Source organism: Amphiura filiformis, chromosome 14, assembly GCF_039555335.1.
Source record: "Amphiura filiformis chromosome 14, Afil_fr2py, whole genome shotgun sequence".
Taxonomy (NCBI): Eukaryota; Metazoa; Echinodermata; class Ophiuroidea; order Amphilepidida; family Amphiuridae; genus Amphiura; species Amphiura filiformis.
Window position 1 is genome coordinate 5,218,475 of NC_092641.1, and position 144,179 is coordinate 5,362,653.

The 144,179-nt window shown below is 38.8% G+C and overlaps 2 protein-coding genes and 1 pseudogene across 2 annotated transcripts; 1 reads left to right on the forward strand and 2 right to left on the reverse strand.

Annotated features, from left to right (window-relative positions):
* Positions 1–3,918: 3,918 nt before the first annotated feature.
* On the reverse strand, positions 3,919–15,465 carry LOC140169130 (uncharacterized). Its single transcript, XM_072192389.1, has 5 exons — positions 14,869–15,465; positions 14,186–14,825; positions 12,156–12,397; positions 11,229–11,319; positions 3,919–4,148 (listed from the first exon to the last, which is right to left on the reverse strand). Exons 1-5 carry the CDS (start codon positions 15,463–15,465, stop codon positions 3,919–3,921), a joined length of 1,800 nt encoding a protein of 599 aa, XP_072048490.1.
* Positions 15,466–17,288: 1,823 nt separating this feature from the next.
* On the forward strand, positions 17,289–74,671 carry LOC140169131 (uncharacterized). The gene is made up of 2 exons (XM_072192390.1): positions 17,289–18,214; positions 74,512–74,671. The coding sequence occupies exons 1-2, from the start codon at positions 17,289–17,291 to the stop codon at positions 74,669–74,671; spliced, it is 1,086 nt and encodes a 361-aa protein (XP_072048491.1).
* Positions 74,672–130,717: 56,046 nt separating this feature from the next.
* On the reverse strand, positions 130,718–142,212 carry LOC140169132 (ribonucleoside-diphosphate reductase subunit M2 B-like; annotated as a pseudogene).
* Positions 142,213–144,179: the final 1,967 nt, after the last annotated feature.

The window sequence follows — 144,179 nt, forward strand, 5'->3', positions numbered from 1 at the left end:
AGACACTTGACCCCAAAAACGTGGTCGTACACTCTTGGTAACTTGTATATGGTTGTTTCCTCAGTAATGAGACCCCCTTTTGGTTATTTTGCCCTAATCTTTTATTCCTATTTACTTTCAGATTTTAATTATGGCCATTATTAATCTTCATGAGTTAGGAGATAGCGAGCATAAATTCAACATCCTACCTCAATTTTGAAAAAAATTGTCCATGTAAACCCTATGGGGAAAATTAGTAAAGGTTGTAACATATTTGTTGTATTGACAGTTCTTGACGCACGAGAGGACGAAAAATGAATAAAAGACTGAGCGTTAAAAAATGACTATGTATGGTCTTTGGTTTAATTTTCTTAGGTTAACACCATTGATTGCTTCATAATAAACCAGGTGCAGGCACTGTTTGATCCGTACCATGGCTAGGAGATGGGTTACAATGTCGTAACGGTTGTAACGTGCGTCAATGTTACAACCGTTATAATTTAAGATAATGTCAAAAAGAAATTAACAATATTTCATTTTTTTTTCATATTATCCAAGGTGTCATAATAAAGTTGGTTATGAAAATGATGAAATACTCACTTCTATGTAAATATATAGTTCAGGAGATCTCTTGACGCACAAAAGTGGCATATTTCTGTGCGGCAATGGTTGACGCACATGTCAAAATGACATATAACTGATGAACCAAATAATCACAGTAAGGTTTTGTCTTATGATTGTCATAGTTCCTCTTATTATAACAAAACCTGGATAAAACGATGAAATATCATTCGTTGTTAATATTTCATAACATTTAATGTTGTAACGGTTGTAACATTTTAACGGTTGTAACATAGACGCACATTGCAACCTTATGACTTTGTACCTACATCCTAACCCTGATATGGATCACAGAGTACCTACACTTGGTTTATATTGAAGGAATCAATAATGTTAACCTAGGAAAACCATAGCACAGACCATACAGGGTCAACTTTTCAAAATACAACCTTTTATCTGTTGTGCGTCAAAAGTCATGTTACAACAGTTATTGTGTTACAACCGTTATTTTTTTCCCATAGGGTTTATGTGGACAAAATTATCAAAATGTAGGTAGGGCATTGAATTTTTGTTCGCTATCTCCTTACTTATAAAGATTAACAATGGCCTAAATTAAACTATGAAAATAAATAAGGAACAACAATTAGGGCACTAAAACCTAGGGGGTCTCATTACTGTGGAAACACCCATATGCCCCGTCGCGGTTGAGTGATGGTTGGTTGACTCTGATGTAAATTAACCATTCCACACCCCTTTCAAAGTATATAGCAAGGTCAAGGATTTTGACCTCATCCAAATCATCTTGGTGGCCGGGGATTAATAAGTTTAAACTATCAATTTGACACATCTTATGGGCATCTCATTACCTTCCAAAACTTTAAGATCATCAATGAGTCATTCTTTCAAAGTGCTAACATTTTGGTTACTAGCTAGAACAATTGTAAACAGCTAAATACAACAGCATATTATTAATATATAATCATGATAATTGCTAATGCTAATACAGTACATACTAAATGCTAATGACACACACTATGTTATACAACAGGCCAATAGTTAGGTGAAAAGTTCAATTTGGTGACCACTCTCTGGTTAGTAAGGTTTGACGATTGATTCGACTTCTATGGACCATTTAGAAAAAAAATAGCCACCATGTCCCTCGCGAAAATCCCGGCATTTTTCGCTAGAGGCCAAAATCCAAAATGGCCGCCGCCATCATTTTGAAAATTTAAGTTTTGAACCAGATCACCTATAATCATGCACAAAGACACTTTTTCGGATATGTCGAGTACAAGGATTCCGATTCTGACATTAGTTTGACATTACGGCATCATTTTCACCCAGAAATCCAAGATGGTGGCCGGCACCATCTTGAAAAATTTTGAACAAGAGGGCCTGAAATCGTGTACAAAGACACTTTTTGGATAAGTCGACCACAAGGATTTCAAATTTGACATTACTTTAATCTGCAAGAAGACCAAATGGGGATCTGCTATTTGGTCGAATACCATTTCGTCTTATGATCCACTTCGTCTAAACCCATTATGTCTATGTCCACTACGTCAAATAATCATTTGGTCCTATAACCATTTGGCCCGATAACCATTTGGTCCGATATCCATTTTGTCTCATAACCAGTTTTAAACCATTTAGTCCAACAACCATTTAGTGTAACACCCATCTCGTCTATAACAAATACGTCTATAACCCATTTGCTTTAACCAATTGATCTTCTAATATATAGCAGATGTGATACTGTATAGGTGCAATAACAATGCTACACATACTATGAGGTCATAGTCCGGGGTCACAGTGGCCTTAAACAAGGGCGCCTTTGCTCTCGGCCTACATGTAGTATTTACACTTAGCAGCTTGTACATTATGCAAATGAACAGGAAACCCTATTTTGTTTGAATTGCATGCAACTCGTACTGGCCCATGCATTGTCATGCCCCACACCCGTGGAACTGCATTTGTGGCACCCCGCACCCCCAGTGATGCACAACGACTGTCGGCTATATTATTTATTAACATTGAAAAGACTGAGAAGAGAAGGCAAATAGACCGGTAAAATATCGCTTTCATTCCAGGTCACATGTCTTATTCTTCATTTTTTAATATCAAGCAATAATAAACAATAACGCTACTGAGAATTCCTGAATAATGTTTTAGATTGTCTTCGTCTCATCACACGTATTTACAGCCCGTAACCAATAGTAGACGAAATATCATTTTTAGACGAATTAGCAAATAAGCGAAATGGTGTTATGCTATTCAAACTGGTTTTATTTTAGAACATACGATTATTGAACCTAACGGTTATTAGATCAAACGGTTACTAGACCAAATGGTTATTTAAAAATACTAGACTAAATGATGGGTGTTAGATGAAATGGTATTAGACCAAAATGGCAAAAAAACACACTGATTGTTGCAGTTCTAACAAAATGCACGGTCATGTACCATTATTCTACTAAATAATCCGTTTACTTGAAGTTTGGTGATGTCATAATAAAACAGTAGATTAGACTATCTAACAATGAATTCAGATGTTGGTATGACGTGATACAACCACCTGAAAACCCAAAGGGTTAACGTTAGAGTTTATAGTGCTTTAACTTGGGATTAGAATTATGGTTAGCATTAGGATTATAGATAGTGTTAGAAATAATGGGTAAGCTAGGGTAGGGTCATAGTTAGGATTATAGTTAGGGTTTTGTTTAGGGTTAGGTTTATGTTTAAGTTTATGGTAAGATTAGGGCTTAGGTTATAGGTTAGGGTTTAGGGTAAAGTTAGGTGTTAGGGTTTCTAAGTTATTAGGTTTTCGGATATAAAGTACCCTTCGGATTATCGATCTGATCAACCATTTGTGTAACCCGATCCTATTCGCTGTCGAAGTGATGTAATAATCGGATTAACTACCATAGCAATAGGATACAATAATTTTTGAATATATCGCGCTTCACTACATGCAGGTTGCACTCATCACCTGTGTATGTCTGCAATCATAGATTGAATACAATACCCCTCTTTTCAAAGATACTAATCTTGCAGGTGCGAGTGATCAGCATGATTGATATGGTTCAATGCAGAGGTACCGAGTGAACGTACTAGTGAAGTCCGATATATTCAAAAGTTGTTTTACCCTATTGCTATGGTAGTTAATCCGATTATTACATCGCTTCGCCAGCGAATAGAACAGGGAACATACATACCATAAGAAGTTGTAAACATATTTGAAATTTATTTGTTATATTAATTGGTCGTGATACCGGAAGTAATTTTAAAAGCACCAAGGTATGACAGAAAAGAGGATTGTTTAATCAATAATCATGATAATATTATTGCATGTGTATTTGTGCATCCAATGTGATATGGCTAATCATTGTCTATTATAGTGATGTATGTAAACGAGCCATGATAGACTTCTCCGTTTACTTGAATTGCAATATACACCACTAGACTCTCGCCCGGATCTACATCGGCATCGTCAATGATATTCAGGCTAACTGTAGCATCAGTGGCGTCAGGCGTAAAATATACGGGATCGTCCAGAAGAGGAGTATAATCAACACCGGCTGTCGCTGTATAATCTTCTGTGTTCACATCTGGAACGAAATATAAATACGTTTACGTTTTATTTACAATGTTTGACTATGACTGTGATCGAATCTCCAACCAATCTAGTTTATGACGTGCAAAATATATTTATGATATAAAATGAGATTTGGAAAATAATATACATTATAATAATATACATTATTATACAATAGAAAAATATATAAGCTGTTTCGTGGATAATGTAGTATATATAGATAACAGTCCAAAAACTATTATCTTTGAACAACAGTGTGAATTGTATTTGGAACTTCACTCTTACAACAGTGACACTCATCTATCCGATGGTGCGTACACAAATATTATAACACGTAATCAAATATAAAAAACATAATCATCAGAATTAAGAAAGTAGTATTTTAACTACCGTATATTTCTCATGAATTATTAATTTCTAGCTCATCAAACGTCTTCAACAATCATATTTGTAAATATTAACGGATTATAAGTATACATTCATCATAATGTCTTGTGTGTCGAGGGTCATTCCAAGGTCATCAGATGTTTGAAATGTTTAGATAAAGGGCGCACCATTAGATATGGAGTTTCGGTTGGGCTGGATTTTTTCCATTGCTTTCGGCGGTAACATTCCAATTTTTAATACCTTATTTCAACAAGTGAGTAATATACACTACTACACTTTTATAAAAATTCCCTTTAAAAGGGAAGGCCAGCCTCAATGCAGAAGAAACGGCAAAACATACTTTCTTTTCCTTACAAATGGAATAACAATAATTTAAAAAAATTCCACAACAAAAAGTAAAATAAAATTAATCATTCCAATACCAATAAGTTAATCTCTTGAGCATACAAACCCGATCTATGAAACAGATACTAACCCGCGAATGGGCTGGCGAAAAGCAGCATTACATTGTAAATCAGATGAGTGTTATTCCATTAAATAGTGTAGCAAGAGGGTGTGAGGTCATAGGGGCAATGTCGGGTCGATTAGTAACAACAATGCTGGAGTTAAGATACATATCAGGCAATACGCCAGTGAGCAGTGCCTTTTGTTATAAAGCATGGAGACCTCGCAATTAATTAAAATAATTCACTTAGCGTAGAAGTCATCAACTTTTTCAAGACAAAAAAAATGCATTTTAACAGTAAGCTAAAGACTTAATATTGCAGGCAAGTAGAACAAAAGTACACTTTATCCTGTATTCCTAAATTCAAATTTAAAAAAAATTGTATTCGTGTTCGTCAACTAAATGCGTGCCGCCGGTTGGTTGTCTCTCACTATGTGGAGTGAATGGAATCACACTCAGGCGGCGGAGGAGAATACTACTGAATATTAAAATAATAACACCCACAAATCCAATACTTAATGCACACACACTCCCACCCAATAAATCCCGCGACCTACAGGGTGTCCCGGAAAAAAGTACCGCGCGAATGAATTTGGACGTAAGTCGAGAGATAGACATCAGAATCAAACAATCTAAATATCAGTGTGTAGCCCATCTTATTCTGCATCAAATACGCAAATTTTACTGGAATTGGTTGACTGATTGCAAAGAAATGAGCTAATACATACCCCATGCGTCAATTCACTTCATTTCAAGTTCGAGGAAATATCATTCAACACAATGCGCACTAGTGGTTAACTGTCAATGGGCTTCATATTTTGTACCGTGAAATCCTTTTCGTTCTATTTTAAATTCTCACACACATTTATGTTTTTGGAATATTTCCAAGAAATTATAATGTTGCATTGTATCAAAAATCACTCATGAACACTGTCGAATAGATAATGTTGACTAAATTTAATGAGATACACAAACTTTAGGAGTATGAAAAAAGCACCAGTTGATCAAACTTGGAATGAACTGCATTGATGCGCGCATTATGTAATTGTTAATTTCTTCGCAACCATTCAACCGAATCAAATAAAACGTTCGTACGTGATGCACAAGAAAATAGGCTATGCGATACATTTTAAATTGTTTTGATTTTGATGTCTAGTTCTCGACTTACGCTCAATTTTATTCACTCCGTATTTTTTTATGGGACACCCTGTATATGTGTTTATCACATTTAGATATCCTTTATACAAGAACAAGAACAGTTGGTGGTGCTATTTTGGACTACACACTGTATTACTACATTCATAAGCACATGGCAGCGCTGTGGGCGGGGGTTGTGGTGTGGTTCTTCAAAAAATTGTACGGGGATGTGCCACGCAGATTTTCAGATGCTGACTTTCTCAATACCTACTTTTTGCTGTTTTTGCAACAGAAGCACGCACATTTGCCATAATTGAGCGCAGGGTGCTTTTGCCCAAATTTGCCCAGTTAGTTGCATTGGTCTCCACTGAAAACCCACCCATCGATATACTAAAATCGCCGGGACATGGAATTGGCCATAAATGTAGGGGGCAGGTGTATTGAGAACAGGGTAAAAGGTATCGAGTGGTCCCAGAAATGGGTAATGGGTACTAGGAATGGGGTTAGGGGTACCGGGTATTGGGTGAGGGTAAACAGGATGTGGATTACAGGTAATAAAGGTGGTGTTAGAGGTCCCAGGGAATAGGGTGAGCAGTAATGGGGATTGAGAAAGGGGTCCTAGGGTTCTGGTTTCGGGTACCAGGAAAGGGGCAAGGGGTACCGGGCATTCGGTAAGGGTAAACAGGACGTGGGGTTACGGGTACCAAAGATGGAATTAGGGTCCCAGGGACGGGTCATGGGTCTCGGGGAAGAAGTTAGAGGTTCTAGGAATGGAGTTAAAGGTTCCATAATTGGTGTTAGGGGTCCCTATGATAGGGTTAGGGATACTGGGATGGAGTTTGGGGTTTACAGGTTTGGAGTTAGGAGTCCCAGGGCTGGCGTTAGGGGTACCAAAGACTGTGTAAGGGTACTGGAGTAAGAGACTTAGGGTACTAAGTATGTGGTTACGGTGCCAAGGACGGGTGGGTTAGGCTGGCTCTAGTACATCAAACTTAGCCGTAACATATCAGGTTATGGGCCACTGGGCAGTGGATTGTGGGTAATAATAATAGTTATTTGAATTACCAAAATACAAACAATATAATAGTAATAATACAACATATAAGTAAGAAAATGGTAATTCAGGAAAGAAAAAAAGTCCAAACACAGAGTGCTTTCCTTTCCTGTTACATAACATAATTCATATACGAAAACACAAAAATAAATACAAAATTAAATAGATTGACAGCTAACCTGCATGAATTGTTGAAAGTCTGTGTACAGGGGATACTCAACAAAATAAAATGTGAGCAACAACTTACAAGCAATATAAAGCAAAAAGATCAAAGCTTGCAAAAAATATATAAAATGCAAGAACATATCATGCTGCAATATCATATCCTCCCCTGAACACAGTCAAATTCAACTTTACAATTTTCCATGAGACAAACTCAGATTCAACAAAATCTACTTATCATTGAGTACAATGAGATAACTTATACAACATGTTCAATATACTTTAATGTAGTTAATTATGCTATTCATCAAATACTGGTGTGCACTCGAACCTACCCGTCACTCACAAACACTCCAGACACACACATACCACTCAAACCCTCATGCTTAACTCTTGTTCGCACACTGTGAACACTCAAAACACAATTAGGCCTACAAACTGAAGATCATTGTTAAACTGAGACATGAACATAAAACTTAATTTTTCAAATACTCCTTACAAAGATTCTTAAAAGAAGAAGGAGAATTTGCAGAGCGGACAGATATAGGGAGTTTGTTCCACAAACGAGGAAAGGATACAAAGACAGAATTCAGAAATGCATTTGTGTGAGAGGTCCAATGAAGATACCTATCCTTGTTTACCACAGAGGGATGGAAATGCTCAAGAAAGGAAGGAGGGCCCAATTGGTTAACCAGTTTGTAACAGAATATTAACCGCAACAACTGGAACAAGTCACTGACTTTTATCAACCCAAATTCAGTTAATCTTGACTCATAGGTCAAGTCAGATGAAGACAACTTCCTATACATCAACACTTTTGATATCTTCCTTTGACTCTTTTCCAATCTGTCCAAAAGACAATTCTGATAAGGATTCCAGACAACAACACAGTAAGTAAGTTGAGGGAGAATAAGAGCTTTAAAGAGATGAAGAAGAGCACTGAAGTGCATATTTCGAGAAGTTCTAATAATAAATCCTGTAAGACGAGAAACCTTCCTGCAGAGAACATCAATATGAGAAGTAAAAGAAAGAGTAGAACTGAAAACAACACCAAGTAGTTTGAAATCATCAACAACCTGAAGAATACAGTCACCTAATTTATAAAGGGACTTCTCACAAACCCTAGACCTTGAAAAATGAACTACAGCACATTTAGAAGCATTGAGAGGAAGATTGTTTGTAACAGTCCACAAATATATTTTATCCAGATCTTTCTGCAGACAAACTTGATCATCAATATTCCTAATGCAACGCACAATTGAATGGTCATCAGCAAATTGAAAAGGTGGAGAGGAGAGACCATCGTTAATGTCATTAACAAACAACAGGAATAAAATAGGACCCAACACTGAACCCTGAGGAACTCCTGATGTGACTGGCACCCACTGAGAATATTCACCTCTAAAATAACCCTTTGTTTTCTACCATGAAGAAAGCTCTGAATCCATTGCAAAACACTACCTCTAAAACCATAGTTATGAAGTTTTTGCAATAATATATTTTGATCTACTCTATCAAAGGCAGAACTGAAATCAAGGAAAATTCCATCCACTAAGTTACAATCCCTTTTATCAAGATTTCCGCTTAGGAAATGATAAAACTTTGCTAACATCTGCTCACAGCTCCTTCCATGACGGAACCCAAATTGATTATCAGAAAGAATATCATGATCATCAAGATAACAAACAATACGACGTCTACAAATCAATCTCTCAAGCGTTTTACACAGAATTGATGTCAATGAAACTGGGCGATAGCTAGAAATATTATTCTTTGGCTTACCGGACCTCTTATAAATAGGCACAACATTAGCACACTTCCAAGCAGAGGGGATATCACCCCTAGACACACATTCATTGAAAAGATGACACAAAGTAGGAGCAAGTTCTAAAGCACATGATGTTTATATGTTACGGGGTCCCTTTAATGGGTCTAGGGGTCTCAGGGATGGGTAGGGGTACTAGCCAGGGATGGGGTTAGGGGTATCAACAATACAGGGTTATGCGAACCGAGGAGGGTACTAGTACGGGATACATGTTAAGGGTATCGGGGTACAGAGTAGGATTACGGGTTAGGGTATAGGTTGGTGGCGGTACATCAAACTTGGCGGAAACATAATTATTATCATATCCAGATGAGGAGACATGAAGACATTTAAGGGGGAAGTTATAGACCTTAAATTCAGGAATTATTTGGAATAAAATGTTATCATTGAGAGTGAATTCATAATTATATGTAAGCATTTAAATGTGAGGTGGTGGGTGTGTGGGGTGGTGTGGTGTATATTTGCAGTGTAGTATGTGGGGGTGTGTTGGTATATTAATTAACATGTTAACTGCTTAAACTTATATTTTACAACGTTCATTGAATGTTTAGAGGCATACATTGAAATTGGCGGCCATTTTGAATTCTTGGCGACCATTTTGAATATCAAAATCAGATCAGATCGTAATCGACGGGCCTTATAACATCGCGGATTAATTGCAATATATTTCATTTTGAGAATTGTCTTGTCACAGAAGCATCACGAATTATTTAATAATAAAATTATTAGAGTAAGTATAGGACTTCTATTAAAATAGAAGTCCTATACTCACTCTACATTCTTTAACACACAACGTAATGTAAAAGCCTAACAATTCCGCCGATTACGAGCTGAACCAACTTTAGTGCATACATGCCATAAATAATATCATTGCTACTATACCAATAAACATGTATAAATATGTTACTTGTGACCCAAACAACGTATTGGGATAAGTGGCATATTGTCTTAAAAAAATAGCCACGAAATTAAGTTTGCCACTTGACTACAGGGGTAAAAACCTACAGGGGTAAAAACCTACAAACAATTTGGTACAAGTTTCGTGAAAATCGAAGCAACTTTAATTTCCCCCCTGTACAACTTGAAACTTTACCTTTGACCCTTATTGGCATATAACTCCACAACCATAGGTCGTACGTGCACAAAATTTATATTTGTGTGATCTTTATGACCAGTCAGACAATTTGATTTGAGCATGTTTAATTTTTGAACCCTGTATAACCCTATGGGATCATTTCTGGGGTAATTTTGAAGGTCATAGACTTTTTTGGATTAGTCAAGATATCTAGGTTTATCAACTTTTACTAACCAATACCTTATGAAAGCTGAATTTTTTAAATTTTGTCTAGTCTATGTGTTATTTGCTGAGATAGAGTGCAAATAAGGTCAAATCTCTAGCTTCCATTGCACAAGAGGCTAAGTAAACATATTAGTAAGTTTTATACCTTTTCTCGATTGTTATATCAAAATGAGCAATTTGCCACCAGTAAGTTGACATTTTGACTCCCTGTCCAGCCTAAAAATGAGGTTTTTGTATGATAAATCAATAGGTCGTGGATAGCACAAACTATACATTTTCTTAATCCTTGACGAGTAATTTGAAATATCTTTTCAACAAGATCGAATCATTTTCAAATTTTATCCATGTGTGACCTTTCGTGACCTCTAGCGAAAAAACATACCCTAGAATCTGAGTCCACTAATACTGTAAATATGTTAACTTATGTATTTTTGTATTTTTTACGACACGTGAATAACATCTTGTATGAAGCAAAATTTCCGCTAATGGCGCCTATTGTCTAGACCTAGGACACATATTCTAGAATCGTGATGTAATTCCACATAACCTTCCCAAAATTCGGTTTATTGATCAAGAAAATATACGAAATACCTATTGTTACGAGTCGTACTGACTCAAGGCCAAAATCACCTTTTACCCAAATTCACACGAATGCAAAACACAAATACACTGTTTGATTAAGCTAACAAAATATAAGTCTTTAATTGAATGCAAAATATGATTTGTACAATTACGACAACAAATGCACATACAAAAAATCACGCAATCACAATTTTAACTAACCAGTACTTAACCAACAGTCTTCTTCTTGATAATTGTCTTGTTCATTTACAATGTTCTTGACGGCTGATTTACATCCTGTTGTTCCCTTGTCCTGCAAAAATCAGCAAAGTCCATTGTAGTCCATTTACACAAAAATGGTGCTGCATTCTCCAAATACTAAACTCCTGCGCCGATCACCAAATATGTAACTCCTTGCGCCAATCACCAAACAGGTAACTCCTTGCGCAGTTCTCCAAGCACTTTACTCCTCCAGGAAACAGGCTTCTTTGACACTGCTTCTCTTGACAAATGTGTTGTTTTATAAACAAAACTCCAGCAAGTACAGGGCCGTCGCTAGATTATTTTCTCAGGGGATGCCGAGAAATAAATTTTGCTGGTATATGGCGCTGGCCTGATTTACCTTTTGCTGCCCCCTGGGATGGGGTTGGACAAAATATTGAGGGGATTTATCCCCCAATCCCCCGGGATGTACGCCCATTCCCCTGGCTCATCGGATAGAAGACACCCCTCCACCACAACTGTAACCCAAGTGTTTTCAAGCTGTCCACAGAATAGCTTTACCGGGAAAAGCGCACAAAAAATTGAAAAAGTTCGCTCGTAACGCGCGAAAATTTGCTATTTCAATGCTTACATTCAAAGAGCGATGTACGGGAGTCACTGAGCCTTTGGGCAAAGTTTTCAAATCGTTCCACTGATCTGCTACTTAAAGAACTTTACCGAGATAAATGCGCGCAAAGCGCGAAAAAATGCAATTTCAATGCTAATTTGGTCATCTGAACCACTTTCCCGTTGAACAAGTTTGAGTGGTTTCTGGTGTTCCTTAGTCTCTTTTGCAGACTTGAAACGCGGATCGTAGACATGGTAGGTGCCCTCCTCTCTGTTTAGGGTGTTGGCGCCCAGTCTTCTAATCTCCATTTCTTCCCGAACTTCTCTTGATCTTTTGTTGTGCTCCCGTCCACGGATCTTGGATTCTTCCCAATCTATGACATGGTTTGCCCTTGTTACGTGATCTGATATGGCTGATTTGATCTGTTCCATTTCCGATGTCCTGCGCTCTGAGCGAGGAAACTTATTCCCATTAGCCTTTTTGACTTCCGCTTGATGTTCAGCAAGTCTGGTGCCGAATATCCGTGAGGTTTCACCGACATTGGAGAGATGACAGTTTTTGTCTGAGAGTGCGGTGGGGTTTCAACTTCGTGTTTTTTGAATACTCTTTGGATACGTTCCGAAAGGCCGCTGACATAAGGAATGACCACCATGCCTCGGCGGTCTTGCTTTTCTTTGATCTCAGTTTATCTGCATCTTTGGCTTTATTATGCAATTGATTTTTTACTTTGTCCATGGCCCAATCCGGGTAGCCACACATTTTCAAGGATGCACGCACTCGCTCTTCTTCTTTGATTTTATCTTTCGTTTCCGTTACTACGGAGTTCATGCGGTCAAACACTGTTTTAATTACACCCATTTTTTGATGGGGTGTTCTGATTTAATAATAATATTTATTTCTTATATAGCGCAATTACATCAAAATAACTCAAGGCGCTTTACAAAACATGGTATTAAAAGCACATACATTTGTAAAATATGAGAACACTATTTGAATTTACAATTTTAAAACATATACAAAAAGTATAAGCAAGCAAACCAATATATTAAAAACCAGTTTAAAAAAGACAAGCAAGATATTGCACAGCATGAGCCTAACCAGGCAAGATCAAACAAAATGCAATTGACTGTGAAATATACACACACAAAAAAAAAAAAAAAAAAAAAGAAAAATAGCAAACAATGCACACAATACATATTGCACTTGCACAACATAAATGCAACAGTAATTTCGAGATCAAAACAGCAAGAAGCCATACATTATACAAACATTAAATAATAGAAATTCACAAGTGGACACAGCGCACGGAAACAATAAATGCCTGGAATGCGATTGCAATTACATTTCAAAAAATCATACAATAAGATATATGAACAATATTTGAATTTATAATCTTAAAACATACAAAAACCAATAATAAAACCAGTTTAAAAAGACAAACAATATATTACACAGCGTAAGCCTAAAGGGGCACGATTGATCAAAATGCAATTAACTGTGAAATATACATTATAAAACACGCTAAATAGCAAACAATGCACACAATACATAATGCACAACATAAATGCAACAGTAATTTCGAGATCAAAAAAGCAAGAAGCCATGCAATATGCATTATGCAAAAAAGTAAATAAGAGCAATGTTACCGCAATACGCATTCACAAGTGAACACAGCGCACGGAAACAATAAATGCCTTGGAATGCGATTGTAATTACATTTCACAAAATCACACAATAAGATGTATGAACAATAGTTGAATTTACAAGTTTAAAAAAGACAAGCAATATATTGCACAGCGTAAGCCTAAAAAGGCACGGTTGGTCAAAATGCAATTAACTGTGAAAAATACATTATAATAAACGCACAATAGCAAATAATGCACAAAATATAGGGTGTCCTAGAAAAAAATACCGAGTAAATAAAATTGGACGTAAGTCGAAAACTAGACTTCAAAATCAAACAATTTAAAATAATGTAGCGCATAGCCTTTTTTACTGTGCATCACATATAAAATTTTTATTTGATTCGCTTGAGTTGTTGCAAAGAAATTAACAATTACATATTGCGCGCATCAATGCAGTTCATTCTAAGTTTGATCAAAAGGCGTGTTTCTTATACTCGCTCACCGCTTCCTAAAGTTTGTGTATCTCATTAAATTATCCTTATCATAATCCAGTACCACTACCAACAGATATGGAGCAAGAGTGTCACCCTGCAATACCCCGGCCAGTATTTCGAAGAGGTTTGTTTCTCGGAAGTCAATAAAGGTAATTATTGCTGGAAGGTTGTTAGATTTGATCCCTTCGATGAGCCTCCGTAAGGCGAGAATATGCCCGACTGTGGTCCTACCAACTCGGAATCCATTTTGGTTGTTTCTCAGGCGTTCATCAAGTTCAGGCCTGATTCTGTTGAGGATCATCCTGTTGAAGGTTTTTGCCACTATCGAACTTAAGCTGATCCCCCTGTAGTTTCCAGCTTGGCTGAGATCTCCAGACTTGGGTATAGGCACTATGTTTAGGATAGACCACTGTTCTGGTGTTTCCCCTTCGCTCAATGCGTGGTTACAGAATCCTAGGATGATGTCATCTATGTCACATCGCTTAAGAACTTCTGGTGGTATGCCATCTTTACCACTGCTTTTACCTTCTACTAATGCCATTTTCGCTTTTTCGTACTCCTCTTGTTCAAAAGGCCCTGTTTTGATGTTCAGTTCATCCAAGACAGCTGGAATATCTTTGTCCTCGTCATCAATGTCAGGGGGGCTTCCTAGCAGGTTCTTGAAATGGTTGTACCAGTTAGTAACTCTTTCCTTCTGGGTATTACCTTCCAGTTGTCCTTTCCTAGATGCCAATCTGCTTGTGATGTCATTTATAAGTCTCCAACTCTGGCCATGCTTACTGTTGGCATGGGCTGTTTCCACCTCAATTAGCTTGGAGCTAAGATCTTCTTCCTCCACCTGGTTGTATGCATCAGCAAGCCTCTTCTTTGCCTGTTTATATACGAGTCTGTGATCTTGTATTTTCCTGATACACCTCATACGCCTTCTTAATTTTGTCTCTTGCTTCATTCACTCTTGGATCGTTTGAGAAGCGTACCCTATGTACTTTTTTCCTCACTGGCACAGTTTTATCTGTAGCCTCCGTGTGGGCTGTTATTAGCCTTTCATACTTTTCTGTAGTCGTTTCACTTATATTTTCCAGTGGCTGGAATCGGTTACGTACTTTTATGGTGTATTGCTTTTGGAGGTTACTATCAGTGCTTAGAAGCTTCCAGTCATACTGCCTTCTCCTGGCAGCAGTCTTGCTTTTTCTAAGACTCAGGCGCATTTTTGCAGAAACGATTCTGCGGTCTGAGCCAACACTTGCAAAGGAGCTGTATGCTTCAGAATTCAGCAGGCTGTTCCTCCATTTCTTTCGGACAAGGATGTAGTCGAGTTGATACTTGTTTCCACCAGGACTTACAAACGTCCATAGTTTGCCCTTCTTCTTTTGAAACATTGTGTTCGTGATGATGAGATTCCTCTCAGATGCAAGGTCCAAAAGAAATTTGCCATTCCTGTGTGTGGTTTCATGATAGGTAAACCTAGCATCCTCTTCTCCTATTCTAGCATTGTAGTCTCCTATGACCATCAAGATATTTTGAGCAGGGATGGAGTCAATGGCTCGTCTCAAGTTGTCATAATGACCCCCATAATGTCTTCATCTGTTACATTGGTAGGGCAGTAAGTGATTATTATTGTTGTTGCTGGGTTCCCTTGGAAGTTGACAATTAGTATTCGGTCAGTGTGTGATCTAACGCTGGCTAGAGAGTTCTGGGCATGTGTGTTGAATAACACTCCAACTCATCCTATTGATGCTCCAGCTCTGTTCCTTGTAGCTGATGATGTAATTAGTGTTTTGCCAAGAACCTTTTCATATCTAATTGGTTCATCGTGTGTGATGCGGTGTTCTTGAATTCCCAAAACCTCTATGTCGTATTTGATCAGTTTGGAAGCAAGTTCTTCTCTGCATCGCTGCTCTCTGATGGTTCTTACATTCATGGTTGATACAATAACTATTTTCCTGCACCCAACAAATGTTCTCCTCCTGTAGGCATCTCCATCAGGCTTGTCCCTTCCATGAGGATTTTGAGGCAAGACGTCATTTGATTTTGGCAAATCGATGTCTGCACCAGGAGAACCAAAATTAGAATTAGGGACTCTAACCCTAGTGTTATTAAGTTGTGCCATCATAGTTTTTCTATTGCTATTAATACTGTGGTCGCAGCTCCTACAGTATGGTTTGGTATTGGAGTTTGCCTTCTCCCATTCATCCAGTGGCCGTTGAAAGATGAGCAGTCTTTCTGTCATTTTCGTCCGCCCTTTGCTATTGAGATCTCCGTCTCCAACCAGAGATAACAATCTGCACAGGTCCCTGGACTCCCTGTTTGTGTTCACTGGCCGTATCAAGGATGTGCCCATCACGCCCTCTTGCCGATTATTAGAGATAGGAACCCAGTTCGCCTAAGGTAATGAACTACCTTAACTATTTGACCCATAGCTGGGGCAAAGGTTGGAGTGTAACCAGGGCGTGTCCACGCGCCGGTGGGCCTGCGTATCACACCTTTGGGGCCCTTTGCTGCTCCCAGATCCCCTGCATGTCTGCCTGGTATCGCAAGATACCAGTTGCCCGGTAGTGACCAACGAAGAGGTCGTGCAGGAGTCTTGAGTAAGGAGAGGCTATGTACTGGCAGGAGAAGACTTACATACTTTGCTTCCCTTTTCGCCTTACGGCTAGCCAGCGGCAAGTTGAATTTTTTTGCAGCATAGGAGTGTTTCAAGTAAGCAAGCAAGAAGCGAAGTTATAAAAGTAAAAGTAAAGTAGAAAGGGTAGGAATGAAGGATAGGGAAACAGCAGATACAACTACATCTACAACTACAACTATATGCACTAGACGCATCACTTAAACCTGTGACATTTATGTCACCCACCACCAGCGCATAGTGACCTTTTAGTTTTATGAGCTTTATAACTGCATTTTATTATTATTATTATTATTATTATTATTATTATTATTATTATTATTATTATTATTATTATTATTATTATTATTATTATTATTATTATTATTATTATTATTATTATTATTATGGTAGGAAATTCTTCTCATCATGTGTTAAACTCGAAAGCGTTAGCGGAGGAATTAGTGGAGGTGGTTATTGAAGAAGGAGACATATTAAACTCCCATGATGTGGTGTCAGAGTGTTGGACATAGTAAAGGAAAGGCTTCAGAAGGAGAGTTGGTTGAAGGAGTACAACAAATCGTCTGGTTTCAACTTAGCGACAGAAGATGTAGTGGAGTTGTTGGAATTTATCTTATCAACCACTTATTTCACATTTCGCGGAAAGATCTATAGACAGCGATTTGGAGCAGCCATGGGCAGTCCAGTGACACCGTTGGCAGCGAAAATTTTATGGAAAATCAGGAAAGTACTGCTATTGCGACTGCCCCACTGGAATGCAAACCAAAGCTGTGGAAAAGATATGTGGACGACATCTTAGAAATTGTTGCCAAAGACGAAGTCAACAATCTTAGCGACCATTTGAATCAAACAGATGACACCGATTCCATCAAATTTACTTTTGAAAAGGAAGAAGACGGCAAGATACCATTTCTTGACACTTTGATTGTTCGGCGAGAGGATGGGTCAGTGAAATTATTGGTTTATTGTAAGGCAACTCACACTGACCAATACTTGAACTTCAAATCGCATCACCCTCCCCACCAGAAACTTGGTGTTGTCCGCACGTTATTAGACAGAAAGAACAAACTTGTCACAGAAGATCAAGACAAAGTAGAAGAGGAGAAACACATCAAAGATGCCCTCCAAAAATGTGGCTACCCAGCATGGAGTGTTGAGAAAGTTGAGAATCAGATAGCCAAGCCTAAGCCTGTGAAAGAAAGGACCAAGAAAAGTGATGCCACAAAGTCAAAAGGGTTGGTTGTCATCCCTTACGTGGAGGGCGTGTCAGAACGTATCTCTAGGGTGTTTAAATCTTATAATATCGCCACAGCCATGAAACCACATTGTACTTTGCGTAACCTTTTGGTCCATCCCAAGGACAAACGGGAGCCGCATAACTCAACTGACGTCATCTATTCAATTCCATGCAGAAATTGTGATTTGTCTTATATCGGTGAGACGGGTAGGAAGTTCGGAAAGCGATTGGATGAACACACAACGGAGGCAGGGAAAATTGGTGATAACATAAAAACTAGATCCACCAGAAAGGCTTCCCAATCAGTCGTCCATAAACCTGCCATTACAGATCATGTGGTAGAAAATAATCATGTCATCGACTGGAAGGAGGCTAGGATCGTGGGCAAAGAGACTAACAGGTACAAGAGGTGGATCAAGGAGGCAATTACCATTAGGAAGCAGGGCAACACCATGAACAGAGACGAGGGGCAATACAACTTAAGTCACGTATTTGACGATCTGATTTCCAATGGAAAATCAACCGGCAACTCCGTTGCCAAGCAGCATAAAACATCAGCTGTACACAGATCGTCATTGCAACAATATCATCGAAAAAGTAAACTGGTAGTTTACGAAACTTCTGCATGTAAGTGGAATTTTATTGGACTAGTTGTATGAATTTACAAATAACATGACTTGGGCTCATTGCGTCATCAAGTCCCGTGGAATGCATGTACGCAGAGTGGTTTTAATACTGAGCTTTAGTGAGACCTAGTTGGGTTAGGGTGAAGGAGGCATATGCACTCAAGTAGCCAAGTTTTGATTTACAAATAGGGACATACTATAACAGTGGCGACAGTGACGGGTCGACAGTGGCTGAACGAGCATATGTTGTTCCGATTTGAGACATTTGCGCGCGAAAAAATCTAAGTTTCAGACAATTTTAGCCCAAATGAAGGTAAGTGTGAAGAGCCAGTGCGCGTGTAGCATGTAAAGGTTTGCAATTTCATCATAGTTTGGCCCAAAACATAGATAGACTAAACGGGAATTAGACGAAAAGGTATTAATGAATACTGAATTGTTATTTTCTTCAAAAATTGATCAATCTCTATGGGAAATATTTTGCAAATTAATATAACACATTTTGCTTTCGTCTCACTAGTGAGCGATTATTGTTTTTCTTTAAAATACTTCCATGCCCCCTGAAAACTAATGGATGCTTCTAATCTGTAACGGAACCCTCGCTCTTATCTTTACATGATGGTTACTTTAAAGTCTGTAGGACTAAACTCACCAACTAGTCCTGCGTTTGAACAGTCCGGTAAACATGTCCTTGTTATAGTGATGGCAATAGTGCCGTCTCCTTCACCAACTACGTATCCTCCGGCGGGCACAACGATGGAAAATGGTTTTACATCTGTTCAGGAAATAAAACGATTTAGCTATAGAGTCTTTATCCAGTGAGCAATGATTTGAATTTCGATTGGCTATCCTTATAAGCATATTAAAAAAACATGTCAGTACATTTTGTACTGAAATGTGTTATAAATAAACACGACGACATTCTTGGGAAGTGGAATTGTTAAATTTGGACAATTCAAGAATTTCAAGGTCAAAGTTTAGGGGTCAAAATTTAATACTGCTCAAATTTTGTTCAAACCATACCAAAATATTCCTTTGTTAAGGGAGCACAGTGTTTTTGTGGGACCTGAGAGCACATCAGACATGTTGAATTGCATTCTGAATACGAGGAATATCCTCCAGATATCAAATAATTTAAATTGTTTTGAAATTCGCAAAATAATACACATTTTAGGGCGAATTGTTAAAATTTGACATTGTTTATATTTTTGAGTCCTTGGAGGAAATTTGATAAATCTAATGATCTATACTTAACTATATATAGCTCCCGTCTACATAAACTTTAAGTACATGTCATTAGATTTATACAGTTTGCTTCGAGTACTGCTCAATTGAGACAAAAATTAATCATTTGTGTAACTAATGTGTATTAAATAGCGAATTTCAAAAAATCAAAATCAAAATCAAAAACATTCCTCGTTTTCAAAATGCAAGTCGATATATTTGATGTGCTGTCAGGTCTTACAAATAACGTGAAAACGTCGCTATCCGAGCCCTTAATGGAAAGGATAGACGTCAATATCCATAAGAGTCTAACAGAAAGAATGTTATGATTTTGATGAAAATAGTTTGGAGTTTGAGCACATGGGGCTTTGTTTTTGGGGAAAATTTCCAACATTTCTCAGCTTGGAGCTCAAATTTCAAGATAATTTTAGGGTTTTTGGGAAGAAAATTTAGCAAATATCCCTGCAATTACCCGTGGTGCAAGGTGTACTGATAGTAGCGTAGCCAAGATGTTAGTGTGAAATTGTTGTCCCCATTTGTCAATTTTTGTCAGATTTTTTAGCCATTCTTATAATTAAAGACAGAATAAAAAGAATTTATCGCGTCTGACGTCATCTGTCAATTACAAGTGTCGTGCTGAACGCAGTGGTATTACCGGGCGCCTTATTGTTAATTTTGCACCTTCAAACATGTAAACCATCTCAAAAGTTAGACATTAGTAGGAAACTTTCTTTCCGAAGGCACCATGTCAACAATGCCTAGAAAAGCTGATGATTTTTGCCTTGTAAAAGTACGTAATTTTTCGCCATTTGCTGCTATTCCTTTTCTGCGATCAGCACCAGATATATCGGTCTTCCTTTTACGCGCTATTAACCTGTGTAAACCAATCAAGGATCGTAATTTACAGTGACATCAGACAAGATAAATTCTTTTTATCTCTGTCTTTAATTATAAGGCCACTTTACTTGCTCTTTGCCGTCCCCATTTTATCCCTTAATTTTTTCTGGGGGGGGGGTGGGCAATTTGCCGCCTCCCCGGCCTCCCCTGGCTATGCCCTTGTATACCGAATAGGATTTTTACTATTTGAAGTGATAACTCCTTATAATTTTGTTATAAATATTCCAAATTGTGGGAATCCGAATGTCTCCAAAAATCACGTATTGACAATTCAAAATCCGCGATGTAGAAATTTCAAGAATAAAATCGAATCAAAAGTTATGATTTGGGCCTTGTTTGAGAAGCATTATGGCCTCGCGTTTAAGACGCTTATGAAACTTATACATATAAGCTAAATTATTAAACGATAATTAGTTGGTGAAAAAGATTACTTTGATTTTCGGAGGGATGATTACTCGCTTTAATAGTGCATTCAACTTACTGAAAGTTGGTAGTGTTAAAGTGCCATCAGCGTCTTTGCAAGTTAATATTTCAAATCTCATTCTAATTAACGTGTCTCCTGAACTGGTGAGAGGTTGTATTTCAATCAATTTAGCTGCTATCACGCTTTCAAATGATATAATGTCGTATGCATATATCGCCTGGTGGTTAACATGAAATATCTGTGAGAGAGAAACAGAAAGGGTGAGTAAGTTAAGAAACGAATTACTGTTGGGCAAAGATATGTAGCCAGGCAACTCTTGCCAAAATAGCTGAACAAAAAGATATGTGCAATGCAATATGGTCCCCAAGAAAATTTTACTTCCAAAGTCAAATAGGAGATTCCGTTTGCCCGTGTGAATTGGACGGTCAATGCTGCCATTTTGATTTTTTACATTGTTCATTATTCGTTCACAATAAATTATTACAAATAACTCTTTTAGTTAGAGAATAAAGGTATTGTTTGTAGCCGTGTTTACGAAATGAGACAATGCTCTGCTTATTGTTAACCAGCGTTCTTGAAAATGAGAAGCATGGTGGTTTGCAGACTTAACACGGTTTGGAAATAATTTCTTCATATTTTTTGGTGTTATCTGTCGCTTACATATCCTTCCTAAAACACCAAAGTACGAATATTTCCAAACATCTAAATTAGCTAAAAATTTAGGACATGTTACAAAACTATATTTTCTAGAATTTTAGAAGAGTACTTTTAATATTGGCCGGTTAATTTTCACACAGCGACGTTAACTAGGCAATGTACTATTACCTATAACATACACTAAAACACCAAAATACGAATATTTCCAAACATTTAAATTTGCTAAAAATTTAGGACATGTTACAAAACTATATTTTCTAGAATTTTAGAAGAGTACTTTTAATATTGGCCGGTTATTTTTCACACAGCGACGTTTATTTTATTTTTTATTAAGTCATATTTTACCAGGGTAGCCCAGTCAGTGCATAGAACATGATATACATAGGGGCCCTGGAGAACATTATACACAATATAAAACTAGATTGTAAAAATTACATAATTATATATACAAAGTTCAATTAAATATATAAAAACTACATAACAATTTAAAACACAACAATAATATTATTATATACAATTATTGTTATATGAGTATTGATAAAAACTAAAATGACAAAAGAATAATAAAATATTATCATAGCACACACGAAGGGAATACAATTCACATAAAACATAAAATACAATAATAATAAAATACATATAATCTGAATTGTCATTATTAACTGAGATGTTCAAAGATTGTTGATTTAAATGAATATAAGTTATTTATTGCAGGAATATGATGTGGTAATTTGTTCCATTCTATTGCACCTTGGTATTGAAACGAGCGCAAGTGACTTTCATTGATGGCAAGACGTTTATCGGCACTTGACCTAGTATTCACATTATGCGTGTTATTTACAAACTTAAATGTACAGCTTAGATAAGAAGGAACAAGATCATTTAAACATTTAAACACAATAATGCACTTGTGAATTAACCATCGATTTTTAATGTTAATCCACCCAAGTTTATGACGAAGCTCTGTAGCACTATGCCAGGGGGTAACCTGTTATTGCCCTGGCAGCCCTATTCTGAAGTTTCTCTAGTCGATCAAGATTTAGGCCACTGCAGCTACTAAAAACAACATCACAATATTCAAAAACTGGTAAAATCATGGATTTGTACAAAATATTCAAAGTATTGATGTTGAGGCAAGACCGGAGTCTGCGGACAATTCCAATTCTTTTACTAATCTTATTACATAACTTTTTCAGTGTTACAGTTCCAATGCATATGTTCATCAATAATTACACCCAGATATTTGCAATGGGATACTCTGCATAATTCTTCATTATTAACAAAATTGCACGAACATGTTTGATATTTACCAGTCTCTGGGGTGTGCCAATAAGCATAAGATTTGTCTTTTTTACATTTAATGTGAGTTTGTTATGACACAACCATTTACCAACATTATGTAGCTGAACATTTAAAACAGACTGCAGATTTCCAGAATCATAGAGGCATAAAACAGAGCTGTATCATCGGCATATAAAACAACTTAACAGTTATCATCAATTACACTTGTCATATCATTAATATATAAAATGAATAAAAGTGGCCCCAGTATTGAGATTCAGATTCAGATTCAGATTCAACTTTATTTAGCCACGGTGGGCCCACTTCAACCCTAGGTTGTTCTTCCTTGGGGCCGTGGATACAAATTACAGTACTAACAAATATTTAACAAAACATGTTTACAAGAGATATGTTATACAAAATATCAAAAGAATTGTTAAGAGATACAAAAGAACTTATAACATACAAGGGGAAAATGAAAGAATTTATAAACTTATAAACAAAAACTGAAAAGAATTAAAATGAAACATCTGTCAGCATATTTTTGAAAGTAAATAAATTAGGTGAATCTGTGACCCTATCATCAAGACTATTCCATAAGATTGCACCTCTATATGATAAGCTACGTTTTTTGAAATCAGTTTTAGGCTGTGGGATGAAAACATTATTTTTACTTTGCCGAAAATTGTATTTATTATTAGAAAATGAGGAAACAGTTGAAAGGTAAGGAGGTGCTAAGTTATTCAAAATTTTATAAATCCAAATTGAGGTATTATACTGATGTCTGTGAGAAAGTGGCTTCCAATTGAGCTGATCTAGGACAATAGCACTGGAGGTATCCCATGGAGCTCCACAAATAATGCGAGCAGCTCTGTTTTGGATAATTTGTAATCTCTTTGCTATAGACATACCACAATTTCCCCAAACAACATTACAATATTCAAGGTGAGGAAGTACATTTGCATTATAAACCATATTCAAAATATCTGTAGAAATAAAATTAGATTTACATTTCTTCAACATAAACATACCTTTGAGAGATTTCTTACGAACTTGATCAATTTGCTGATTCCATGTCAATGTGTCATCAATGATGACACCTAAATGTTTACATTCATTAACTTGTTTAATATTAGCACCATTTATAGTTACAGAAACATCGTGAATATCATCTTTAACAGATTGCAAACGCTGCCTAGATCCTATGAGCATGAATTCAGATTTATCAGTGTTAAGACTAAGTTTGTTGCTTTTCAGCCAATTACTTATTATGTTAAGATCCTCATTTATACAATTCATGATTTCCTTAGTTGAGTTAGAGGCATAATATATTACAGTATCATCAGCATACATATTAACCTTACAGTGTGTGACATACTTTGGCAAATCATTAATATAAATAAGAAAAGCAAGTGGGCCATCGATTGACCCTTGTGGCATTCCACATGTTATTTCACATGTATCAGATAGAGTACTATTAACAGTAGTACATTGGGAACGTCCTGTAAGATAGCTTTTAAACCACTGAATACAATGTTTACCAATTCCATATAATTTAAGTTTATCTAAGAAAATTTCATGGTTTACTGTATCAAAAGCCTTCTTTAGATCAAGTGAACAAAGGCCAATTAGATTTCCCTTATCTATTTCATTATACCAATCTTCAGTGATGTTAATTAAGGCAGAACTGGTGGAATGAGATGGACGGAAACCTGATTGATTAATGTTGATTAATTTGTTATCATTTAAGTAATTATATAACTGATCAAAAACAGCCCTTTCAGCAATTTTAGAAATAACAACAATAATTGAAATTGGCCTATTTTCAAAGAATCAGATAAAACACTATTAATAGCAACGGACTGATACCGGGAAGTTAAGTAATTTGTGAACCATTTATGCTCAGTACCTTTAATTCCTAAATTGCACAATGTGGATAAAAGAATGTCATGATTGACAGTGTCGAAGGCTTTTTTTAAGTCTAAAAATATTGCACCAGTTATAAGACCATTTTCATGTTTTTCAAAATGAAGTCATTTACATCAAGCAATGTACTAGATGTTGAATGTTTGGCACGAAAGCCTGACTGCTGCTCAACAAGAATATTATTTTCTGCTAAGAAATCTCGTAGCTGACTATTTACGGCACACTCAAACATTTTCATAACTACTGGCAAAACAGAAATAGGGCGATAGTTATTTGTATCATCTCTATTGCCCTCTTTGAATAACGGAGAAACCTTTTAAAATATGCTTCCACTCAGTGGGTACAGAACCTGATTTTAACGACATATTAAATATAAAAGCAAGTGAGTGAGCAAGTTCAGTAGCTCCTAACTTGAGAAGCGTTGCATTTATCCCATCTAATCCTGTAGCTTTCTTAGGATCTAGTGATGACAACTGTTTCAAAACAAAATCAACATCAATATCATGAAAGGAAAACTGTACATTGGAATCTGAATGAATATTATTATCATGATTAACATGGTAATAATTCTTGGCAAGTTGTTTACCAATACCAACAAAACATCTATTAAAGCGTTAACTAGGCAAATCCCCATACTTCTAACATACGCTATTTGTAAAGGTCACGCGTCTATGATAAGAGCACTGTGTATTGTGTATAGGAAAACGGACAGTAACTGCAGTATGTTTTAATTTCATCATTCCTGCCTATGTGGATACTCTATCATTGATGTAGTCATCACACAGCACTTTGATTGATCAATATCTACCACAATAATTTCTCAATGGGATCAATAAAGCACTGTATCTTACTTGCTTTGGTTATCATAGGCTTATGGTATACCAGTACTGTACATAATCATAATGGAGTGGCCTATTAATACCATAGGCCCACTGTTGGTACTACATCTAAACTACGCACCTGCAAAACGTGCACCGTATACCCGAATAGTATACTTCTATGTGATCGCAGCCTTATGGTTAGAAAATTTACCCACAATTAAAATCTAGCAAGTAATGCTGTACATCGCATGCGGGGGATTGTCCTGCGCATTTTGACAATCGATCACTACCCTACGAGACTCCTGAGAAAAAAGTTCCTGTTTAAGTACCAAGAGGTCGACAAATAAAAATTGCAAAGAAGCTGATCCGGTTTCATTATTTCCGAATTTTAAATTTAAATTCAAAGCATTTTCCTTGATGCATGTTGGATAAATCTTTGCTTATTGTGCAGATGAACGATCAAAGACAAAGGTGAGTGGGTATTAAGACATTTACGTTTTGAGAGATGGGTTTGGAAAAGGGATTCAAAATAAGTCATGATTACAGCAGTTTGGAAGATACTGTATGTTCAATATGTTACCAAAACAGAAGGAATTGCGACACTTGAGTGGCCCTCCAGAAGCCCTGATCTTAACCCCTTGGAGATCCTTTGGAATCAGCTCAAGAGATGAGAGTCAACAAGAAGATAATGGCAGATACAACTCTGGTGGGATTGCGTCGCATCGTTATCAACGAGTGGAATGAGATTGACCAAGGTAACATTCGACGCCTCATTAGGAGCATGAGACGCCGCGTGGTTGTTGTAAGGGAAGCCAACGGCGGACACTTAAAGTGCTGAAAGAAAAACAGATTAATCTCAAGTGAAGTTGGAAACGGCGGTATGATGCCTGAAATGTGCTCAGTAAAGTAAAGAAAACAAAAAATGTTATTTGCATGTTTTTTTGTGTTTTTTGTGTTTTTTGCAATTTTTGTTTTCGACCTCGTGTTACTTAAACATTCATATATTTTCTCAGAAGTGTCGTAAGGTAGTGATTGAGGTGTCAAAATGCGCAGGACAATTACCCGCATGTGATTATTTAGCAAATGTACAACATTAGTCGCTAGATATTAATTGTGGGTAAATTCCCTTACCATAAAGAAACTTTTTATGCGTAGTGTAGTAACTGTAAACCAGTGTTTCTGAAGTACCTTGGTCAGTGCTACGACACTGACTCATTTGCATAGCAAAATGACCCGTCTCCTCCGCAGCCAATTTGGTTCCGCTCCATCGAAATCAAGCTGGTCACGGAGGAGACTACCCTCCTTTGTGTTTGCTCATTTGTGTATGGAGAGCCCTTCTTGGAGTCCGTAATGCCTTAGGCTACGCTCTCAGCTAGAGTCCGACGCTGCATTGTACTAGAAATACCTTTTCTGTGAAATCGCTATAGAGCCAACCGGGAACACGTATTCGTTTTGAAAATATAGCCTTAAAATTAGTATCACTCTTGTGGCCCCCGTGCAGTGGAAACATTTTTATTTCTTTCATTAAAAAGGAATAAAACTAAAAAATAAAACACGGATCTACCTGTGCACCTATAAAATGAGCACAGCAATTTGTCTCAAATATGAATGAATTTTAAGAAACATACGGGATATGATGAACATTGACCTGACGCCATGATAGTAGGACCTATTAGTCGTTTTATATACAATGTACAGGGTGTAACAATAAATATTGTACAATTTTGATAATAGAATGACGCAAGTATGCCGCTTATTTTTTGGTTTGATATTTATATGTCTATCACGATAATTTCTTTAGCCACCAGATAAGCTTTGTTCCAACAAAATTGATGGAATACAAGTAAAGATATGGCCAATTATGTAACCTAGTCTTAAAACCGCTTGGGCCACTTTTGTCTAAGTGTTACAAAAGTGACTGGATAGAGTTGAAACATGGACCAGTTTTAAGCAATGGGGTATTCGAAGTGGTAGAAATGATTGCATAATAGAATATCTCCTTGAGTTTTTGAAAGTCACAACTAAGCACTGACATAACAACCTCATTTACTAGAAATCGTGGGTGCAGCTCAACAACTTCAACCCCAATTCACGTTGGAAGAGCGTATTTTTATGGTTGTGACATTCAGTCGCACATGGAGTCAAGCAGAAACCATACGATTGTTTATAGCACATTTTCCAAACTCACGTCTACCATCAAGACATACAATTACATGAAAAGTATGTAGAATTTGTTAACAGAAGCCCAGCTGAACTTCAATTTCAAAATTTTATTGTTTTGTACTTATGGATGCAAGAACTGTTCTCAGTTTTACACTGATATCTCAGGGATATGAGAAATTGCTCTATGGCTTCCTTTAATTTAAAGCAATATCATATCATTATAAGTTCATGTTAATCATATGAAGAAACAAACACCACTTTTAATTTTTTTTGTGTCAGTTCTTTGATGTTTAATGCACGATAAGCATATCTATGCGGTTAAACTTGATATGTGCAAACATGGCAAAAGTGGCCCAACACGTTTTCTGGACGATGTAATTAATCGGACATACCTAATAAAGTATTCAACAGTTACGTAATCAATCGATAGTGCTTACATATTTTTTACATATTTTATTTATTTCCATCATATCAAAATACATGCAAGCAAATTTAACAAAACGGCAAAATAGAATTTAAAAAAGATGGCGGAGATGTAACAAAAGGCAAAAGCCTGAATTGAGCGTTACACCACCTTAAAAGAAATATTAGGCTAATTAATATAATACTAGAATTACAGAAATTAAGAATTACACTCAAATACATTTACACACACACACACACGCCCCGATGTCTCAAGCAACAAAAGCAAGGTAATGTAGGAAAATAACTCACAAAAATAAATCATTTGATCAATAAGTCAGAATTACGGATGTGATAAGAAAAATAGTTTCAACAAATCCTAAACCAATTATATACATGTACCACATACTGATACATAATTTACAACAAAGATATATTATATGCTTAGATTTTTCTCCATGAGAAAAGACGACAAACGCTTTTTAAAGAATTTAAATTTCGAGCCACTTTAATATCACGGGGGAACGAGTTCCAAAGTTTCGGTCCCAAAGTTAATACAGATTTAATTTTGTGTATTTCGAGTCTGTAATCTGTTTTGTTTCTCGTATCATATTTGTGAATACTTTCCAATTCCGTAAATAAATTATCAAATGATTGAGGAAGTAAACCAGTTTTATACTTATACATAAATATACCCAGTTCTTTGTTGTACAATTCGAAAATATTTAAGGTATTGTAGTTTTCAAACAAAGGCTTTGTATGGCATAGATAAGAGCTATTAGAGATGATTCTTAAAGCCCTTTTTTGAAGTTTAAAAATGTTCACAAGGTATTCTTTGCTGGCATTACCCCATAACAATATTCCATAGGTCATATAAGGCAAAATTAGGGAGCAGTACAATTGATACAATGATTGTTTTGGCAAGAAGTGCTTAACTTTATTTAAGACACCTATATTTCTCGAACACACCTTATAAATTTCATTTATCTGTGATTTCCACGTCAAATTCTCATCAATTGTTATACCTAAGAATTTTGCAGTAGAAACACGAGTTAATTTACAACCATCTAAGTGAATATCAGCATTTATTTGAGCGTGTTTTGTTCGATATGCTGTTCCTATAAGCATAAGGTTTGTTTTTGATGCATTGAGTGATAAGTTATTGCATTTGAACCAATTGCATACTTCTTTTAACTCACAGTTCATTGTATCATAAAGCACATTTACATCACGATCAGTATGAAATACCGGAAGTGTCCGGTACTCAAGGTCATTTGCATCACAACCCAGCTGAAGACTGAAGGTTTCAGTCGCAACGTCGGTTCGTCCGTCAAAAATAGGTATGTCTGGTTGACCAGATTTAAATTAAATCTTAATTTCAACATACCCAGATGAATGAGAGTCTACACAGTTTGAGTATGAAATACAGTTGTGTCGTCAGCAAATAAAATAAATGATAATAATTTGGATGTAAAACAAATATCATTCATATAAATTATGAAAAGTAATGGCCCCAGTATTGAACCCTGGGGCACACCACAAATTACATTTTCATTAGATGACACAACATTATTATACGATACATATTGTTTCCTATTAGAGAGATAATTTGAAAACCAATTGTGTGATACGCCACGAAAACCATAGTGATACAGCTTACTGAGTAATATATCGTGGTCTATGGTATCGAAGGCTTTCGATAGATCCATAAAAATACCTAGTGTATACATATCATTATCTATAGCCTCACTTATGTCTTTTACAAAATCCAGAACAGCCATATATGTAGCATGCTTGTTTCGAAAACCATATTGTTTTTTTGTACAGGATGTTATTTTTGGTCAAAAATCATAACATCTATTGTGCATAATACGTTCCAAAATTTTGGAAAAACACGGTAACACAGAAACAGGCCTGTAATTACCAAATATTTCAGGGTTGTCCTTTTTGTAAATGGGCACAACTTTAGCTATCTTTAAATCGTTTGGAACAACTCCACTACCAAGAGATTGGTTAAAAAGTATTTTTAGGGGGTAGGAAATTTCATTTGCAATTTGTTTTACAATATCAGATTTTATATTATCATGACCCGGGCTCTTTTTGCTTCCAAGTTTACCTATTATTTTAGTTATTTCATCTTCGTCCGTTGGTTTTAAAAAACAAGTAGCACTGAAATAAGTTTTCTTAAGGTAAGTGTTATAATCGCTTCCAGTATGTTTGATACTAGAAGATAACGAAGGACCTATGTTAGCGAAATACTTGTTAAATTCATTAGCAATTTGTTTTGGATCTGTAATCGTTTTTCCATTTTGTACAAATTTATCAGAAATTGATTTTCGTGAAGACCTAATAATTGAGTTAAGAATTTTCCATGTATTTCTCATATTGTATTTTTCTTTTTAATAAGGTACTAAAGTAATTTTGTTTCGCCAATCTAAGTAAACTATTTAGTTTATTTCTGTACATTTTGTACTTTTGGATATTACCTTCAGTTGGTTTACACTTACACTTTTCACTTGCAAGCCACCAAAATTCGTGATCTTTTAGTGTTGGAAAAGGAACCACGTGAATAGAGTGCCCTCTCAAGAATATCAACTCTCTGCCTTGGTACTCGTATTGTGTACTATCCTAACTCTGTACAACCGGCTGACACTGGCTCATTTGCATGGCAAAATGACCCGCCTCCTCCGCAGCCAATTTGGTTCCGCTCCATCGAAATCAAGCTGGTCACGGAGGAGACTACCCTCCTTTATGTTTGTTTATTAATAGGGGGCCCTTCTTGGAGTCCGTAATGACTTAGGCTACGCTCTCAGCTAAACTCCGACGCTGCATTGTACTAGAAATACCTTTTCTGTGAAATCGCTACAGAGCCAACCGGGAACACGTATTCATTTAAATATATATAGCATTAATTTAGTATCACCCTTGTGGCCTCCGTGCAGTGGAAAACCTTAATTCTTTCATTAAAAAGAAATTAAAATTAAAAAAAAAAAACACGGATCAACCTGTGCACCTATAAAATGGGCACAGAAATAATTAACTATGAACGAATTTTAAGAAACATACGGGATATGATGAACCATTGACCTGACGCCATGATAGTAGGATCTATTAGTCGTTTTATATACAATGTATATACCGTATTGTCATAACACCAATATTTGTCATAATATATAATGAGTAATATTTAGCATCGTATATGTGCAGTCCATATGCACAAACGAATACTGATCTTTATATATATGACATTCAGGTTTTTGTACATCTCATATAACATGTCACGTACGCGTAGGAGGTCATACGTGTTGACCTTCATCTATTGTATTTGTTCATCTGTGTATGGAGAGAAGAAACGCCATTAAACGCCATTAAAACTCCATCAGTATTATGGAGTAGTTCATTGAACTCACCGGATTGCTATTCCAAGTACTTTGATAATACAGACAAAAATGTACTTATGGGTCGAGGCGATTGCATTGAAAAACCTAATAAATTATTCATAACAGTTACGTAATCAATCGATAGTGCGGACACTTTTCACTTGCAAACCACCAAAATTCGTGATCTTTTAGCGTGTGAAAAGAAAACGCAACCCATATCAACAGACTTCAGCGCCTTCAAAATTGGGGTGCAGAACGCATCTTTTCTGCATCAAAACACGATCACGCGACTCTGTTTTTAAAGCAACTCCACTAGCTACTGACTCCCTGTGAAAGAACGCATTCATTTCAAAGTACTGCTATATGTGTTTAAATGCTTAAATGGACATGCTCCAGGTTATTATAGCTTCTTGTTTCACACCTTACCATCAATCACGTACCGGACTTCGCTCTGCTTCAGATACAATCCGGCTTACTCTACATAAATTAAATGCCAAATATCTCCACTCTGCCGCAAATAAAGCTTTTTCTCTGGCTGCTCCTGGACTGTGGGACAATTTACCCATCACCATTTGTACTGCAAACTCATTACCAGTATTCAAGAAATTACTGAAGTCATATCTCTTCTCAAAAAGTTAACTGTTTTTATTGCTCACTTTGTTTTGTTATAATGTGTTTATGCTTTGAATTTGTTCATGCGCTGTGGTCTACGTCTACATGTCTAGAGGTCGAGCGCTTTATAAAAGAATTGTGTATGTACGTATGTATGTATGTAGCAGTGATGTATCATTTGAGTCCGACTCGAGTCCACTTTTTGTCGGACTCGAACTCGGTTCGGACTCGGACATAAAAAAAGACTCGGCTAGGCTCGTACTCGGACACAAAATGACTCGGACTCGAAACCGAGTCCAGTCCGAGTCCATGCAATTAAATCCATGTAAAATGTGAACTGATTATACCTAAAAATGTCAAAATAGATCAAACATTTGTTGACTTCACTTTATTTGCCCTTTTTCCTAAAATTGGGGCCTGTCAAATAAGTCATCTGTCATGTATCCTACATATTATTTAGGTTAATATCTGTGTATTAGCATAATCATATTATTTTTAGTATTGATGACATAAACAGGTTAGGTCTTGATAATTTATTATGCATACTTTTAATAAGTACTGTATAAAAATATCTGAAACTTCTTTCATGGAACTTTCTAATTCATGAAACTCAGTGAAAAAGAGAAAAGTGCACACTGGACCATGCAGTATGCATGGCAGCTCATCCTAGTGTATAGTAACTTTGTGCTCCTCCTTACATACATGTATGGGTATGGTTATTACATAGGGTATTTTACATTCTGTCGGTCGCTCGCGATAGATTCGGCTGTTCCATCTTGCGCCCTCAGACACAAGGGACACTTACCGTTGTACTCAATGGGGGAAATCACAAAACATGTCATATGATAAATATACCTGTTTGTGAAACAATTAAAAAAGTTTGATTTCTTCTCAGGGGAATGCGCTCCCAATACATTACAAAAGGAGAATTAATGCACATTGATGTGTTCTATGCGGAGAAATTTTACTGGAAATGAAAGACCCTGTACAATTCAATAGGGATGTTGTGAGGGTGTCCCCTTTGATAGATGTGAGAAATGGGTAAGTGCACCAGATGGAACAACCCTAACCGAGAGAATACATACATGTGGAGTTGTGTATGTGTTCACTATAAGCTGCACATTTGTTTTGAAAAAATATTTGGAATTAATATCACAGGTACAAAGCATACCACATGCTTGAAACTGTGTTTGGTAACAGTATACTCCCCCAGATTGAATGATAAAGGTGTGGGGGCACCCCTAACTGATTTGTATACATGTGTAGTTATTCCAAATTTTCAGGCCTGCTTTAATGAATGTGGTAAAAAGTAAAGCTGTTTGCATACTGGTAACAAAATGGCGTGCAAACTGGGAAAACATTTCAACACATTTTCTTCTTGATGTTTCTGAAGGGTGAATTTCTATTATTATGATTATTATTTATTTTATTATTTATATTATTATCATTATTATATTTTTCTATAATTTATCCAACCCCCATTGAATACATTGCTCTCCATGTACATTTATGCTGCACACAGCCTGGTGCCCCTTCCCTAGTCCCTGTGGCCTGTGTGCATATGTGAGTTACATGTCACTAATGTGACACACACACGCCAACACCACCACATCTACATTTACTGCTGTCTCATATTATGTAGATACATGTAGATTTTAGAGAACTTTTAATACCTGTGACCCCATCGTATAACATGTTTACCAAATGACCCCCTTTTTCATTTTTTTATACCTAATGACCCCCACCCCCACTTTTTAGGCCCCTACATCACTGATAGACACATACATGTTAGATATAAAGTTAAGTGTCCCACCCCAGGCATGGACTCTGACCGAGTCCGGACTCGAGTCTGGACTCGGGTCGTATTTTTGTTGGACTCGGACTTGGCTCGGACTCGGCACCCCAGACTTGGACTCGAGTCCGGACTCGGACACAAAATGACACGGACTTGGCTCGGACTCGGGTTCAACTGGACTCGGCTCGGCTCGGACTCGGACGGTATGTAGGTATGTAGGTATACATGTATGTATGTATGTATGTATGTATGTATGTATGGAGCATTTTCACTCATATCATGTACAAGACAACATAAACTTACTCCAGGAGCATCTGGAGCATTCTCATTCACATCATCGTACAGAAAACATAAATATGCTCCAGGAGCAGTTCTGATATAATTAGTTGAGCTATACTTATGGGCAAGTAAAGCAAGAAGGCCTACAGTAAGAACGCCAAATGTGAATTGATACATCAAGCATGTGTACAATACATGCTAACCAGACCGATAGGCCTAATAAAGATACACCGGCATGTAAATCTATAATATAGTGGGTGAGTGGTCTGAAGTTATAAAAATGTGCAACTCAAAGATATATAACTAGAAAATATATGCATGTTGCAATAAATATTATAGTCCTGCATAATACACGTGTTAAGAAAATTGAAAAGCCAAATATTGCTGAATCTAAACCCGGGATCAAAACACAAGTTGAGGAAGGTCGCATAAAATAAAATGCAGTACAGGGTGATTTAAAATGAACTGTACCCAACTTCCAAAATTAAACTAAAATACACACCGACATTTAAATTTGTGTTTGTAAGCTGTAATAGGATAGTATGTTTCCTATTATTGGTGAAAAAATCAAGTCTTTACCTCTAATGGTTTTGAAGAAAAGTACATTCTTAGAAAACACACCAAAAACGATGTTGCACACGGACGAATATTTTATCCAAACTAACTGTTCTACAGCATTTTGCTCACTCAACTGCCCTCAGACACTTTCAGTTCAACATAAATTGCGCATGTTTATTTAAAAATATACAAAAAAAGATGAATTGATAAATAAATACAATTAAAACGAGATCTGATTGGTTGCGGTCACCTGCGACCGCGAGCACAGCCACCAGGCGGTTTTGTTGATAACCGGAAGTGATCCCTTAATAACCTTTGACCCCGCAAAATATTACATACTGCTCAGGATGTCATAAGGAATATTCCTGGTGAATTCCAGCTTAATCGGAACTTATACATGGATTTTGATTTTTTTTTAAATTTATTATTGACCTTTTGACCCCTTAATGACCTTTTACCTCAATGAAAAAAAAAACCTTATGTACACCAACAAAATGTATTGTTCCAATTTTAATTAAAAAATTCTACTATGTTTAGTTATTGAGATAAAAATTCTTTAAAATATTTAACTAAAAACAGGAAGTGACCCCTTAATGACCTTTGACCCCCAAAATAAAAATACCATGCACACATCAAGTAAATGTGATTCATGTATGATGATTATGTTACTCTGGTCTGTTTACATTTTGAGATAAAAAAATTTTAAACATTTTTGATAATTTTGGTTTTTGACCGGAAGTAACCCCTTAATGACCTTTGACCCCAAAACCGTAGGCATCCTAAAGACCCTGGCTAGTAGCAATGCATATGTGCTAATGGCGACTCTCTGCTATGTAATTTGTAAAGACAGTGATTTTTTGAATATTTTTTACAAATTTTCAGACTTTACCGGAAGTGACCCTTAATGACCTTTGATCCCAATTCTGTGAGGAACTTTTTGACACTGGCTATAGATGATGCATGTGTGTAAGTGACGTTACGGTGCTATGTAATATGTGGGAGGAGTAGCATTTTTAGTGAAAATCCAAGTTTTGGCCATTGACCGGAAGTGGATGACATTTGACCGGAAGTTGATCATGTGACATCTGTGGCACCACCAAACGGTTCAACTGACCAAGTATGGTCAACATGCCTGAAAGCATGTGGCTACGATGGCCGATTATGATAATGTTGACAGAAGAAGAAGAAGAAGAAAGAACTAGACTTAGCTGTGGTCTAAGACCACGAACACAGCCGTGTTGTAACCCTCAATGACCTTTGACCCCAAAATATACGAAAACCCCATAGACATTGGCTAATGTCAATGCATGGGTGCACGTGGCATCACTTTGCTATGTTATTTGTGGCAGAAGGGGCATTTTGAAGGTTTTTCGTCTCAGGTCGGAAGTGACCCTTAATGACCTTTGACCCGAAATAAAAAAAAATACCACATATGAATTGGGTAACCACAATTCATGTGTGAACATACCGTTACTGTCCTATGTTTTTCTTAGCAAATAAAAATGTTTGAAGGTTTTTCGTTTTATACCGGAAGTGACCCTTTAATGACCTTTGACCCCAAATCTGTGAGGACCCCATAGACACTGGGTAATAACAATTCATGTGTGCAAGTGGTGTCACTGTCCTACGTAATTTGTGGGAGAAGAAACATTTTAAAGGTATTTCGTTTTATACCGGAAGTGGCCTCTTAATGACCTTTGACCCTAAATTAAAAAAATACCACATATACACAGGGTAACTACAATTTATGTGTGAACATACCGTTACTGTCCTATGTTTTTCTTAGCAAATAAAAAAAAAAATTGAAGTTTTTTCGTTTTATACCGGAAGTGACCCCTTAATGACCTTTGACCCCAAATCTGTGAGGACCCTATAGACACTGGATAATAACAATGCATGTGTGCAAGTGGTGTCACTGTCCTACGTAATCTGTGAGAGAAGAAGCATTTTTAGTTGAAATCACGTTTTTGACCCCTATGACCCCTGCGTGACATTTGACCCCACGAGTTTCATATGACATGTAGGGGCATGGTCAATGATGGTTGTGACCAAGTTAGGTCAAAATCGGTGTGAGCATGTAAGTGCTAGAGCAAATGTAGTGGTCGGCAGAAAGAAAGAAAGAAAGAAGAAAGAACCTGTAAGAAAAAAGACACAGCCGTGTAAGAACGCGGTAAAAAGAATGCACAGCGCCGATGGCGGCTGTGCAATTAAATAATTACCGACATTTAAATAATTTTATATTGCAAGCTGTAATAGGGTAGTAGGCTATGTTTCCTATTATTGGTGAAAAAATCAGGTCTCAATTACGAGTATATGGATATTGCACCAGCACCATTTCTATTTGAATTCAAATTTCCCTCTACAATTTCAAGTCAACGGGTCCTTCGTTCTACATGTATTATTTAACATGTAATCTTTGCAAACTTGACATTGTAATTGAATATTATTGATTTAATAATGCAACATATTTTTTTAATTTGTCTTGGTTTTGCTGTACATGTATGTAGTCAGGGTAGATGCATTTTGTTACTGCGGTAGAGAACACTGATAAACTTAGTTCCGTGTGTTGGTCTAAAAATGGGATGATAACTTGAAAATGCGATATCTTCTGACTAAAACCACTTATTATCAAAATTCAAAATTTCTACTACAGGACACTTATCACTGCTTTCTATGATAGTATTTTTGATATGTACAATCTCCGCAAATATATAACAAAAATTGGGTTAAGTTGGGTACAGTTCATTTTAAATCACCCTGTATGCATGCAGAATAAAAAAAGGGGGGTGGGTGGGTTTGGAAGTAGAAAAACAGAGAAAGTAAATGCATGTTGTCTATGCATGATAAAATTAATTATCAGTGCATGTAGATAAACCTTTAGATGAAAGTGGAAAGCCAAGAAATCACTCAAACCAAAGAACAGTGAAGAACCGTAACAAATTGACATAAAATATGCCAAAATAGGTAGTGATAAAAGGTCTATACAAGCAAGCAAGGAGGCCTACAGTGGTGTGAAAGCCACATGTGAGTTGACCCATTAAACATGTACATGTTGGTCTAGTAGTGAGTCCAAGTAAGATCCATGGGCCTAATAAGGATACACTGGCATGTTAATCTTGGGTTGTCTGAAGTTTAGAGATCCAGTCTTTCTCAAGTTTCTTTCGCATGAATGTGTCGGTCTTTGGGGGTTTGTCAATACACATGACATATATGTGACTGGCAGAATGTCCTGGGAGTTGAAATGTTTGGTTACTGGTGTATTTTTGTTAAGGCGAGCACCAGCACAATGCTCAACCAGTCTGGTTGACAGGCTACGACCAGTCTCCCCCACATACTGTGTGATGTGCCCTGAGTAATTTGATTTAATTTAATTATTTAACTTTGTTTACAAGCTGAAGGTATTTCATGAGATGGGAAACTATGGATGGCGGAAACCTATGGATGGCGGAAAGCTTCAAAATACGCCTAAGAATACGCCTAAGAATACGCCTAACCTTAGACGTCTAAGATGCAATCTTAGACGTCTAAGATGCATTCTTAGGCGTCTAAGATGCAATCTTAGGCGTCTAAGAAATTCGCGGTAGACTTAAATCAACGAATCACAGGACTAGAAATCCCAAACAACCAATCATCTTAGGCGTATTCAATTATTGACCAATGAAATCTTAGACGCCTAAGATTTTACACGCCTAAGAATTCTTACACGTCTAAGATTGACCATTTGACCGTGACTAGTGATGGACGGTATCGCAAATTCGATCAAAACGTACAACGGACGCTGTGCGTTAGAGAATATTTCGAACAATGGCTGGGTGGTGTGTTTTTAATAAACTAATTTTCTCTCCTTAGCCACCCGCGTCAATCCCAAAGAGAAAGGGGTGATGGGGTGGGAGGGGGATAGGGTACATGTTCTCCCACCTTTCGGCACAATGACCCATTGTTTTGTTCTTTTCAGCCACTTTTTGACAATTCAGGCGGAACAATGTATTTTACATAAGAGGCTTTTTTTCATTTGAACATAACCTAGCAGTTGATGTTGTTGTTGCAAACTGATAAAACTTTAATTTGTTTTAAATATTTTGTTTTTCTGATGACTTGCAAATAATGTAAGATTTCTATTTGTGTGGCTATAGTGTAAATGATGATGATAATGATGATGATGATGATGGTGTTGTTGTTGCTGTTGTTGTTGTTGTTGTTGTTTCAACCTGCTCACTTTTCATGTATGTTTTTTCTTAACACGTATGCTATGACTGAGCCAAAATACACAGTTAAGAGACCTCGATACCTCCATTCAACAAGAATGTTAACCTGACGGTGTAGGGTATGATGCGTTTATATCCAATACGTTCAGAGGTCAAGTTATTACTGCACACACATTATAAGGTCAACCAACTATGTCTTTATAATTCGAACAGCGTGTGACATATTTTCGCCAACTTCAAAATACGCCTAAGGCCAAGGCCAAATCGTCTTTTATAATTGAAGAGATCAGATATGCATAATTTCAGTCTGCAAAGTGCAAGAAGACAAGAGGTCAAATTTTCTATGTTAAAAATAGAATCATGGAGGTATATAAATATATATACTAGGCATGTTTGTTCCTCTTTGTTGTTTGTATTAATTTTCATCATCATCATCATCATCATCATAATCATCATCATCATCATCATCATCATCATCATCATCATCATCATCATCATCATCATCATCATCATCATCATCATCATCATATCATCATCGTCGTCGTCGTCGTCGCCGTCATCATGCTCATCAACATTAATACCTGACTACTACTAGCCACACAAAAACAGCACACCAAACCAACGAAAATAAAATCAAACCAATTAATCAATTTTGCTGCAAGTCCTCAGAGAAAATCACATTGGTGATACCGTCCATCACTAACATATCAATCTTAGACTTGTAAGAATTCTTAGGCGTGTAAAATCTTAGGCGTCTAAGATTTCATTGGTCAATATTTGAATACGCCTAAGATGATTGGTTGTTTGGGATCTCTGGTCCTGTGATTCGTTGATTTAAGTCTACCGCGAAATTCTTAGACGCCTAAACATTGCATCTTAGACGTCTAAGATTATATACCGTCTAAGGTTAGGCGTATTCTTAACGTATTTTGAAGGTTTCCGCCATCCATAGAAACCTTCAAAATACGCTTTGCAGACTGAAATCTATGCATATGCAATCTTAGGCGTCTAATCTCTTCAATTATAAAAGACCTTGGCCCACAGGGGCCTTGGCGAAAATATGTCACACGCTGTTCGAATTATAAAGACATAGTTGGTTGACCTCCATGAAAACATGTGTGTGCAGTAATAACTGCATGACCTCTGAACGTGATTGGCCGGGGGCCTTGGCGATTTGATATAAACGCATCATATCATACCCTACACCGTCAGGTTAACTTTCTTGTTGAATGGAGGTATCGAGGTCTCTTATCTGTGTATTTTGGCTCAGTCATAGCATACGTGTGAAGAAAAACATACATGAAAAGTGAGCAGGGTGACACCATAGACACGTGCGCTTTGTTTAAACATTACATGTAACATGAGTGGCAAACATTAATGTTTCATATTACTTGCAACCCCCTCCCCCCAATCAATGTTGGAGCCAATACTAGTCCGTTCCTATCTCAGTATCAAAACAACATTGACTGGATGGGTGCGGGGGGGGGGGTGAAAATTTCATACTAAATTTAATCCCTCATCACTGCCATCATCATCACCACCACGACTCTAATAATCATCTGACATCATTTGTATTATCCATCATCATCATCATCATCATCATCATCATCATCATCATCATCATCATCATCATCAACAACAACAACAACAACAACAACAACAACAACAACAACACCATCATCATCATCATCATCATTATCATCATCATTTACACTATAGCCCCACCTGAATTGTCAAAATTGGCTGAAAAGAACAAAACAATGGGCCATTGTGCCGAAAGGTGGGAGAACATGTACCCTATCCCCCTCCCACCCCATCACCCTTTTCTCTTTGGGATTGACGCGGGTGGCTATGGAGAGAAAAGGAGTTTATTAAAAACACACCACCCAGCCATTGTTCGAAATATTCTCTAACGCACAGCGTCCGTTGCACGTTTTGATCGAATTTGCGATACCGTCCATCACTAGTCACGGTCAAATGGTCAATCTAAGACGTGTAAGAATTCTTAGGCGTGTAAAATCTTAGGCGTCTAAGATTTCATTGGTCAATAATTGAATACGCCTAAGATGATTGGTTGTTTGGGATTTCTAGTCCTGTGATTCGTTGATTTAAGTCTACCGCGAATTTCTTAGACGCCTAAGATTGCATCTTAGACGCCTAAGAATGCATCTTAGACGTCTAAGATTGCATCTTAGACGTCTAAGGTTAGGCGTATTCTTAGGCGTATTCTTAGGCGTATTTTGAAGGTTTCCGCCATCCATAGGAAACCCCCTTGTACGTGCAAGATAATGGTGTGGAAAGTCATTTTGGAATTCCCCCAAGTTATTGTAAACAAAGTCAGATCTATGTTTGGAACTTGGAAATCCCCAGTTCAGTATATTGCACCATAGTCAGAAAAAAAAAACAGGAAGTGGTGTAATGTGAAAGATGAATGTGTATAAATAATCTTGGGAAATCCCAAGATTGCAGCAATGTTGTGAACATGTGATTGAAGTAATGGTTTATTAATAGATGATGGGTTTTTTGCATGAGTACTGATATAAAAAGCTGGAGGCTTTTGTTGGGACTTTACAGAATGCCATGAGAGAGTGAGAAACTCCACATGTGTGTGATGGTCTTCGTGCTTCAAAAAAGAAGTACATTTTAACCAGTTTATATAGCCAATAATTTTAATACAGCAACGAACAGAAGACAGCGAGCACACAAAAGTGCTCTTCCTCATCAAAGGATTAAAAGTTCTTCTGTCAAATTGCTGGAGTTTGCTGGGTTTGTGAAGGCCACGCATCTGTCAAAAAACAGCGGAGCTGTGTTAAAGAAACCTGTTCCCTGGGAAAAGAGTGATTGGTGAAAGAAACACCATTTTTGGAGAAAGCAGCGCAAGGAGATATATTTGTGGAGAAAGCAGCGCAAGGAGATATATTTGTGGAGATAGCAGCGCAAAGGAGATTGGAGGAAGCATCATCATTTTCGTATGAGTATTTTATACGCAAGGATTTATAAATGCAAGTGTACTATGGACTTCGCTGATTTTCGCAGGAGAAGTGAATAAGGATATATTACATCAGTCGTCCAGAACATTGCAAGAACTCTAGGATCACCAACAAGAAGACAGCTGGTTAAGTACTGATATAGTTAAACTGTCATTATGTGATTTTATTGTATATGCGATATTGTTATTATATGTACCAATCATACTCTGTTTTCAATTAAAGACTTAGATTTTGTTAACTTAAACAAACAGTGTATTTGTGTTGTGCATTCGTGTGAGTTCGGGAAAAAGGTGATTTTGGCCTTGAGTCAAGTACGACTCGTAACAACTGCACTTAGCTATTGGTAGGTTTGACTGATGGGCCTGGGTGGATGTCATGTTTACATTACTTACAAGATCCACATGCAATAGAGCCTCTTGGAGGAGGTTGGCCTGGAGGCAGGGATGAACGTACAATAATGTCCTTGATGTTAGCACTTCTGCGATAAGCGACCATGGGTAGATTGGGAATAGCCTTCTTACATCTATCAGAAGAATGCAAGATACGCAAGTGTTTGTGAAGTATCTGAGAAAGTTTAGGAAGCGATGGATGGTAAGTGATAACCAGAGGAATGTGTTCTGGGGTTCTAGGCTCTAAAGCGTCAGATCTAGGAATCTCTAAAGCTTTGCTGATTTGCCTATTGATATTGAGCCAGGATAACCTATTGCCTTAAGAAAGCTTTCAAGTTCATCTTTTTTCTTCTGAAGCGCCTCGGGAGAGGGGCATATGCGGTTCAACCGGAAAGCCAAGCTGTAAGTGGGTTTAGAGTACAGGTCCGTATGGAGAGTATCATCTCTGATGGATACCGGTACATCCATTTCCTTGATTGAGGATTCCGAGGTAAACTTTGTGGGATGGAAAGAATTACAAACGGTTACAAAGTGCTTCAGTTCATCCGGTCATTGTGACCACAGAAAGAAAATATCATCGATATATCTCATCCAAATGAAGGATTTGTTGGATATAGAGGAGAGCAGACGTTCTTCTAGACGGCCCATGAAAAGGTAAGCCATAGAGGGCGCCATTTTGTACCCATAGTGGAAACAATACCCTACTCATTAACATGAAGTTAATTTTTATCATGCGTGGACTATTTGCATTTTTACTTTATCTCTGTTTTTCTACTCTCCACTCCCTCTTTTTCTGCATGCATACTACACTCTAAATATTTGAGACCTTCCTCGACTTGTGTTTTATCTGAGACGAATATATTCGTCTCAGATTTTATTCAGCAAATTTTTGACTTAAATAATTTTTTTTCTTTACTTTGTAACACATGTATTTTGTAGGCTTACACTAATTGTTTTGTAATATGCAATACTCTTCTCTTTTAAGTTTGAGTGACATTAGTCCACTATGACTTATCTCTCTATATTCATTATCTTCCTCTTCTATTGTCTGCGACCCCTCTTGACATTTACATACTGTCAATTAGGATAATACCTATTGTCCTGTGGTGTTGCTTATTTACATATTGCCTTACAGTTTCTATCTGTAGTGAACCGTCTTTCATAGAGGTAAGACATGCTTATTTTGCTCTGAGCTTATCTTGTTTGCTACTGAGTTCTATTTGAACTTTCCTTCAGTTTTTGAGCTTTTTTGACTTGAATTTGTTTTTGAACTACAGCATGTAGTTTTCGTTGTTTGCTTTTATATTTTGCTGTCTGTCCCTGAAGAAGAGCAGTGTATATCCTCGAAACGTCGGTTGTTTGTTGTCTGTTTGGTTTTGTTTGTCTGCTCAAGTGTACTTTTTTGCTCACACTTCTGTGGGCTCTGAAATTGGCAATTTTTGGCCATCGAACTTTGCCTGATTTTGTGCCTACATTGGTTGTTTGGTTTACCGAGTCTGTTTATGTGCACAGTGATTTGCATCACTTATTCTAGTGTATCATTGTATTCTCATTTATCCTTGTTGTTTTTAGAGATTTAGCACTTTTGTGAGCCTTGGAACTGGTAATTTTTGGCTATCGAACTTTACCTACTTCTAATGCATACATTTGCTGTTTTACCGCCCCCCCCCCGCATATTGTCTAGTCTGTATTGTATTTGTTTCCCCACATCAAGTCGGTGTACCTTGCTCGTTTTCTTTCCTATGATAGGTAAGGAACGAGAACATCTTCGTAAGGCCTTGAACTTTTGCGGCTATCGCGATTGGACATTCCATAAAGCACTCTCGCAAACCAAATCAACTGATCAAGTGCCCACCTCACATGTGACACAAGGTGACGGTGAAAATAAGCGTGGTAAGAACGTTACTATACCATACGTTTCTGGACTGTCGGAGAAACTTCGCAGAGTTTTTCGCGATCAGGGAATCCCAGTGTCATTCAAACCTCAGAACACCTTGCGGCAATCGCTGGTCCACCCTAAGGACAAACAACCAAAGGTCAAACAGAGCAACATTGTGTATACAATTCAGTGTAATGACAGTGGATGCGACGACCTATACATAGGGGAGACAAAACAAACTCTAGCGAAGCGCACGTACCACTGGTTGCGGAGACTCGGCAGTGTACTCGCACTTAGACAGCACTAATCACTCATTTGACAACAAAGACGTCAAGATATTAGATCGCGAAAGTAGATGGTTTGAGAGAGGTGTCAAGGAAGCGATTTATGTAAAACGGGAGGAGCCCTCACTCAACAAGGGAGGCGGCCTACGACACAACATGGCAGGGCCTATTGTTCAGCGATCAAGAAGATCCCTCAGAGGTTTGGCTCATCTTGACCTGTGACACAACATCCGCATCACAGGTCAACGAACTTTTCCCGCGATAACATCAGTGGGCCTGATGATGCATCCGAGATAGGATGTGAAATATTGCCACTCATCAAAACGTAAGTCCAGTATATCAAATTATATCTGAATCATTAACCCGGTATGTAAGCTATAATAACGGGGGAACATACATTTTATTAAAAAGAAATCCTACCATCTATCCAAACTCGCCGTGTTATTCCAATGCACATTTTGCTTCACCGGGCAGCCCTGGCTTGGTCATATTTGGAAGATTGGGGTCATAAAACCGTCATAGGTACAAATTTAGTACTTTCTGTCAATCAAGTATGGCTTATTATCTACATGTCAATCTTTAAATAATTGACATAGTCCTTATAATACCGGTGGTCCGCCTTGATGAGTAAATGACAGCAAACAGCTGCCTTTCAGTGAAAAATACCCAAAAAACTCGGTCAGTGGAGCTCCGCTCGTACATGTCAATAGCGTCATTATCGATTGGATTAGTCGTCCGTAGCGGACAATTCGGTCGCTCATTGGATTAATGTTATCAGGTTGTAATAAATTTGCATTGGACAATAGATTACTATATAATGGTTTGGTACTGCATATATCGGTTTAATCTTCAATAAACGGGTTTATGGCTGAAAAGGTCACGGTGAATTTGCCGTGGACAAAACTGCACTATGTTTGAAGACTCATGTGGATTATTATATTCTCCCTACACTTCTCGATTCTCGCCAGCCACAGTTGCCGAATTCTGGATTGTTTTAATATAGCCTAGCCTTTTATGATCCCCGGCGGACAAGCAAAGTAAGCACAAAATTCTTTCAAGTGACCTGTTACAACCCCAAAATGTTTAAAACAAATAAACAAACTTCCAAATGTTTCATTTTGGAATGACACAGGACCACTCTCCCTTCGACGTAACATTTGGCGAATCTCGCACTTGTGTCATAATTACTGGTAATGTATTCATGATATTCAGAATATTCCACCACACTGGCAATGAGTAATGGATACATTAAAAATTAAATACTGTTGAGGTACTTACCTTAGGCATACCAGTGTCGTGGTAAGTAATATATTGCATTGTATTGCTATCGTTGCCAAATTTAATCAGCACACTGCTGACACAGTTTATAGACGAACCGTACGTTCCAAGCGGGCTACATTGCAAAATGGCACCCGATATAAACATTGAGTCAGTAAAAGTCACCTGAAAAAAGAGAAAAGAAATGTAAGTATGCAAAATAAACTCACTCACTCACTCACTCACTCACTCACTCACTCACTCACTCACTCACTCACTCACTCACCTCACTCACTCACTCACTCACTCACTCACTCACTCACTCACTCACTCACTCACCCCCCACTCACTCACTCACTCACTCACTCACTTCATCACTCACTCACTCACCACTCACTCACTCACCACTCACTCACTCACTCACTCACTCACTCACTTACTCACTCACTCACTCACTCACTCACTTCTTCAGCCGCCTAAAAAGAATAACAGATGCTCATCCTCCCTATTGACACCTGAATCCTGGGCGTTACGTGAATCCGATCGACACAGACTGGATGGTTTTGAAATGCGATGCCTTGGGGCAATGCTTGGAGTTTCCCTACTTAACAAAATCCGCCACAACATCACTAGCTCCATCAATGATGTTATCTGCTGGAGACGTTTGAATGGGCTTGGCATATCTTCAGGAAGCCTCAACATCGGCTTCCCCACCAAGCCTACATTAATGACTTCAGCAAGAAAAGACCACCAGGTCGTCCACCAACCAGATGGAAGGACCAAATTCAGAGGGACTTGGGAATGACCCCACATGAAGCAAAGACACAAGCAACAGACAGAACTGAATGGAGCAGACTTACTAGGCAGAGGGCAAAGTACCACAGCGGCCTGTGCAGTTAAGTCAAGTAAGTCAAGACGTTTGACCCCCAAATGAGTCATGTCAAATATAAAGGCTGGGGTAGTGGAGCTTTTGCCCGAGTTTGGGTATAATAGGTCAAAAAATGAGGGAGCTAGAGCCAAATATGTCAAGGTTGACTGAAAGAATGAAGAACTAGATATGTTGCAGCCTTATAAGGCTACGAAGTCTAGCCGTGAACTTGAAATGACCTCTGATGACCTTGAAATACCATTTGAAAACATTGCCTTTTCATGAAAAATGGAGGCAATAAGTTTAAGAACAATCCATTTAATGGAAACATTCGACCTTTGGTTAACCTCTGATGACCTTGAGATGACCTTCATCATGTTTTGAATCATGCAACATATATAATGTTCATTGAAATTGGACACACTTTGGAATTTAACCCCTTTTGACCTCTGGTTGACCTTCAACCTCCATTATATTTTGAACCATATCAGGATCACATACTAATTTTCATTCAAATTTTTGACCCCAAAACAGACCCCTCTTCCATGTTTAAAACAAGTCAGATTACAATCCTATAAGCACATACTGCTAAAGCCCTTTTGACATTATTCTGATGATCAAAGCACCTTTTTTGCAGCAAGTAACGAATACAGTAATTATCAGTAATCAACCCCGTTAGACCCCTGCATGAACTTGAATTGATTGAATGAACTCCAAATCTGTGTTTATCCCATAGACACCAGCTAATGTCAATGCATATGTATCAGTCGTATCTCTGTACTATGTAATCTATAGGAAAAGAAGTATTTTGAAGGTATTTGGTTATGTGCCGGAAACACCCGCATTTTAGGTCAAAATTACTCCACGGTTGTTTGATGTATATAGAATTGGCTTCATTATTAACTAAATGCAAACTATAGATGGCGCTATTTATCATAAATCATATTTCTTTATTTGCAAGGATTTGGTGATTAATACTGCCATTAAAACAGCTGGAATAGGTGAAACAAGCAAGAAGGAAATTTTATAAACATATTTTATCAAACAATAAAAGGAATTATTTGTATTAAAATCTTGAAAGGGTAATTTCCAGTAACTAAATAGCGCCACCAATTTTGTCATTTAAGGATACATTTTATATCCGAAAAAGCTTTAAAAAATACTATAAAGGTGAATAATTTTGTAAAAGAGGGGAAATTAAAGTTGAGAATGACTCAAAAGCATCTGAATAAATTAGCATGATATCACTTTTAGCTGTTTAGGCCTAAAATTTGGTTGTGCATGATGTTTTGTTTGAAAAATTAATAAATGATCCAATCAAACAACCGTGACTAATGCGTGACAATGACCCCAAATGAGTCATGTCAAATATTGAGGCTAGGATAGTGGAGCTTTTGCACAAGTTTGATATAAAATTGGATGGTTTGAGCCCAATAGGCCTACTACAAATTTATTGGTCGAGCTATAAAGTTTTAAAATATTGGACGAGAGGTAGTCGAACCCAATATTTTAAAACTCATAGCGAGACCAATACATTTGTAGTATTGGGTAACAAAAATCCAATTTTATCATTATTATGCTTTCAGAATCTTTACTTGTCTTGAATCTCTTAAGGAAAATTAGTTTGTATTTATCGTAGGTATTCACGGCCAAGTTCACGCCCAGCAAAATACAGTAACATTTGTTGCAGTTGCAATATTTGAAGGATTTACCAATGCTAGCAGAAGAGTCTAGTCTGGAGAGACTGACACCTGTGATACCGTCCTATGCTGGTTTGATACTTTCCTGCCACTTGCCGCTTTGCTGCTCTGACGTTGTCTGACAACGATTTTATTGCACTGTGCAGTCGCTCCAGAAACCCCCAAAGTTACCAGCAGCAATTAAGCCGAGATATCAATCGCTCTACCAGTTTGCCCAAAGCGACAGATCGCTAGGTCTAGGAGTTGAATTCAATTTCAAGTCAACTTGGGAGTTGCGTACCTGCGCCTCCCTGACGTACCGAATGAGAACATTAAGAGTAGTATTGCGTTACAATCAAAGAAAATCAAAAACAGTTGGCAGACTTCAAACAAATTCTTCATACTTTATGTCAGGCAGGAAGCAACTTTGGTCAAAGTCTACAAAAATCAAAATTATTTCCTCACTCCACCTTCGTTACCATAGCAACGGCCAAAATATAAAATCGTCGGTCGCAACACATAGTGGCGTACGTGAAGGACAAAATACGTTTCCGAGCAAACCGTTTTTGAAGGATATGCTACTTGTAACGGGATCTATACTTCTCCACTGTTATCTCTCAGTGGCCCGATTCCATTGGAAATTGAAGTTTAAGGTTCAAACTATTTTAATAAAACTGTGTCTTTAATAGTTAACAAGGAATAACTGTTATAGGATACTAGTTAGCTCTAAAGCTATACGCCACTATGTTCATTAGTTGTCTTTGATAAGAGAATGTAATAGTAGGCCTAGTCTTTGATGAAAGAATGCAATAGTTGTGTTTGATCGTTGTCACCTCTAAGTAAGTGTTTCAGATTGCTATAGCAAGCTACTAATTCAAGATGACCAAAAATTAGCTCAATTAGGCTGGTCTTGTTCTTGATGTTGCAAAGAAACTGTTGACACCAATAGACTGTGAATCAGCTCAATTAGTCTGGTCTTGTTCTCGATGTTGGCAAAGAAACTGTTGATATCACAAGACAACTTTGATTATGTTGACCTGCCGATAACTTTGGACATCATACCGATTGTTTTTCTCTCACCAGACTTGATACTTTTTGCCAAGGAAAAATGCAACAATGATCAATTGTCTTGCACATACTGGGAGAAAATGTTTAAGGCGAGATCCTCATACATATCAGGGTAGATATAAATGTCCTAACTAAAGTCATCAAGTCAACGGCATGTGCAATGCCAGTTGCCTCTGCTGGTAGTGGTTGCCTTTTCTGATGTGCCCTAGTCTCAGGTTCCATTTTACCTGTTGAACTGCTCTTGAATAGCTATTATTCATGTTTCTGACTTGTTACCGTAAGGGTAACAATCAAAGATGCCGCGTAATTTCAACAGAAGCTCGTGACACAAAGGTCATTTTGCATGCATTGAGAATAACAATGTCCACATAGCAATCATCCGTTCACATTAACATAGACATTGCAGTCACTGTATTATCCCATATTTTCATTTTTAATGGTGGCCATTAGTCCTTATCTTGACTTCGTAGCTCGCTCTTTTGCACATTGAAACACTTACTTAGAGGCAATGATTGTAAACAACTATTATACGTTCTTTATTCAAGGCAACTGAACTCCTCAACAAAAGTTGGGAAAGTTTTTTCAAGCATCTATATATCAAACTATTTGCAGCATATTCATATCGTGTACGTGGTATATCAATGGATAGCTACTTTATTCCTTTTTACAATGACACCACATTCGAAACAATCACCTTTTTTACGGCTGAGTACGCGTCTTGTGAAAGTAGTGGGGTCTCAAATGTGCCAGATTGACCATTATTCTGTGTTCAAACAACACAAGTCACTAACCTCAATATCGGGTGGAAAATCCATACACAGCCACACAACAGCCAGGCACCTTCTCCCCATGCTGCTCACCAGCCTGATCACACATTACTGTGGGATGGCATTCCATTCTTCAACCAGGTTGCATTGGCTACTCTGACACGCACAGCACGACCATGCTGGTCCCACAAGTGTATGTTCAATCGGGTCAAGGTATGGGTTGAACGATGTCAGGTAATTCCATTCTCTCTACTCCCATATTTTGTAGGTAGTCTTTGACTATACCCTGGCTCTGTGGGACGAGATCTGTCATCTTGGAGGATTGCATTAGGTCCAAGATTGTGAAGTAATGGGATTGCAGCTTGTTGCACAGAATAACGGTCAATTTGGCACATTCTGTTTGAGACCTCACTACATTCGCAAGACGTGTACTCAGACGCAAAAGGGTGACTGCTTCAAATGTTGTGTCATCGTAAAGGGGACTAAAGTAGCTATCCATTGATATGCAACATGATATGAACATGTCACAAATAATCTGAGATTTAGGCTAGATGCTTGAAAAACTTTCCAAACTTTTGTTGAGTTAATTATACGTTCTTTTATCAAAGACAACTATTACATTCTTTCAAGTAAAACTTTTCAGTACCTTTACCTGAGGATTCTTTTTGGTGGCTATTTTGAAAAGCGTCCTCAATTACCTTCCTGTTAATACCTTGACTTTAGTTATAATGTATTTTGATCAATATTAATCCAAAGCCTGATTAATTATGCCTCCAACAGTGACATTAAGTTTAACGGTTTACTATATAAGCTTTTCTTTGGATGTGGCGGCTATTTTGAAAAGCACCCCCATCTGTGACCTCCAGGTAGTCTGATCAATTATACCTTTTAAGTCGACTATTTTAAGTTTAATGGTCTTTTCAATGAATTTTGGTGGCTATTTTGAACAGCGCCCGTAACCTTTACCTCCTGTTACTTTCCTTTTAATATATTAACTTAGCTTCACATTACTGTCATCAATACTAAACCAAAATCTGGTAAATTATACATGTACCTCATAAGTGACTATTGTAACCGTCTATATGCTTTTCATTGGATTTTGGCGGCCATTTTGAAAAGCTTCCCCAATTGTGATCACCTGGCACCTTCCTATTAATACACTGACTTAGTTAAACATTACTTTCATAAATATCTCAAATCGAGCCAATTATATCTATTATAAGACTATTTTAACAGCATAGTTGCTTTTCAATGGATTTTGAAAAAAGTGCCCTCGCCGAAAAGTTCTCAGGATACGGGCTTTTACCTCATAAATTTCTCCTTTTATGTTTGGTACCTAACTTATTTAATTTAGCCATTTTTCAACATAGCTGTAAAAAATGTAATAATAAAATGAGCAACAGCCTCGTTGAGAGACCTATTTCTGGCAACACTATCATTAAAATGCTATCATATCATGTCTCACTGGATTGATACCAATTTCATTAGAACACATTACCAACCATAATTAGGATTTTCAGTGAAAGTAAATCATCAAAATCCCTATTTTGCTACACTACATAATAATGTCAACAATACTAAAAAGGTCAAAGTTACTGGCAACACTGCTTTCCAGTACAACAATTACCAAAACTTTTTTTTTTTTTTTCTAAAGATAGATAGACCAATATCTACCTACCCTGCAAAAATTATTTTAAAAAAAACACCACTGTGGAGGTTACCTCATTTTTAAAATGATAACTTTTTGCATAATTAAATTAATCAAAAACACCCTTATTTTACAAAATGGTATCTCGCATATCGAAATAAATAATTGTTATGTTACATCATTGTTAAAAAGGACAAGGATAGCTGTTTCACTGTATGGGAGAAGGATATTTTAATTCCTATTTTTCACAGAAATATGACCTATTATTTAAGCATTTTTCCAGTTGTGAAAAGGGTATAAATGGGGAAAATGGGGGAAATTATTTTGGCTGTTGCTATGGTAACCATAGGTGAAGTGGTTAAATTTTTACCAAATTTATACATGTTGACTAAATGTCTAACCATGAGCAAAGTAAAAATAAAATCATTTTTTAAAAAGTCTGCGACCACATCTCAGGAATGAATTGCTCCCCATATAGTCATAGACCTGACAGCGGTGTAGGCTAGCAGTTCTAGTACTACTATTAATTTAACTAGAACATTCTAGTACTAAGACTAAAAGAGACATTGTCGTTGGGCTGATTAAGGCCTAGGCTAAGCGTTGAGACTGAAGCTAAGCTTTGTGATATATGTTGTCTAATCATCTCTATAAATAAATAGAATAAACCTACTTTTCTAGCTTCACACAATGCAAATTGCAAGCACATAAGCATGTTTTTTTTTTTTTTTTAAAATAAGCTTACTTTTGAGTTTTGTAAGCTTACTTCCCTTGGCCTTGACTCCCTTCTCATGCATTCTACTCTAAAAACATGAACAATCTTAAAAAGTAGCTGTAAACACTGGCTGTCATCTTTTTTCTACTTCAATTTCCAATACAAATGATGATTTTTGACTGAGTTTGTGCACTTTTTGTGGAATTTTTGTCCCAGTGCAGTTCATTTACAGCTAACTCAATGACTCAGTTTTCAGTTTGGTTGGTGCCACTGCCAGTGTTGGCAGAACTTCATGGTAAGTATGGGCCCAATTGGGTAGGTTTTGTTAGTACTGCTATGGGAATACCAAATTTTACATTGTGTGTAGCACCCAATTGGGAAACAAATTACTGAAAACAGTCCAAGTTGTAAATTAATAGTTGGATCCATTTGTGAATAATATTGGATCCAAATGATGGTTATGTTGGATTTTTAAAATCTGTACAAAGTATAGGGACTACGATTCTGAAAAAATAATATTTCATTCATTTCATTCATTTTCATGTCATTAATTAAAAAAGCATCGTGGCCCTAAGGCCAAAAGACATTACAAGACATCAAAATATTACAAATTTACAAATACAAAATATATAAACAACAAATTTAAATTCGAATAATAATTGCAACATTAACATCAGCATGCAGATGTGTGAGTTGGATGTGGGTTGTAAAAAAAGGGCATACATGTGAAGGGAGCACGAGTGCACACACTGCCATACGTGCAGATGCACATACAACAGCATGCCCAGCACACATGGTCCCATCCAACGCTCTGCAGGGTCTATTGTTCTATTGTTTCCGATTAAAGCGCTGACATATTGGAAAATGTTGCCAATCAATATTCATGAGAGTGTACATTCAACGTCCAGTTTGCGAAATTGGGTGAGTTGTGTTTGGTAGGTGTGAAATACATCTGACTGGGCGTTTTAATTACGTAACGAATAAAGGCATTGACATCGTCGAATGGCTGCCCAGTGCTGTTATTTGTTTAGTTATTATATATGCCTAATAATTAAATGTATTCATCATTCCTTTCTTTTCCCTTCTCTGTACTTATTTTTTCCTAGGCCTACATTTTATCACTCCCTCGCTCTCATTGTCCCCTCTCACCCTCCCTCTCTCATTCCCATCATTTTCCTTATATTTCTATTTATCTACTTGCCTTTATTATCCCTTCCTCCAGCCATCTCTCATTCTCCATATCCCCTCCTCCCCTCTCCCCCCTCCCAAGACTTCTCACAGAGGTGAATCTGTCCCTCCCCAATCCCCTCCCCTCTTTGGGTACGCCAGTATTTCTATACCAATCTCCTTCTTAAAATAACATTAAATGGAAATTTCTTAAAAACAACCTTTATAGGCCTATACTTATACTTACATGTATACGTATAGCGATTACCATTATAGTGTAATATAGATATATGGACTGGAAATGGCAGCCTTCATACATTCTAATGTGTAATCGATCACCAAGAGCATTCAATTTATTTAAATGAAACACCTATCGTCAGGTGGGTGGTAAAGATGATTGCATCGACAGCTAAAGCCTCCTTATAGTCTTCAGACCCACACAAGCACACATTTGGGATACATTGAGTACAATGGTACCACTTTACACATGACTGCCCTTACACATGACTGTAGTGTGGTCACTTATTGATACTCGCCTGTTGTGTAGAGCGTTAATATGATGCCGGATCAGTGACCAATTTAATGGCGGAACCCTTTATTCGAAACAATGGTACCACTTTTATGAATAGCCTGTCACAACTTCTAATCGGCATCAAACGAACAAAAGATTATATAATTTATTGCGACTCTATTTCTATTTAAAAGCTCTTTGGTCCCATCACCCCTGAACACAAACAACACCCACATACCATAGAAAACAGCCACCCACACCTGCATACTCACATGCACTACCTACATTCACACCAAAGCCATACCACACATATCACTGAACCCAAACATACTTCAAAAACAGGTACACCCTCATGCTCCCACTCACACATACAAATAAAGATATCATATATAAATTATATAAATAATAATGACACCTGCATACATGTAATACATCAAAAATGTTTAAAACCGGGGTTTAAAAACACTAAAAAATGGCAAAATGGGTAACTACTGATTCAACAAATTTATAAAATATGGCACTGGACTATTAGCAAACCTGGATGTTTTGACTGGAATTGTTGATATATTGCACTTGAATTGCGAGGATTACTACCATGCGCTTCAAACCTAGTGGGGGATGGGATGAATAGTACGAGCATTGATTGATAGCCCTTCGGCAAATGAATGACAGAGTAATTCTCTTCTGTTAGTTAAAAAAATGAGATTGCACGAAGTAATTGCATCATCATAAGAAGTATAGTTCCAACCAAGAATTGTCCTACAAGCCTGTTTTTGGATTCTTTCAATATCAGCAGATTGTTTTGAGGTAATACTTGAGTGCCATACCACAGCAGCATATTCGAGAACTGGTCTAAGGTAACTTTTGAGAACAATGGTGAGCTCATCTTGATAGAAGCCAAATTGTTGTAAATGGCGAAGCATAAAAAAGACGCCTGTTAGCTTTGGTTAGCATAGCGGCCCTGATTTGGTAAAATGATCTAACTTGAATTTAAAATCGCTGTTTCGAGAAAAAGAGCTTTAAAGTTTGAACACTTGACGTTTTTCTTTTTGAATAAAATACATTATTAAACAGATCTAATGTCTTAGAAAATATACAAATCTCATTATTTGGTGGCATGGTGGTGATTTTATGATGTCACCAAATGAAGGAGCGCCCTCACATTACCCATGATATGGATTTATCTCAAAGTGTCCAAATTTCAAGTTAGATCGTTTTACCAAATCAGGGCCGATAGTATCATTAACCTGGGCGTCCCATTTAAGGTAATTTTGAAATCAGAGACACTTTCGCTTTGTCAACATAAGAAAAAGGCTCATTACCAATTCTCGAATCTGTGTGTAGTGGCTCTGATCTACCAAAATTAGCAAGAAGAGCCTGGCATTTGGATTTGGATTTAATTTAATGCTATTGTTTTTTGGCCCACTCAGTAAAATCATGCAAATCATCTTGAAGACAGCCTTTTACATTACGATGGCGGTTCTCATCAAATGTCATGTCATCAACATAGTTCGAGTATTGTGATTTGGTATCTGTGGCAGCAACATGAATAACAATTTGGAATCCAATAGGACCCAGATTTGTGACTTGATGACACACCACCCTTTGACCGTAACATACTCAGATAAAGAATCATTGAATTACTGCCTGTTGTGCAAAAAAATCACAATTCCCTGGCACAGTGGTTCTTCTCACAACAACTTCGATCATTTTCTCAATTAACAAGGTGTGATTGAACGCTTTTGAGAACCACTGTGCCAATCTTGTGATTTTTTCCGCGCCCTGGTGGATAAAACCCTCAACAATTTTGGAGAAAATTGAAGTGAGAGACACAGACCTGAGTTTTTCAACATTAGGAGGGCTGGTCTTTGGAACTGGCACAATTATTTCCATTGGGCGGACACAATTCCCTCCTTGTAGGAGGAATTTAAAATATCTGCATAATAATGGCTATAATCGGTCAAATAATGAAGGAGCTAGAACCAATGTCAAATGTTGACAGAAGAAAGAAAGAATTAGATATATTGCAGCCTTATAAGGCTACGAAGTCCAGCCGTGACCTTGAAGTGACCTCTGATGTCCTTTAAAATATTTGGAACACAATTGCCTTTCCGTGAAAAATGTAGCCATTAAGTTTAATAACAATCTAGCTAATAAAATAATTTGACCTTTGCTGACCTCTGGCGACCTTGAAATTACCTCCATTTTGTTTTCAATCATATCAATATTACATAATTATTCTAATTTCAATTTAAATTGGACAAATTTTGGAATTTTACCCTTTGGTTGACCACTGACGACCTTGAAATGACCTTCATCATATTTTGAATCATATCGTGATCACATACTAGTTTTTATTCGAATTGAAGAAACTTTAAATTTCACCCCTTTTGACCCCAAAACAGACCCCTCCCCATGTCGAAGCCAAATCTGATTATAACCCTGTATGCACCCAATGCTATGGTCATTTTGGCATTATTCACAGCATTTAATAACGCAGCAAATAGTGAAGATTAAGGTAAATTTCAAATAATCAACCCTATTTGACCCCTGCATGACCTTGAAATCCAAACCTGTGTTTACCCTATAGACATCAGCGTATCATCATGCAGTTATTGTTAACTACATGTATGCACACAACACAGGGGCACTCACAATAGGCAATTGACCCGTACTGGTAGCGCTGTGTTGTAGATATAGGAGATGAACTAGTTAGCGTCATATATCAAAAAGTATAAAAGCTATGATTTTTGTACTTGCTCTATGTTTCAACTACTTATTCTTTTCAAAATATCTGAATTTTTAACCCGGTTTAAGCTTTAATAACGGGGGAACATACATTTGTACGAGAAAGGAAATCTACATCTTATCCAAAATCCCGTGTTAATCCAATGCACATTTTGCTTCACCGGGCCGCCCTGACTTGTTCGCATTTGCAAGAGGGGTGACACGAAACCGTAATAGGTACAAATTTAGTACTTTCTGTCAATCAAATATGGTTTATTCTCTACATGTAAATCTTTAAATTATTAACACAGTCCTTATAATAACGGGTGACCGCCTTGATAAGTAAATGATAGCAAACCAGTGAAAAATACCCCAAAACTCAGTCAGTGGAGCATATGTGTCGGTCGTATCTCTGTACCATGTAATCTGTAGGAAAAGAAGCAGTTTGAAGGTATTTGGTTATGTGCCGAAATCACTTTTGACCCCAAATCGGTGTTTACCCCATAGATACCAACTATAGCCAATGCCGATGATCAAGTTTCATTACTCTATCATGTAATCTGTAGAAGAAGATACATTTTGGGTAAAAATGAAATTAATCATGCGTAACGTTTGACCCAAAATGGGTCATGTCAAATATAGAGGCTGGGGTAGTGAATCTTTTGCCTGAGTTTGGTTATAATCGGTCAAATAATGAAGGAGCTAGAGCCAATTATGTCAAGGTTGACAGAAGAAAGAAAGATAGATATATTGCATCCTAGGCTAAGAAGTCCAGTCGTGACCTTGAAGTGACCTCTGATGACCTTGAAAAGATTTGGAACACAATTGCATTTTCGTGAAAGATGTATGCATTACGTTTAATAACAAACTAGTTAATACAATATTTTGACCTTTTTGTTGACCTCTAATGTCCGTTTTGTTTTAAATCATATCAATATTATATATTCTAATTTGAATTTAAATTGGTCGAATTTTGGAATTTTTCCCTTTTGACCTTTCGTTGACCTCTGGTGACCTTGAAATGACCTCCATCATATATTAAATCATATCATATACTAATTTTCATTCGAATTGGACACATTTTTGAATTTTACCCCTTTTGACCCCAAAACAGACCCCTCCCCATGTTCAAGCCAAATCTGATTATAACCCTATAAGTACCCAATGCTATAATCACTCTGGCATTATTCTGATGATCAAAGCACTTTAAAATATGCAGCAAATATTGAATTTTAAGGTGATTTTCAGTAATCAACCCTTTTTTTTTTCAGTCTGACCTTGAACTCAAAATCTGTGAGAACCCCATAGACACCAGCTAATGTCAATGCATATGTGTCAGTCGCATCTCTGTACCATATAATCTGTAGGAAAAGAAGCATTTTGAAGGTAGTTGGTTATGTGCCGGAAATACCCCCTTAATGATCTTCAACCCCAAATGTATGAGGACCCCATAGGCCCCGGCTATAGCCAAGGTCAATGTCCAAATCTCAATACTGTCCCATGTAATCTGTTGGAGAAGAAGCATTGTTGGTAAAAATCAAATTTTTAAGAAGAAGAAGAAGAAGAAGAAGAAGAAGAAGAAGAAGAAGAAGAAGAAGAAGAAGAAGAAGAAGAAGAAGAAGAAGAAGAAGAAGAAGAAGAAGAAGAAGAAGAAGAAGAAGAAGAAGAAGAAGAAGAAGAAGAAGAAGAAGAAGAAGAAGAAGAAGAAGAAGAAGAAGAAGAAAGAAACCGCTGAAATACAAGAGTCCAGCCGTAGTTCGGCTGGACTAAATAGATGTACGATCGGTTGCGGTCACCTGCGACCGCGATCACAGCCACTAGGCTATTTTGTTGAAAACCGGAAGTGATCCCTTAATTACCTTTGACCCCGCAAAAATATTACATAAACTGGGTAACCACAATTCTTGTGTGAACATACCGTTACTGTCCTGTGTTTTCCTTAGCTAATAAAAATGTTTGTAGGCATTTAGTTTTATACCGGAAGTGGCCCCTTAATGACATTTGACCTCAAATAAAAAATATCATATATTTACTATGTAATAGCAAGTCATGTGTGAACATACTATGTTTTTTCTAGCTAATAAAAAATGTTGAACATTTTTGGTTTTTGACCAGAAGTGACCCCTTAATAACCGTTGATCCCCATTCTGTAAAGAACTTTTAGACACTGGCCATAGATGATGCATGTGTGCAAGTGACGTCACGGCGCTATGTAATAATGTGGAAGAAGAAGTATTTGAGTGAAAAACTAAATTTTTGGTTTCTAACCGGAAGTGGATCCTTAATGACCGTTTACCGCAAATTAAAAAAATACTACATATTAACTATGTAATAACAAGTCATGTGTGAACATACCGCTACTCTACTATGTTTATATGTTTTAGCGGTGAAGAGCCCAGTGAAGAGGCGGCGATAAAGGGGTCCCGGGAAAGGAGTTAATCACCGTAACCTTCCGAGCATGATGTGTAACCCGTGAAATAGTTCTATTTAAAAGAAGACAATGAGCTAAATTGTTTAAATTTATACGGATCTGAGTTAATTATTTACTTAATGCAACATAAACATTTATTAGGTAATTGATCAATACTATCGAAAGAACCTTTGAAGAAGTATTTTGAAGGTATTCGGTCAGACATCAAAAGTGACCCCTTAATGACCTTTGACCCCGCCGAAAAAAAACACGTGTACACTAGGTGACATCAATTCATGTGTGAATATACCGTCAGTGTGCTATGTTATTCTTGGATGATAAAAATGTTTGAAGATATTTTGAAGTGACCCCTTAATAACCTTTGACCCCAAATATGTGTACACCCATAGACACTGTGTAATAACAATGCATGTGTGCAAGTGGCGTCACTGTCCTACGTAATTTGTGGGAGAAGATGCATTTTGAGCTGAAATCACTTTTTGACCCCTATGACCCCTGCATGACCTTTGACCCAACAATTTTCGTGTGACATGTAGGGGCATGGTCAATGATGGTTGTGACCAAGTTAGGTCAAAATCGGTACAAGCATGTCAGTGCTAGAGCAAATGTAAACGTTGACAGAAGAAAGGTAGACGATCTCGTAAGAAACAAAACACAGCTCTCGGCTGTGTAATAAAAGCCCTCGACCATTGCGCGCTACCACGTGTAGGCTTGTCGGCTGCTATGCCGTGCATACATGTCGAATTTGAAGGATATAAGTCTTTTAATTAAAATGACCTCTAAATGACCTTTGATCCCAATTATTTTTACCCCACAGAGACACTGGATATAGCCAATATATATGCACCAGGCAGATATCCCTGCGCCGTGTAATTTGAGAAAAGAAGCATTTTGAAGGTATTCGGTCAGACATCGAAAGTGACCCCTTAATGACCTTTGACCCCGCCTAAAAAAATACCACTTGTTATTCTTGGCTGATAACATTTGTTGAAGATATTTTGTTTTATACAGGAAGTGACCCCTTAATAACCTTTGACCCCAAATAAAAAATACCACATATACACTGGGTAAGCACAATTCATGTGTGAACATACCATCACTCTCCTATGTTTTTCTTAGCTAATAAAAATTTTTGAAGATATTTCGATTTATACCGGAAGTGACCCCTTAATGACCTTTGACCCCAAATATGTGTACACCCCATATACACTGGGTAATAACAATGCATGTGTGCAAGTTGCGTCACTGTCCTACGTAATTTGTGGGAGAATATGCATTTTGAGCTGAAATCACTTTTTTGACCCCTATGACCCCTGCGTGACCTTTGACCCCACAATTTTCATGTGACATGTAGGGGCATAGTCAATGATGGTTGTGACCAAGTTAGGTCAAAATCGGTACAAGCATGTCAGTGCTAGAGCAAATGTAAAGGTTGACAGAAGAAAGGTAGACGATCTCGTAAGAAACAAAACACAGCTCTCGGTACGATCGGTTGCGGTCACCTGCGACCGCGAGCACAGCCACCAGGCAGTTTTGTTGATAACCGGAAGTGATCCCTTAATTACCTTTGACTCCGCAAAAATATTACATAGTGCTTAGGATGTCATAAGATATAGTCCTGGCCCTGTCCTACAGACCCGTATGTATTTTTCAAAGAGGAAAGTTTGAAAGTTAATTCGAGTAGGGTATGCATAGATCCAAATTCTACTAGGTGGAAAATTCCAAACCCGGGCAAACTCTGTATATGGCCATTTTTCAAAATGGCCGCCAAAATGTACTTATGAACCAGGTAAAATGACAATAACTCTGAAACTACTCGACCTAGGGGGTGATTGAGGTGTTTATCCCCACTAAATCAAGGCTGTCTGGTTGATTAAAGATGGTTTCATAGGTGTCTGAGGTCCAGGACACATTTTGGCGGCCATCTTGAAAAATGGCCATATACAGAGTTTGCCCGGGTTTGGAATTTTCCACCTGGTAGAATTTGGAAGACCTATGCATACCCTACTCGAATCAACTTTCAAACTTTCCTCTTTGAAAAATGTATACGGGTCTGTAGGACAGGGCCAGGACTAATATATTCCTGGTGAATTTCAGCTTAATCGGAACTTATACATGGATTTTGATTTTTTCTTAAATTTTTTGATTGACCTTTTGGCCCTTTAATGACCTTTGACCTCAATGAAAAAAAAACCTTATGTACAACGACAAAATGCATTGTTCCAGTTTTAATTAAAAAATTCTACTATGTTTAGTTGTTGAGATAACAATTCTTAAAGTTATTTAGCTAAAAACAGGAAATGACCCCTTAATGACCTTTGACCCCCAAAATAAAAATACCATGCATACATCAGGTAACACTGATTCATATATGATGGTTACTTTACTCTGGTCTGTTTACCTTTTGAGATAAAATTTTTTAAACATTTTTGATAATATTGGTTTTTGACCGGAAGTAACCCCTTAATGACCTTTGACCCCAAAACTGTAGGCATCCTTACGACCCTGGCTAGTAACGATGCATGTGTGCTAATGGCGACTCTCTGATATGTAATTTATAAAGACAGTGATTTTTTGAATAGTTTTTACAAATTTTTCAGACTTTTACCGGAAATGACACCTTTGACCCGAATTTTGTGAGTAACTTTTAGACACTTTGTGAGTAACTTTTAGACACTGGATATAGATGATGCATGTGAGACACTGGCCATAGATGATGCACGTGTGCAAGTGACGTCACGGTGCTATGTAATATGTGGAAGAAGAAGCATTTTTAGTGAGAAACTAAATTTTTGGTTTCTAACCGGAAGCGGATCTTTAATAACCTTTGACCGCAAATTAAAAAATACTATATATTAACTATGTAATATCAAGTCATGTGGGAACATACCGTTACTCTGCTATGTTTTTCTGGCTAATAAAAAATGTTGAACATTTTTGGTTTTCGACCGAAAGTGACCCCTTAATGACCTTTGATCCCAATTCTGTGAAGGACTTTTAGACACTGGCAATAGGCGATGCATGTATGCAAGTGATGTCACCGTGCAATGTAATATGTGGAAGGAGAAGCATGGCTGATCATAGTGTTGACAGAAGAAGAAGAACGCGGAGAAAAGAATCCACAGCGCCGATGGCGGCTGTGCAAGAAGAAGAAATAAGAATGCTGTGCAAAGAAAGAAGAAGAACGCGGAAAAAAGAATGCACATCGCCGATGGCGGCTGTTCAAAGAAAGAACTAGATATATTGCATCCCTGTAAGGCTGCGAAGTCTAGCCGTGACCTTGAAATGACCTCTGATGATCTTGAAATGACCTTCACTACGTTTTGCATCATATCCACAAAACATATACTAATTTCCATTCAAATTGAACAAACTTTGCAATTTGACTCTTTTTGACCTTTGGTTGACCTCTGGTGACCTTGAAATGACCTCCACAATATTTTGAATCTATCAAGATCACATATAGCCTACTAATTTTCATATCAATTGGACAAACTTTAGAATTTTACCCCTTTTGACCCCAAAACAGACCCCTCCTCCATGTTTAAGCCAAATCTGATTACAATCGTATCTGAACATAATGCTAGAGCCCTTTTGGTATTATTCTTATGATCACATCACTTAATATGCAGAAAATATTGAATTTTAAAGTGATTTTCAGTAATCAACCATTTTTGCCCCCTGTATGACCTTGAAATCAAAATCTGTGAGGACCCCATAGACACCAGCTAATGTCAATGAATATGTGTCAGTCGCATCTCCGTACCATATTATCTGAAAAGAAGCATTTTGAAGGTATTTGGTTAGGTACCGGAAATACCCCCTTAATGACCTTTGACCCCAAATATGTGAGGACCTTATAGGCCCCGGCTATAGCCAAGGTCAATATCCAAATCTCAACACTGTAATATGTAATATGTAGGAGAAGAAGCATTTTTGGTAAAAATCACATTTTTAGCCAAAATTACTCATGCGTGACATTTGACCCCAAATGGGTCATGTCAAATGTAAAGGCTGGGGTAGTGGAGCTTTTGCGCAAGTTTGGTCATAATCGGTCAAATAATGAAGGAGCTAGAGCAAATTATATCAAAAGAAGAAGAAGAAGAAAGAAACTACTGGGATACAAGAGTCTAGCCGCCGCTCGGCTAGACTAAAGAAAGAAGTAGAACTAGTGGCAAATGGTGGTCATAGACCACAAACCTAGCTGGGGCATGTTGGTGGTTTGGAGTATCTGACTGACCCCTGAAATATGTTTCAAAAATGTTCCCATGGTCATGAGGTTTGTTGTCACCGAGTTTGAGTCCTGTACTCCTTACAAATGTCCAGAAAATATAATTCTAAGATTTGACCCCCAGCTAACATTTGACCTGACCCCTGAAAAGTATTTCAAAATGTTCCTCTGATCATTAAAGTTGTTGTCATCAAGTTTGAGTCCCGTACCTCCTTACAGTTGTCCAAGAAATGCATTTCTAAAAATTGACCTCTGAATGACCGTTGACCTGACCCCTGTAAAATGTTCACCTGGTCATAAGATTTATTGTCACCGAGTTTGAGCCCCATGCCATGATTTTTCCGTGTTACAAAATTTAAATTGGACGATTCCGTGATTTTCCGTTTTACATTATAAAGTACTGAAAAGTGAAAACAAGCATGTTTTTTAAAGTGTTATTTGTCTTTATAATTATATGTACTTTTTACTGTAGTGTCCCTTCAACATCCCCATTAAAAGTAAGCATCATCAATTGTCTTGTGTGTACTTCCGATAGCTTTATCGGCCAGAATCTTGCATCGCAGGCCTAGAATAAATGCTAGAATGGATTGTTTAATCGTTGATTACTGCTAAATTATCACTTTTCTTTGTTTTCTTTTGCAAATCAACACAAAGGTTAGACATTGTACAAAGTTTTTCACTATTTTGTGGCATTTTCAAATTTCCGTGAGCAAACCCCGAATTCCGTGAATTTTTCCGTTTTTCCGTATCACGGAGAAATCATGGCTTTACCCATACCCCTTACAGATATCGAGGTAATGCAATTGTAAGATTTTACCCCCTTATTGACATTTGACCCCACACGACGACCGATCTGGGTATCTTGTTCGCACTGCCCTCTATGGATGCATCAACAACTACTACCGTTAGTTATTGATTATTCCCCAATTCTGACCCACCTATTGTTAACTCGTCCATCCGGTATTTGTTTAGCAATGGACTTTATTAAAAATCGATACAGCATATCCTCGGTATATCTACAGTGCATAGCCGTACACAACGCACTGAATGGTCTATTGTTCTATTGTGTCCGATTTGAGTGCTGACATATTGGAAAATGTTGCCAATCAATATTCATGAGGATGTATATTCAACGTCTAATTTTCGAAATTGGGTGACTTGTGCTTGGCAGGTGTAAAATACATCTGACTGGGCGTTTTAAATACGTAACGCATAAAGGCATGGACATCATCGAATGGCTGCCTATAGTGCTGTTAGTGTTAGGCCTATATGGGGGGGCTGTGTTTAGTTTCTCTAATAATTATTATAAGGCCTACATTTTGTCATTCCTTTCTTTTCTTTTCTCTGTACTTATTCTTTCCTTGCTAAAGTATCACTCCCTATTCTTATCTCCTTCCCTTCTCCATCCCCTCTTACTTTTTGTCCCCTCTCATTCATTTTCATTTTCCTTACCTCTCTATTTATTTACTTCTATTTATTTATTTCTCTTCATTTCTTCCTCTTTCTCTCTTCCTCCAGTCCCCCTCTCATTCTTCACAGGGCGTCGCTAGACCAATATGATTGGGGGTGTACAGTATGGTTTGGCAACGGAAATTTTTTTGTAATTTGTTTACCCAATTTTTTTTTTAGCCAGGACGGTGCTCAGAAATCTAAAAAGTGGTGTGGGGGGAGGAGTCAATTTTTTTCCAAAATTTTTTTCTAACTAGTAACTACTATACCATTCACAGTATGTCTATTATATACGTTACAACAACACAATTTCGTAACTCATTATTCTGTTATATGGCTCTCACAATTTGCCGACAATCACACATACCTTTGACTACATTTGCCGACAGTCACATGGTTTTGCCGACGGCAGTCAAATTTTGCCGACAAAATTGTGTATTGGGGGGTGTCACACCCCCATACCCCCCTCTAGCGACGGCCCTGATTCTTCATATGCCCTCTTTCACCTCTTCATCCCTCATCCCCTCCCAAGACCTCTCACAGAAGAGCTGCCCCCTTCAGTACGCCACTGTTTATGACATTCTCCTGCTTAAAATAAAATAAAATGTCAAGTTGTGAAACAACTTTTATATAGGCCTATACAGGTATACTTATTATTTGTTATTATTGGTAGCTATTACCATTATACAGTCTATAGACATGCAGACATGGCAGCCTTGCTGTGTAATCATTCAGCAAGCGCATTCAATTTATTTAAATGAAGCACCTAAAGTCAGTGGGGTGATCACGAACTGTACATCACTGGCTAATGTGTGCCTGTTGTGCTTACGGCTACTCAATCACACCCTTGTTTGTTATGGTAACAAAAGGTACTTTTCGTTCCAGTAGTCGCTTACACGCGACTTTCGTTTGATCACCTATTGACAGTAGCCTGATAGGTAAAGCGTTAATACACTGTCGGGTCAGCTTACCGATTTAATGGCGGAAGCCCTTTGTCCCAAACAAAAGGTACCTTTCGATGAATAGCTTGTCAGATTTCAAATCGGCACAAGCTCACAATGCGTTACATAATCTATTGCCTCTCCATCTTTAATAGCTCCATGGGCGTACACGTATTGTGGCATTTTAATATCGAGACATCAGTGTGATCATTTCTTTCATGATTTTTTATATTAATATATTTGTTCACTTAAAAAAGTATCAAATATCACAGAATATAATGTTTGCTTCTTTTACATACACGTAGCTGAGACCCCTTTCCTTCATTAAGAATCACGCAAGCAACAAACAAGCAGATCGACATGTTTTTAATGTTTTAATATTAAAATTGTGTGCATTACAGCCCACAAATATCGTTCAACATACTGCAGTTACTGTCCGTTTTCCTATACACAATACACAGTGCTCTCACCATTGACGCGTGACCCCTACAAATGATGTACGTTGCAAGAATGGGCACTTGCCTAGTTAACATCACTGTGTGAAAAATAACCAGCCAATATGTCAGCTATTCTCCAAACTTCTAGCAAATATATTTCTCTAACATGACCTAAAATTACAGCTAGGTTAGATGTTCAGAAATAGTCGCACTTTTGTAAAATATGAGTAAGGGCAAGGCATAGCTAGCCAACTCCCCGTGTTAATTGAATGGAGATTTGACTGAAAATATTGGTATCGGACCGCTCACTTCTGAAGGATGCCACAAAAAAACGGTACAAGCTACATCTTAACTATTCTCTGGCAATCATCATGATGAGTTTCTTATATAGTATGCCGAAATTGGGTACTGTAGGTGATTGACAAAGGGTCGCACTTTTCTGATAAATAAGTGACAGTGAACATGAAATATCAGCGCCCATAAACCCAAGTTAGTAGCTAGTTAGTGGAGGCCGTCACGGGACTGATTATTGATTATTGAAGTGCCTTATTAATAGATACGCACGATTTAGGGCAAGAAAAACAAACCGGGACACTTTTGGAGACATCATCATCATCATCATCATTATCATCATCATCATCATCATCATCATCATCATCATCATCATCATCATCATCATCATCATCATAGACATCATCATCATCATCATCACTTTCTACATTTTTTCTAAACAACATAGGGCCTACCGTTTTAATAAGATTTTTTTCTTGAAATGCATGTAACTATAATTATTGTTTAGAGCGTGATGAAATAAAACATCACGATTTTCATCACAAAACAAATATAATGCATAAGAAATTTTAGAGCGTGATGATGAAATAAAACATCACGATTTTCATCCCGAAACAAAGTAATACATAAGAAATCAATTTTTCGTGAGTGATGAAATAAAACATTAAAATTTGTCATCACGAAACAAAGTAATACATGAGAAATCGTTTGTTTTAAAGCGTGATGAAAGTAATAGGCCTACAAAAGAAATACATTTTTCGAGAGTGATTAAATAAAACATCAGGATTTTCATCACGGAACAAAGTAATACATAAGACATCGTTTGTTTGATTGCAATCAACCGCGACAGTTCGTCTCACACACATAACAATGCACTGCGATCAAATAGGTTGATGACAACATTTGATTGAATGGACTGCACTGCGCCATGATTACGTGCACCGGTTCAAATCCTTTGTTTGGAGCCAATCAATAATTTCACTCTATGCAAATTAGAGTTTACACACGCTGCAGCTGGGGTAATCGACCGAAGCTGATTGCCGTTAGTGATCGAATGCATGAGCTTATTTGCTTTACTGAATCGATTTACTGGATTAATTTCCTGTTAACTGGGTTTAATGCCACAAAGGTCGAATCGCCTTTGCCATGGACCATGACTGCATCATGAATTCACTACTTTCATTTCATTTCCGACCAAATGTGTTTCTAGTTTTGATGAGCACGACGGCCAATGTTTATGGTATTGAAATAAAAAGTTTGGTTCATTAATGGTAGGCCTATGAATCTAAATTTCTTGTTTGAAAATAGTCAAAATATCCATTTTTTGTGTAAAAAATATATAAAACGTCGTATATAGCTTTTTTAGGTCGATTTAATTCGGGTTTTCGCAGTTAATTTATTTGACTGTCATTAAATAAAATTTGGAAACACAAACTGGCCTGGTAGTCTCATACCTAGATAGAACAACCTGTATTTTGTATCAATCCCAAGCCGGATGACGTCACCACGAGCAACTAGGACGCGAATATTCGGCGAACTAGCGTTGCATGATGGGTAAATTCTAGTTCGGTGAACAGGAAAAAGACAGCCCAATTCCGTGTGCAAGTTATGGACACTTGGTAAAGCCGATGCTCATGTGTAAGTGACGTCATTGTACTATGTAATATGTGGCAGAAGAAGCATTTTGAAGGTATTTGGTTATATATCGGAAATGCCCCGTTAATGAACTTTTACCCCAATTTGGTTGAAAGAAAGAAACTGCTGAAAAACAGACTAAGAAGAAGCAGAAACTGCGTATACAAGAGTTCAGCCGTCGCTCGGCTGGACTAAAGAACCAGAAACCGCTAAAATACAAGAGTCTTTTAGTTTGAGGATAACATTCCCCTCAGACACCCCCTTCAAAAAGAGAAAAGACTAAATTGCGATTGAGCAGGGATCCGTCCATTATCCATTAGTGCCAATCCGGCTTGAAATGTGGGAAACAATCGTCCGGAATTGTCAAAAAATGGGTCATTTTGCCGTCTGTAACAAGTCAGGTAGGCCATGCAGAAGGCAGTTACAGTAGTCGAGTCGATATGTCACATTCGCATGGACAAGTTTCTCTGTTGACTCTTGGTCGAGCTACTTGCGGATTTGGCCAAAAGAGCGAATTGCAAGAGAAGCGGCCTGGCACAGTTTGTTCACATGCGCTGTCAAGAAGAGATGATGATCAAATGTGACTCCTAGGTTACGGACCTGATTAGATGGTAAAATATCACTTTGTCCGATAGTGATAGCACCAATGGGGTAAGTTAGTTTAAAGGGAGAGGTCATACTACCACAGTCTTGTTATCATCAAGCTGCAGGTTGTTCACTAGCAACTAACACTTAACATCAACAATGCAGTTCTCCAACCGGGAAAAGGCAGCATCTCTTTCATCAAGGTAAAATGAACAGTACAACTGTGTATCATCCGCGTAAGAGATCACATTGATATCATGTCCAGAAATCGCATCTACAAGCGGTGCGCTGTACATGATTTATTTTGAACGTCCAACCACCGATCGGTGCGGAATGCTTATGAGATTGAGTAACTTGACAACCAACTCTAATCGACTGCACCCGATCTGTGTTGTAGAACTCAAAGCACTGCATTCGACTGAGAAATATACCATGATCAAAGGTATCGAATGCAGCCGATAAGTCCAAGAGAGCAAGGACTGCATCATTCCTACTGTCCGATGCACAGAGAAGATCGCTTTGTAGGCGCTGAAGAGCTGTTTTGGTACTGCAATTGTGTCGGTAAGCAGATTGGTGAGGGGCGTACAAGTTACTAGAGGCAAGGTGTCCATGCAGTTGACTACATACAGCGCACTCGTTCAGTTTTGAGATGAAGCTCAGGTTAGAAACAGGTCTATAGTTGGACAAAACCTCCGGATTAAGGCTAGCCTTCTTGATGATAGGCGTTACACATGCAACTTTCATACAGTCAGGAACTTGGCCTTCCCTCAGGGAGAAGTTAGAGGTAGGAGGTAATCAAGGCAACGTAAAGTGATTGAGGTGGAAGCATGGAGTTGGATCTCAGAGCACCATGTTGTGTAGGTTGAGTTATCATTGACACCGAACACGAAACGAAACCAGAAAGAAAAGTTTACTTTCGTACTTAGATTATTCGTAAAATTAGAAATTGTTTGAAGAAATACGAGAAAATCGGAATTTAAGCAAGTGAATTGCTTTAAGTGCAATGGAAACTGAGGTGCACACATAAGCCAAGTTTTGATATGTACCTGGTTTATGTTATCAGAGCTGTTTTGTCAGTGTTAGAAAGTGTTACAAAACTTATGTCAAAGTAGTGTATACAAAGGTGAATTAATGGGCGATGTATTGGAAGAAAACCAAATGCCATTGCTGGTCCTTTGTGACGAATATGAAAATGTAAATTTGGCGTGTCTGATCTTAAGGAAGGTGGTAAGATTTTGAGTAAGAGTAAATATTTAAACAACAGTTGCGTTCGCTACCCCTCTCCCAAGAATGTGGTGAACCATGGGTTCAATTCCAAACCAGGATGAAATAACAAGGTTAAATATAACACATGACGGAGCAAGGAAACTTCCGTGTTATTAACCCATCTAAATCAGCAGGCTTTGCTAAACCGTTGACTCCAATACTTAAAACATCTATGGACACAGAATCACTTCTCTATTAAGAAGGGGAGATACCTGACTTCGCGAATAAATTACAGACTGATATCTTTAACTTAATAAAATTAATAAAAAAAATATTGCACAAGAATCAAGCACTGATATTGCCACAACACACCAAACTAATTTAAAATTATTCACGCCGCAAAAAAAACCCAAATTAGAAATCCTCACTCACTTATTTACCTAACTCAAGCACTTACTACCTACAGACACACTCACAATCATCAGCAAGCATGCAGTCTCATATACAAAACATACTCCTAAAATACTCACAGCTAAACTTACTCACATAAAAACATGCTCAGAAACATAACACTCACTTCCCATCAGCCTCTCTGGAACAAGAATATATATTGCACTTTAACGCTCATGTCAAAACACAAATCATGGCAGGGAAACAAGTCAATGTTGGTTCAGATGTGTGCAGAGACACCTCGCCTTACTGACGAAACCAGACTGAGATAATGAGATTTTGAACACAGAGATACAGATACCAAAATGTTTAAGGAGTATTCACAAATTTAAGGTCACAGGTCCTGTGTTTTTATTTCCGATTACATATTTAATACCATTGGGGCCATTTTTGGATAATTATTTATTCTGTCTATGTATAATAAAGAACAGACTTTTCTCCGAACACACGATAACATACAATTGGATATTAATTCAAGGTTTAATAAACTAAAGTGGGTTCGAGTCGTAATTTTCAAGGCTGGGTGTGTGTTCTGTGAACTAGACTATGCCATAGTCGATTTTTGATAAATTAAAAAATGTTATTAATCATGATGAACGCATTCAGTTGAACTCTAAATTATACTGATGTAAACTTTATTACTTCTAAATTCTAGTAAATGATTATTAAAAACAAAACAACAGAAAACATAAGAAAATATTTCCTTTGTTTGGCTATATCTCAAAATCAATATTTCCGAGTTCCGACTGATTTTGCTTGATCGCATCACATATATCCATGATATCTTCTTTTGTTTGATTTTGTATATCGGCAAATTGTACGACGATGTACAGACATCCATTAATCCATTATTCTAGAATTTCAGATGTTGGATAAACACATTGAAAACGGTAACGAGAATAATTGGGGATATACGAGAAAATAATATTAGGCCAATTAAAGAAAAATCACACATTCCCAGGATGTTGATGCTCAACGTTTAAAATATTCAAATGTGACAATTTTTTCGTTTAGGCGACGAAAAAAGAAAACCCTGTTCTACGGGCCCGACCGACCCAGATTTTTAACAAATTGGGAAAAAAATTTCCTGTACAAATGAATACCGACCCAAATTTCGACAATTTCAGGAAAAACTTTTTTTTTGTTGGTATTTTCCCAATACGCAAATATTTACAGATTTTGGTGATTTTTTTTGGGTTATTTCAAAAAAAAAAAAAAAAAAAGCCCGACCGACCGACCCTACTTTAAAGGTCCGTCCGCCCGTAGAACAGGTTTTCTTTTGTTCGTCGCCTTACTAACCTGCATCAACTCGGAAAACAGAGGTATTTGTAGTGTCCATGCGTGGACCGGGTGATTTAGTCTTCCCCTGGTTAGGCCATTCAGGTCTACTATAAAGTGGCGGTTTGGTATCCCAAGTGCAAACTCAATTTCAGAAGGTATCATGCAAGCTTATGGGGAAAATATTGAGAAATATTTGGTATTATTATATCAACCGTTTTAATTACGTTTCCAGGAATCAATGGATAGAGCTTCAACAGGTCATAGGTAAAAAAATAGCATAAGTGACTATTCTGTATCTGTTTGCTACTGCGTAAACACCTGACAAGTGTTATCCAAGGCATAATATGATTTGCTTCACAGTGAAACCCTCAATTATTATATTTTGCATGATTGTAATGCCCAGCCCAATGGTGTACTAATATACCATGTGAACCATGTGAAATGCTTTAATTACAGTCAAATGTGACATGATCAAAGTGGCAATCCTCAATTAGTTTACGAGTGTAACATTTTAATGCAAATCCCTTCATCTTGTTACCGACTTATGAGCTATTTATGTGATCAGTGAAAATTAACATAAAAAGGAATCTATTCTTTATGCAATAACATATTATTTAAGCGCATCAAGGAGTCGGAAGGCTAATATTTCTGCTACTCGGACGTTTGTGAAGTTAGCTGCAGTTGGTCGATGTGGTTGGTGTGTTGGTCGGGCTCAACGTTCTTGGATAGGGCGGTCTTTGGTAACAATTCTTCCTTGTGGACACATGCATGGATGAAGAGCTTTGTCGTGTCTTGGGTCAAATTGAATGGTTTATTCCTTTGTTTGATGGAGGAGATGAGAAATGTTATTTGGTATAATACCGTGGGTTTACATATAAACATGATGACGACGAGCCCTGGTTCACAGTATTTTTTTGGCTATCCCAATCAAGTTAATCAAGCGTATTTGAAACACTGGATTGACAACTGTAGTCCGCAGTAGATTTATCTGGGTCTCACCGACGACGATTTGTGAGGAAACAGTAAATCCATGTAAGGATGTTTTTACAGATAAGGACATGGTGGAGCATCGCTAAATGACGTTGGCGAGGGCGGAGTCGAACGCCTTGTTAAAGTCCATGAATATAAGGTCTTCTTCTGTCTAAGATCTTCTGTAGGTCATCAACAAGATCAGAAAATTCAAAATGCTTCAGCTTCATGACGTGCACTTAAGTTTTCGGTTTTGTGATTTGAACTTAATAAATTGATTATATAGACTGGTTCTATTTTGGCAAAAATCACGTTCCAAATTAGCGTAAAAGTTGGCAACCAGCTTACTTTTATTATTTTGGGTATGCTAAACCCGAATCTGTTGTCTACCAATGCGAATTTTGAGATTGTGACCTTCAAAAAGACACCCAAATGCTCAATAGTAGAGCCAAAAATTAATTTGATTCCAATAACACTTTCAAATATACTAAATTATTTGTCTGGCCTCACAGATCCCAGAAATTTAATGCTTGTGTGTCTACCACCTAAAGTTATGAGGCACGACATGTCTAACGTCGATTTGCTTGTTGTGTATGGGTCAGAAGTTAAAGCTGGTCCAATTTCCGAAAAGGTTGAAGCAAATTGTTCGCATAGCTTAGATGTTTCAGAAAATGAATAGTTTGTACTTTGTCTAGCTAGCACGTTACACAACAAAGAGTTAAACGATGTGTAGGACTCCATTTGAATTAATTTATCATCTATCTTTTGACATTCATATTGGAGATAGTAAATATATATTATTAATTTCCTGAATCCATGAACTTCAGGAACAGTTTGCATCCATTTTAACAAAAATCGGAATCAGAGAAACTTTTGTCACCCCTGTACCACATGCAAACTGAACTTGGACCTGTTGAGCCTCTTAACGCGGTAACTATATATCCTATATACGAAATGTTACATTTTTGTAATCCTTATACCCAAACAAAATTGACATGCTTTTTATTGAATTTGGAGCATGTTTAATTTTTGCCCCAGTATGATACTGTAGGGGGGGGGGGGGTATTTGATAGGGTCGCGAGGTTAATATACAGATTGTTAGACAATTTTTCTGAATTCAGCATTCCAGAGTTAACCAAAAATAATTGGGATGCCAGCATTTACGCGAATTTGCCGCTTGATGCATAAATAAGCACATACTATTGACGCATTCAAAAATCAAAACTAATCAAGTGTGTAAAAATACCCTTTCACCCGAAAATATAATGCAGTGTGAAGTAATGATTTTGTCCATGAGTAAAACATCCATGTATCATTATATTCTCTACTCTAAATATGAACTTATAGTGGGTGAGCCCGGGGGTTGGGATGATTCCAAACGGGGAGACGAGGAGTCTAGTGACGCGAAGGTGGAAGGCAATACCTCGTGCCGAAAATGGCATAGAGGGACTGGACAAGCTACTCGCGAGATGAGGGCCCAAAAATACGGAAAAGTACGTCAACGAAGGTATTGGCGAAGACTTGGCTGAAGAAAATGCCAATATGAAAACCATGTAAGCCGTTAAACTTTATTTTTTCGAGGAATTGTTTGCACGTAGCGTACATGTGAAAGACGACGACACTCATCAAGATAAAGTGGTTGACAAGGACGCACGCAAAGCGCTGAAAATAGATAAACAGCGCACAAAGTTTTTCCGTCTTTTCCAACAAGACGACGTTAATGAGGAGATGGAACACACTGAAGAAAGCCATGATTAAAGCGCATTTGACTTGAAGATATTGTCTGTAAACTATTAATATAAAAAGGTAAAAAAACTGTCACGCATCTTACTATGTTTCTCTTTTGTTACTACTGTCGTACTGACTCAAGGCCAAAGTCACCTTTTACCCAAATTAACACGAATGCACAACACAAATACACTGTTTGATCAATCTAAGTCTTAAATTGAAAGTAAAATATAATTGGTACAATATATGACAACAAATACACAAACAAAATAATCGCACAATCATAATTTTAACTAATCAGTACCTAACCAGCAGTCTTCTTCTTGATGATTATCTTGTTCATTTACAATGTTCTTGACGGCTGATATACATCATGTTGTTTATTGTACACTTACATTCATGTATATATCCTTGCGTATTAAATCCTCACACAAAAATGGTGCTGCTTTCTCCAAATACTAAACAACAAAGACGTTTTAAACTCCTTGCGCCGTTCTCCGAAAATGTAACTCCTTGTGCCGATCTCAAACAGGCTTCTTTAAAACTGCTTTATTTGACTTGACTTGACTCCAGCAAGTCTCTTAAAATTTCCTTGAAAACTAACATATATGGTGATCTATTTGATCTTCACCCTCTTGCATCACAACACCTCCACAGCATATGTCATTGGCATCAACAGTCAACTTGAACTGCTTCTGAAAATCAGGTGCAGTAAGTACTGTTGAACTCATGAGTATTGATGTGACTTTGTGAAAAACATTTTCACACTGTTCTGACCAAATGAATTTTGCATCTTTCTTCAACAAATCAGTCAAAAGACTTGCTATCCCTGAAAATAATAATAGCCAACCATTCCTGGAGATCTCATGAGCGCCTTCTTGTTTACAGGTGTGGGGTATTGGTCAATTGCTTCAACTTTGGCTTTGATAGGTTTCACCTGACCTTGACATACAACATATTCCAAATACGTGACTGTGGCATGGCAAAACTCACTTTTTACCAGATTGACTCGGCTGCACTCGCGAAGTAAACCACGCAGACGACGCGGACGCATCGTTGTTAATCGGTGATGAACAACGGTGAAACATGATTGAATCCCTTTCAACAAAGAAAAGAAGTTAAAGATCGTATAATTTCACGATTATTTTAAGAGGAATGTCATTTAATCATTGCCACTCAGCCTTACAAAAACTGTGATGATTTCTCTGTTGATATCAGCAATAAAACTACAGAATAAAACGGCTATGTTTAGCTGCTACCTGAAAAACACTGAATTCAACTTGTAAGCTTGCATGCGCACAAAGGTTCCAGGCATGACGAATTTTATGCGCTCTCGCGTAACACGTAGTCTCGCCCGCGTTCGCGTATGCGCTACAGTAAAAGTGTTGATTCATCACGGATTAACAACGGTTGGCTCCTGTACAAAGGTATAGGAAGAGTTGTTGAATGTCAATTGTACCTCAGACAGCTTCTTAAACAATTTGGTCCACGTGTTGTTCCCAAGTTTGACTGTAAACAATCAAATCATCTGCATACGCTTCGCATCCCTCTATGTCTGCCACAATTTGATTTACCATTCTCTGAAATGTTGCTGGCGCGTTTTTCAAACCGAATGGCATAACTTTGTATTGGTAAAGAACAAATGGTGTACAAAAAGCAGAAATCTCTTTGGCACGCTCTGTGAGTGGTACCTGCCAGTACCCCTTCAAAAGTTCAAATAAAAAAATTGCATTCCCAATTTTGCCTATGCTATCATCAATACTTGGAATAGGGTAGGAGTCTGAACATTGGGGAATGAACATTTGCAGCTCTCATATCTTCTACTAATCTGTATGAACCAGCAGGCTTGGAAACAAGAATACATGGCGAACTCCATTCACTACTACTTCTATATAATTGATATCATTTTTGAGATGTTCCATTTTCAACGGTTTGACTCTGTAAGGCACCAGAAACAAATTGGTTCGATCTTTAGATCGACCGTCGATGCTGCTTCGATGCTTATTATTAATAATCTAACAACTAATTAATCAAAATTGATGCTAAATTTATATTGGTCAATATCAATACCATGAATATAGGAAAAGTTGCATAATTACAATTAACAATAGTCAAATAATTGATTTCACTGATAAAGAATTAATTTGTTTGTATTGCCTAAGGATGCTGCTTGATTGCTTTTGTATCACCAACATCTACATCATGAAATGCAGCATTTGTTCTACTTGGCGTATCAGGAAATACATTGTCAAATTTGTGAATCAAATTTGCAATATAACTTTGTTGATCTGGAGAAAGATGACCTAACTTTGAGTCCAAATTAGTGAGCACATCAGAATTGTTCAATTTTACATTATACTCTTTGACAGAAAGGGTAACACGACTCAATTGTGAAATTTAAATGGTAGGCCTACTACACATATGCTATCTACTGAAGATACAAATGGAATCCAACATGCATTCGCTATCACTATATTATATATGTAATAAGTCACAGGGAATGAATATTGATTGATTGATTGAAGAGCGGTTATACTAATTAACGATGATCACCACCCCCCCCCTCTATCTTGTCTTGTTCTCCCCTCCAGAATGAATGTTCCGTCCGTAGGCCTACACGAAAGGTTTGCGGTGCCACATACGAGATGCTCCACAGGCAGAATACACTCCAATGCGAAATATCTTATTATTTACTTTCAAAATCTCATCAATATCAATGATTTTTGCCTATATCTATGAATCGATTTGCTTACTCACCAACTTACTCCTCCAACGATGGAGAGTACGTTGCCGAGTAAATTACAATAGCTGCAGCGTAACTTTACTAGTTTAGTAACTTACACACATTTGGAAGTCACGAAATTCTGAGATACTCGCCAACTTACTCCGCAAAAGATGAAGAGTAAGTTGCCGAATATATAACAATAGAACTTACTAGTCTAGTCTCGACTAAACTAGTACCTTACTCCGAAGTTACGCGGATTTGGTGCACTCAGCGGTTTGTGCTCCAGCTCTTTATCCTGGTCAAATGCGAAATCAGAGTTGTCATCTTTACTCTTGTCTACATTTGTGATTTTGTCTACATTGGCATGTTTGTCTACATTATCAGCATGTTTTACTGTACACACAGGTTTTGAAATGCCACTGTCACTTCTTTCAACATACTCTTTGAGCATATCTATGTGGCATAACTACCTACTCTTGCGTCTACCAAAAGTCTTGATAATATAATCTACTTCACCCACTTTTGAATCTTCCTCACATGGGTCATATTATCTGGCTTGTAATGGGTGTCCTGGAATAGGAAACAGTACTAGAACTTTGTCGCCTGGTTTGAACACTCTTTCCCTGACATGTGTATCATACCACTGTTTCATTTTGGCCTGACTCTGTTTCAAGGTTTGTTGGCGATATCAGTTGCTCTGTTTTAAGCCTATGCTTAAAAATGGGGTCATAAACCAATAAATAATATCTCATTTCTCATTGAGCCACTTTTCTTTCAACATGTTTAAGGGCTCGCGTACTGTGTATCTAAACAAACTCAAAAGGACTAAATCCTAATGTTTCCTGAACAGCTTCCATAGCAGCAAACAATAACAAGTGTACTCCCTCATCCCAGTCACTCTGAAACTCCAATCAGTATGTCCTGATCATGTTTTTCAAAGTTTAGTGGAACCTTTCTAGTAGACCTTGTGATTCTGGATGGTAAGCACTAGAGGTATACTGTTCTATACCTAATTGATACATGACGTGCTGAAATACTCCAGAAGTAAACTTTGATCCTTGATCTGACTGTATGGACTTGAGGAGCCCCACAAATGTGAAGAATCTGTACACACGAACAAATATTTTGCGAACACGAAAAAAGATTTCATGTGCCTGTACACACATACACAAATTATATACCAAACATGAAAACAAATTTCTGAACGACAACGTGATTACAGACTACACGTTTTTGGTCTCATTAACATTATGCGTAAAATGGATATAAACGAAGGATTTTCAAACGGATTCTAAAAACTTTGAGATGATTACAAAAATAATGTAAAGTTACATCCAACGCACGAACATTTCTCTCACTGCGATATTTAATGGCTGGGAAAACTTGGTTTTAGAGAACAATTTTATACATCTTTTATATGTTTTTATACGTTTCTTTCCGTATCCTTAATGTTGGCACAGTCTGTTATAGTAGATTGGTTGCGATGTTTCATAGTGGCACACGGACCGTGCGTTTATACGCTCTCTTGCAGCCAAAATGTTTAAATCAAAATCTGGTATATTCTGGAGGGCTATTCCAATGTTAAAATTCAAAGGGGATGTACCGGAGTCACCGAGCCAGGGGGCAATATGTCCAAATCGTCAGACTGATCTGCTACTAAAAGAACATTACCGGGACAAAATGCGAGTGAGCGTCATTTTTTGTGCTGATGAAGGGAGCGGTGCGGATGGGTGATTGGATGCGCCAAATCATTAGTTCTTTGTCCACATCACTTCCAAATGCCTGGCTAACATTGTAGGTCCAATATACTAACAACACACCCGCATGGCACACCCCTTGCCGTTGGAGACAAACTTCGTTTCGCAAATTTGTGTACGTCACGAGTACACACAAAAGTATCAAGCTTCACGTTTGGAAGAGATAATCATCACCCCGACAAACAAGGTAGGCAATTGTCCACCCGAGCCCGCCAAAAATGACCCCTTAGCGAAAAACACCCCAGATAATCCAAATAGTGATAAAGATCCCAATGTGAAGACATAATAAATCAAATACATCAATTTCACAATAAACATATTAAAATATCATTATCAAATTTACAGCAATATACATATTTTTATAAGTGAGAACATGTATAACAAACGATCCATTAAACGCGTGGATTTGGCCCGCAGAATCAAACGCGAAAATAACAAACACGACCCTGACTGGAGACCAGAGGTTGCCAGCACTTCACTCTCAGCGGCTTCTTCAGCAATAAAATGCATCGGTGTTTTGGATCAGTTGACGTTTTGTGATGTAGGAATCGGGAAGACCATAGACTAAGGCGTTGCAGGAGTCCAACCTAGAGGTGACAGCGGTTTCGTCGTCGATGAAATGACGTATTTGCCCTATTTTCCGTATGCCCGCCATAGCAGACCTGCAGATACTGTCAATGTGATCATTCATGCAAACATTGGAGTCGAACATGGCGCCAAGATTCCGTGCACAAGATGATGGGGGTGCGAGGGGGGTGGCGGAATCGCATATGCTACAGACGGTGAAGGCATTTCGACAGTGGTGAATCGAGAAGAAATGTAAAGAAGCTCGGTTGTGTAGTCGTTTAACACCAGCATATTCTCAACGGCCCACAGCTTCACTTCAGCGATACATTTCTCAAGAACACGGACAGCATGATCACGATCTTTTGGCTTAAATTTAATGAAAAGTTGAGTATCATCAGCGTACGTTACTGTTGAGCACTATAAAGGATGAATATTAACAACTGGGCAACTGATTCCTTTATATCTCTTTATTAAACACCTCGGTCGAGGTTACTTTTCCAAAGTTTAAAACATAATTAAAAACTTCGGTCGAGGTTTTCCAAAGTTTAAAAAATAACGGTTATTTAATGAAATAATGGTTAGTTAATGAAAAAGACGAAGTGAAATTTAGCAACGCGACGAGGTTCATTTGCACGTAATAGAGTACTATTGTATCCGCTATTTTATCTGCTATTGTATTCTATTCATACATACTACTGCAAGAATCGCGGCAATCCCTGATATTGCTGATGTCTACCGCCGGCGTTTCGCATTTATTAACATTCAAAATGATCCGATACTCTTTAATTTATAGTCTTATTCGTGCTTTTTGTATAATATTCAGAAATCTCAATTCTGAAAACTACTAACTTATAAAGTGAAAATATATTTCCCATCGAAAATATATCATACTTAATTTAATAGATAGAAATCTATTATACACAACCCAGAAGTGCCTATCTCGCCCAAATATCCCCGCAAATATCTCACACACGATTTTATTGATTCATTTTGGGCTTTAAAAAGTCAGAAGTTGTCAAAATTGGCAACATCATCAGCATGATCAAACCGTGTTTGTTTTGCTGCTTTACAAATTATCCTCACTTTACCAAACACGCATAATACGTCGATCAAAACACCCAGCTTGTCTTAACCATGCAAAAGAAGCATGCATCTTACCCACTGACACTAGCTAATTTGCATGGCAGAAATCGATAGTGCGGACACTCTTCAGTCGCAAACCACCAAAATTCGTGCTATTTTGGCGTTCTTGGAAAAGAAATCTCGTGAATAGAGTGCCCTCTCAACAATATCTATATACGCAGTAGGCATATTATGATACAATGACCGGATACTCGGACTAAAAATCCAGAATCCAGAGTCTGTTGATAGCAATGGTTGAGTAAACATTGTCTAAACACTATAAACAGACAGCTTTTGTACTACAGACCTTTGGTTCAGGCCACGCCCACATAATATTCTGTTACTCCCCGGCGTAAGTATCATAAATGCGGGCGTGTATGAAACACAATAATTATATGAATCCCAAAATTAATAACACTTATTCATTTATTCATCGCGCCTCTTGCAAACTGGGAAGTGTGTGAGGAAAATTGTAATTTTAATATCCGATGCTAAGGAAACAAGCAGGTTTGACTATGATAGTAATCAAAATTAAGAATAATATCAAACAAAATCCTCCTACTCGCTCAGTACACTTGATTTAGGCCTGCATTATGATTATAGGCCAACGGTAAAAATATTTGAAGAGACAAGTTGCGCTAAACCAGAAACATTTCGTGTTGGCTGATCCTTACTGGATGAAGGTCATATTGATCTATGGTCTACAGAAATGTCTCCTCTTCACAGCAACGGTACGTTCATATCGATCGGTTGGACGCCAAAGGTCCCGTAAACGTATTATAGAACAAGACGGCGTGTGGCTTGTATTGCCGATGCAATGGGCCCCGTATGGCTACAAAGAATCACTAACTGCGAAATGTGGATATCCGACTAGTTTGCCCGCAGGGCTACAAAGAACCACTAACCGCGCAATATGGATATCCAACTCAAAAAAGCATCAATATCTACCAGAAACCGTTTCAGGGCCAAAGTTTTAAAAATCTTTCCTGTGTAGCTTTGCACCCTATTCTGAACTTGGTCCATAACACTAACCGCGAAATGTGGATATCGACCTAGTTTGCCCCGCAGGGCTTCCAAGAACCACGAACCGTAAAATATGGATATCCAACTAGTTTGCCCCGCAGGGCTACAAAGAACCACTAACCGCGAAATATGGATATCCAACTAGTTTGCCCCTCAGAGCTTAAAAAAACACTCACCGCGAAATATGGATATCCAACTAGTTGCCCGGCATGGCTACAAAGAACCATTAACCACGCAATATGGATTTCCAACTAAAAATGCATCAATATCTACCAAAAAACGTTTCAAAACGTAAAAAGGGGCCAAACTTTAAAAAATCTTTCCTGTGTGGCTTTTCACCCTTTTTTAAACTTGGTCCCAAACAGGAGAACAAGACATGGAGCTCTGGCAGGGGTAGCCAAGAGTAACAATAGTCACTTTCTAAGTGGCTAAACCTAAAAACTCTGCAAAAACAACACAGCAAAACAGAGATCACACCGAAGGAGACAGGATCCCTCCCCATGAACTGGAGTCGGCTAAATAAATAAATTAAAACATATTAGTTATATAAGAAACACATTTAAACTGAAAAGAAGTTGAACAGAGATCTTGAGGAAGTTGACCAAAAAAGCAGGAAATCGGTTGAATATAGTGAATTTAAAACCATCTATGCGAGCAAAACTTGGTCTAAATTTAAATTCTCGTTGTGGTGGGGATTCACTGAGATAAACTTAAAGGGATTGATATCATACTTCCCATACAAACATTTTGAAAGTTGTAACTAAGCTCCCCCCGGGGAGCAGGAACACAAACACGAGCCAGAAGTTGTTGGGTTTTTGCAAGTGAATTTAAATAACCAATTTGGTAAGGGAGCCACCATGGAATGGCGTATTCCAATATGGGTCTACATAAGGTGGACAATAATCTGACGAGGATATCTGGATCATTACAACGGACCAGCCGCCTAATAAAACCAACGAGTCTTGAAGCTCTTGAAGTAACGTACTTGACATGATCACCCCATTTCATATTAGAGAAAATTAAAACACCGAGGTATTTATAACTCTTGAATACATCAATGGGCTTATTAAGAATGACATATGATGGGCAACATTTCTTGTGGATAACCTCATGACCTTATATTTGTCTGGGTTTAAAGCCATCTTATTAATATTGCACCAGCTAACAATTTCATTTCAATCATTTTGGATGATGTTGACCGAGTAGAGAGGCATATAAAGGACCGTGTCATCTGCATATTGTGGAAGAGGAGATTAAACAAAATTTGGAAGATCTAAAACAAAAAGGTTAAATAAAAGAGGACCCAGCACAGACCCTTGTGGGACCACCGATTTAACAGGGGCCCACTCAGAGGATGCCCCTCTGAACTGAACACACTGGTGATGATCTAAAAAGGAGGAGATCCAGTGCCAAAGCGGACCGCAAATGCCAAATAAATGAAGCTTCCTTAAAAGAATAGAATGATTGACCTTATCAAAGGCCTTACTCCAGTCAAGAAAGATGACCTCAACATCAGGTGGAGATCGTTTATCAAAAATTCGTAGTCAGGAGAGTGGTACAAGAGCGACCGGATATAAAACCGTGTTGTCAAGGAGAGATTAGCCCACTCGTGTACATATATATATATTCAACAACATTCCTTTTAACAACTCTTTCCAACAGTTAGCACAAAGATATCGGGCTATAGTTATCAATGCAACTGTCTTATAATCATAAGATACTGACATCCTGAGTTGCACTCTGACCCGCATGGCACTTAATCTCTTCCGGAGAGATTTTATTCCGCAATTAGAACTAGTCCCGTTTACATACCGCTACGCCTCTCGAATAGCGAGCGAACTATTACTATTCCGCAATCCCTATTTCATAATTTCATAATTTCAAATTATTAGTAGTATACATACCTTTTGTCATAGCTAGAGAACTGTTACAACCCAATATTTCCAACCGCAACTGGCAGGCATCATTACACTCATGTGGCTCTACACGAATAAGAATAGTCTCAATCGGGCTGTCAAATATGTTGGTAACATGTCCGTTCCCGTCGACGTTTCCTTGGAAAAGCTAGAAATGTTGATGGAATGTGTTAAGTTTGAAAAAGCTTAGAAAACGGGTTTCTGCGTGAAACTTGAATATACAGGGTGGTCAAAAAACAACTTTACCCAATCAAAAAGGTTTATATCTCAACATTGAAAAGTTTGCTTCAAATTGTTTTCACATATTCGTAAAGAACATCTTCTTAAGAGTATTTGATGAAAAAATATTCAAAAATGTATTGAAACGTGACGCTAGTTTTAAATTAAAGGGTCAAAGTTAACTTTGTCCACGAGAAGGCCTACTAGTTGTCGCGTCGCATCACTTGCAATAGCGAGTAGAGAATGAGAACCACTCATTATACGCACACATTTTCAGCAATGTTATATAACACAATCAAATAAATCAAACATAAACAATTTAAATGTCAAGCTACGATATTTCGTCATGATATACAGTGTTCATGCTGCAAAGATATAAAAACAATTCTCTTCAAATATGCACAAAGCAATTGTATCCTCATACCTCATTATTTGTCATTACGAAATTTTATATACAAGAAAGTTTGAAGTTATTGTACTTATTGCGCTCGTGGTGTGTCCGGTAAATTATTGCCTCGAGAACTGACTCTGGGGTTAGCTGCAAGCTCCCTTTGAACCCCTGCAATATTGGCAGCTGAACGGCCACTTCGTGGACGTCCACTTCGTGTTTTGCATCTATTCATCACACTTCCGAAGTTGTAAAAGTTGTTCGTATGTAGAGTTATGGTAGGTTTCGGCGTTCGGGAAATCAATCCGAAATTGACGCTGCACTTCCAAAAAGCTCGTTGTTCTTAAGTATACCTCTCCTATAAAAGCCCCCTCTCTTGTGTTGTGAATTGCCTTATCTTGAAACCTTGTAAATCTATTTAGAAATTAGCCACGCAGTCACAAAATGTACGAAGGCCTATTTAAAATTCAAACATTGCTCCAGGGGAACCTTTATAATTGTATAAATGTTAAACTAATTGTTAGTCACTGACAGGAGTGAAGTTCGAGTACATGACAAGTAAATGGGAATTAAAATCGATTGTATTTCATTCATGCAAAACAATTATCACTTTTCAAAGACAAGCCAAACATGTTTAACAATTACATGTATGCTTAACGCATATGTATGCCTTACTCTTAGCAATTGGACACATCCCATTGAATTACGTGTGGACAACGTGATTTTTGACCCTCGGACGTAAAACTAGTACCATTTTGTTAATTTAGCTTATTTTGCTTTCATATCTTCATCACATATTTTTAGAATATGCAACAATATATATAATGAATACCTCTTCCAGAGCAACCACCCTCTGAAATTGGGTAAAGTTGTTTTGGACCACACTGTATAGTAGCTTCATCATTATTATTAACACCAGTGACGTAGCGTTATATGGGCAGGGGGGGGGGCACGTGTACCCCATCGATTTGAATTGTAGAAAACATTGTCGGTGCCCCCTATGACACTGATTAACAGCATCATCATAATATTAAATATTATCATATCATACTCATCAACAGTCCCAATGTCACCATCCTTATCCTAACATCATCATTTTCTCCTCTTCCTCAATAGTATCATCTCATCATCGTCTTCAACTTCAGTATAAACAGTGGCGTAACCAGTGGGGTGGCCGGGGGGCAAGCTGCCCCCCGGGCACAAAAAAACTGGGAAGAAGAGCAAAAAATTGGGAAGGAGGAAAGGGGGAAGGAGAGAAAAAGAGGGAAGAGAAAGGGGAAAAAAGAGGGAAGAAGAAAAAGGGGAGAGAAGAAAAGAAAAAAGAGGGAAGAAAAAAAGGGAAGGGAGAAGAGAAAGTGGGAAGAGAAAAGGGAAAGAAAGAGGGAAGAAGATCTATAGGGCCTACTACTTTCTTTGTGAAATTTGTACTCTGAAACACTGACTTTTTAGCTTCTAATATGCCAAAAACCAGGAGCTTCTGCCCCCTTGACCCACGCCGGGGCTTTGCCACTGAACCTCACTGGTTCCACAGGCCCCTGGACCCCACCCGTTAAACGCTTCGCGGCAAGCCGCTCGCACATAAATACTACAACTTCGGATCAGAAATTGGGAAATTGTTCAATCTTGCCCCCCCCCCCCGGAAGGTCAGATCTGGTTACGCCCCTGAGTATAAATACCATAAAAAGGCAATTTTCTCAGTATTAGTTACAAAATGAATTTCAGTTCAGTGCAATCAAACCTGTACCAATTTGTCCAGTTATGTACATTAATTTGTTGAGCTTACTTTAAAAAATTTATGTAACATGCTACTTCAATTGCATTGAGTAATAAAAATGTGATACAACGAAGTTAATTGAACGAATCAAATTTAAATGAAATTAAGCATGTTCAGGCAACTCAAAACAGTCAAATTCAGCCTCGTAAGCTACATTTTTACATTTTGTCTTAATAGGCACAAAAAAGGCATATAATATACACTAACATTAGCATATCCCTTAAAAACGTTATTTCAGTTAATTATGCTTTGTACCTTCTTAGAGTCAATGAAATCTTGCGTGACATAGTGTATTTTCCCTCCGAAACTCTGCGTCTGCACATAGTAGCTCATCACCCAGTTTACATCATTCCCTTGTGTCACAAGACCAACAACTGTGGTTCTCATCCCAAGATACACCTGCATATAGGTGCTAGGCTTAGTTGCATCTGTGTCCCAATAATCCGTGTTGCCAAGTCTGCCCGCCAAAGCCTTGTGGTTATACCATTTGTTGTACATGTCGCTAGTGATTCGCGAGTCAGGAATCTGGTAATCCTCCATTCCAAGTGGAGAAGAACATTCTGATAAATGTGATTAAAATTTAGGAGAAAGGATTTTGAAATCCAACTATGTTGTTAAACTTGAGTAGGGAAAATCTGTAAGCGGTTTGCGCTTTGTTATTAAATGTTGTTGTTGAGTTTGCCGTTAACTACGCGTCGGTTCTTGCAAAACACTATGTTTATCGCTAGTATTGCCGAGTCTGCACGCCAAAGCCTTTCTGTTGTACATCTCGCTTATTGATTCGCGAGTCAGGAATCGGGTAATCTCCCATTTTAAGGGGAGAAGAACATCCTGATATTAAAATCTATGAGAACCTTTTAATTTAATAACACGGTGAAACAGCAAAATAAGTGTGCACTTTCTGTTAGAAGCATCATAATTTACAGAGATGAAGTACTTGGTCCAAAGTTAATTTTAAAGGGGAAGATTGGAATGTCATCTTTCCCTGGAAAAGATCAGTCAACAGGCAAGACTATACATAGCCAGACGGTAACATGAGTTTGAAGGCATGTATAGTCTCGCAAATACGGGATAACTTTCTACTGGGCCTTCCATTATGCCATGAATTAGTTGGACTACAACTAGTATCTACTGGTCAGTTTATACTCTTATTTTTATGTTTTAAGATTTGGAGGCATTTTGAATTTGTCACTAGTGACCGCTAAAGGTCACGAAAGGTCATGCAGGGGTAAACATTAATTTTCTCCAACATTGGTGAATGACACATCATTATTCGTCTGATCGTTATAGAATTAGTCTTCAAAAACCTAATTTTTGGTAATACCATATTGCTCGACATCTACACGCCTGTTTTAATTGTCTTATTGTTATTCTAATGGTATTCGTATACAAAGCCATCTACGTACTAAGTTTCTATTTTATTTGATAATCAAACTAACAAATTAAACAGCAATGTGTAATTGTTTTATTTCTCTACAAATGTATTAATCTAACTATATTCATCTGGCAATTGTCCCTACCATCTTTGGTTTCCCATCATTTTATATGTCTTCTTCATTGTTGCGTAATTATTGCATTTCTATGCTCCGCTTGTATTGTATTAAAACGTTTTTACCTAAACCAAAAGCCAAAATAACTTATTTTAAAACGTTTTTAAAACGTCTTTGTGTTTGCTTGGTAGCGCAGTTACAAGTAGGCCTCCCTGGTAGGCCTAAGCATGTGTTAAAGGGGAAGCTCCAATCCAATACTTGCTTTATTTTTGCATCTTCCATGATTCTGGTCTTTTTAATAATAAGCCAACGTATCGATACATATAACATGTGAAAATTAGGCGATAAATTCATCTCAGCAGTTGACTCTTATGAGTATCTCGATGTTATGATATATCTCTCAGATCATGGTCACGTTCAAAAAAAAGGTAATAGACTTATTGCACATTTTAATCGTGTTTATTATGGTGATATATTATGAAGAAAAATAGAGATCCCGTCAACTAATTATGCTAGTCCAGTGTGGATTCCCAGTAGTCAATCCGATATTGAGAAGATTGAAAATCTTCAGCTCCAGATGGCGCGTTACATTCTCAAAACCCCCGTAATACACCGCGTGCAGCGCTCTTTGGCGATTTGGGATGAGTCCCTATTTCTACGATTCAGAATTCTTTAAGAAAAAGTAAAATATTTTGCTCGTGTTATTAATCTGGAATCTCATCGTTGGTCAAAACTGCTTTTGAACACGACGATGAGCTTAAACACCGAGCTTAACAAGCTGCGTTACAATTTTTTTAAACAGTGTCCCAAATATCTTAAACGAATGTCATTTAGATGACGTCATCGATTGCGCACAGGTCGAAACCTCCTCGTAATCCACATTGGGTGAATTCGAATAAATGTAGTATATATAAAATCTTTAATAATAAATGGAAAGAGGACGCTCAAACTAAATCTTTACTCATTGATTACTTAGCAATTAAAGACGCTCCATATATGGAGACACATTTTAGATGCAACTGACTTTCATGGCGCCTCGTGGAAATTCAAAATTCTCCCGTTAGACAGTAAAATTTGTAAATGGATTACAGACAATGACGATATTTAAAAAAATATGTAATATTGATGGCAAGGATGTAAAACACTTCCTTTTCACATGTCATTCACTTGACACAATCAGGGCTGATGAGTACAGTTAAAGAGCTAATCAATTTAAATGGTATCGATATTTGAGAATTATTCATCTCTGGTATAAACTTAGATGTAAAGTATAATATGACCCTTGGAAGTGAGGCAGAGGATTTCTATCACACCTTTGATCAATTCTGCAATCCTTCGTAAAAAGATCATGGAAGGGAAGATCCGAATTCAGTTTGAATGCTACTGGTATTTAATATATTTATTTGTATGTGATGAATTCTACGTTGCTAGCTATACTGTATAATCGAATGTTTTTGTTCACGGAGTGAATATTTCCCCCACTTGAACCCATATCTGAAATGCACAGTTTATCCCTTACATACACTGTGTCTTTGTATCCCTTTATCTTATCCTGCCCCACATGACAAGGACATTTTAGCACATTTTATCTTGTATTGAAACAATGGCAGCCAGGAGTATTTTTTTGCCTTTTTTCTAAGCATGTTTACTATTGGATTGAGCCATCACATGATTATAAAAGGCTTTACTGATTGGTGGGTAAGGTCAATGCTATTGTTTATTTATTTTGTGATAAGGCTGAGCATATTACTGCATATATGAAAAATCCACTTCAGGCTTTACTCTTACTTCCAACTGGCGAAATTTAGTTCCTGTTATCTAACCACTAATGTTTGCTTATCTTAATTGGAACCCTAACATTTATTGGGCCAAGGTCATGATCTGCATGGTATATTAATTGAATTTCAATAGGCCTCTGATAGTGTATAGCTTGTATTTCAATGAGTTTCTTGCTGGATGGAGAGTTATATAAGCCAGATTCAGGATGTAGGTATCAGGCAATTTCTTTTGCTTTTTTTGTATATCTTATGATTTTGCATGTATATTCAATTATGTTCAAATTCGTTTCTATATGTATGTTGTTTTTGAACTCATAACTGGTGAGGCATGTGCCACTGATATAAAAGTGCATGTTCCAATAAAGTGGCTGACTAGTGACTAAAAAGTCAACATACCAGTTGATCCCTGGGTGGTTGATCGTTGGGTGGTTGATCCCTGGGTGGTTGATCCTTGGGTGGTTGATCCCTGGTTGGTTGATCCGTGGGTGGTTGATCCTTGGGTGGTTGATCCTTGGGTGGTTGATCCTTGGGTGGTTGATCCCTGGGTGGTTGATCCCTGGGTGGTTGATCCTTGGGTGGTTGATCCTTGGGTGGTCGATCCCTGGGTGATCGATCCCTGGGTGGTCGATCCAGGGGTGGTTGATCCTTGGGTGGTCGATCCCTGGGTGGTCGATCCAGGGGTGGTTGATCCCTGGGTGGTCGATCCCTGGGTGGTCGATCCAGGGGTCGTCTGTCCAGAGGTGCTCCCTCCATTGTCAGCGTAACATCCGGTATCTGCGTTCGTAATATCTGTAGCATGGAATAAGATGTATATACATGTATAGGTTAAGATGGAATTCTGATATTTTACTTGATACAATGATTGATCATTTCAGAAACAAATTTCAAATTGCTGGCACTAATGGTGTTTTCAAAATGGTCAATTTCCTGCTCAACAATAAATACCGTCATGAATCACCTAATCATGGTCAGGGCTGATCCGCAATACCGATGATTATGATTTGCAATACAAGAGGACTAACAACTTCTTAATTATTTACCATACAAAGTATTTTAATTGAATAAGTAGAGAATCGCCTCGTTGTTTTACTTAAAATAATGATGTCGCACGTGTTATATGAGACGATAGATGCACTCCAGCGGCTAAAAACAATACCTTTATTCTCATTCTTAAACACTTTACCCAGGGCTTAAAATCAACCAGTCCCGTTGTTGCTGTGTGCATTCGATTGGTCCAAATAGCGAGTACGCGTATCGCGTCGACGCACACGCGCTGACCCGTGTGATATCATGTCATATCACACGGGTAAAGCTGGGTTAGAACCAATAAGATTGCAGGAACGTTCTCAAGTGTTTCAGAATGTTAATTATTTAATTCCTAAAGTGGTTTTTATTACAAAAACACACAAACATTAACATTTTAAACATCAAAATGCCTTTTGAATTATTATTGCAGATCACACGCTTTGTACCATAACCGCACCATAAACCATATTGAATATTGCAAATCACCCTCATTTTTAGCTCGTAACCATTTGCAAAATCCAAAAACACCCTCATGTTTTTGATCAGCGATAAGTATAATAGAAACAACGCCATCTTTATATTTTTCCTTCAATGGCTTTTTGACAAACTCTTGAACTTGATTTGCTTCTCTCAGTGTCACATCACGTTCAGACTGCAAAGTGAAATGATAAAACTGTAAATTAATAACTTCTATAAATTTAATATGCTAACATTTGCTAGCCTCTTTATTATATTAGGCTTTACTTCAACACGGAAAGCCCAATTCAACACATTTTTTTTCACTATGGGCCCCCTGCATAAGCAAATATACAAAATAACAAAACAATTACAAATGCTTATTATTTACTAGGCTTAAACATGTTACAAATACAAAATTAGTATACTTTTATTTATTCTAACATGATTATGTAGTGTACATTTTATTAGTGTTATCAAAACGCCTATTATGGAAGGAGGCAAAGTGCGTACAGCTATAGAAAAACAATGTGAACAAGTGTTGTTAAGGGGACTCGATCTTTTGTGCGTAATTATAGAGGGCCAGGGGATTCACTCTATCATTAAAAAAATATTTGAAGAAGTCAAAGAGCCCTAGGAATAAAAACTGTAGTGTAATTCACGCCAGACACAATTTCTTTATACGACAAAAATGAATTTTTGTAATCGATCAAAAAACAAACGTTTTATATCAATTTTAAATTTAGCCTGAATCCGTAAATATGGTACCTCTCGCCCTTTTTTAGGTCAAGGCTAATGTTACCATTATGCAGCGAACCATTGTTGAAGCTTTTTCACAAACGTGTACAAAACATTCTAGAGAAAGAATGAGGCCATATACTGTTGAAATATCTTTTGTTGATTTCGAATGATAATGTCATGAAGTCGTAAATTTTAAGGTCAAATTCCTAAAACCAAAACAAAATATTCCGACGCAGATAATTCCCGACTTATGCAATTTCATCATCACATCAGTGTCTTTATTATTTATTTGAAACCTTTCCCAAACGTTCGTGCTATTTATGCATAAAACAGCTAATCTATCTTTACAAAACGCGTCTTATTTTAGGAATCAAAAGGCTAAAGATGGCATTATGAGATTTATCTTTTTTCATTACACTCATCCGCTCAACTGCCACCGTGGACGAGCGGTAAAGCGCTAGACGCGTAATCGAAGGAAGTTTAGAATCGCTGGTTCGAGTCCCAACGAAGCCTTCAAAATTCATGATCGCATTACGAAATGAGTCACTTGTCGGTAAATCATGTATCGTATCCTTTTTTCTGTCGCCGCATGCTAAATCGGTAATCTGTACACGCTTTGACGTACAACTTAGAGTATAAACACGTGGATGACTGTACATGATCTAATCATCCCGGCTGGAAGATGTTGAGGAAAATGTATACCATACATCACGTTCAGGCTTTATATGACACTTTGACGTAAATTTCACGTATATAAATAAATAAATAAATAAATAAATAAATAAATAAATAAATAAATAAATAAATAAATAAATAAATAAATAAATAAATAAATAAATAAATAAATAAATAAATAAATAAATAAATAAATAAATAAATAAATCCAAAATAGTTATGTTTGTACATGGGAGGGGCTGTGCAATAATCATAAGCCGGGGGGTAAATCTAATCAGCATCAAAGGAACAATGCGTCTTGTAATATATTGCTTCTCCGATATCAATTATCCTTGCAAATTAGCATCGAACCTCCAGCCAATGTTCCTTGCCAGTGCTAGCCAGAAACAAGGTCACAACTGTAGCCACTCCCTCAATGGTCGCCATTTCAGTGATTGACAGGGAGTTTCAATGATGTGATGCAAATGTGGCACTGGCCATCTGGTCACGTGCGTATTTATAAAAGCGCATTTATAAATATACACGAAGTACACTGGTGAGTAAGTATCAGCGAACATTTGCCTTTATCCACATTTTAGAGCCTAATCTTACCTGGACATCCCTGCATATTGCATGCCTGTGTGTCACTGTCGGCACCGTCACAATCAGTTGAAGAGCCACTACTTGAAATACATGTTCTGGTGCGAGATTGTTCCCCACCACAGCATAATGCAGAACAGCTATCCCATGCTCCCCATGCCGTCCAATCTGAAAGTGTACAGTTATTCCAGAAGACAATGATTTGCTCATTAGAAGTTCATACATGTCTGAAGTAAATATGTTGTAGAGCAGGAAATATATAGACAATATATAATGTATAAGAGCATGAAGAGTATCTCATGAACTATCGCAGAGTGATAGTAGCTTTAGAAGGAGCACTATCACTCTGTGAGTGGTCATATCACCCTGTGATAGTTCATTTTAGCCTGAAAGCAGGATATAGTAGAAATAACAAATACATTAATCCAGCCTCTAGGTCACATAGGTTCTAATTGATGCCATTTCACTTGGCTAATAGTGGTTGCTATGGCTGTATGGAAGTATTCTCAACGCTGACAGCGCCACGTCAATGGGTCACAAATGTAATCATTCCTCTACCAAAGAAAGGCGTCCTCTCTCTCATGACAGACCACCGTGGTATTTCGCCTATGTCCATTGCCGCAAAAGTGCACAGCAAGATCCTTCTGAACAGGATTCGACCGCACATTGACCCTTTACTGAGAAGCAACCAGGCTGGCTTTAAGTCAGGTCGCAGCTGGGCTCCGCAAATACACATTTTGAGGAGGATCATGGAAGGCTTCAAGGAGTACCAACTTCCCTTGACAGACACTTTTGTGGACTTCAAAAAAAGCCTTCGACTCCACCAATAGGCATATCCATCATGTTTTCAGTGCTGCATTATGGAATACCAAAGATTGTGGTCTGCCATCCAGGTGCTCTACAAGAACTCCAAATACGATAGATGAAAGTATCTCAGAGCCTTTCAGAGTAACAAATGGAGTGCTTCAACGTAATGTGTTGGCACAATTCCTGTTCATTATCCTGGTAGACTACCTTCTGAAGAAGTCAACTTCTGGAATTGACGCTGGAATTGTTACCTAGATCCAGGCCTTGTCATCAGCGCACCTAAGACAGAATATTTGACTGTAACGCCCAGCCAGCACTTGAAGTCTATGGTAGTACCATCAACCATGTCACAGACTTCAAGTATTTGGATTCCAGAATAGGCTCTAGTGCTGATGACCTAAAAAGAAGAAAAGCACTAGCCTGGGCAGCTTTCTGGAAACTGGGACGCCTTTGGTGAAGCTCATTCATGCCAATCGAAACAAAAATCAAGCTGTTTGAGACAACTTGTGTTACTGTGTTTCTGTACGGTTGCGAGTCATGGCTAATCACCAAGGATATGGAAAACAAGATCAATAAAATCTTGCTACAGAGTCAGTCATGTGAAACATCAAGCGTGTGGATCGTATTCCAAATGAAACCATCTACAATCTGACCAACACCACTCCAATGGTTGCCATGCCAGAGTCAAGATACAGCAACTCACAAATGACAGGGGAATTTTCAAGAAAAAAAAAACTTTTTGAAATGTTAAGTGTTGTACGACTTGCTGTCCTTCTGTATGACAACTGCGGTATCTTGACATCAGTTAATTGATACGACGACTATAATATATGTCATACAAAAACAGAATTTGCTCACAAACAATGAGAGCTGCCGGTCCTAGGAAATGGAATATTACTGATAAATATATAAAAATGGCAAGATCAGTAAACCAGTTTATGTTACAAATAAAGAAAAGTCTAATAAAAAAATTACATCTAATATTTAGGCATTATTTAATGACCTCACCCATCCCCATCCATCTCCACCCCAACTATCAATTTCTTGTGTGAACTGTGGAATGTCTATTTATTGAAATGTTATAAATATTTTCTTTCTTTCCATGTTCTTCTCCTCTTTCTATTTTTTCTTTTGTTTGTAACTTTGTGTAATTGTATGTTGTAACTTAGGGCAGTTTTAGGGGGTGCTCGCTTCAGGCCTTTTGGCCTTTTGAGCATCTCCTCATTCAAATTTTGTGTCTTTTATACATATTTTGTATGTTGATTTGAATGAAAATAAAATGATGATGATGTATGTATGTATTGTACTTTTGACCAGAAAATTGTTGTTTTATTTGCTCTAAAACGGCCAAAATAAAGTCTGTATTTTTGGAGGCGCTTATTTTTATAAACTTTAGGCCGCACCAACCTCTGTACCAAATTTGGCACTTTTGTCACTCGTGTAACGATTTTGACCCTAAGGCACTATACTAAACGTGTCAATGGGCTTTATATCATTTTTGTTCGGTGAAATCCTTTTTGTTCTCCTTAAAGGAGGATTTCGTGATCCTAGCATCCTCTTCTTATGACATTTTTCACTAGATATCCACGAAAAAAAGCTTATTACCAACATTTCAGTTGATTCTGATTTTCCGTTAGTGAGTTGTGCATGATTATGTGTATTACACTGCTCCATAGACCACTGTTGTAATTTCGTTCTGGTATACCAGAACGAATTTAATGTTCAAATTTAATGTTATTTCTGCACGATATTAAAAATGAAAGCCTGCATATGTCAGATGATGCTCTGTATTTGTAAATATCTTTTCTTCGTTAATGCTAATATAATTATCGCGTAAATAATTATTGCATAAAGAATTCCAGCTGGCTAAAAAGTTAAAGTTTTCTTACACATTAATGTTTTTAAAATATTTCCAAGAAATAGTAACGCAAAATTTTAATTTCTTAAAATATCAACATAATGTTGCATGATATCAAAAATCACACGTAGAGCTATAAGCACTTAATCGTCATGATCAGTGCCATTCTTGGCTCAAATGTTCTTTGAAAAGTTAAAATGTAACATATTGCACAACATAAATAATTAAAGCTGGGAAGCTTCCAATTGAAGACTATAGTGGAAGAAGAGCTCAACGACCATAATATACGTTTTGAGATATAGGCTATCAAACATTTATACATTCCAGAACACGTTATAGTTTGAAGTTCATGTTTGGTATGAGTTGTTATGTTTATGAGATAATAACTTGTACCAATTTACAGGGTCATATAAATTATCGATTTCTTGTAATCAAGTTCAAATAACAAAAAAGTGTATATATGTGTAATGTGCAAGGTAAGACGAACAATTTGATATATCACCCATGCAAATCTGACGTTTTTGAAAATTTGACCCCACTTGACCTTTGAGTGACCTGACGTGATTATCTCCATAACCATAATAAGTCTGACATATAGCTAAGTATATATAATCGGGATCCTTACAACGTAACAAGTAATTTCATATACATGGTTGATCATTTTGAAGGGGTCAAATGCCTAAATATTTTGCCAAAATATAAATCGTCCCTAAATGACTTCAAAATCACCAATAACTCATTTTCGCCAAAATGGTCGTTGAGTCCTTCTTCCACCAGGGTCTTCAATTGCAGAATTTTTTACAGACAAACTGTTGCTTCAAATAATGTCATGAATAATGAATGTACAAGTTTTAACTTTAAAAACATTAAACATAATATTCCACAATATATTATATAATGTAACCACTGCATATCAATGCGAAGGGAAATCAAAAGTTATATTCAGGTCCACCTTCAGCGAATATGAGCGAATATAAAAAAACGGCTATTGATCAAGTTTGGAATGAATTGCGGTATTATGTATCATTTCTTTGTAACCATTCATCCGAATCAAATAAAATGTACGTATATAAGGCACAATAAAATGAGCTGCCCACCGCCTTTTTAATTCTTGGATTGCAATGTCTATTTCTCGACCTATTCTCAAATTTATTCACCCCGTAATTTTTATGGGACACCCTGTATATTATTGATAACGCTTTGCTTGAAAATTAAAATAAAATGCATGTTAATGATAAATATTAAATGGTATTCCAATATGGTTGCCAGATCTAAAATGGGTGCCAAAAAAAAAAAAAGGATAACATTTTAATGACTCCCCAAAACATGTCATTTTTATTGGAACGGGAACAAGAACGTATTGCAGATCATGACTGACATTCTGTTCCATTTCGAGAAGTTCAAAATGGCCGTCATATTCACCATACGATTAAGGGGTCTAGAAAGAGCATTTTGACAGTATTTTTGGAACATGAGAGCACATCAGACATATCGAATTGCATTCTGATTCTGAATATGAAGATTGTCTTTCTGATATCAAATAGTTTTCATTTTTTGAAATTCACGATATTTTATGACAAATTATTAAAATTTGATATTTTTCACATTTTTGATATATAACAGTCCTCGAAGTAAGTTTTATAAATCTAATGATAATTCTTAAAGTATATATAGCTGGGAAGAAAAGCCGATGATCACTTGAAAATTTTGACCTTTCATATTGAAGATATGGATTTTTTCCCCAAAAAGACCTAATCTTATTTTGTGTGTTTTGGGAAAAAAATCCATACCTTCAATACGAAAGGTAAAATTTTCAATTGATCGTCGGTTTTTCATCCCACCTACATACACTTTAAGTATACATCATCAGATTTATAAAGTTTACTTCGAGTACTGCTAAATATCAAAAATATCAATTTGTAATCATTTGCCATAAAATGTGTATTACATTGCTAATTTCAAAAAATCCAAATTATTTGATATCAGAAGGACATTATTCGTATTCAGAATGTAATTCGACATGTGTGATGTGCTAAAATGTCCCACAATAAATACTGTCCAAACGATTATACCCCATCCCTTAAACGCTCCAAATAGGCATATGCATAACATAATGCTTGTACATTTTTGATATAATTGAAAGGAGGTGTTTACATACCATGCTTACATATCATTGGAATACTTGGTAAAATATGGGAAGAGGGCAAAATTACACATTTTTGTGACAAAAGCGCGCGAAACATGCAGAAATTTGCAATTACCTTAACACTAATTGACACCATTTGTCTCAGCTGTATCAATGTAGCATTGCATAATTATATGTTTTGCAAAAACCTTTTAGATCCGTTTCTGAAAAGTTGAACCCCCTTCAAGAGGTAAAACATAATTTTGGCCCTCCTGTACTTTGCCCGCCCACATCAAGGTATTTCTCACTCTCCCTAAGCCGCACTCGAAAATTTATTAACATATCATATACTTTATTGATATCTGCCTGAAAAAGGTAAATACATAACTGCACTTTAATGAAATCGTGCTCTTATTTGTGAAAATAAAACACATTTCTTGCAACACTGTGTCAACCATCGTTTTGTCATAAAATCACATTTTACCAGTAGTTTATACTAAAGTACACCCATACACCTATAAAGTTAAACAACAACGGAGTATGACTTAGAACAGATTTTAAATAGATTCTTACCATTGCAAGTCAACTGGTAATGATACCAGATCTTCTCAACGTTGTCTCCAACCCATGGTTTGTCAACGTACACAGGTGTGAATGGTCTCACTGGTGTATGTAGATTCATTCCACCGAATCTGACACTTGTGCATTTGCATGGGTCTTTATACGCTAAGACCCATCTCAAAACACCATCTTTATCTAGCTCCTGTCCCACGCTGCACATGTGTGCTCGAACTTGAATCATACTGTCTGAAAATTAAACACAAAGATAAATTACAAAGTTTTGTAAATCTATAACAAAAACAACATCAAAAACAAAATAGTGATTTCGAGTGCACTACGCACATGCATAAAGCCTCAAGCCTGAGCTTACCACTGCCATATCTTTAGCTCACGTCCATCTCTAGAGAATCTGTTACCCTCGTTGTCTGACACACACTACCAATATATTTTGTATTTCAGAACTAATCAAATCACACGCAACAGAGGCTCTTTCTAATTCAGTAAGGATCGAACGCTAACGCCTAATCGGAGTCGGAATCACCAAAAGAGCCAGACAACGACATGCAAGAGCATGCGGGAGGATATGATCATGAATCGAGATCAGCCATGATCGTGCATTACCCTCACCGGTGCTCATACACCCCGCTCCAAGACCCAATCGGCGATCAGCCTGGTCCAAAATCCGGAGTATATGACCAGCTTTTAATAATCTGTAACACTTTATATAACAGAGCAAACATTTGGGAGAATTATCTGAATCGTCTAAAATATCTCTAACAAGTAATTTGGCATGTCCAACACCTATATCTTACTGAAAATACGTGAAAATATCTTTTCTTCGGTGACATCCCAACTTCCCTCAGCAGTGGCTCGTTCATGTCACGCGAAGTACCAGCAGGTATAGTGATGACTGGGCTTGGCTGTGGTTCTGATTCTGTGGTGATTCCCCGGCTAGTGGAGAAGAAATGGTTACTGGCAGTAGCGCCATATCTACGACGTCCACTTCCTCTATATCAGTCTCCGGGTGCAGTTCAGTGTATAGTGTACACGTAAATCAGAACGTCTAGAAAACATCCGTGACGGGCTTAATGGGCAGGCAAAACGGTAAGTCACCGGTCTCTCTCTCTCTCTCTCTCTCTCTCTCTCTCTCTCTCTCTCTCTCTCTCTCTCTTGAGCGCTCATGTATTTTAATTACGATATTTTTGAGTAAAATATCGACTTGAGTGGATCCACCCAAAAATAAGAATCATCGTATAGATCCCTGTACTAGTAGAAGCTCCTGCCAGTGAGTGGGATATTTAGTTGCCGATAATATTTCACACAAGAAATACTGCAAAGTAAAGTATAATATTAAATACTTTGATGTTATTTACTTGCGTAATCCTGCATATTTTATTTTACATGAGCTCAGAAAATTCTGGAATGGAACCTGGAATACATGTTAAACTCAATTCCAAAGTAAGTCAACAGATATAAAAGTTATTATTTGATACCATGTTTTCCATGTTTGTAATTGCAGTTTTGAAATATTTTAACATCAATTGTCATTTATCATGGAAATTTCCCAATGGCAACGAAGTGGTCAGTTACGAAAAAGGTGGATTGTTAACCGAAAAAGAAGTCCCCGAAACAACAAATATCAAAGTCCTGTTAACCAACTTGCATGATCCTTCACAACTAAAAATATGGTGGCAATTTTTAGTACATTTTCAGCATAAGAAATACACTCCAAGGTCTAACTGAAACAATACAGGTCTTTACAAAAATGTTATTGTATTTTTAGTACAACAAAATGGTCAAGTGTATGGTACATAATTATAAGCCTGCAAGATTGAACACAGTAACTTCCAAATACTTTTAAGCTACCCTAGGGAGCTACTAAGTACATGATTTATGAGGCAAAAAATCTTGGAATTCTGTAGTTTTCTTAGACCACTACTGATTTCAATACTGTGAAAATGACCATAGGTAAAAAGCACTGTTGACCCTTGATCTTCATCGCAATGTCAATCAGCACTATAGGGTTGAGCCTGCTTTTGCCTGATTAACTTTGGGCTCAAGTGTTTATTGGCCATTATGAAAAGAACACATTTTCCTTTATAATTCCCTGAAAACCTTACAGAGGCCTACTGTTATATATAGGCCTACTTTACAAACTTTTGTCTTAAAAGACTGTTTTGTAGCTTTTAAGATTCACTTTTTTTTGCGCATTTGTTTTTTTCAAATTACACATCTTTTAACCTTATATAGGCCTACTGAACACAGTTTTGTCTCAGAGACCTTGTTTGCAGCATTCAGGTGTTACTGTTAGCACATTTTGCATACTAGTACAAAATCCAATAAACTTATTAGGCTACTTCTTTGCCCTTGAAATAACCATCAACCATTTTCACTTGGAACAATTGCGATAAAGCAAAATTAAACAGATAGCAAATATTGGCCAGTGCTGATTTTATCTGACACTATAGGCCTGTCATGCTCTTTTTAAACCTCATCCGTTTTCCATATTACCGGTCCATCCATGCAAGGTGTGTAAGGCAACTGAGGTATAACAACATTTGCTGCTCTTTCATGAGAAAGAAATCCTTACACACAAGTCTCCAACGCGATGCTTTGTTCAACTTAAAATTACTCAGTTATTGTTACTGCATGCAATGATTCCTGAAATACTGTTACGAGTCGTACTGATTCAAGGCCAAAATCACCTTTTACCCAAATTCACACGAATGCACAACACAAATACACTGTTTTATTAAGCTAACAAAATCTAAGTCTTTAATTGAACGTGAGATATGATTGGTACAATATATGACAACAAATGCACATATACAAAAATAATCAAATATAATTATTCTGTAAACCAATCAGTACTTAGCCAGCATTCTTCTTCTTGATGGTAACATAGAGTTCTTGCAATGTTGTGGACGGCTGATGTATTATTCACTTGTCCTGCAAAAATCAGCGAAGTCCATTGTACACTTGCAATGATAAATATCCTTGCAAATACAATCCTCACACACAAATGGCGTTGCTTTCTCCAAAAACTTATCAGCTTCCGCTGTTTTCTCCAAACCCACCCCCCTTGGGCTGCTTTCTCCAAAAATGGTGTTATTTCCAACTTTCACATGATATCTTCAGGAAGCAGGACTGCGATGCAATTGTCCCCACTTATATTGACAGATGTGTTGTATAAAAGACAGAAGACTATATATTCCTTTCTTGGAAGAAGTACGTTCTTTGACGTATTCTAGATCTTCTCCGACAACACTGACAGGCAGTAGTACATTGACTACATAAAATATTTCTGGTTAGCAATTTCCTTTCTTTGAAGGAATTGGACTATAAGCATATTAGCTAGCTAGCCCAGATCAACACTATAAACTGTCTCAATGATAAAGGCTATTGCAGCCTGTCAGACCTGTATCCAGATGATAATAAATGTAACCTTTTCCATAAAGTCCGACACAATCCACATTAGACCCTATGTCTTACTTTGGTCCATTTTCGTATCTCCGAAATAATAACCATACTTTCAGCCAAAGCTGAACTTGTAGCACTGTAGGAATTCTCCATGGTCACACTTTTTGATACTCCCTGAGTATCCAGAATAACTGGTTAACATTATTTACTCTCTTTTTGAGAGCTATAGCTACATCCATTTACATTACAATCATATTGATACAGATCTGCCTAGAATTACTACCAACATGATGTTTTGTAGCAAATCTTAGATTTTCACAATGTTCTAATAATTGATATTAACATTTCACCTTACATCACTTCCTGTGGGTTTCCCCCGTTATGTCATTCTTTCTTTACAGTATCAGGGATCTTACCCTTGACATAAATAGTCTTCACAAATGATGTTATTATATCCATTATAGGGGATTTCCAGAAAAGTCATAATAAACAAACTATTGCATGATTATACAGGTAACTTCCCCTATTTCATGAAATACAATTATACTGGGTACATCACAACACTTTGTCACAGATACACTCGCAACAATAGCTTCTGCGCAAACAATGGTACCGGGGGTACAACCTTTTTCAATGACGTCACAATTAAAATTGGGTCCACTCAGCCTGCAGTATACCAGGGTCTAGAAAACACACAATGTCAAAAACATACCTCATTGCTTATTTTCTAATATATTTTTTTTTTAATTTCAACTCAATGTTCACAAAATGGTTCGTTCAAATGTCGGCATCGTTAAACTGATTTTGAGCCTCCCTTAATAAATTCATCAGGATTGTTCATAATTCATATTTTGCAAATGTTCTTTTGTACAAATCCAAATGTATTTCGGTATAAAGATCTTAAACATACCTCAATGATGTTTCGTACTACATATTAGTACTTTCTCAAATTGACTGATCAACTCTCACACTCCTCGTCTGTTTCCTGCTCAAACTCGACGTTGGTGGCGTTTTGGAGTGGAGTAATTGGTCGTAGATGTGGGGTAGGAAGTGGTTGCCCTCGTCTCGGTTGAAAGTGTTGGCCTCCTTTTTCCGGATCAAGATGGCTTCCTTAATGTGTCTTTGTTTTCGGTTTTATTCTTCGTCTCTGATTTTTGCGTCTTCCCAACCAATTACGTGGTTTTTCTCCGCTACATGGTCTGTTATGGCTGATTTGTGTACCTCTCCTGTGACCGAGGCCTTTCTCTGGGATCTTGTGAATGCCTTATTAGAAGCTTTGTCAGCTTCAGTCTTATGTTCTTTAAGGCGTGTTCCGAATACCCTGGCGGATCTTAGAAAGACTTACGGACAATCGGCGGTTTTGGAAGTCAGGAAATATGAGAACAACGAGAGGAAATTGGCCCGTTACCGGAATCACCGTGTTTTTACTTTGCGCTGTCGCGATTTGGAAATTACACCACCCAGTCTGCGTCTCAAATGCCCAATAAACACCAACAAAGCTTCAGTCTGTCATGTCAAATCTAATAATTCATGTCAGTATAACAATAATTATCTATTGTTATTGTCATAAATAATTGTGACCAAATGCATTAAAATACTACTGTATTAAAAATACAACTTCATCGCCTATTAAAAATACAATTGGCTACACAGCGTTTTAAATTTACAACTTTCATATTAAAATTACAGCTTTCGGCTCCAAAACGTATTAAAAATACACATGATCGATCTCTCTCTTTCACTCTCGGATTTATCTCTCTGATCTGTACACTACATCTGCTAGTTTGGGTATAGCTAGGTACGGTCCTTCCCATTTGACTTCTTTTGCCCTGTCATGAACTTCTCTTAAGCTTTCTCGTAACCTCTGAGCATAGTCCGTTGATAGCTCGGCATCCTGATTTGGATCTGAGAGCACACCAATTAAATTCACAGGCAGCATCATTTCTTTTCCAAATGTCATCATGTACGGTATTTCCCTGTAGATTCTTGAATAGAGTTTCTATATGCCATCATTGCATAGGGTAGAACTTCATCCCAATCTTGTTGGTGACTCTGCGGATCCAGCAAGACTGTTACCTTCTTAAGCATGGTCTGGTTGAATCTTTCAATTAATCCGTCTGACTTTGGATTCAACGGAGTTGTCCTTGTATTTTCTATCCCCAGTAACCGACAACTTCAGCCATCATCTTGCTCTCAAAGTTTCTACCTTGGTTAGATTGAGGGGTCTCAGGGCATCCTTGACGGATGATCCACTCTTCTGTTGGCTTTTTGGCACATGGTATTGCTTCCTGATTGGGGATGTCATACGCCTCTACCCATTTCGAGAAATAGTCTCCCACTAAAAACGTATCGAGTTCCTGCTGCTGATTCCGGGAGTAGACCAAGAATATCCATGGCAACCCTTGTCATCTATGCCCCCGTTGTCCTCTATGCCCAGCGAGTTCTTGTTGCAACTTCGCCTTACTCCGAGTACTAGGTGATCCGCGCCTGGCACAAACATTACGAAACTTACGGATCCTTGATTGCAGATACCAACTAAATAGAACCGTTCCCTTACGCTCTTTCTTGTCTTTGTAATTTCCAGGTGACTTGCCAACCGACTATTGGAGCTCCTTTAAGACTTTTGTCTTTGTATTGCTGTGTTACCAATAACTGCCATTTGATCACCTTACCATCCTCGGACTCCCTTCTACAATGCAGTAAGCCATTCCGCAATTCAAGTCGGTCCCACTGTGCCCAAAAACTCTTGACACCTTTCGACAATGCAGGCATTTTACTCCATTTTGGTCTAGGTTGTTCTCTATGCTTTGCCTTCATGATGGTACTGATATGGTTAAATACCACTAATAGGCCTGGGCGATACATTGAAATACGATGAGTAACTATTTGTTTTCATGGCATTCGAAAAGACTGCATTAAAATTGCTGAAATTGATCAAGTTATATAGCCAAAAAAGTACTTTTTAGAGTTTGATGCTTCAAAATGGTACATTTTCTCTCATTATATGACATTTTTGATGTAATAGTACCAAAATTCATACGCACGGCTTCGGTTTTTTAGTAAATAGTCGCCCTATCATATTGTAACTTTCAGCTTCGAGGGCGCACTGTCATTTCAAGGTGTTTACGGTTCAGTGCGTTAAAACAAGAAAAGTCTCAGGTCAACCTATGTTGAATTTTTGATCAGTTGGCATCTGAATCATATAGTTTCACCTGATATTGGTGGCATTGAACTGTGAGAGTTCTGAATATGAGAAAATTCCACCCGAAATTAGGCATTTTCCCATTGAAACACGTGTAATACATAATTAGTGGTATTTAACCATATCCTCCTCCTGAGCAGCCTTAATTTCTCGGTGTGACCATAACGAGTTGATTGTTACAAGCTTCACTTGGTTGCTACTGCTCGAACTTACTGCAGTGATTCTGTTACAACTATTGTCAGATTTGTGTTTCGGCAGTGATGGTTGTGCTGTGGGGACCGGTTGAGTTGGGATTTGTTTCCAATGCGTTACAGCCAGGTTGGATATCTCTTTGTAGAGCACAGTGTGGTCACTCCTTATATTTAATCTTTCTGCCGGATCGTATTCATAATACTTGACCTCCACCAACTTATTGTCAGTTTGCCCATGCACATACTTTTTCTTTTCCGTCTGATTCTGTTGCTCGATGAAATGTTCTGGACCCGATCCGACTGAAATGTATATCTATGACGCTGCAGGAAATGCTGTGTTGTTTTCTTCCTGCTGATCATTCCTCATATTACACTGCCGGCATTCCCTACGGGATAAACCATCCGCAGTTTGGTGATTCTTTCCAGGTCGGTGTATTATTTCATAATCATACTCTCCTAGAATTTGTATCCACCTTGCTAATTGGCCTTCCGGATTCCAAAAGCTGAGGAGCCATCGAAGCGATCCGATATCTGTGCTTATCGGACATGAATATCGGACATGATAAAGAACTGCTAGCAATTCTTTGCGTTTGACGCAGTAATTTTTCTCTGTCTTGGTGAGAGTTCTACTCGCATATGCGATCACACTTTCCTGACGGCCATGCTCCTGGGAGAGCACAGCTCCAATCCCGTAAACACTAGCATCTATATCAAGGACGAACTTCCCGGAGTGATCTGGATAGGCTAAATTCGGACTGGTCATTAGACACCTCTTGAGTGCGCAAAATACCTCTTCACAGTGTTCAGTCCGATTAAAAACATTTTCTGTAGTAAGAGGTTAATCCCAGAAAAATGCGTACATGCGTAAGACATGTCGGAGTTTCCCACTCTTGAATCACTCTCATTTTCTCTGGGTCATGTACAACATGTCCGAAATACAACACGCTCCGCTGGAACAAAACACATTTCTTTGGTTTCAATTTCAGATTGGCTTGCCGGAGTCTTTTACGGATTTTCCGAAAACTATTATGTTGTCCAGATATACCAAGAGGCTTTGCCACTGCAGTCCGGCCATAATGTTTTCCATTAACCTCTCGAAAGTGGAAGGGGCATTGCATAGCCCTAAAGGCATACCAGTCCTCCCCGTACCACACATGCGGACTTCTCTTTAGCGGACTCATCTAATTCCATCTGCCAGTATCCGGATTTTAAGGAAACGTAGAAAACCACTGCTAATGACCCAAGCGATTATTCAGTCCTGGGAATGGGATATGGGATATGAATATTTCATTCAGCATTCTACAAGCCGTACATAGTCTCCAGGAACCACCCTTCTTTGTAACTAGGACTATCGGAGAAGCCCACGGACTTGACGGTGGCTCCATTATGCACCTATCTAGCTTGTCTTGGATCTGTCCATCTGCTTCCGCTTGTACTACGGGACCCATTCATCTTGGTCTTTGTCGGATTGGCGGATCATTGCTGGTTTCAATCCGGTGTTTTATTACATCTGTCTTTCCTATATCTTTATCCCCGGAGGAGAACACATTCTGATAAGGTAAAGGACTCCGGTGTTATTTGCTTAGGCTTGGCTTCTTTTCTCGTTTCAATGACTATGATACATTGAAGTTGCTAGCTTTACTTCTAACAGGTTCTTACTTCTCGGATGGCTCCGAATCTGTTACTTCGACTTTTTTGACATCAACTTCAGCTTCAGCTTCAGTTCATATATTAGCTGAACTCCAAGGAGTATTAAAGCGAAGTGTGTGCGGGGGTTGTTGCTGCAGTCCGGCCATAATTTTTCCATTAGCCTCTCGAAAGTGGAAGGGGCATTGCATAGTCCGAAAGGCGTACCAGTCCATTGATATAATCCTCCCCGTACCACTGGGAATGGGATATGCTTCGTCAACAGGCCTTACTGTCATTTTTTAGGTGCTCTTGACACAATTTTCTCAAATGTTTGGGTCCGTTTTTTGCCTAGTGGCTTTTTGACATAATATTTCCCTTTAAATTTGGTGTGGCTAAAAGCACTCGATTTTTTCAGCAAATCTCGGTGTCATTTTGTACATTATGCGGCTGCTACTTCCAATACAAACAAGTAGATTTTTGATAGCCAATCTTCATGGGTGTCGGTTTCTCTGAAGATGTTACAACCCCTGTTGGTTAAATGTAACTCAAATCTTCAACAATTTTTTGAACAAAAAAAAGTCTCATGGTTATCCACCATGAGACTTTTTTTTTATTGCTTCAGGGCTTGGAGGCAATTAAACTCTAGCTCTTTGCTTCAACCCACTGTAATCTGCTCAAATGTGCAAGATGAAATTATCGTAAATTAAGATAGCTGTCATGCCACACACCCCGACCATGCACGCTCCAATGATTGTAATAAGAGTATGAATGTCTTTCTCAATTCTTAGAATTCTTTTCGTATACCATCTCATGACGGCTTCCAGCATACTTACTACTTCGGCTAGATTTTCATCCGGGTTTTGCATTTCGTCTGATTTTTTATTTTGATTCGCTATTTTCTTTATTTCCACAAAATAAAATTAAATTCTAATTTTTTGCCTCGCTCTTCAACCCAGCGGTATTGAGGAGATCCGCAAGAGCTTTTTTTCCGCGCTCCATCCCGACTTGTTCGGCTTCTGCGCGAATTTCCCTTTCTCTGTTAGCGGTCAATTCAATAAGACTGGCTCGCGTTACCAGCTTTGTGGCTCCTGTAATTAATAATGGCTCCCGCAGGATATGGTGGAATTCTTCGTTGCTGACCTTCCCGTCTCGGAGGGCGTTTGAAAGAAGAACGTTTACAGTGTTCAGGCTACTTTCAGTAGTCCGTTTGACACATTCATGTTTTTCAACTTTTTTCATGGTCACTTTTCCGAGGGCCACGCAAACTCCGCTGACCAGACCCCCAGCAATTGCGATTCCACCAAGGGGAATGCTTACGAAGGCCCCTACTCCCATAACCAGCGTCCCACAGCCCCCGTTCCAGATCCAACCGCGATGAGCCCGGAAACTTGAGCGGTGTTATAAAAGACATTCCAAAAAAGTTTTATACGTTCGTCTGAGCTGGTTTCTTTGATTCACCTCATTTTCCAGGAAATCTCTGATCTTGGAAATCTCATTCAGTCGGAATTGGACTCCTTGCTTGCTTTTCGATTGCTCTCCGGTCGCTGGCTGTCGATCTTCATCTAGGATTCTTCATCTTTATTTACACCAAAACTACATCGTTCGTAAAATTCAAAACGTAATTGTCGATGAAGTGCTGAACGATCTCCGTCTTACGTAGGTTTCTGTCGTAGAAATTCAGAATTCCTAGCTGCTTAACGCCCATGTCGATTTTTACTAGATTGACGAAACGTTGAGTTCTGTACATATTTTGTCTTTGATGACCGTTTATCCAAAAACACAGCTTGAGATGAGATGTGATTCATCTGGCTCACGTCCAATTCCAATGAATCTGCGTGATCCTTTTTTCTCGCATTGTTTAGTACAACGTAGCTTATTCCAGCGTCATTCCAGGTGATGTTCAAATACGTGAAAGTTCTTAGATTAGGTTGAAACGTCAACGAAATGGCATTGTTTGCATGAGGGCTTTGATCTCCAGGTTTGGCTACAAAGCTAAGATTCCACGGTTGCTGCACCGCGAGGTTTAAATTGAAGAAAATTTCTAACTCTCGACTGAGTTGCATGATTTCGAGATCTCTTCCTTCGTTAGGCAGAGTCGTAGTAGGAATGTTATTAATACTTATTTGTTTCGAGTCAGCGTTGAAGGCTTGTCCGTTTTTGATCTCCACCAGTTTGTCTAAATCTAGATCTACATTTTCCTTAGCCCTCACGGAAAAATATGTTACCGTTCCGTCTTCTTCGTTGGGTAATGCGATGTCCACGTACTCTTTTACCAGCTGCACCTGAGCGTCCACGTATTCTTTTGGCGTGGCATCTTTGTTTTCGGTATGACCCCCAAGGACCGTGATTCTGTGCTCACTCATCGCGAGCTCGCCCGTCAATGTTCCTCCGGATGTATTTAGTTTCATATCGTTGAGGTGTGTCGCGTAGTTTGCAACGTACTGCGCAGTAGCTGCATCTTGTGGCTCGGTTGGATTAGCCAGACCCGTTATTTTTTTGCCTCCAATGTTGATCCTTCCGGTCATTCTCGTTCCAGTGTTTTTGACGTACGCTGAAAGATCCGCATCTTCGCCAGCTGTTGGCGTCGATTCCGTTTTGATTATTGGCCCCAAGATAGACATTCTTTCTTTTATTCTATCGTATTTCAAATTCAAAATCCAGCAGTTGATCGTGATTATCGAGCTTTCTCGAAGAATGTTTCCATTCTACTTTGAAGTCGAAGTCTAGCTCGTGGATGGTTCCATTTTGCAGTTTTTTGAAGCTCGGTTTCTCATAGTTAGTGACGAAGTATTCACCGAACGCGGCGTTTGAGAGATCTATCCACCCAAGAACTCGACCTTCCTGCAGAACATCGTCCTTGTTGTTTACGAGATTACCCGTGGTTGACAGCTGATTCAGGTACACTAAAATTCTTCGAGGTGGAAATTCTATCGCTCGATCTCCCGTGTATTCACCGGCCGATAGCCACCCCGCGTCATCCAATCCGAACATTTCTCGAACACGGTCTGGAAACCAAATCTCATACTGCGCGGGAATTGTCATGTCGAGTTTTCCATCGCCTTTGTCGACTTTGAATTCGAGTCCATCGATCCGACTCGTGAATTCATTTACGAGCATGTCAAAATTATACAGCCCCTGGCTTATTTTTATCGCTTCTGAAGGTCCTCCCCCTTCTTGAGCGTACCTCCATTCGAGTTCTTCTTCGACGTTGAACCATCCTACTCGACCCGAGATCCTTTTGATTCCAATTTTCAAGTTTTTACTGTTATTGTCTATACTTTGCAACAGGCTATAAGGTTTTCCTTTGCCGGTGCCGGTAATTGTTAAAAAATTCATTTTCGGGGAGTGTTCGAGCCTACTCACGGATGGAGTCTAGTAAACCAAGAAATCAGGGTCAGTAAAAAATCGAGCTTCGTTGCGAGATTTCCGAACGTCTGGAACGCCTACAAACTTCCGAGAATCAAGGACCCAGAGCACTATGAAAATTGGCTCGCGGATCAGATGGTTTTCTGGCAAATGCAGTTACACTTCGCCGTTTGGGCCGCCACGAGCGGATGCGGAGTATCGAAGGAGCATCTTACTCACCAGGATCCTTTTGTCAGATCCGTATGGCGTTTTCACGCGTACTACCAGATTAGGCGAATTTTGTCCGAAATGAGCTGCCCCTTGCCCGCCGAAGATTCATGGAATCCTCTCCAGAACGGCATAGACAAAAATGCCTACGAAAGAATCTGCGCCGAATTCGGGATCTCCACTAGAGCTAATTGAGGCAAAAGTTCGACCGTTGGAACGGAATGGGCACGGCAAAATTCACCCGGACGTACCACAAGGATTTTAGTCTAAAGACCTCGGACAAGGTCGAAATTGCTGAAAACCCCGATACAAAAAAGTTTGAGATCTTCATCCCCGGGCACGTCAACTTTTTGGGCAACAGCAGGGACGCTACTTACCCGATCTGGATGGACCAAATGTTCGATCACGATCCGGACATAACCGATGTATCAATTCGAAGGGGTGATGCCATGGCCGTGATAGGATCTTTCGTTCTGGATCACTCGAACGGATTCACCAGGGCTGGTGTTTCAAGAATTAACGACAGCGTTCGAACTTTGGTTTGGGCTATCCTCGGAGCTCAAGCCCAAGCAAGATCAAGCATTCTTGGGGTTGGGAGGGCATTTGACGCTCAAAAGCAATTTTTGGTGAACGTCGAAGACGCTATCAATTCAGCGGTAGACCTTCCCGATTCGATCGACCGGTACCAGAGAACTCTCCAGTACGCTAGGAGCAAGCTCGACTTCGTCGTTGGACACGGATTGTACATGCTTCCGAGCAACATGCTGGTCGAACTTGGAACGTTGAACGGCTACAACAATTTTATTCAGATCGCGTCAGACGATATGTCCCTTGGATATAACTCTGAAGTAAATGACCAGCACAACGTGACTAAAAGCCAGCAATCCGAGCCGGACGACTTTCAGCATCCACAGGAAGAGGAACCACTAGCCAATACAGAGCCGCTTGTTGAGGACATCACAGCCCAAGACCCAGCCAGTGGGTATGGGGGCGCAGCCCCGGCACTAACGCACGACGAGAAAAAACTTTCATTGACTTTGGGAGCGGTGTTAATTGGAACAGTCATCGTATATTTTCGTTAATATAAAATGGCGGACGAAAAAAAGATCAAGGGGAAACCCTTCAAATGCAGTGATGAACTATATAGATGTGAGTGAAAAAAATTCAAAGAAGTGCTCACAATAGAGAGAGAGAAAAAGCCGCGTACAATGCTGAAATAGCTGTGAGTGAAAGGGAGAGGCTCGACAAAGAGAGAGAAAAAGCCGCGCACAATGCGGGAGTCGAGCTCGTGTTCACTTTTGTGTGGATGGCTTGTCTCGCGGCAAAACTTTGGTGGTTGAAGTAGGAGCAATTTTTGAGCAGCTTTAAAAAATAAAACCCGAGGCGATTGCTAAGGGTTTTTTTTTGTCGTAAATTTCCTTCGCAGAAGTGTACAAAATTCCACCAATTGCTAAGGCAAATACCCAAAGATTCTCGGCTAAAAATCCAGCAACGGATGAAACAGATTTCAAAACAAAATTGACCACGGCTCCAATAATTGCCGGAAGCGCGACCAAAGCTTTGTCTCCGAGTTTTGCGAGAAGATTTGCGATTTTTTGTAACTGAGCCTTGAGCCAATCCGACCATGTTTTTGGCTTCGGAGGCTCGGGAGGCTTTGGAGACGGACCAGGATCTGGTTTTGGACCGGGGTCTGGCTTTGGCTTTGGCGCAGGAGTGACGGCAGAAACCGTCGATTTGGTGGCGGCAAGTATCGATGCGACAATCGTCGATATCGTCATGCCGATTGCGGTTATGATCGAAGCGATAGTAACTCCCTCTCGTCGAAACAACGTGCTAATTCGATCGCGCAAACTATCGTCGCTTTCGATGAAATTTTCGATAGATTGCCGCAAACGCACGAGGGAATTTGACATCTTGGTCGGTTATGGCCTGGTCAAATGTTTTGATTTCCTCTTCCAGTTCTCTAGATTTCTCAGCATCTTCTTCGCTTACGGGCAAAGAGGGTTCTCCTTCGTCACCTTCGTAGGTTGGATTAACGAAGCTAACTTAACTGCGACTTTGGGATTTCAGATTTGCTAGCTCTTTCGCTTTTTCGTCTCTCCTTTTCACCAAGTGCTCGTAAACGTCGGACAGTCTCTTGAAACGTCCCTGCGCATCCAAAAAATTCCTGACTTCCTCTTGGTTAGCAACGGGTTCACTCACAAGGTCTACTCCCAGCCCCTCCATGTCATCATTTGCCATTTGAAGCCTTTGCATCACTCGAGCTGCGCCTGGTCTCCCTGTTGGAGTTCTCTTCAAAACTCTTCTCACACTCGTCGACGCCCTTTTCGCTTGTTGTTGCGTTTTCTTAGCTCCCTGTCCATAGTTTCCTTTAATAGTGTTAAGAGCTAGAAATTTTCGCGGATTTCCTTCTACGGTGAGTCTTGTTTTTTTTGCCTTCGTATTTGACAAAAATAGTATCGCGCTCAAAAACCCATGTTGCACCCTTGCGAAACGTATCCCCTTCTCTTTCAACATCATTGAGAGAAATTTTTCCCGTCGATTTTCAACATACTCTTTCCAGCGTGTAGAAAGTTTTGTGTTAATATCTCTCATTATGTCTCTCGCTATGTCCATGTACTCTGGCAGTGCTGGCGGTTCTGACATTCCTCTTTCAGTAGCATCAGTAGCATCAGTGCGAAGAGCTTTGAGTCGGAGTGATAACGTTTCCAGGCTGTCGATGTCATCTTCAGTGAGATTATTTTCCCATTCGATTCTTCCTCTGCGTCTGGTTTCGATCCTCCCGCCACCAAAGTCCGCCTCTTCCTCTGTCAACCCCCAATTGTCCCAGTTGTTTCGCCGACCGTTGACTTAACCCAATCTTCGTCAATGCGATCCATCGGTATTTCTTCACCGCGGCCCGCCATTTTTTTGCTTTTTTTTTTATTGAAGTGCACTATAAAATAAAAGATGGCTACAAAATTCGGATATAAACTCGACCCACATCGCCAGCTTCGCGAAACGCTAGGCGTCAAGGGAATTCGGAGAACGATTCGAAATACGCACGTTCCCAGCGAGATCGACGAGAACGAAATTCTCACCGTGCGATTTCCCGATCTTGGGAGCAATGATGTTATCGTGCCCGGGACCAGCAAACTCTCTTTCAAGGTGGACCTGTCCTCGACAGGTGGAAACGCGGACGTCAACAGGAAGATCGTAAATAACCTCGGGAGAGCGATAGTGAGCAAGATAGAAGTGAAGCTCGAGGGACAAAGCGTCTTCAGTCTAAACGACGCGGATATCTTCCTGTGCTACCAGGACCTATGGAAAACTTCCAAGGAGCGGGAGAATGAGGCTTACCAAGGCATCCAATCGGAGGCCTTGCGAAAAATTAGGATCGACGATCGGGGGACAAAGGGACAAACGCCGCCGACGTCGCGATCGAAACCGCTCTGGGCAACATGTTCTTCATCCCTCTTGACTTCGAAATGCTCTCCTCGCACAACCCCTTTTTCCAGTATGAATTGAAAGACTGGCTCTCCTACGAGCTCACTTTCAATCGCTGCGGACGGGTTGTCGTGAGCACCGACACGGAGGCTTCGTATTCGGTGAGCAACATCCATCTGGAGTTCGAGGTAGTGAGCTCAGAACAGCTGGCCACGGCGATAAGAAACCGGTACAACGGAACAAGCAACATCGTGTACGACAGAGTCGTTAGGCACACCAAGGAAAGCCTAAACAAATCGGACACCATTTGGAATATCAACATGGCCCCGCGTGCCATATCTATGAAGGGCATACTCATTCTTTTTGAGGATCCTGGCGACGGTGGAGCGAGCTACGCTCGGGACTCAGAAAAATTTTACAATCCGAAGATCAAAAAAGTTTCCACAATGATTGATGGAAACCCGAACCAAATCTTCGCCAATGGGATGCTTCCTCATCAACACTTCGAGGAAATTCAAAAGCATTTTGCCGACGGGAAGCATCGCACGACCCCACACGTCATCAAGGAAGCCGAGCTGTCGGACATGACCCTTCCCGAGTACCTCACCACAAAATACGGGCTTTGGATCGACATGCGCTCGACCGATGATGACTCCCTTCACCAGACCGGTAGAAAGGTTGCAGGAGTCAGCCAAAGCATTCAAATCGAGATGGAGAGGGATGCCGAGAGTGCCGGCGCGCTGAACGCTTACGTTTTCTACGTCCAAGATGCCCAGCTGAACTTTGAGGATGGTCGTTCTAAATGGGTGGTGGGGGCAAGCCGCCCCCAGACCCCCCTTACAACCTACAATAAATGAGCTACCCAAAGCACGCACATTCCGCAATCGTATGCGGAGCGACTGGATGCGGAAAGTCGGAGTTCGTTCTCGATCTCCTAGGGTTTTTCGAATACATCGTCATAGTCTGTCCAACCTGGAGGAATAACAAAGCATACCTATCCCGGAAGTGGATTCAAAACAAGCAAATCTTTCTCGTCGACCCTCTTGACTGGTTTCCTAACTCGGACGATCCGATGAATCATGCGTTGAAAATTTTCTTCGAAGTTTTTGGAAAAATGTCCCAAGAGGGACAGGTTCTTTTTTGGTCGACGATTGCAGCGCCAACAAATCCATGACGAGAAAAAAGCAGATGCTCTCGGAGTTGGCTTTTTCCGGAAGGCACTTCAACTGCGCGATCTGGGTGCTAACCCAAAAGTACAAAAATTTTGACCGACCTTCGCGAGCAGACAAAATGGACCGCTCTTTTTAAAAGAATTACGGGCCCTGGAAGAAACCTGCCTCCAATCCAAAATCAAAACCATAAAGGGGTAAATTATAAAAGAAAATATCCAAAATATGTCTCACCTTGTGAAACTAATTTCCACGAATCTTGATACAAAACAAAAACACGACTTTCTTCAACATGTCTAAGGAAAGTATACGTGTTTCACAAAATATACCACTTATCTTCTGAATTAGAATAGTAGTATAGCTATATATGGTCATGTTGAACACTTTAGTTTGATTCCGTGAAATCAAACCGCACGAATATCCTCTCGGATCTCTCATGCAAGTGTGCATACATTAATATGCAACATAGAATCCGAACTTGGATCCATGTCTCGGTTATCTAAATTAAGAAACCGAATACTACTCATATCTCTCGAAACTTAGTAGTATTACTTCAGACATGCATATAAAATTGTATTTATTAAAATAAACCATCCAAATATATTTAAGGCTCTAAAGCCTATTTTGTTTCGAAATCCTTCAAAACTTTCAAATTCTTTCCAAATTTCCAAAATAATCTTCTACTCAACCAATTGAACACTTCACTGTCTTTTAGTAAAACTGTCTGCGTCAGCAGACTAAAAAACACTAAAAACAGCAAGCTCTTTTTTTCTGCAAAGATCGAGACAGTTTTGAGAACGCCCTCCGTGAAAATGACGTCATACCAACCACGGATAAAAAAAAAAAAAAAAAAAAATTGGCCGAGCACAAGCATTCCAAACTGATTCTCGTGACGGAACAACCAACTAGCTACCGGTGGCTAGAATAAAAAGTATAATAAAAGCATGACGGATATCGATAAAATTATTGCTGAAGCGATCGCAGTCAGCGATACCAAGCCAGAAGAAGGGGGTGACGAGTTGCGAGAGCGCTTGGTCGGAATAGCCGTAGCGGGAAAAAGCCAAGAATTCCGATGAAATCGAGCGTCTTGACCAAAATGAGCTTCGGAAACATTACGCGAGGTACGAGACCCGCATGGGAGGGCTGGTCACAAAGTCGTTGAAAAGGCACGTCGTTGTGGCGTACACAAAACTTGTAGGATGGTTGCTTCCAAAAAGCTTGGTAATTGCTGACCCCGATGCCCTAGAAGTCTTGTTGAATGAAGGACCGTTCATAGACATAGCTTTGGCAAAGTGGACGTGCGGAATGTACCACCGTTTTGGGCACATGCTATGCCCGCTCGAGGCTGTGTTGCTGACGGGTAATCACATCAAAAAAAACCCGGTCGTGCCTGAAGAACCCCCAGCTGCTGCTGGAGCTACTGCTAAACCAGGAGCAGATGAGATCGATTAAGGCAAAGTTGCTGAAGAGGTCGCTGAAGACATGCTGAGCAATTGCTGAAGACGTGCTTAGAAATCTGAGCATGATGCTCAGAATGATGCTCAGATCGCTGAGCAAAGGTTGAGCTGCTGCTGAAGAACTATAAATAAAATGGAAGAAAAAAAAAACTCGAAGAGTCAAAATCGTTACGGCTACTTACGCACAGCCTAAAGAGCCAAAAATCGTTACGGCTCCTCGCGCGCGGGCTAAAGACCCAAAAAAGTTGCCGCCGGAAAAAAAAAAACTGGCGAAGATAAACGAAGAAAAAGGGGCAAAATTGAAAGCCTTTGAAGAACAACAAGCGTCCCTCCCACAACCCGAGAAGACAGCGCAGGCAGCTCCACAAGCGCAGCAATCACGATCTAGCTGGCCAATTATCGCTGGAGGAGGGGCTATTCTTTTGGTGGTCGCGGTGTACTGGGTAGGCACAAAAAAATTGTCATAATGGGTCCACCCCAAGTAGCATCGATAGTGGTCTCCACCCCCAGGCACCAGCGCCATCAGCTTCAAAAAAAGAAAAATATTTCGACTAATTCGCATAATAACCCCTATAATAAAATGGCAAGCGAAAATCCAAACGTTAACATGCTCGTCAACAGCGTCTATCACGCTCTGACGATAAGCGCACTCATGGCAGTAAACTGCTATACCGCGAAGAAATTCTTCAAATTCAAACCCGCGAATCTGGGTTAGCTCGACGTGGAAGATATTGGAAAGCTCACACTCTCAGTCGGGGTGCCAACCTACACGAGAGACTTTTTAGTCAAGCAAAAAATATTGCCAGAAAATATTGTCGGGGATAAATAAAGAAATGGCTTCAATACTCATGATGGCAGGAGGAGCTTTGGTGAACGCTCTCGCATTCAGCGGTTCAAATTATCTTTTTAGCACTCTGTCTAGTTCGGCAGAAAGGAAGAGACATGATCTCGCTTTGGAAAAACTCCAACATGATCGCGATTCTTGGAACCAGGCACGTCTCCAGAGGATCGATTATATCAACCAGCAACTTAAAAAACAAGACCACGCAGACCGTACTTTTGCGGACGTGACGTCGACGACGCGATGCAACAATATTACAATCTCACTCTTGAATCCCCTACCACCCGAGCCGCATTTATTTGATTATCTCGACGAGGGGCAGACTGAGTCTATCAAAAATGGAGAATTGGCCTTGGTCGGAGTGTGTATGGTCGCGACTGGAGTTCTCGTGTACAACTTTGTGTGATGGGGAAAGCCCAGCAACCCACAACGGGTGCAAAAAAAATTCTGGAGATTCTTTTTTCGAATCTCCAGAATTTTGTTTTTGCGCCTGGGGGTACACTCGATCTCTTTTCAGAGTGTGCAAGATTCCATCTTGGCTCTTCACGGTTATTTCTCTTTGCGTAATATTCGTCACCAGGTATTCAGAATTAGAGTTGATCTTATGCTTGCCAACCCTCGCCCAGGTTTTGCCAATGGCAACGTCTCCCACTTGCCACTCGCTAGTGTTGCGCAGCTTGAGCTGGGCCCAGTGATTCACTTGATCGACCGAATTGTTGGTAAAAGCAACGTGAGGGTATCTGGCGGCATCCGGGGTCAGGTCCTGCCAGGCTACCACCGGAAGATATTTTTTGGCAATGAGGAACGGATGACGGGCTCGATCTGCAAGCAGTTCGTCATAAAACCTCATCATTCTTCGACGATCGTCCAACGCGTATCGTTTTGGAATTTGCAATTCAAGTCTTCGAGGAAACAACTGGCGCATATCGTAATTGTAGTAGTCGTCAAAGGCAACGTTGAGCTCCAGCCCCACTGGACTGTTCTGAGCTGGATCGCCGTTGACAATGAAGATCATGTCAGAATGAGACGCCATGAAACCGCGGATCCACTCGAGCTGAAAGACGGGGTAAAAGTAAATTTCTTCGAACAAAATAACTTTGTACTCTGAGACATCGAAGGGCTTGAAGTTTTCTTCTTCAGAACCTCTCGGCCTTCTACCCAAAAGTCTGTGCGTGGTTATGGCGGTGTAGCCTTGCTGAATGATAGAGTCACAAAGGACATACGTAGGACAAGCATGTCCCTCCTCTTGTTTCCCCAATGCAAGGCTAGTCTGCTTTTGCCGCTTCCCGGGTACTTGCCTGTAACCAATAAAGGTTTGGGAGTACGGGTCTTTGGAGTCTCGATTTCGTTTCCTTCGTCGTCCTCACAAAAAACTCTGCTTTCGGGCAGTCGCTCGATTATTCGCTTGGCTTCTTCGTCGTCAAACTCATTCCTCATCAAAATGTGCTCTTTCTGGGGGGCTCCGCCCTTCCAAGGTGGGCCCGTCTTGTCGGAGGTCTCAAGTTTTCCCTCTGACAGCCTCGAATCTTCAATAATTCTCAGTTGCCCAATTTCTTTTTCTGCATGTAAGACTTCCAGGTTCAATCTTGTGATCTCGAACTAGCTTCCTGATAAAATCTTCGGGTTCTTCGCTCGTGACAGCAACAATATCGGTGGTCCATTTGGCGGTCTCACCCTTTTCAACCTCGACCGCTTCAAGATTCAACATTTCATCCACAGAATCGACAAAACAGAGTTTTTTCTCGTTGGGTCTGGGCCATTTGTCAGAAATGTCTCCAAAATACCGCGGGCGGGGGAGTTCGAGTTCGATTTGTCTTTGAGCGTATTTCTGCCCAAACTCCTGAATGTTCTTGTTCACGGGCCAAACGTGGTTATTGTGGATGAGGATATAGAATTGAGCAAAGTTGATGTTCGCGTTTACCCGAGGTGGTTCGTACCTGCATCGAACTTTCCCTTTGATGTCAATGGCAAGAGGAGGATTTCTCCACTTTTCCAACCAAACTGTGGCCTGGCTCCACGACAGTTTCCACTCTTCGTCAGGTCCGGGGATGGGATGGTCGGGTTTGGCAAGTTTCCACAGGCCCTCGTAGGTAAGCAGCGGATTCGGTTTTACCCTGCGCCTGTTTAAAATGAGTTTGAATTTTTGAAGAAACGCAGTTGCCATGCACCTGTTCGGTCAAAATTCCGGCGAGTTCCACTCCGCGGAGTCCGTCCAATGCGAAAAAACTTGCGGTGCGTCAAACAAGCAAGCTCCCTGTTCTCCCAGTCAAAATTTTCAACGGTACCGTCGTCGCGAGTAATCGAAACAATTCTTACGAGGGGTGGAGGATCTAGCAAACGAATGAGAGCGTCTCTATTTTAGACGAGTCGGGTGGAGGATCTAGCAAACGAATGAGAGCGTCTCTATTTTAGACGAGAGTACCCTCGAATGTCCCTGTCTCTTGCAAGTGTTCTCAGTCTAGTGACTGTCATGTTCTCAAGAGCAATGGGGTTAGCCAGCAATTCTTCGAGCTGAGGCTTCGTCATTGTGGAATATCCTCTCACACCATTTTCTCTCGCTCTGCGTTTCAGTTCCCTAAGCGTAACTCGTGGAGGGGGTGGCGGCTCTGAAAGGAGATCAAGAACTTGATCCCTCGTCATACGCGAGTATCCTCTGTACCCGCGTTCTTTCGCAATACGCTTCAATTCCCGAAGCGATGAAGACGTTAAATTTCGATCCATTTTATTTCATTCGCTTTTTCAAAAGCACAAATTTTCTAAATAATTTTATTTTCAAAGGCGTCAAATTCTTAAGCCAGCATCAAAAGCACCACATTTGCTGAAAAAATTAAGTGCTTTTAGCCACACCAAATTTATAGGGAAATCTCGGGTCAAAGCCACTGGGCAAAAAAACGGACCCAAAAATTTGAGAAAATTGTGTCAAGAGCACCTAAAGGCCTGTTGACGACGGATATGGGATAGGAATCTTTCATTCAGCATTCTGCAATCCGTAAAGAATCTCCAGGAGCCATCCTTCTTTGTAACTAGGACTATCACACAGCACACGGACTTGATTGATGGTGGCTCCATTATGCCCCCTATCTAGCTTGTCTTGGATCTGTCCATCTGCTTCCACTTGTACTACACTTTCAGAAAAAAAGGTGCTACTTAGAACCTTTTTTTGTGTCCTGTATATAGAACCCTAAGCAGTAATAAGGTTCTAAAAAGAACCTTAAAAAGTTCTATAAAGAACCTTAAAGATTTAAATAGGCCTGGTGACATTCTAATTCATTCATTCAGGGACTCATCACAAAGTTAAGAAAAGTAAAACGTAGTGTTAACCCTTAAAAAAAAAAAAAATCATTTTCTTGGATATTTTTTTTTCTGTTCCTTTGAGGGTTCTTTCTTTAAGATTCCTTCAAGGTTCTTCAAGCTTAAGGTTCTACAAAGAACCCTTTTCTTGACTACAGAACCTTTTTTGGTTCTACAAAGAACCCATTAGGTTTCAATAGGGTTCTTTGTAGAACCAAAAAAGGTTCTGTAGGCAAGAAAAGGGTTCTTTGTAGAACCTTAAGCTTGAAGAACCTTTTAAAATCTTAAAGAAAGAACCATCAAAGGGTTCTTAGTAGAACAGAAAAAAAAAGGTTTTTTTTATCCAAGAAAATGATTTTTAGTACCAAAAAGGGTTAACACTAGGCCTACGTTTTACTTTTCTTAACTTTGTGTACATACAGGACAAAAAAAGGTTCTAAGTAGCACCTTTTTTCTGAGAGTGTACGGGAGCCATTCGTCTTGGTCTTGGCGGATCATTGCTGGTTTCAATCCGGTGCTTTATCACACCTGTCTTTCCTATATCTTTATCCCCAGTGGAGAACACATCCTGATATTCTACCAAGAACTTTGCCACTTAAACATGCTGGTCTTCTGGTAACTCTTTGATACTAGATTCATATAAATCCTGCAGATACGCCGGTATTATTACTTTCTCTTCTTTTACAACATCAGTTGTATGCACTATTTCACATTCTACTACTGGACTCAATGTTCCTACAGTAGTTTTTTTACCAGCATTGGAGACAGAGTCGGATTAAACACTCTGATGGGGATTTTCCTCAGATCAGTTTTTTATCCAGATCAACAACAACTCTAGCCATAATAGCTCCAGATTATTTTAGTCTACATTCTCATTGCTCAACTATACCAAATCCTTGCATCTCAGGGTGTTTAGGCACTTTCCCGAGATTTATCATCTCATTTATCATCTTTGTAATGGCCATTGCTTGAGGAATGGTAACTTTGGCACAAAATGTGCAACTTTCTTCTGTATAACCCTGCACAACTTCTCAAAACTGTAACTGCTTCTTTACTACATCGATCACACACCCGGCTAATTCCATAAAGTCCATTCCCAATAATGCATCATCTTTCACTTGAGCTACAGTTACTGGCATGAGCACACTGGCGTTTCCTATGGTAACTTTTATCGTTGCATATCCAAATACTGTTAGTGGGCTCCCATCCGCCTGTTCACCAGTGTTTTCTACAGGAAGTAGGTTTGGTCTTTATCGGACCGGGATACTATTGTAAAAATTTTCAGAAATTATTGTGTCCGTCGTATCCGTGCTAGATAGGGCGCATAATGGAGCTACCAACAAGAAGACTCAGAGGCATTCCGGCTACCTGTCCTATGACAATCAATGTTAGCCCAGTCTTTGCTTTAATAGCTGCTGCACTCTTTGGCCCTTTAAATACAATGTGTCCCATAAAAAGGTTACATGTAGAAAATGGACCGCATTTTGTGATGGTACAACAAAACAATGTAATTTTTTCAAATATTATATATTCATCCTTCCTGTAACTGTTTGCTAAGTTTCAATTCCATATCTTAAAAGCAACTTAACTTATGAGCGCAAGATGACAGGGGTGTCAAGAGTGGCTAACCATCAAAAAATCGCACAACGAAAGTTGAACACAAGCACACTTTTGTTTTCAGATTTATTTATTTATTACCTTTTATGTTTCTCTTATTTTTCATTTTGAACTTATTGCACAAAAGAAACATATTGAAAAATTAAATATTGTACACTGAAAATAAATCAGTTTTAAAGCTTCTTGACCCTTGTTGGTAAAAAACAAAGGAAGATGGTCATTCGAGAAGAACACGTTTTTGGTGAAAGCAATTTCTGCACGCGGTATCTCCCGTCATCAACATAGTGAAATGAATATCAATCTTTTGCATTTAGGCCTTGTTTTGATTTTGTTGACTTGAAATCGCTGTTGTTTGTTTTTACATTGCTGACTGAACTCTTGAAATAAAACTGAACAAGTTTTATTCATTGTTTATGAGAATAAAATACTGCATCTGCCATGATATGGCTGGGCCTACTCAAGTGCCCCGTCAAATGCACGGTGGCTGTGACGGTGGTGTATTATGAACCTCGTATTGCATTATGTCACGTAAAGAGCTTGCGCAGGAATGCGGGGAATGCGGGATAAGTACGTAGGTTGTGAACTTGATATTCACAGGGGTACTAGTAGAGGGCACATAAACTATGTCATGAAAAGGATATTTATATTAATTTTGTTAACATTAACTTCAAAAAAATCTACATGTAACCTTTTTTGGGACACCCGGTATGTGTAGTTGAGGTGTTTTATTCTCTCTCTTTATTGTTGCGTCGGAGCCCACACGTCCTGCGACCCTGCCAGTGTACCTGGGGCGGGTGGGTTGTCGTTTCCCGAAATATTATTCCATCCTTCTTACTGACTAACTCGATTTCCATTCAACCGGGGAGAAAAGGCGATGTAATGGTCAAGTGCACCACATTCAAAACATCCACCACGTCCATGTCCTTCTCCTATACCCCGTTCGGTCATTCTTCTGCTTGCTCCTCCACGACCTCGATATCATCGAGATCCCTGCTCTCTACTTCTATTTAAGCGCCAAGGACGCTGCGGATTCTCAGGTGTACGACCCTCTCTGGGGTTAGTTGTCTGTTTGTCATTATCGGATCCTTGTTTGTCCACGTTTTCGACTAGACTCGTCAAGAAACTGATCACCTCCGTCATTTGACCAGTTCCTCCTCTGTTGGTTGTTTCCACAATTAACACATGCATATTTCGTTGGTAGAGTGAGAGTGCTTTTGTCTCTCAGCTACCAAAATTGTTTCCAATTCTAGTGCAACACGGAATGCCTCCTCCCATGTGGTGGGCCGAGACGTGTGAATTGCAGAGTGGAGCTCGCGGTCTCGTAGGTTATCCATGAAATGATCCCTGACAATCCTATTTCTTGACTGCTCCGGCATGTCGACGTAGGCGCCATCCATCAACTTTCTTATAGCTTGAGCAAAATCCTGGAACGTCTCTTGCGGCTGCTGCTGGCGACCTCTTAGTTGAACCAAATGCATCTCTTCCTGGCCATCGAACATTCCTTCAAGTCGTCCTACCAGCTCTTTATACTTTATGGTCTACATTCATCACCCTGTTGGATGTCTCTTCTTGCTCGACCCCTCAAACACGTAAACAGCTGCTGTGCATTTTGCCGTTCTGTCCAGGCATTCCATGCCGCACAAGATTCAAACTGACTCAAATACTCTTGAATGTTTGCATTACCGGTAAAGGACCCCGGTGTTATTTTATTTCTTTTTTTTTTTTTTTTTTTTTTTTGGTTTGGCTTCTTTTCTTACTTTTCTCGATTCAATGACAATGGTACACTGAAGTTGCTTGCTTTACTTCTAACAGGTTTTTACTCCGCGGATGGCTCCGAATCTGTTATTTCGACTTCTTTGACATCAGCTTCAGCTTCAGCTTCAGTTCATATTTTGGCTGAACTCCAAGGAGTATTAAAGCCAATCTCGTGCGGGGTTTCTGCGTATTGGTATATGTGACTTTTGAAGGCTTGAACAGGTGGTACTTTAACAATGTCTTCCTGTAAGGAATTCCATACAATAATAGTTCTTGGGAAAAAAGATTGGTTGTGACTGATGAGACAGGTTTGATGTTGGAGAAAACTCTTTGAATTGTTGCGACGAGAGGGACGGGTTACTGGTGTCATGTAGTAATCACTGGGGATGCCCTCCTCGTTGTTGGTGATCTTGTACATGAGGGTCAATCTGGCTGTTCTTCTTCTGTCCTCTAGTGATTGCCACCTTTCAATTTTGGTCGTGTGGTTTTCTGGTATTGATATTGGGGATGGATGTTGTTTTAAAATGAATACTCTTTAAAAGAAGCGCCAAATAGCGCAGAACAAATTCTACGTAAAGCGCGAACAGATTTGCCATTTTAATCTACATTGAAGACCTGAGCTGCAGACATTTTGGCATTTTGAGATAATTGTGATCATTTAAAAATTTTCAAAAATATTGTAGCAAAAGAATGGCGAACCTGATGAAGTGGTATTTATTATATTTAATTCCCGTCGATGATACCACTTCTTTTTCATGTTATATTTCCTCTACAGGGATGGTTGTAATTTATATCCCGTATTTAGGCCTTATAGCTACTATGGCCTATTTGCGGGGAGGAGATATGATTAAGTGACCACTAGGTTCTAATATCAACTTTCCTAATCATAAAGCTCCAGTTGCCAAGTGGTTAAGGCACAGGTTTCGTAAACCTAAGGTCCTCGGTTCTATTCCCAGCCGGATCACTGTTCCTACTTGTCCCCTTTATTATTTGCATCTCGAACCTATATAAGGTCTCCTATCTGCGCTTTACGTGCATATTATTCAACAAACCCTTTCTTTACTCATATACGGACAGGCACTCGTTTACGGGAATAACGCGCTCCTTACCGGCGTTGTCGTCAGTACTGGAATTTTTACTAAATATATATGTTAAAATAGACATGATCCCTCATATTTTAGCAGAATTTCGGTACAATAATTCGCATATATAGTAGCTATAGCTATAAACCTGTGGGTGTAGCCCGTCACTCAGAAGATCCGGTAGTTAGAAGACCCGCTATTCAGAAAACACATTATTTAGAATAACGGAATAACAAACTTTATGAATAGTGAGCTTTTTGTTGAATTTTAAGTCCCGCTAGTCAGATTTGTTTCTGACTAGCGAGCTGTATCCACACCCTAACCCTACACCTTAATCCTAACCCTAACCCTGAACCCTAACCATAAGCATAACCCTAAACCCTAAACCCTAAACCCTAAACCCTAACTCTAACCCTAAAATGGCTAACTTTTCGTGTTGATTAGGGGGAGTAGAATGGAAGGAGCCGTATTTCTCAAAATTTAGCAATTTAACTAAAAATGCAGTGTAGTTAGTAATACATTGATCGCACAAAGAAGGTGTAACATGCGTAGATCTACTTACCTGGCAGAACACACAGAAGCTGTAGCATCAGTACAATGTTGTACTGATTCATCACGTGGGAAACCCACATGATTTAGGGCTGAAATATAAAAAGATGTAAATAACTTGATAATGAAATGGAACACATATCTTGGTGTAGATTATTCATCCAGTAGTTCAATACATTATTTTGTAAATTAAATCTAATACTGGAACTAAAATTTGCAACTCATATTCCTCGCCGTTTGACGTCACAACATCTGACGTCATCACAACATCATCAATCAGATGCCTGACGAAGTCCGAAGTTTTCGGACGCAACGTAGCAAAGTGAGTTGCAAAGTTTAGTTCCAGTATTAGATTTAATTTACAAAATAATGAAATGGAACACAGTTTGCAATATCAAAAGTAACTTATGTGACAATAACGGGGACAAACAAACAGCAATAGGACAAATAGCAAACACATCGACGAATTCTGGTAGTTGCTGTGTCTTGCTGTTGAGTCTCGAAATCAAGTAGAAATACCAAAACATTGGAATACCCTAGATCCGAACCATTGTTTAAGAGTCTATGTTTGTGGTATTGATTGCTTCGTAGGCCAATCAAATTAAAAAATCACCCACCACTAATTGCAATCGAAACCATTTAAACGCCATTCATTTCAAAAAAGTATAATAAAGAACATATTCAAAATCTGCAAAAGTCCACTGGTGCATAAATTCAAAATGGCCTCTTATGCAGGGGTGAAATTTCAAATTTGATCAATTGTTGTTAAAAACCATAGACAAGAACACCGCTTGAAAAAGTGTCTAGCACTAAGTTTCTAGGTCTACAAATTGACCAACATATCACTTAGAAAGAACATAATTATTGATAATATCGTGAAAACATGTTCAAGAAATATATATAATGTCGGTTTCAATAATAAATTTAAAAAAAACCTCTCACATGAGGCGTTGTATACATTGTATTGTTCTTTAATATTGCCGTATATCAACTATGGTATTTTAGCTGTGCATGTTCATCATATATCAATGCAAGTGATTATAGAAGTAGCACTAATCCCTTACTGATCAGATATAATATTTTCAGTGTCAGGGATATACATTTGAACTTGGTTCATTTATGTACAACCATGATACTGGACTTTTATACCGAATGTCTTTGATGATTTGTTTATAAAATAGTCTAAGATTCATGACTTAAACACAAAATACATAACAAGTTTTCATACCAAACCAGCAAATGGTGGCACGGAATCTTAACCTTTTACAGCGTGGAATTCAAGACTATTGTCCTGTACTTACTGTGGTAATTTTTGAGCAATCACATTACCGAACCAAATATAGGACTGAAACTCAGCACCGTGGCTCCATGCCCAGCTTGTCACTAGTCATCATTAAACATTTGACATTCCAATAAAGCCACTGTAGTCCTCCTGCAGAAAACACATCAGTGGCGTAGCCAGGACTTATGCTGAGTGGTTGGCACAAAAGTGGGTTAAAAAGCACAACGACGTCCTAAAAATCCTAAACATCAGGTCGGCAGCAGTATACCCGGCTGTAGGGAGGTTTTGAACCCGAAACAGAAGAATAAACTTTCGACGCACAAAAACCTCGTACGCGTCCTCGTTAATAAAATTCTGAATCAGCACGGTTGATTTGTCGGAGTTCTCCTCGCTCCTGTCCTAGGCACCATCGTAAGTCTTATGCTCAAGAAAAGTGTAACAGTTGGGTGGTGAATCTTTGAGGACCGGAATACTATATATATAACTCATCGGATTCGATTCCTCGTCGTCCGTATCATCCTGAGTATCGCTCATGGCGGTCGACGCGGGAGAGTTTTACGTCACGTTACCGAGCAACAGTTCATTCGACTATTGCCCAAACAATACTTTGAACGATTTCACCAGATTGTTCAAACCGATGGACCTATCCGGTGAATGGGAGTGGCTTTGACCCAGATCAGTTTCCCCCATTCCATTTACAACGTCAATGCACCTTACAACCTTACTGCGATCTGGACGAGTTATTTCTAACCATGCACGAACTCATGGATGAGCTCGGGAAAGCCAATATCAAATTGATTTTGAACAAGAACACCCAGAAGGTTAGAGTGAAACTCCAACACGACGCTTAAATCAAAATATTTTGATCCGTTAAACAACGGAAGCTGATCTTCCCGTGGATATCAACGGAGGGATGTACTCCGTTTACATGTGTATGGACATTATCGAGGATCAAGTCGTAGGGGATGCGTTCGCGCCCCTCTTACGCACCGTGCACATGGATAAGAAGAGTTGCGGAGATGTCATCACTCCAAGCCTGCACAGAATACAAAGGTGCAAAAGCGAGCATTATTTGCGATGTATGCGGTACGTGGTTTCATGTCGACTGTATTCACATAAGTGAAGCTGTGTGAAGCATGTCTTGCCAGATCATATCTCCCATGGGAGTGCACAAACTGTTGCTTACCGAACATTTCAGCTAGCCTATTTGACTCTACCATCTATAGAACCAGGGTCCCCAAATGCCCAGACTTTTCTAACCATGTAGCAAATCTAGTAACAGAACTACCAACCTTCGTTCACTTACCATAAACTTTCAAAGCATCTTTAGTAAGAAAGAAGAGCTATGGCGTTTGATTGATGCTGTGAAACCTGATGTAATATCTGGCTGTGAAACCTGGCTTAAACCAACTATTACGCATGGGGAAATCCTTCCTTCACACTACAAGCTATACAGTAAAGACCGGCACGATGGATACGGTGGAGTTCTCCTTGCTGTTCATCAAGCCTGACTATCTATCAACTTGACACCAACTGATGCTGAATTTGTGGCTGCAAAAATCATGAATGGAAAAGAGAAACCCCTGGTCATCGGCGCCTTATATCGGCCAACCACCAACAACCAAGACTACACGGGCTCTCTCAACAAGACCATTGAAGACCTCTGTATGTCAAACCCTGAAGCTGCAATCTGGATTAGTGGTGATATCAACCTGCCTGACATCGACTGGACTACTGACCAAGTGATCTGCCATCAGTATCCAAAAAGCCTCAACGAGTCCTTCTTGCAGTCACTGTCACGTACTGGACTTGAACAGCTCGTCGACTTTCCTACAAGAAATGACAACACTCTTGACATTGTGATTACCAACCGGCCCTCCTTGGTCAACCGATGTGAAGGCATGCCAGGACTGAGCGACCACGACATTGTTTATGTGGACTTGAATATTCAAGCTAGTAGGTCCAACCTCTGGAAACATGCTGACCTTGACACTATCCACTCTGCTACAAAAACTTGGGCAGATAGCTTCGTCTCAAGATACTCCACCTCTACTCCAGTTGAAATACTTGCTGCTGAAGTTGAAAATCAGCTTGAGAAGATCCTAAATGAGTAAGTGCCATCAAAACTCAGCTCATCAACATTCAACCAACCATGTTCACAACTACCACCATTCATTCATTCATTCATCATTAATTTCCATATCAAAAATACATAATTACACACATCAAAATCAGACAATATTAAATTAACAAAGTACATCAAAATCAGTAAAAAAAACTTAATTACAACAATTAACATGGCATGTTATGGAGGGGAAGGCTGGAAGGCCAAATAGGTCTGTAAAAAGCCTTCCCTGTAGGGGTAACAACAAAAACAGACAAAAAATATTTAAAAAACAAAACCAAAGCCAGATAATACAACTACGGAGAATACAAGGACTGGGCTCAAAGAAATTCATAAACCATAATTTTAAGTTTGTTTTAAGTGCTCAAAAGAGAAGAAAAAATCAAACGTAAGTTGAAATTAGCTTTTGCTTAAATTGATTACGGAAACACCAAGAAGGAATATCAAACAAGCCTATAGTCAATATCTCACCAGCATCATTTGCAGTGAACCAGGTGGAAACAAACGTCTTGGTGCGCTAATTAAATCTAAGCGCTCCGACCAAACATGAACTGTTCCGCTTAAAGTCGGCAACATCCTCCACAGCATTCCAAAGATCAAAGCAAGTATCCTGAACCGCCACTTTGCATCTGTATTCACTGATGACAAGTCAACCACCCTGCCAGACCTTGGACCTAGTGCCCATCCACCAATGGGTAGAATTATTGTCAGCATTCCAGGTGTCATCACGCTTCTCCGGAACTTGAAGCCACACAAGGTCACAGGTCCAGATGGAATTCCGGCAAGACTTCTCAGGGAAACGGTTGTTGAAATTGCTCCTGCGATCATTCTACTATTCCAAACTTCGTTGATTATTGGAAGAGGGCATCAGTCGTTCCGATTTTCAAGAAAGGGAACCGATCCATAGCTGCCAACTACAGAACTACATTATATCACTGACATCCATCCTGTGTAAGCTCTGTGAGCATAATCTCCACCATGCTATGATTGGGCACTTTTCCAAGCACCAAATCCTGACAGATGCACAACATGGCTTTAGGAAGAATAGATCGTGCGAAACCCAACTGGTCCACAGTATCCAAGACCTGGCAAAAAGCATTGACGAAAAAGGCCAGACTGACCTGATTCTGCCGGATTTCGCCAAAGCTATCGATAAGGTGTCTCACAAGATCAAGCATTACGGAATTCACGACAACACTCTTCGCTGGGTGCAAGACTTCCTCAGCAACAGGACCCGGAAAACCCAGAAAATGCTTGTAGACGGGCAAAGCAAATCGGAGTCACATCAGGTGTTCCACAGGGCAGTGTCCTCGGCCCCTCCTGTTTCTTGCCTTCATTAACGATCGTTCAGCCAGTACCAGTCAAGTTAGCTCAATCGTTAAAGCGTTCGACTGTGGTGCGACAGGTTGTGTGTTCGAACCCTGGCGGTGCCTAGTACGCTCTCGTGGAAAAAAATGAGTTAGCTTGAAATTCCCCTGGACAAGGAACTTACTGCTAATTTGTCTCGTTGTAACCCGTACGAAACTCGGGGAGCTGATCCTGGTTGCAAAGGTTATTTGTGGAATGTCTAGGGTGTGCGCTCTTGAAGCAGCAAAGTACCTTAATGGTTGTTTAATGGTTTATGGAATGATTTGGGGCCGTCGTGGTCACAGCGAGAACCTGTAAAGTGTGCTGAGGCTTGTGGATCAAGGTCTAGGCGCTGTTCCTGTGCGTAGCGCACTATAAATCACTGCGCTTTTTTTTCGCTTTTTTTTACCAGAAGCTCTGTCAACCGCCTCTTTGCAGATGAATGTGTCCTGTACAAACTCATTTCAACCCATCAAGACACCACACTTCTCCAGAATTATTTAGACGCCTTGCAGGAATGGAAACGCACGTGGTTAACGCAATTCCATCCATCCAAGTGTCATGTAATTCACGTCACCAACAAAAGGAAGCCTATCACCATTGCCTACAACATCCACGGCGTTACCCTTTAAGAGGTGACCTCTACAAAGTACCTCGGTCTGATCATCGACAGCAAACTCAACTTCAACATACATGTTGACATCATCACCAAGAAAGCTAATGGAACCCGTGCCTTCCTTGGAGGTAACTTCAATCACTGCAGCAGGAAAATCAAAGAGGCTACATACAACACCTATGTGAGACCAATTGTAGAGTGTGCTGCAGTGGCATGTGACCCCCACACCCAGCGCAACATCAAGAAGGTGGAACAAAGCCATAGAAGTAGTGCGCGATTCGTCACCAGCAAGTATGATCGTAGGACCAGCGTCACGTCACTTCTTGCTGATCTCAAATGGCCGTCGCTTCAATCTACACGTCGCCAAGCCAGACTCCCCATGCTGTACATAATAAGGTACAACTTGATCGATATCAACTGGGAGCATTACCTGACATTAGCAACATCTAACACCAGAGGACATGCTTCCAGATTCTGGACACAATACTGCAGCTCCCAGACTTACTTGGCTTTTTTCTTTACACACCAGCAGGGAATGGAACGCCCTTCGGAAGGACCCGGGAGATTTCAACTCGCTCGATGCCTTTAAGGCAGCATTGAGTGAAGTCTCCACGTAACCAGATGGCATCCTTCTTTTTATCGCACTTCACCATTGTATATATTTTGCACCTGATTCTACCTGCTGCCATATTCGTCATCACAGGTAAACACAACTACAGTTGCCGAAACACACTTTTCCGACATTTTGAACAGCCAATTTTTGGAATTTAAACCGCTCACTGCCGTGACTACCGAGGGCGCGTTGGAATTTACGGTACCCGGATCCCCTGATAGTTATGTGAATCTCGCGCAGACTCAACTCTACTTAAAGGTAAAAATCGTCGCTCCCAATGGAGTCGATTTCCTCGCGTGTACCTATAGTGCGTTCCTACCAACCTCTTTCTACATTCGATGTTCAGGATGGTCAGCGTCGCTTACAACACTTACCCTTACCGCGCCATGATCGAGACGTTGTTGACGTACGGATCGGATGCCAAAAAATCTCACTTGACTTCCGCCCTCTTCTACAAAGACGCCGCGAAATTATTGACGTCGTCAATCCCACCGCTGCCGACGCTCAAGCCAATCTAGGTTTGAAGAAACGGTACCAACTTACCAGTCAAAGCACGCAGCAAAGCACGGAATGAAGCACGCCGGCATCTTCTGTCAAGGAAAATTTCTACTCAACGGGGTAGAACTTATACTCAAACTGCATAGAAGCAAGAATGCTCGCTCTTGAGAGCCGACGATGATCAAGTGGATGCCCAACCCGAGTACAAGTGATGATGCACGACGCCAAGGAATTGGAACGCGGTGTTACCGTGAAATACCCTATCCGGAGAGTGGATCTTAAATGCTATTCCATACCTCAGGGGAATCTGTCTTTCGTCAGAGTGAGTCTTTTCACGGGGCAAGTATTGAGGCGGGTCGTCTTTGGTCTAGTGGATAATACCGCCTACAACGGGGCTAACGATAAATTTAACTCTTACCACTTCAAGCACTTCGACCTCAACTTTTTGGTGTTGCCCTGTAACGAAGAAAACTTTTTGTTCCAAGGTACAAACATTCTGCACCAGGACCAAGGTGTACCTATCGACCGAGAGGAATTTGCCCAAGGATACAGCCTGTTCGCATACAGCCAGTTCACCCGACGCTTCCGACGGAGCTCACCTGAACCCTATGCAAACCAGATCGGTGCGTCTCGAGTTGCAGGTTTAGTACCCCCCCCCCCTTTTTTTTGGTATTCTCCCACTCGTTTCTCGAAAAATTTGGTCTTACCTTCCATTGAAATATTTTCCATGAAATCGTAAGGATTGGTCACGCGATAGAAGTTGTCGTAAGCTAGTTCGACCAACAAATGATCGGTGATGAATTCTATTAAACGTTCATTTATTCCTATCAGGGAACATTTAAAGCCTCGGTCATAAATTCGCGTTCAATCTCAACCGCTTCTCGAACCATCTTCAACGTTGTTTCCAGGGTGGTTTGCGCTCATAGTACGAGAACAATAAACATGCGAAATCGCAATGAAACGCCTCGTCGCAGCTGATGAGTTCGTTGGAAAAAGTCAAACCAGACATTAAACCTCTTTTCGTCAACCAGAATATCGCGGTGAACGATCCTGAGAAAAAAATCCCTTCGACGACAGCGAACAATACGAGTCTCGTGGCGAAAGTGGCCTCGTCTTCGTTGATCCAGCGTAGAGCCCTCTCGGATTTCTCCTTTACGACGGGAATAGTTTCCACGGCGTTGAGTAGGTGCGTTTTTTTCGCGTCTGTCCTTAATGTACGTATCTATGAGCACGCTGTACATTTCGGAGTGAATATTTTCCATCATGATCTGAAAACCATAGAAAACATTCGCTTCGGCAATCTGCACTTCGCTACAGAATTGAGTCGTTAAATTTTCGACGATTATTCCGTCGCTACCCGCGAGGTTGTGGAAAATGAAATACTTCTCCCATCGTTGAGACTTTCCCAATGCGGTTTATCTTTTGCGAGGTCTACCTCCGTCACCGTCCAGAATGACGCCTCGGCCCGCTTGTACATATCCCATATGTCGTGGTATTGAATAGGGAATATAACGAGCCTAGAAGGATCGACTCAAGGATCGAAAGGAGAAAGTCAATGTATTCAAGGAGAAACATAGCGCTCCCGGAGCACAAGGCCTATTATAGGCCTTGTGCTCCGGGAGCGCTATGCTTCTCCTTGAATACATACTTAATAAACTATAACCCTAAATCTTGGAGCACTAACCCCAACTATACTCCTCCAGGAGCGCTGTGTATTGTCAAAATATTACTCTCGCGTCCAGGACTACATGTATACTGTATTTAGTTACATGTAATCATTACACACCACGGGTAACCAAATTTTCCAAGTTCAACAAAGCTATCAGAAATTGAGAACAAAATTCTTTCTTTCGAAAGAAAATCAATGTCTGATAGATTTATATAAAAACATTTTAGGTTTTGTTACCTTACCTATGGCGAGCTATGGGGTCAGTTATGAAAATAAACTTTAGGATGCGTTTTTTGCCTTTAATTGTTGGGTTATAAAAAAAAAAATTAAACAAAAATACGACTCAATGTTTTTATAATGTTCAACTTTTTTAAGAAATATTTCTTTGCAATTTTACAACCCTTTTTAAACAAGTTTGCGTGTACTTTTGAAAATATTACAAAAAGATTTGTTTGTGTGTGTTTGATCAACAGTGCAGAACAGGCTTTGATGCAGAACGTTAAATTCGCACTTCATTAATTGCCTCGACACATGAAGAAATAAATGAACGCCCATGATGATCTTTCTAATGACAGCATTTTGCACTTAAAATAGATGTAGTGGATTTTTTAATAGCACCGCCAAGTGATGAGTATCCTTTAATTGGCAAAGTAGACGTTATCATATACGTTAAGTTCGCACTTCATTAATTGCCTCGGCACGCTAAGAAGTCCCTTAATGATCTTTCTAATGACTAAATGTTGTGAACTGGAAACACTTAAAATAAATGCAGCTGAAATTCGTATAACACCGCCAAGTGTTGAGTATCCATTAAATGTCAAAGTAGACATTAACATTATCATGATAAAAAAAAGTTTAATTAATTAGCTTGGTCGTGGATAGAATATGTTTAATAATCTTTTCTCTGTGTTGAAATTGCAGGGTTTGAATGATCTTTGATGGTAATAGTTATTAACTATCCGATAGATTTTTGATATTTAGCAGTCCTCGAAGTAAACTTTATAAATCTAATGATATGAACTTAAAGTGTATGTAGCTGGGAAGAAAAACCGTCCATCATATTGACATTTGGCCTTTCGTATTGAAGATATACATTTATCTCAAAAACTGCTAAAAATGTTGGTCTTTTTGGGAAAAAATGTATAGCTTCAATACGAAAGGTTAACATTTTCATATGATGGACGGGTTTTCCTCCCTGCTACATACACTTTACGTACTCCTCCAAATTGACGCAAAACATGTTTTACCCTTTAGTTTTACCGAATCACTGATAGTGCCTTCAATGCTCGTGAATTTTCAACATTTTTTTAATTAACAATATGTGTTCCAATAATTTTTTCCAAAACTATAAATTTTCTGTGGATACTAACGTAAATACAATGAGTACTACATGTAAATTGCTCAAATAAAGAAAGTCCGCAGTCATTTAACAATTGGTACACCAAAACCTGATCTTGTTATGACAATGTAATTGACAAATTCGTGTGCAGAATCTTGGTAGCTCCAATTTGATACCAAAGTTGCTAACAAACACTGTAAATTCAGAGAGATTAATACCAGTATATGAAATTTGGTGTCTTTTCAAAAGTTGCAAATTAAAAACGAACCACGCGGACCTGGAGAGCTGAATAGCAGAGCGCGACCATTGACATAGCCCGAAAGAACCGCTAGGTCATATCGATCGCATCGTGCCCTGGTATGCATCAGTAAAGCACTGTTATCCATGGGTTTTAAATTAGCAATTGAATAAAGCGCGCACATGGGATAGTCGACAGGAGCCCATCATGGGCAAGCAAGCTTGACCACATTACCACGCTAAGCAATTTAGACCTCGTGCATAGTTTTGATTTGTAACCTTTGAAATCTTTGTCACTTTTGAGTGTGTGGTAGCAAATTTGGTATCAAATCAAGATTCTGCATACGACAGTATCAATCAAAAATTGTCACAACAAGATCAGGTTTTGGTGTCGGACAGGTTACATGACTGCGGACTTTCTTTATTTGAGAAGTTTATTATGACTAACGTACTTACAATGTCTTTTGAGCTGTTCCGTGTAAATCGATTGAAATCCTTCCTCCAAAATTCAGAAATATAAGAGTTTTCCAATTGTCAAATGTTCGTCAGAAATATAAGAGTTTTCCAATTGTGAAGTGTTCGTCTCAGCATGCTAATCACATCTAAAATGACGCTTTTAGGCCTACAAGATGCTTTGTTGTTAACAAAGCTTACGCATGCGTAAAGCACATAACTAGAATCAGTGACAAAACAAATCACTGTTATTGGTGCATTATCAAACTCTGGTATACATGGCATTAATATTAGTAGGCTGTCATGTTCAATACATCAAAATGCAGTCAAGCGTGTCGAGTATATTGAATTGATAACCTGTTGTATATATCGCCTGAGTGATAGAACACGTGCACGGTGAATGATACTATTGTAATGGAAAAACGAATGCCGAGTTGTTCCACGTAAAAACAATGCTCTATTAGGCGATAGATACACGGTCGCAGTCAAAACTATACTTTTCCTGTTATTTGTAAACAAATCAGCTTTAAAATCATGTTTGTATGTAAACAAAAGTCCGCTTTTTATGGCTATCTATATCAAGTTCAATTAATTTCAAAGGTAGATTTTAAAAAAATGGTCAACAACACTCACTTTTTGAATCGAATACTTCAGAGAAATCCTTCTCCGTCATCAGTAATGCTGTTGGTAGACTGACTTATGATTCTATAGATGTTGACAATGTCCTTTTTTCCTTTGTCATGGTATTTCTAGAAGAGAATCAGGGTGGAACTGGCTTCTTGGCAAAAACTTGTCTGTTTATGTCTGGTGTCCTTGTCGTACTCTGCTAATGCCGATTAATTTGAGGTTGTCTTGGCAGTGTGTTCTTTCGGACGTTCGCCTAGGGTTCTATTTGTTTTACCCTCGTACCCTTAGTCGCAGCCTTCACAAGGTACGCAGTACACAACCCCTGACTTGTCTTCCTCGCGAGGTTTGTCTTTCGTGGCAACAAGTAATTGACCAAACGTTTGGTAAGGTTCAAATACCGCCAATACACCGTAACTGTCAATAGCATTACACTGCTTATGACAGAGAATGGGTTTTCTGAAATAATTTTTCCTTACTGGCACCTTTTTTTAACTGGAACTAAACTATTCTTTCTTTATAATTTCCTTATCTTCAACATTTTACTCTACATCTGATACTTTGCCATATATAGCACAATGCCTCACAAATACACTCAACCACAGAGAAGAAGCACGTGTTGCCCGCGCGATATCAGAAGAACCTTCGATCGTGTCTAACATCCGTGTGTTCTGGCCAAACTTGCCGGGTAAAGAACTATCTCACCGACCAATTGTTAAATGGAAATGCAGTGTGAAGCTAAGTGCATAGGTATCCCTTAGTATAATGCAATTACTTCATCGATGGGTGCTGAGAGATTACCAACAATCCAAAATAGGACAGGGTTATTTAATTTTAAAATGATTGGAACAGCGAAAATGTGTTCTATTACCTAGAAAGTGACCATGGCACTCCACTGGTGGGAGAGGGTGTAACACTGATAGCCAGAATGGAGTCAAGTGACTCTATACGTGGAGTAAACTAGCTCTCCAAAGGAGTCACCTGATTATCACAGGAGAGTCAGTTGATTCTACCTGTGGGGTCAATTGACTCTACATTCAGAGTCGTCGACGGAGTCAGACTCTGTAATTGCTTGGCTCTTGACACCATGGAATGTATATTCTCCCATTCCAAGAGGAGGGTGGTCAACTAAATTTTTTCAATCGTGTCGTCTGACAATAGCCTATGGCGTGAAACTCAGAGTAAAGTCTCCTATTCCGGTAGGTCTTTACTTTGAATTTTTATCTTGATATACATCTATGTGTAGTATTATTTTTGTCTTCTTTTCGAACTGAGTGAAACTGTAATGGAGTCAGGGTAACTCTATTAATGGAATCTGGGTTACTCTAGGAGCAGAGTCCAGCCGCTACGCGACTCTATGTCTAAAATGACTCTATATTGGGAGTCAAATGACTCCTGTGTAGAGTCATCAACAGTGACTCTTCAGCGGAGTCAAGACATTTATGACTCTTCAAGTGAGTCAAATGACTCCGAATATGGAGTCATTTTAGACATAGAGTCGCAGAGTGGCTGGACTCTGCTTTTAGAGTCACCAAGACTCCAGTTTGGCTTTCAGTGGAACTTGTCCAATATAGGGTGTGGCAAAACACTTTTACTTCTCGGATCGGATTGGAACTCTCTGAGAATTTACATGATATTATTAAGCTGAAATATCAGTAAGATCGGAGCATGTTTTGCCCAGGCAGCAGATTTTCACAAATTCCCTACTATACTTGTTTGCTATTTCTTACTGTATAACTCTATATAGAGAAATCAGTAGGTACAACCTGGGAAACGTAGGCATTTCGGTGACATCATAGCCTATATTAAACACATTGGGTACTTTGTTTAGAACCTTTCGTTTAGGTACTTTGTTTAGAAAATTTACCAGATAGCAAGTAGTCTGACATCGGTTACAATATTTGTTGTTAAAGGCAGGTGCCGTATTTCCTCGAATAGTCGCTCCCCCTCAAATAAACACCCCACCACTTTTTTTCAACCAAGATGTTTCAAAAATGCTGATATTTCCATGCTATCTTGTGAAGTAAGCTTACCAAAGCTCAAACATGGTCGATAATGGCGTCGGTATTGGCAAAAATCTGATCGGAAACCCGGAGGTGAAGCGGAAGTTAATCAAATAGCCAGTTAGAAGGCCATTAATCAAGGAAATGCATACCTATATTTCTCTGATTCGTATTCATAAAATGTAAACATACATAAACCAGGTTGACTTTTCATCGTTGACAATGTACGTGTTATCAACACTAACGAACGAGGACAGAGATAACTAGAGGGCCCTATATTTGTACACAAATACGGCTATACCCACATGTTATCGGTGTAGACAAACTTATAGTCCTTATTTGCTGAGGAATTAAGATAAAGAAGTTGTAAAAAGTCGCCCAATTAGGCGGAAAATGTGTAAAAAGTGAAAGTCCAAGTCACAAGCTTTAATTTAATGTTGGTTGCACCCTCGTAGCACTTAAAATAAAGAAATAGTAAAAAGTCGCCCAATTGGGTGAAAAATGTGGAAAAATTGAAAGTCCAATTCACAAGCTTTATGCACTCTCGTACCACTTAAAATAAAGAATTTCTAAAGAAAGTCGCCCACTTGGGCGGAAAAATGTGTAAATTGTGAAACTGGGGCCCATAAAATGTTACATATGGGGCTCATATATATGTACATATCTATATAATAATACACTATCCTCTATACACCAGGCACAAAAAGAAACTCGTCAGTTACAGTCATCCTTGCTGTTCAACAACCTGATAGTTTGCGATTATTCTGAAATATACGTTTTGCTAATTTGACTTTGTTTTCTCATTTGACACCCTGTTCGAAAATCGAATAATGTGTGACTCCAAACCGTCAAACCCCAAAATCAAAAGTTGCAATATCAACGATTTTCAATGGGAACTCATCGTTGTATTGCATACAAGCACCACGAGCCAATCAATGAAGCACAAAATGTAACAGGCACAGTTGAATCGTTAAAATTGAAACTTTTGATTTTGGGGTTTAGGGGTTTGGAGGCGCATGTCTTGGTAAATTATTTCCATTTTCACGAACAGTGTGTCAAATGAGAAAGCAACGTCCAATTAACAAAATGTTTATTTCAGAATCATCAAAAATTATCAGGTTGTTGAACAGCAAGGATGACTATAACTGACGAGTTTCTTTTTGTGCCTGGTGTAGATCTGTTTGTAGGTTTGTAGATGTGTCTATAGATTTGTCTGAGGCCGTCGTAGGCTGTACGGGGTCAAAGTCGGTAGGTGGGTGTAGTTCTGTCCTGGCAAGAAGTTCATGCTCGTTAAGTCATCCGACCCCGGGGTCCCCTCCCAGGGGAGTCGTCTTTCTTACTGCTGTTCTCTTATTCACAGTGAGGCTATGCAATTTGATAGATTGAAATTCACAATATGCAATTTGATTAGGGGAAAGCTATTCCAGAGGGAGAGGGAGTATGTAAATGAAATGGAACATCCATTTCAGAGGGAGTGTGTAAATTAAATGGAATAGCCTATTTTGTGGCCACTTCGGAGGGAGTATGTAAATTAAAAGGAACAGCCTTAACGTTGATGTCATCTATATTATAATTACGTTTTTTCTCTGTGGATCTGTTTAGTCCTACGTTTAGGTATTAATAACAATATAATTCTCAGGTGCAATCTCTGAGCCCTGAAGCTGCTTTAATTGATGAGAAACGACCGGCCCTTTGTTTTAACATTTGGGCCCTGGGGCCCATAGTATTTGACTTATGAGGTTCATGAACATATATTGAAGTATAATTCTCAGGTGCTCTCGGTAGACTCAAGCTGGGCACTGTAGCTGCTTTATTTACTGAGTAACGTCCGGCCCTATGTTTTAGCGTTTGGGGCCCTGGGGCCAATATTATGTGACATATGTGGCTGATATGTTCATATAACAATATAATTCTGAGGTGCAACCTGTGTACAAACTCTGAGCCCTGAAGCTATTTTATTTGACGAGAGAGAAACAGCTGGCCCCTTGTTTTAACATTTGGGGCCCCGGGGCCCATAATATTTGACTTATGGGGCTCATGTACATATATTGAAGTATAATTCTTAGCTGCTATCAGTAGACTCAAGCTCGATATTGTATCTGCTTAACGAGTAACGACCAGCCCTATGTTTAGCGCTTGGGCCCTGGGACCCATATTATGTTACACATGGAGCTCATATACGGTATACATATAACAATATAACGCTTAAGACCTATTAGTATATCAAATCTGAACCATGTAGCTACTTTATTTGCTGAGAAACGGCCGGCCCTTTGTTTTAAGATTTTGGCCTCAGGGGCCCCTAGCCTTGAACATCTGGGGCCAAAAATGGCAAGAGGCACATCTTAGTAGAGTAAAGTTACCACATGACCCCAAAAAAATTGCAACAGAAGGTTTTTTGGTATTTTCTTGCAGTATAAGGTCTAATAAATAACATATCAAAAGTTTAGAAAAATTGAACTTGGGGTAAGGGTCCAAATGTGACGTAATCAAAATGGCCGCCAAAAGCTGGAAAAATACCCATTAATCTACTGATTTTATCAATTTTTCACTCGTTATTGTGGGTTCCACTGGTGACAACCTTGTTCAGAAGTACTTTACTGGATGTAGTAATGAATCTCTATGTTGTGGTATTGAGATGGTTTACTTTGACAGCCATAATGAATTTCAAAATGGCCGTCATTTTGGTATTTTGGCTTATGAAGGTAAATCATGCACATAATTGTAAGGTGAAACTTAAGGCGTTAGATTTTCAAGAATAGCCAATATCCCTTGAATCAATATTCCTATTCAAATTTATATAGAGGTAGGCATACAAACCAAATTGGCAGCAAGAGTGAATTTCAAAATGGCCGCCATTTTGGTATATGTTGCCTTATTGAGTTTAATTATGCACGTATTGTAACTTGAAACATTAAGTAACAGAACTTTTAAAATAACCAACATCATTTGCACCCACAGCACCATTAATAGTATGCTTTCAAGTAGGCATATGCACCGACTAGCTTTTCTCTACCTGGGGTGTTGAGCCGTAACTTGAAGAAGATGTACCAATTTGGCAGCCATATTTACATTTCAAAATGGCTGTCAGCTATAAAAATCAATAGTATATTCTTGAAGTAACACACAATTCATCTTGCTATACCACGATGCGATGCCTTTGTTTGAAGTAGTAACATCAACCACATTGTATTATACATGTATGTTGGAATTAGTTGTCATCATCATCATCATCATCATCATCTGAGAATAATTCTTGATCCATATTCTCACATTGGCCTATATGTGCAATTGAGTCTATTCTTTCTGCAGCTACATTTCACTGTGATGCATCCTGCAGAACAATTGCATCGAATCATCTTCAGCAATGATTCTGGTGCTGGACTTCTTTTCATCATAAGTGGAACAAATTTGTCACCTTGAACAATCCATCTCCATTAAGTTGGATTCATACCATCCCTTTTACCCATCCAATGCATGACTTGTAGATAAGTTCTTCTGGAGTAAAACTTTGCCGCTGTGGGTGGAAGTCGTTCAGGTTTAACAAAGCTCTTTGCTGTGCAAACCTCTTTGGAAAGAAACCTGTAGCGTAAGGACTCCAAAGACTCTGATTGCTGACCATTAAACAGGGATACATTGCTATGCAGCCTTCACTTTCTACATATTCTTGATCAATACTGTGAGTGCAAAATGCCTTGTGACAAACTTGTAATACAGGATCACCATTGATGATTTTGTGTAATACAGACTTCATACCTACGCCAATATTCCTGAAGTAGTGTTGCAATCTGAAAACGCATGGGCAAACAACAAATCCGAACAAATGTCATCACTGAGTAAGCGTTTCTTGCCAGCAAATTACCAGCATCTAATATGTTTACCTTATTTGCAACCCGACTCTTGCGGCGCTGATGCGTGTTATCCTTTGTGGTTGGTCCACCAGTGTATCCATCAAAGACAACTGTGGTCTGGCCATAGTGATCAAATGTGAAAGATGCATAATTATCGGCAAGGGTGCTTCCTTCTGCCCGCTTCAAGCGATGTAGAAGAGAACCTTCAGGAGCATGGCTTGTAGTAGTGGTGCTTTATATGGCTTATGTAAAACATACGTATACTTTGCTTCAAACAAAGATGGTGGATATGGTGATAGTTAATGATAAACTTCCTTATCTAAGCACAGATCTCCAGATTGTGATACAACCAGGAACCTTTGAAACAACAGAACTGGAGAAATGGTTTGGTCATCAGTGACCTGGACCTTACATTTTGACTCTAGCATTCCATTTGTAGCTATATGAAAGGACAGCCTGTCCTTCCATTTGTTTGACTGTATCTTTACCTACTTTGAACAGGTTTTGCACATTAACATCCTCATCGGCATTTATCCCTTGCATCTGCTTGGACTGTCAAGGTCACTGATGACCAAACCATTGCATCACTATTACAAGCCATACAGGATCGTGCGACTTATCAGAGGCGGATGGCCCTGAGACAATTCCGAGGACTGCTCACTATGTTCCTCTTCTGATAATCATGCATCTTTCACAAGAGTCAGGTTGCAAATAAGGTAGACATATCAGATGCTAGCAGAAAGAAGCCTTCAACTCAAATGATCTGAGCAAACAGATTCTCATTAAACTAATTGGTGACCGTATGCAACAGAAAGGATACCATGTGATCCACGCCGAAGAAGATGCACATGTTGATACAGTGAAAGCAGCAGTCGCAATGACATCATTAAGTCAACAACCCTAATTGTAGAAGACACATCTGTTGGTATTACTTCTTCATTATGCAGAAAAGGACGGTAAGGACCTGTACTTTCTGTCTGACAATGATAAACCATATGTGTATGATATCAAGATTCCGAAGCGCTTACTCAGTTATGACATTTGTTCGGATTTGTTGTTTGCCCATGCGTTTTCAGGTTGCGACACTACTTCAAGAATATTTGGGGTAGGCACGTCTGTATTCAACTAAATCATCATTGGTGATCCTGTATTACAAGTTTGTTCCAAGGCATTTTGCACTCTCAATATGGATCAAGACTATGTATTAAGTGAAGGCTGCAAAGCAATGGTGTCTCTGTTTAATGGTCAGCAATCAGACGCTTTGGAATCCTTACTCTACATGTTTCTTTCCAAAACAGTTTGCACAGCAAAGAGCTTTGTTGAACATGAAAGACTTCCACCCACACCCTCTGCTGCAAAGCTTTACTTCATGAGAATGTATCTACAGGGCATGCATTGGATGTGTAAAAGTGATGGAATGAATCCAAGTGACTGGGGATGGATTTTTCAAGGTGACAAATTTGTTCCACTCATGATTAAAAGAAGTCCAGCACCAGAATCATTGATGAAGATGATTCGATGCAGTTGTTCTGCAGGATGCATCAAAGTGAAATGTAGATACAGAAAGAATGGACTCAATTGCTCTGGAGCATGTGGACACATATAGGCCAATGTGAGAACATGGATCAAGAACTATTCTCAGATGAAGACGATGATGATGATGACAACAAACAGACATGTATAATACAATGTGGTTGATATATACTACTGCAAACAAAGGCGTCGCATCGTGGTATAGCATGAATTTTGTGTACTTCCAAGAATATACTAAAAGCAGCATATCAATATGGTGATTATATCTGACAGCCATGCTATATGGCTGCCAAATTGATACATTATGCCTACTTAAAAGTGGTACTATGGGTGCATAGGATGTTGGTTATTTTAGAATTTCTGTCGCTTTAAGTTTCAAGTTGCAATAAGTGCATAGTTTAAGTCAATAAGCCAACATACCAAAATGGCGGCCATTTTGAAATTCACTCTTGCTGCCAATTTGATTCGTATGCCTATATAAATTTTAATGGAATATGGGTACAAAGGATATTGGCTATTTTAGAAAAGCCAACGCTTTTAAAAGTTTCGCTTTACAATT

What these genes read in the sequence shown, in the direction of transcription:
- LOC140169130 (XM_072192389.1), bottom strand. Translation starts at nt 15,465, where the DNA reads ATGGTCATAGGAGACTACAATGCTAGAATAGGAGAAGAGGATGCTAGG. An exon ending in ACAACAAAAGATCAAGAGAA is followed by an intron (nt 11,320 to 12,155) that starts GTTCGGGAAGAA and finishes TGATTTTTGCAG; the next exon opens with GACAAGGGAACAACAGGATG. An exon ending in AGACTGTTGGTTAAGTACTG is followed by an intron (nt 4,149 to 11,228) that starts GTTAGTTAAAAT and finishes ATTTCGTTCCAG; the next exon opens with ATGTGAACACAGAAGATTAT.
- LOC140169131 (XM_072192390.1), top strand. Translation starts at nt 17,289, where the DNA reads ATGGAAAATCAGGAAAGTACTGCTATTGCGACTGCCCCACTGGAATGC. An exon ending in GTGGGCAAAGAGACTAACAG is followed by an intron (nt 18,215 to 74,511) that starts GTACAAGAGGTG and finishes GTTTGCACGTAG; the next exon opens with CGTACATGTGAAAGACGACG.